This window comes from Phoca vitulina, unplaced genomic scaffold (assembly GCF_004348235.1).
Source record: "Phoca vitulina isolate PV1807 unplaced genomic scaffold, GSC_HSeal_1.0 scaffold66, whole genome shotgun sequence".
Classification (NCBI taxonomy): domain Eukaryota; kingdom Metazoa; phylum Chordata; class Mammalia; order Carnivora; family Phocidae; genus Phoca; species Phoca vitulina.
Window position 1 is genome coordinate 5,112,114 of NW_022589769.1, and position 144,179 is coordinate 5,256,292.

Here is a 144,179-nt window from a genome sequence, read left to right on the forward strand (position 1 = left end):
AGAATCATGGTAAAAAAGCCATGGATTCTATGTGCAGTATTCCCCTAGCGCTGGAGTTCTGCCGTTCTCATTGATCGGTAAACTTGGTCTTGGCTGGCTGTTCTCGCTGATCTTCTGGGGGAGGGGCCTGTTGCCGTGGTTCCCAAATGTCTTTGCCGGAGGCAAAATTGCCCCGCCCTTGCCGGTCCAGGCTAAGTAATCTGCTCGGGTTTGCTCTCCGGAGCTTTTGTTCCCTGCAAGCTTTCCGTACAGCTTTGGAGGCGGAGAGTGAAAATGGCAGCCTCCCAGTCTCCGCCCCGGAGGAGCCGAGAACTCGGGGCCCCGCTCCTCAGTGAGCCCCCAGAGAAAAGCCGTCAGTCACTCCCGTCTCCCCGGTCTCCGGCCGCACTCCGTGCTCACCCGGCCTGTGACCGCGCCTTTCTATCTGGCACCCGACCCCGGGTGGAGTCTCCAAACCCAGCAGATCCCCGCGGTGCGCTCCCGCACCTCTCCTCCCGGGGGAAGAAGGTGAGTCTCCCCGGATCTGCCGCTTGTTGGGTCCCTGCTGGAGGAGCAGTGGCCCGACTGTGCCGCGGATCACGGTCTATGGCAACCCCGAGCTGAGAGCCCGCGCCTGGGCTCCGTCTCTGCAGCCGGCCTCCCTGCTCCGATACCTGGGAGCTCTGCCGCACTCAGGCACCCCCGGTCTTCCTGTGACCCCGAGGGTCCTGAGACCACACTGTCCCGCAAGGGTTCCACCCCCCACTTCGCCACCAGAGTGACGTCCCTCAGCGGAGCAGACTTCTAAAAGTTCCGATTTTGTGCTCCGCGGCTCTATCACTTGCCAGAAGCGGCCGACGGAGGCCCCTCCCCCGCCGTCTATCCTCCCGAATATCGCCTCGGATTCACTTCTCCGCACGTCCTACCTTCCGGAAAGTGGTCGCTTTTCTGTTCAGAGAGTTGTTGCTATTCTTTTCTTCGATCTCCTGTTGAGTTCGTAGGTGTTCAGAATGGTTTGATCCCTATCCAGCTGAATTCCTGAGAGGAGACGAAATCCAGGTCTCCTACTCCTCCGCCATCTTGCTCCGCCCCTTCCATAAATACCTTTTTAAAAAGTGAGTCAATGTGGCAAAAAGTGTAAAGGTATGTGAATGCCTGTCACTTGGGAAACAGTGATGCAGGGCAGTGTTGTCCAATGGAACTTTCCGCAATGATTGAAATGTTGTATTCTGTGCTGTCCAGTATGGTAGCCACTAGCCACATGTAGCTACGGAGCACTTGACATGTGACTAGTGTGACTGAGAACTGTATTTTTAATTTAATTTTAAATTTTACCACATAAGACAATGCAGATCTAGGGTGATAACCAAGATTGACAATGAATGCCTGGAACATGTCTCAGGGGCGATTCAGAGGGCAAGAGTGCTGTGATTGATTATTGATGTCTGGTACAGGTGTGAGAGGAAGGTGATGGTGAGCATGCCGCTATACTTGATTTTCTTAGAGGGTCTTTCTAGCTCTAACATTCCAGAATTATATATTCTTCCCTAAACCTTCAGTAGAATTTAGTACCCGCTTAATGATCTGCCTAACCCAGGACGTAATGGAAATATTTCTCTCTGGTCTCTGTGTTCCTTTTAAAACCTCCTACCATCTGTTCCTTTCCCGATAAATGTAGAGACTATTGATTAGAGGGATTAACTTGAAAGTACTTACCCATATCTACACGCATTTGCCTCGAAATTAATGATTTCAGGCTTCTGAGATGTGAGTCACCTTCTCTTTTTCTCAAGAAAGACATCGAAAAGCCACCTCTTTAGAGGCAAGGGGTCATTACCAACGGAAAAGGGAAGGACCCCTTCTGCTTAATGTGTGGCTAAAAGTGGGATGCTGGAAATAACCTTTTACCATGTGACTGCAGAGGTGGGACAGGGTGTCAACAGGCTTCGGTTGTCTTGGAGAGAAATCCACAGGTTCTGCTGCAGGGGAAGGAGGGAGGGGTGTGGAGCAGAAGCTGAGTGTCGGGAAGACTGGCGGCTTTTCTAGAGCCCTCCCCAGCATCCCTGGCAGGCGTGGAGGGATGGGTCACGGGGCTGACCCTGACGGGCATTTCAGACAGCTTTATAATTACACTATTCTTCAACTTACCAGTAACCTTTTGATCTTGTTGGAACACGTGTGTGTTTTAGATGTGTCTTTTGTCTTAGCCTGATATTCTAATCATCATTTTCTTTTCCTTTCCTCTCTGGCCTTTTTTTTTTTTTTAATAAAGATTTTATTTATTTATTTTAGAGATGGGGCGAGAGAGTGCATGAATGAGGGGAGGAGCAGAGGGAGAGGGAGAGAGAGAACCTCAAGCAGGCTCTCAAGTGGAGCCCGACGGGGGGCTTGATCTCACGACCCCGGGATCATGACCTGAGCTGATACCAAGAGTTGAATGCTTAACCAACTGAGCCACCCAGGCGCCCCCTCTCTGGCCTTCTTTATCATTTAGACCACAACCCTGGGTTGTTAGGGGCAACTCAGTTCTCCTTCCTTCTGCTTTTTTCCTAGGATTGGATTACCTTGAACAAGGTTTCCCGTTTGTGAAATAAAGTATTTTGATGGCATCCTAAGAACTGGTGACATACAGCTCTTGACCTGGCTCGCCACGGTTCTGTCACCTGCTGCTGTCCTTGCCTCAGTCCAAGCCCTCATCCTCTGTCAAAGTTAAGACCGTGGTCCTAACACAGCTCAGGGGCATCCCCACAGGCATTTGGGCTTCCCCCCAACCCCCGCAAAGGAAACATTCTCCAACCTGAGCCGGAGTCATCTTTTCAACGTGTAAACTGGAGGTATGAATGGGACAGGTGCCCTTACAAAGAGACAGGAGAAAGCTTGCTTCCTCTCTGTTCTCTGCCACGAGAGACACCAGAAGGTGGCCGATGGCAAACCAGGAAGGGGACCCTCACCAGACACCAGATCTGACAGTCCCTCGACCTCGGACTTCCTGGCCTCCAGAAATGTCAGAAATAAATCATTTGTTAAGTCCTCCAGCCTATGGCGACAGCAGCTCAAGCTGAGACAGCGGGGCACCCGGTACTCCACGGCGGGAGAGCAGAGTGGGGAGAAAACTGGACTTTGGGGTTTAAATACTCACTCTGACATATGCCATCTGTGGACTCTGGACCCACTATCATCTAAAGCCTGTTTCTGCCCCTGTGCACGGAGTATAAAACAACGAGTGCATAGCATTCTAGGGAAAATGAAGTAAGATCTGTATGTAAAGTTCAGAGAACAGAACCTGATGTTCCATACGTGTCTACTGATGGCTGATAAGTTTCTTAATTGGGGTGAAAGTGATAAATTCTGATAGCTTTCTCCTAATATTTTTATTTTTTAAAATTTATCTATTTATTTGAGAGTGAGAGAGAGAGAGAGCACGCACAAGTGAGGGAAAAGGGCAGAGGGAGAGGGAGAAACAGGCTCCCCACTGAGTAGAGGACCCTGGGATCATGACCTGAGCTGAAGGCAGATGCTTAACCGACTGAGCCACCCAGGCGCCCCTTCCTAATACTTGTAAATGACAAATTTCAAATATAATGAAAGGTTGTAAACATACCCACCACCTAGATTCTACCATTAACGTTTTGCTGTATTTGCTATCACCCTTCTGTCCACCCATCTGTTCCTTTATCCATTCATTGACATATCTTATTTTTGTTTTAATTCGAAGTAAAGTTTGGGCATTACCTACTTCATATACTTGACCCCTAAATACTTCGGCATGCATGTCATTAACTAGAGTCCAATGTCTGTCTTTATCTCTTTCGACGTATGATCTACATACAGTGAAATGCATAGATCTTGCCTGTACCTTCACTGAGTTCTGACAAATGCATACACCTGTGTGATCTAAACCCCTATCAAGACACGGAACATTATTATCCACAGAAATTCTCTCATGCCCCAACCCAGTCAATTCGTGGCCCCACCCCCAGAAACTACTGTTCTGATATTCTTCATTCTAGATGAGTTTTGCCTGTTCTCCAATTTCATACACATGGGATAATGCAGTATACGTAGAGCACACACTCCTTTGTGCAAGGCTTATTCTCTTGACATAATGTTTTTGGGATTCAAATCAATGAGTTTCTATCACAGCATCTATTGATCAGCTTGGGCTGCCTTACAAAATACCGTGGAGTGAGTGACTCAGACAACAAATTTAGTTCCTCAGAGTTCTGGAGGCTGGAAGTCTGAGATCAGGGTGCCGGTGTGGCTGGTTTGCTGGTGAGGGCTCTCTTCTTACTGACTCGGAGATGACTGTTCTCACTGTGTCCCGATCACCTACCAAAGGCCCCACCTCCTAATGCCACCACATTGGGCGTTGGAGCGTCAACATGTGAATTTTGGGGAGACACATTCAGTCTGTAGCGCAATCACTAAGGTCTTCCTTCCCATATCTAGACATCTCGTGAAACTCAGCTGCCAGGCTAATCCATCTGGCTCTCCTCAGATGGAAGATGTCAATAGCTATCAAATAGCTTATTATGAACCAGGGCAACAACTCATAAGCTGTAAATGGCGTAGATTTTGAGAAATACAAGAGTGCCTATTATATTTGGCAGAATAAAGGCTACCCAAGGGGCAACCTCATGGCATAATTAAAGTACCTGGGGATTTTTATCTTTCTTTAATGCTTGAGTAGGGCAGGGAGGCTCTTTGGCAACTGTTACATGACATGAGACTTTTGGTCCGACATACAAGCCAGTGGACTTGACTTAACAGACATTGAGGACAGGGATTCCACCTTACTTTTCCTCTGCTATGTCCTGGACCTGGAAGTGGGCCTGGAGAGTAGTGGGTGATCAATAAATATTTGCAGAATTAATTGAGCATCACAAATGTGCATCTATGAAGTGCTGGCTCATCCTCCCAAATAGGTTCGTCCCGAATTTTTGGTAACTCTCCTATGAGTCTGTGCTGCCTTCTGACCGGTCAAGATGCATTACTCCCTTGCCATGCTTATAATCCCATCCTTCAGCCTCCAGCTCTGGTTTATGGGAATAAGCTACAGAGTTAGAATGGAGAACACAATGGGAGTTGAGGTCAATAGGAGGAATGGTATCTTTTGATTTGTAAACAACAGAAAACTGACTTAAGCAAAGAAGGGAGTTGCTGGCTCATTTAATTGAGCAGCTAGGCATTGACTGGCACCAGGCATTGAGTGGCTTCAGGCATGGCTGGACCCAGGAGCTCATTTTGGTTTCTTAGGTCTTCTTTCTTGTTCTCTCTACCCTTCCCCCCCATTTCTGTGCCCTAGTTTCCATTATGATGTTTCATTCCTGGTAGGTTCTGTTACAGGTGAAGCCTCCAGCAGAAAGAGAGCCCCTCCCCCAGTAATTCCAGCAACAGTCCTGGGATTATAGCTCCTTGATCTCCTTGATCTGATCTGGATCATGTGGCCTTGTCTAGCACCCTGGCACCAGAACCTCGTGGCACTCTGATTTGTCACAGGCACTCCTGCTTCCACCATGGGCAAAGTCCAGGAATGGGACCAACCCCACCTGCTCAACACAAACTAAAGTGGGGGAGAGGAGGCTCCCACAGAGTAAAATCAGAAGGGGCAGTGGATGCTGCACAGGGTAAGTGACAGATGTTAGTGGCATGTGGGTGGTTCACACGGCCACGAAGTCACCCTGGATGAAGGTTACACTTGGGGTGGACAGGAAGACCTGTTAAGAAGGTCCCAAAGCTTTCCATAAAAGAGGGATGAGTTACCAGAAGATTGGTAGATGATTTCAATGACAATGAGCCATGAGGTGTATCCCCAGCACAGAGCATGTAGCCAAGAATTCGTGCAATGAATACATAAAGGAGGGAAAGGCCATGTAGGAGAAGGGGTTTGGAATACAAAGTGGGTAACTGGGAGCACACCAGTCTTGCCTGTGGGAAATTGTGGCCTCTGGAACTGGAGAGGAGGGACAGCATACCCTCAGAGAGATCTGCCGGCAAAGCAAGGTCCTGCTTGGTCAGCCACGGCCAAGGGGAGATGGGGTGTCCGAGCCCAGACTAGTGGTTGAAAATGTAGAGATTTATTTAAGAGAAATGGGAGCACCAGGGGCTTCGACGAAAAATGTTGACAGAGAGAGGGGGAGACAATGAGGGAGAGGGAGAGGAGGTACAGAGAATGACAGCAGGGATGGGCTAAGGAGTGGCAAAGACAAGAGTCAAAAAGGCAACGACATTACAGCAATTAAGAAAACTTGTAATGAGCCTCCTTGGTCCTCTGATGGTGCATGGCTTCTCTCTTACAGACTTCCTGGAACTGGGTAATGTGCAGCAGGAAGACAGCATTGTTGCCAGACTGATTTCAGACTGTAATTAATTTTGTTAAAAATCTTTACTTCTCCAAAGCTCAGTGGAATCCTGCCACTGGGGAGATCAAATTATTCCCCTACTCTTTTTCCTTTTGAAACAAAAGCACATTGTGAAATTTATCAGAATCAATTAATATTTGTATCTGCTCTAATCCTTTAGGTATTGAACCATTTTTCTTTCTGCTGGGTTTGATTTCATGACAGTAAATTGTGCCCAGGGGCATGATGATTGCACTAGCGATTTAATCAGAATTTCTGATCCTTGGCAAAATTCATCCCAATGCAAACAATTAGCCTTAGAGCCCATGAAGAACCCAACGGAAGCCAAGAATGGCAAGGTGTCCAGGACAGAGAGAAGCAGAGCTGAGTTCCAAATTTCTAGTTCCCTAGGATCTAGTGTTACCACCTTCAGAAATGCCCACCATGCACCAAAAGGGTGTTACAATTATCAGCCCTGTTGGGAAGATGTTGCTGAACTGTCTGCACAACATCAGAAAGCTTGTTTTCTTGAATGATAATTAGAACATCTCCATGGGGGGGGCTAGTTCATAAAGATGCTCCCTATGAAACAGCTCCATCCATATAAACAAGCCAGACGGGGTACAGCGACCAGGAGGGCAGAGGCCGCCGCTAATTAGACATGACATCAGCATTTACACTCCACTGGCCAATTATGTCAGGAGAAGTAAATAAAGCTAATGAAACTTTCTTTTCATCTGTGACGGGAGCTAGAGTCTCTGTAGGTGAGGCTGGCCCAGAAACCCCTCTGCTGGAGATCTTGCAGGGGATGTGTGACTTTATTGCCAGAATTCCTTGGAGACAGAAAAACTTGATTGAATAATTAAATAGATAAACTGCATTCCATTTGTCCGAGGAGACATAATTTGGGGATGGAGAGAATTTCCTTTCCAGTCTGTGACTCTGAGAGAAGAGGGGCCTCCACGTTGGATGGAGGACAGGCTGGGGTCCTGTCTGGTGACACGGTCGACCCTGTGCAGCTAAGCGGCCATGCGTGTTGCTTTCAGCCCTTTCAGCACAGGGGGCTGGGGCCTGCCCCTGTGCCAGAGCCCTGGCAGGACACTTGGAGGCTGGGCACAGTGTAGGGGTTCTGGGCTCTGATCGCACGGCTTGGGTTACACTCAGCTCTGCCACTCTCCAGCTGTGTGATCCTGAGCGAGTTCCTTAATGTCTCTGGGCTTCAGTCTCCTCCTCTGTAAAATGGGGATAATAACAGTACTCACCTTGGGGGGGCTGTCGGCAGCGTTCAGTGAGCTCACGCACGAGGGGTGGCCGGCTGTGTAGCTGATGTCCCCCGTGCCTCAGCTACCTGCCCTCCACCCCCACAGCTGACCAGAGGGCAGTTTCTTGTTTCCTTTTGAGGATGAGTCATTAAAACATCAACTGCCACTCTGCTCTTCGTGACACCTGCCTTCCTTCTTCCCTGCTCCCGCTGCCAGACCCGTTCTCACCACCTGTTGTAATTATCAGCAACCATGTTATCCCAGAAATTTGGGAATATAAATCTATTTCTTAAAATATTTTATTTATTTATTTGAGAGAGAGAGAGAGAGAGAGAGCATGAGCCAGGGAAGGGGAGAGGGAGAAGCAGGCTCCTCGCTGAGCAAAAGGACATAAATCCACAAATTGGCCTGGAATACTTTTATATTTCAACAGGGGGCGGTGCACAGCTGGGTACTGATGCTTGCCAAGGACAGAACGGAGTAGAGCAGGCTGTCTGGGACGCAAGGAACGTCAATGTTTAAATTGTCTCGCTGAAGTTGAAGGCTGCTTTCTGTTCAGGGGTGCTTGGCGCAGGGTGTGGTCCCTACTTGGCAAACGTCTTTGGGATGGATGAATAGTTGGAGGGAGGGTTCCTGGTACGGAGGGTTGCTGAGTGGAGTATGCCAACACATATGTACAACGGGTACCAGGCCCTGGGCCAGGTGATGAGAACACAGTGGCCAACGAGACACTGTTCCTGTCCTCAGGAGGTTGTGATCTTGTCTGACAAGCACTGGAGATCGGGAAAGTACAGGACTGCATGATCAGTACAGTACAATTTCATTTAAATGGCTTTTCAAAATCTGTGACAGCTAAAATAGGTGCTTAAGGGACACAATGTTCCAGTTTGGTAGCTTTAAAAAAAAAAAGCAAATCCAGGGAGTCTTTCAAAGATGTTATATGAGATGAAATCATCTAATTTCTTTGGGAAAGCTGGGAAAGAAGAGTCTCAAAACCCAAGGAGAGACTTTTCTCCAGCACGGTCGTAAGCCACACCCTGCATTGCTCTCCTTTGACGTCTAAAACCCATCCCATATGGCCCACCTGGAGGCAGAGAGTCAGGGATAGCCAGATGGCGACCAGATGGTGGCTCTCGCCTGACAAGACGAAGGTGAACTGTGCATTAGTCCAGAGTCTCCCTTGCTTCTCAGTGAAGCACAACCTGGGAGCCCCTCCGAGAAATGCATCAGCGGGAAGTGGGATATGCCTGCCCGTCAGTCGCCCCATGGCTCCATCCACGCTCCCAGCCTTATCACCTGTTCCGTCCTCCCCATTCTTCTCTCGTGGCCAAGGCTGTGCTCCCAAGCCCGTTTCTTTCCCCCTCCAATGTCCTTTTCCGTGTCCACATTCAGCCCTGTTCTCACTCCAGATGGCTCGACCCACACAACTTTCTCCACTTGTTCTCAGTCTACTCCCCTCCCGAGTTCCCTGGAAAGACGGGTCTCTGCTGATGCCCGTTTCCTTCTCACTACTCATTTCTTTAGCAGCTTGTAGAGTGGCTTTCACGTACACAGCGAGGTGCTCTTTCACAATTGCTGGGGTGGGCCTGAACCCTCATCCTAGGGTCTTTCTTGGTGACTGCAGCGGCTGTTGGTTTGTATTGTTGGTATTTCTGGTTCTGGCCAATGGGACTTAGGATGGAGATCTGTTGGGGGCCTCTGGGTGATAATTTCCCTCTTGATAGAAAAAGTGACTCTGGAGGTAGAGACCCACTCCACCAGCCCTTTCTTCACATTGTGGAACACATTTCCATGTGGAGGTGATGCTTGGAGCTGGGCCGTCATCTTGTCAGTAGGTAGGAATCAAGGAGCTGTCGACACAGAGCTGACCCACTGAGCTGCTCGAACGTCCCAGAACCACCAACATCAGGACTCAGGACTTACGTTGTATGAGAAAAATAACCCCCTTACTTATCAAGCCCTTTCTGATCTGATATTGTTACCATTGGCTAGAAGCGTTCCATCTGATGGAGTGTGTGCTTTTACTGATGAGGAAACTGAGATATAGGAGGTTAGCAAGTCCTGTGAGAGAACCCATGTTCACGGTAAAACCTGAGAGCCTGGATTCAAACCTGGGTCTGTCTTTAGAGGCACAGGAGCTCTGGAAACAAGCATCTCACATGACAAAATGCCTCAACTTTATTGAGAAACAGTTTTTGTAAAATAAACTACTAAGCTGCACACATTTAAAATCTTCCATGAGCTTTGGCAGATTATACACCTGTGTCACAAAAACACAAAAGGATACAGAACACTTCCATCCCCCGCAAAACTTTCCTTTTGCCCCCTTTACCGGCCATCCCTTGGTCCGCCCCTGTTTCCAGGCAACCACTGATCTGCTTTCTGTCACTATAGGTTAGTCTGCATTTTCTAGACTTTGCTGTAAGTGGAACTGACTTAAATGTATGGAAAAAGTGCGACTTCTTCTACTCAGCATGGTAATTTTGAGATTCACCCACGTTATTGCATCTATCGATAATTCCTTCCTTTTTGTGCTGGGTAGTATCCCATTGTATGAATGTACCACATTTTGCTTGTTCATTTGGTTACTGATGGGCATTTGGGTTGTTTCTAGTTTTGGGTTATTATTACGAGTAAGCTGTTAGGCTCAAGTTTCTATGTGGAAATATGTTTACATTTTCCTTGGGCAAATCCCCAGGAGTGGAATGGCAGCATCACAGGTGAAACTGAATTTTTTAAGAAACTGCCAAACTATATTCTAACATGGTTGTACCATTTAATATTCTCAACAAGAATGTATATGAGCACAGGTGCAGGAGACACTCTTCCTTTATTCACTACTCTCCTGACACTTCTGTTACCAAGTGTGTGGGTCCCCACCTCCCTCCTCTGCCCCCCCAACTCACCCATGACCAAGCAATTCCACCCCAGCTGGGTGTCCCACAAGTTACCTCAATTCTGACACTCTCTACCTGGAGATGGTGTCAGGTTCCACAGCCTAGGGCTCAGTCCCACAAGACTGTCCCCTTCCCCACTTCAGCTGCAAGTCCAGGTTGCCCAGGTTGTCCCCTGTGCTTCTGACTGGTCAGTTATAAACTAGAGGTTCCCACACCCCCTCGTCGGGTTTGGTTAATTTGCTAAAGTGGCTCATAGAACTCAGAGAAATATTTCACTTACTAGATTACCAGTTTATTAGAAGAGGATGTAACTCAGGAACAGGCAGGTGGGAGAGATGCATAGGGCAAGATACGTGGAACGGGGAGTGGGCTGCCATGCCCTCTCTGGGTGCATCACCCTCTCAGCACCTCCATGTGTAATATCTGCAAGCGATCTGAACCCCATCTCTTCGGTTTTTTATGGAGGCTTCATTATATAAGCACAATGGATTAAATCATAGGCCATTTGGTGATTAATTCAAACTCCAGCCAATCTGCACTCCCCCGAGGACACTCCAATCAAATGGTTCGTTCTCTGCACAACCAGCCCCCATCCTTAGGAGCTTTCCAAAAGTCACCTCATTAACATAAACTCAGGTGACATTGGGAGGGGCTTGTGAACAATAGCAAAAGGCACCTTCATCTTTCTTAGCACTTAGGAGATTCCAAGAGTTTTCGGAACTCTCTGCCAGAGACAAGGATGAAAACCCAGTATGTACTTCTTATTGTAAATCCCGATATTGCAGTTGGAGTTGTATCCAATCCTTGCCATCACTGAGTATTGTTTGTCTTTGCCATTTCAGCTGTTCTAGTGAGAGCCAGATGGTGTCTCACTGTAGTTTTAATTTTCACTTCCATGCAGGCTGTGATGTTGAGCATTTGTCATGTGCTTATTGGCCATTCATCATATATTTTCTTTTGTTAAGTATCTGTGCAACTATTTTTCCCACTTTTTTATTAACTATTTTTTAAATTGAATTGTGAGAGCTTTACACATTCTGGATACAAGTCTTTTATTTGATAAATGTGTTGCAAATATATTTTTCAGCCCGTGGCTTCCATTCCATTTTCTTAGTGGTGTCTTTTGAAAAGCGGCGTCTTTATAAAATCCAGTTGGGTGATATTTTGTTTTATGGCTCATGTCTTCTGTGTTTATTGAGCATCTGGAATTTTTGTCTTTTACCAAGTAAGGGAAGTGGTTGGCTTTAATTTCTTCAAATATTTTTCTGCTCCATTATTTCTTTCCTTCCTGGGACACATATAACCTGTACATTAGACCTTCTGACATTGTCCCACAGGGCCCTGAGTTTTTTTTTTCCCACCTCTATTTCTCTTTGCCTTTAAATTAGTTAATTTCTATTCATCTATCTTCATGTTTGCTCATCCCTGTTCTGATATTAAGCCCATCCAGGGAATTTTAAAGTTTCAGATACTGTATTTTTTCAGTTCTGAAATTTCCATTTGATTATTTTTATACGTTCTATTTTTCAGAAGAGATAGACTTCCTTGTCATTCAACATTTTTCCATTTGCTTTGGAAATGTCAGCATACGTTCCATTTCCAATTGAGCATTACCATAGCTGCTTCCTGTTCCAGTGCGGTAATTTCAGCATCTGGGGCATCGCGGGGTTGGTTGTCTTTTCCTTTGAGAGTAACTCATAGATTCTTGTTGTTTTTGTTTATTTTGCACAAGTGATTTTGGATTGCATTCTGGGCATCATGGATGTTATGTTGTAGAGAACTGGGATTCTGTTATATTCCTCTGAAGATTGTTGAGGTTTTATTTTTGCATCAGCAGGCAGTTAACTTGATTAGACTTCCGTGGTACGTTCTCTGCTCAGGGCAGTTGTCTAAATCACATTCAACTTTTTGGGCTTTTGCTGTCCTGTTTGTTCTGCTTGTGCATACTTAGGGGTAAACCAGAGATTTGTGTGAGCTCATATACAGAACTAGGAGATTCCTAACCAGCTGTATCCCCTCTGGGATTCCTCCCTCTCCAGTGACCCGGGATTCTCTCCCTGGTTTCTCTGGTAAGTAGATGGTGGATTTTTCAATAACGTTATCCATCCCTAATGTGGTACTCTACAAAGGCAAAGTGTGGGGTGGAGGAGAGAGGGGAAGGTTTGAGTTCTAGTTTTGTTCACTCTCCAAATTACCAGGTAGTTTTTTTAGAGACTGTACTTATGTGCAAGAGCGCTGGTCTGGGGAGGGGGGCGGCGCTTAAAGCATTAAACTGCAAGTGGAGCCAATTCCTTTCCCTGTTTGTTCAGTGTGCATCAGTCTGAACTTTTCAGCAAGATTCCCTTTCACTCCTTGTTGGCTTCCATCTTTTGCTTCTTTTGCAGGAAACAAAAATGTTCCCTAAAAGTCTGCTTTAGGGTACTGTCCTTAGGTCTCCTCCTGTGCTGCCAAATTTTGTCAGGAATGTCATTCATAGAACATAACCTCTTCCGGCAGCACTTCCAAGATGCACTTTTCACTTCTTCTGAGTCCCAGACTTATATTTTCGGCCATCTCTTTTACACATTCCCATATATCCTTTAATCTAGAATCAGACCCTTCTCTGGGCTGACTTGTTTTGGTTACTGGCAGAGTATTCATTCAGTGAGCTGGGTTTAGAATTACTAAGAGTCAAGGACACTTGATCATTATTACCCCAATTCCTTCACCGTGAGTGGGGAACCAAAGAGAACAGTGATGCTGCCAGTTATTTGCTGGCCTGTTGACAATCCCTGACGTTGAGGACAATCCCAACAGAACTACCACAGGCTTAGGAATGTGGCCTCCTCTCCGTCCTTCCTCCCCTGTTGAGTGTTGATGTGGATAATTAAGTATTACTATATGTCCTTGCTTACCTTATTATTCCACATTCACGGCCAAGTATTCACTGAGCAGCACCACCCCCACCCCGTGCCCCTGGTATGGTTCTAGGCATCGGGGGGAGAATGGCCAACGAGTCAGACCAGGTCCCTGCTGCTCTGAAGCTTGCATGCTGGTAGGGAATACACACGAGGATCAGGAAGCCAGCAAATCTCTTAATGGTGTGCTATGAAGAAAATAAACAGGGCCACACCTGAGGATGAGCAGCATAACAACAGAGAAGGTGGTGAGAGGCCACTGTGGGGAGTGACCGTTGAGCTAAGGTCAAAATGTGATGGAGGCCAGTTCCCATCAGAGGAAACAGCAGTACAAAGGGTGGTGGGATGTTCTACAAGGAGAGGCCATACAGACAAGGCTGAGAGGAGGTCTGGGGCAGAGTGAATGGGCCCTGGGCAGTCATAGGAAGGAGTCTGAACTTTATTCTACAGGAGGTGCAAAGTTCCTTTTGTGAAGAAAATGACTTCTTAAAGACAAATATCAGAACAGATAATGAAAGGTACCTTCTGATTATTCATGTTCAGTCAACTTTATTTATCTAGGGTTTTAAAAAAAATCTACATAGGTCCTTTAGGTTTTATTTAAAAGAAAAATCCAATGTGTATATATCTGTTTATGTGTAATGTCTAATAGTAAAGAAATAATGGCAATAAAAATCCATTGAAGGAAAAAGAGAATTTAGTCAGTAACATCTTTTCTAGAAAGATGTTAGAAGTCATTATCATTATTATTACTCCAAGAATCCCTAAGAACTCTCCAATGACATAAGACAGTATTTTATGAAGTTATAAAAAAAAATCAATATTATCTGTCAAGTACTATCTCTTGCAGGTGCAACCAAAACTGCTAAGGTTATGTGAACAAGAAATCCCTGGTGTCTATTACAGAAAGCTTTTAATAGAACTTGCCTTGACAACTGATTCCTAAATCTTCCTTTTCCCCCCAGCTCGATACAATATTGCTACTTAATTTCACAACTGTGCAGAGCTGTTTTTAGGCACTACTTGGGGAATAAATATTAAGAGTTCAAGTAAATGCAAATAATGTTTTTGGTACTTTTTCTCAAAAGATTTCAATGAGAATACAGACTATAATATTAAGCTGTATTATGTGTGTATAGTTTCTACAGTTATCTGTAACTCGGTATCTTTTGCAGTACATAAGGGAAATGGTCCTAGTGTTCTTATTCAGGCTTAAAACTAGGGTTTGCCTTGTAACTCTATCGGGGACTGACAACCTTGTAATGCTGGAAATCACAAGATATTATGAAACATTCTCTCTGTTTGCTCAGTTCCATAAAGTTTACTAAAGACTCTTCCCCCCTATTCTCCAACCTCAGGGGAAACATGACTGAATTCTAGAGATAAACTTACTTATTGTAAAAGGTGAATGCAATTAGGTGTCTCCCCACCTCTCTCCACAAACCTACTTGAGTCTTGACAACTCAATTTTAGATTTCCTTAAATAACCTTTTCCTTTTAGTAGCCCCCCTATTAACACCCCCAATTAAAATGATGAATTAGATGGGGAGCGTTGGGTGGCACTGCTTGCCTTGGGAGATGCAGGTGTCCTACCCCCAGGGAAGGGACCTGTAAGCAAGGAGTGAGCATCATGTGACGAAGCATTTACTGATGTGGGCAAAGCTGTGTCCCGTGGTCCATTATGGGTCCACCTCAGTCATCCAGTCTCCTCTGGTGAACATTCTCTGACTCGAACAATCTGGACAGGCTTTGCCACCCCGTACCTGGGTGTGTCTGGGCTTTGCAAACCCTGGGATCAAGTCCCAGGGCTTCCAGCTCACATTGGGTTGCTGTCCAGTAAAGGTGGTTAATGGTGCTGAATACAGTAGTGTTGCCACTGAGCTGGTACAAAGCTCTCATCCATGAAAAATGTTTTCTAGGAAAGAGAGGATCGTGTTAAGGAGCATGGGCTGGACAGCTGGACTGCCTGCCTCTCAATCCTTGCTTCCCCACTGATGAGCGGTGTGATCTCAGCCAAGTGGCCCCACCTCTCTGAGCCAAAGCACTTAAAATGTACTTAGCACATAAGAAACATTCAACACCATAGCGCTTAGGATCATGGAGGATTTTATTGTTTTCCACAGCATAAGGCACTTATTTTTTAATGTGATTTTTCTTTTTTAAAGAAAAGGCAATCATAGTGAATGCATTGGTAAATAGCTATTATCAGAACAATACACGCTTATCTACAAAATCATTTCTTTCTGAACCAACCAGCATCAGGGAATACCGCTGGTTACCTAAAAAATGGTGAGAATTTCGTATGGTTCCCTATTCTTCGCGTATCTTTGCTGTGTTCTGAATCATTTCTTTTACATATTAGGTTTGTGGGGAAGGAGATTTAGAAATTTCATTTCCATTACTTTGAATTATCTCCACTCCCCATCCCATTCCAGGCGCCCCAGCCTACTGAGCATCTTGCACACGTCATACAACAGAGAGGGCTCCGGCGGTCCGTTAGGATTCCTGTTCCCTGTGCTCCCAGCAGCCCCACACCTGCATTTACGACCCTGCCATCTGATTCTGAAAGTCAGCACATCCCAGGCCTCGGACGTGTTGCTTATTACTTTTTACTGACCTCCTGTTCCTGACCTCTTCAAGCCACACCTGTTGTTGAGAAAAATGAACACAGAGCAACTCTGTGGCAAAATACCAAAACAGGAGCATTCTAATTTTGAAAGATTTTAATTTTCTTGTGCCACAACACAACGAGCTACGGTGCATCACCGATCTGTAGCATAATTAACTTCTCGTCTTTTGTGCCTTATGAATTTACATACGCAATTATCCTTCTCTTTAATTTTTCACGGTTTTGCTACACTGACTAAAACTTTTTAACAAGAAAGTCTTTTGATTTAATAGACTTTGCAGTTCATTTGTAACTGCTGGTTTGGGTCTGACGGATGCCACCACCTGGTGCCGTGAGGTTGTTCAGGCGGGACGGAGTGCCGGGGCTCCCCATCGGACGGGGCAACAGACACGATCTTGCGCAGTCGGCAGCCGCACAGAAGCAGCGGCAAAGGAGCTCACGTAAAAACGGTGTTGATTTTAAACCACCCACACTCCTTTGCCAATGGATCCTGCCCCCTGTTCATTTCATCCAAGTTGGCGCCGATTTAGATCACAGGGCTGAATGTACCGTTTTTGTGCCCGCCAGGGTTCCTGCTTTGTTTCTTTTCAGAACTCAGCATCGACTCCCGCTTGCTCTGTCCAAGGAGACACAGCGAAGAGGCTCATAAATGGAGGGCCATCCCCATCACACAAGAACGCCAATCTGCGGAGCTCCTGTGCCCTCGGAAGGGACCGTGAAGAAACTCAAAACAGACAGAGAGGCGGCGCTTTGGGGCTTCAGTTCTAGTCTCTGGGTGGGGGGGGGGGGGGGGGTGGGGAGGTTTATAGAGATGGCCAATTTGTGTGCCAAGGAGGCTTTTCTCATCACCCAGAAGGCAAATTCAACTTTGACTAGCATCGAATGCATCGTCGACAATAGTAGGAGCCTCAAAATTTAATAGCAAGTGTTGTCTACTCAGTTCCGTGCAAAAAAAAAAAAGAAGCCCACGCAGCTCTGCTAATGGGATATAATGATTTGCCTTGTTAGGAAGGAAAGGCAATGACCTTTGTTTCTGCCTAGCATTTTGGGAGTCGTGAACACGATCTAAGACAAACAAATGCGGTTTGTTCATGGAATTATCGAAGCCCGCGCTTGGATATCAAGGTGGGATGGAGGGTGACAGGTAGACTTTTACCATCCGCTACCGGGAAGCAATCGATTTCACAGGCAGAGCTGAGAAACCCATCATTAGGAGAACTGACTCAAACACTGAGGCAGCAAGATTCTAATATCATTTATTCCTTTGTTTTCAGGCTTTCCCCACCCCCCTCTTTTTTAAGGGGAGGGCAGCTCTCTATTTTGAATATAACTTAGGATAGGAGGATAGGACCCAGCTCTCTGATTTATGCAAAATGACATAAATCCACAAATCGGCCTGGAATACTTTTATATTTCAAGAGGGGGCGGTGCACAGCTGCACTTTCTGGCAAAGTAAGAAACCAGTGGAAGTGAACCGTGGACTTGGAGCAATCTATGGGTCTAGGAATGAAGGACAGACACAGGCTCAAGGGGCAGTCACTTTTCCTCCATTAGGCCCATGAGATCGTCGTCTATCCCCTTCTCACTCAGCTCATCCAAACTGTAGTATCGATGAACGATTTTCTCGGCGGTGACCACCACGACTCGGAGCCCGTGGGTGTCTTGGCCCAACTGGCACCCGATGGCCGATGACACCACCATGTCCAGGTTCTGGTAGATGCCCCCGGCATTCCGGTGGTAGTGGCCTGAGAACACAGCTGTGACACCTGCAGGGGAGGGAACAAAACATTAGGGGGCCAAGGATCTTCATTTAGGGAACTGGGGGCTCCACGGCTTCCTTCTGGGAGCAATAGAGTATGTTATGAAATTAAATGCGCTAATATTACTCAGTGCATAATAAACGAGAAGACTGCATATGTGACATCCAGAATCCTTGCAAGGATAATTCATCGATACAACATATTAACACATTTGTCGTAAGTGGTACAAGAAAGTGCTAGGGAACAAGAAGAGAGAAGATGAAGTGACTGACTTTGGGAGAGATACAGGAAGTGGAAGGAAATATTTTGAGGCCTGTATAAACAGCCATATGATGGAAGTTAAATGTCTAGAAAAAAGAATGTTTATGGAGTTTTACTCAAGACAGCACAGCATGCTCAACATTTAATGTACCTCCTCCGCTCCACACTCAAGAGCCATGATGGATAAAATCTAAAAAAGAAAACCAAAGGACAGAAGTAGCTTCAAAATCAAAACAAATAGCTCCGTGGATGAGAAACAAGGCAGAAAGGCAGAGTAATGAGCGGGGTTACAGTGCTGCTGGGAGTTAAGCTCCTGGAGGGTGACAGAGACTGCAAGCAGTTTCTGTGATAGGAGGAAATAAAGCCCGGCCCCCATTTGAAAGAGGGTTGGCGTGGGAACCTCTGTTTATGGAAAGAGGATGCAAAAAACCATTGTAGCGTGCTGCCTGGGGCTAGGGTCGTGGTATGCAGGTGTTTCTAACAAGTCCTCCAGAAAATAAAAGAGAACCAATCTGTAATGTTTACTAATTTCCATGGGGTGAACACTCTGATGGTGGCTGAATTCAAATTACCGACAACGTGACGTCACTGCCTAGACGTGGGAAGAGATGCCTGGTAGCATCATTATATAGTGCTTCTACCACACAGGCACAGAAGCTGTGAGCTACCTTGCCAGCATGGTAATAGCAACACATAGCAAGATAGTTGGGAAATAATCAGTTTTGAGTATTTATTACCTTTGCTTTTTATTATAATTTATTTAATGGCGAGTTTGTAGAATTTAATGTTTAGTAATGGTTGTTTAACAAGGAGCTCACAAAATTCCTTAAAATTTAATAATTGGTTTTCATGAACTGGGTAGGAGCTGACTGCAGCACAGCACTGGGCTAGGGCTTGTAGCAATCTATGGGTCTAGGAATGAAGGACAGACACAGGCTCAAGTCTAGGAAATGAGACATATTTTCTCAGTGTGACTGTGGGCAAGGGCCCTCAAGCTCTACTATAAGACCTGGCCCTGGGTAGGGGCTGGGGTGGAGGTGACCCAAACCACTAGACAAGGAGAAGCTATTCAAGAGAGAAAGTGGAAAACCAAAGCTGAAATTACCTCTTAATAAAATTGAATCTGAAACAAATCCCACCGCCTGTGAAGAAATTTCATGCTAACTAAGACAGTCTACAGACTCCTCAATCAGGAATATGAATTCACTCCAGGTGAAATGAATGATATAAAACTGCCTGAAAAATATTTAAAATGAGTATGTTTAGGGCATCAAAAAGTCCTTAATAAAGGAAAAGAACCAGATGTTATGAAACAAAACAGGCATGAATTCAATGAGAATAACTGGTAATGAAAGCTTAGAAACAGTGGCCATTAAAGACAGCCATTAAAACAGAACATGAAGACAACTCTCAATAAATGGGATAAATTCTAAACTGGACACTAATCAGAGAGGAAATCAGTGAATTAAGAGACAGAATGGAGGCACTGAACCAACCAAAAGACAACACAGAGACTCAGACATAAGCAATAAGAACATGCAGTTCAAAGAACCCAAAGAATGGATAAAGGGGTATCTATGGATGCTTAAGACGAGGTGCAACAGGAGAAAGGAGGAAATAATAGTAAGAATAACTTGAAGAAACAATTGTTGGGGATTTTCCAAAATGAAGGAATATATGGGTCTTCATATATAAAGTGCTAAGTAGGATAAATAAAAATCAATTTGTATCATGGGGATATTGTGGAGCATCCAACAAAAAAACCCTAAAAATATATCATGGCAAAAATACTATAAAGGAATGACAATTAGATAGCAGGCACCCCAGCAATAACAGAATCAAAGAGTAATGCCTTCCAGAGCTGAGGGGAAGCAACTATGAACCTCAAATTTTATACCCAGCTAAACCATCATTCAAGTTAAAGGGCAAAAGAAATACATGCTGGGGCATACGAAGACGAAGAGTTTACCACTTACAAACCTTCACTGAAAGAATTATTAGGAGATATGTTTCAGCAAGGAAGGGATGAAATATTAAAAAACAATGATGAGCTAACACTGATAAAAATATTTTGGTAAATTTAATTAACTACTGATTTTCTTTGAAAACCTCTTTTTTAAAATGTAAAAGTAAAACTAAAGCTCGAGAATGTCAAGATGGGAAGTTCAATGGATAATTAGAGCACATAAAAGCTATTGTCATGTTTGGAAGGAAGAAGAAAATAATTATATTTTGCTAGAAAAAATGCATAATTAACATGCTTCTTAAAAATGTTTGGGCACAAGCAACCAAATTAAAAATAGGCAAACCGTACTTCATCAAAATTTTAAACTTTTGTGCATCAAAGAACACCATCAACAATATGAAAAGATAACCCACGGAATGGGAGTGAATATTTGCAAATCATCTATCTGATAAAGGTCTAACATCCAGAAAATATGGAGATGGATATGAAAAATACGAAAAATGTTCAATGTCACTAATCATCAGTGCAATGAAAATCAAAACCATAATGAGATTTCACTTCACATCCACTAGGATGGCTATCATCAAAAAGATGGAAAATAACAAGTGTTCACAGGGATCTGGAGACACTGGAACCCTTGTAGAGTGCTGGTGGAAATATAAAATGGTGCAGCCTTTCTGGAAAACACTTTGGCAGTTCCTTAAAATGTTAAACATACAGCCACCACGTGACCCAGCAGTTCCACTCCTAGGTATCTACTCAGGAGAAAGGAAAACACACAGCCATGTAAAAACTTGTTTGTGAAGGTTCACAACAGCATTATTCATAGTAGCCCAAAGAGCAGAAACAACCTAAATGTCCATTTGAACTGATGAATAAACAAAATGTGGCACATCCATTTGATGGAAGATTGTCCAGCTGTCAAAAGGACTGAAGAGTACTGTCACATGCTCCAACATGGACTGACCTCGAAAACACCACGCTCAGTCAGTGAAAGAAGTCAGATGCAAAAGGCCTCGCACTGTATGATTCCATGTATATGAAATGTCCAGAATAGGCAACTCCAGAGACAGAAAGAAGATTATTGTTTGTCGAGGGCTGGGAGGGGGGGAGGGACAAGGGGAAGCGGGAGTGATTGCTAATGGGCACAGTGTTTCTTTGTGGAATGGTGATGGTATGGAATCAGACAGTGGTGACGGCTGCACAACCTCATGACTATATTAAAGCCACTGAATTTGGGGCATCTGGGTGGCTTAGTCATTGAGAGTCTGCCTTCGGCTCAGGTCATGATCCCAGGGTCCTGGGATCGAGCCCCGCATTGGGCTCCCTGCTTGGCGGGAAGCCTGCTTCTCCCTCTCCCACTCCCCCTGCTTGTGTTCCCTCTCTCGCTGTGTATCTCTCTGTCAAATAAATATATAAAATCTTTTAAATAAAAAAAACCACTGAACTTTTTCATGTTAAAAGTGTGAATTTTATGGTATAGCTCAATAAAAAAAAAATGCAAAAAAAATATAGGGGAAGGGAAGGAGGCCAGAATGACCCGTGTGGCAGTGATGGGAGGCGGAGACATCAGTATGAACTCATGTTTACCTTAATACCATGTTAAAAACAGAGAATGACACAGAGAGACATTGACAGATGTGTGCGGACACAGGTTAGTATAAAGACACGTATTTCCTTGCTCTGTTGGCTGTCAGTGCCTAGAAACAGGGGCACATACTGGCCACGAGCACACCTAGCGTCCAGATCTTGGTTTCTAATACCATTCTCGAATAAAAGGATCCTCGGAGACTTGGCTGACTGTGGGGCTGGGGCAGGAAATATACAAGATGAGCCTGGAGCATCTTGTTGGGCCAGAAAGGAAGGAAGTGCTCAAAAGCTCGAGCTGACGGGGGGTGTGTCAGAGGGACACAGGAATCAACAGAAAGAGCTCCCCACAGCCAAACCTTAACAACTTAAGCAACAAAATAAACTCGTGCCAAAGTATAAAAAATAAATCCACTAGTCCAAATTAATATAAATAAATAAATGTGGGAAAAAGAGACAAAATCTCCCATACAGAAGAACAAATAATTTATGTCGATCTTCTGCCCTTAGGAAGGTGGAGCTCCCTATATGTGTGGACTATGCATACGGACTTCCTTCCCAGAGTCACTTAACAGTGGAGACACGGGCCAAACATCAACAGGGATGGGAAGTCAGGTTGTTAGTCTGCACCCCTGATGCACCTTGATGACTGTGATAAAAACGGCACACCTGTGTGGTCTTCCTCCTCCCAATCCAGGACTCAGCATGAGAAAACCATCAGACCAATCCCCATAGAGAGACATTCTAAAAACACCTGACCAGTACTTCTCGAGAAACTGTCAAGGTCATCAAAAACAAGGGCAGTCTGAGAAACTGCCACAGCACAGAGGGGACTAAGGAGGTGTGATGCCTAAGCGAGGTGTGCTATGCTAGATGGGATCCTGGAGCAGAAAGAGGACATTAGGTAAAAAAGTAAGGGAACCTGATTATGGGCTTTCATTAATAAAAGTGCACCAATATCACTTCATTAATTATAGCAAATGTACCGTATTAGTGTAAGATACTAATAACGGGAAACTAGAGGCAGGTGTACATGGGAAGTGTCTGTATCATCCCAGCGATTTTTATGTGGATTTGAAATTGTTCTAAAATTTAAAAGTTTATTTAAAAAAAAAACCATACGGATAATTTCCAAAAGAACCGAATGGAATATGCAGCTTTCAATCAGCAAAGAGGCGGGGGGAAAAAATCAGAATGACTACAAAAAACAAAACAAAAAAAGAATCAAACACGAAATTTTAAAATGTTCCTGACACCAAATGCTGGGTCTGGTGCAGAGAAACTGGATCGTGCCTGCAGTGCTGGTGGGAAGGTAAACAGTCTGGTTGGTAAACAGTCTGGTAATAGTTGAAATTGCATTTACTGTATGACCCAGCAACAGAACTCCTGGAGATTTTTCCCAGTTTCCCAAAACTTATGTTCCAATATCTGTACATGGATGTATACAGTAGCTTTATTTGTAATAGCCAGGAATGGGAGGCAACGTAAATGTCCTTCCGCGGGGTCTACGGTTACACTGTGGTACATCCACGCCACGGAATACCACCCAGCAATAAAAAAAAGGAACAACCGATCGATACGCACAACAACTGGAATAGATTTCAAGGAAATTATACTCATTAAAAAAAGCCAAACCCCAAAGGTTCCATCCTGTATGATTCCATTTATGTAGCATTCCTGAAATGACAAAATTATAGATATGGCTGCTAGGAGTGAGGCGCAGCGGTGGAGGGGATCGGGGGCGCATGCGGCTATAGGAGGACGGCAGGAGAGATCCTTGTGGTGATGGAACTGTTTGCATTTGACAAGGATTCAGAAAGGTCTGAAGGGAATGTGCTCAAAATGTTTACAGCAACTGCTTCTGGGAGACTCTGAACACAGCATTGTGACTACAGCCGTCAGGGCTCGAAGCGGGCACAGGGACACACCTGCGGGCAGGTGTGGCCATCTGCTGGCTGAGGTCCACACCCAGGGATGGGAAGGAAGGACACCCAGGTTTGTCTATGTGGAGCATCCAACGGTGGCGGGAAACAGCTATTTCCATTTACTGTTATTAGGATATAAACAGACACAACTCATTTCAGAGGGTAATTTGGTGCTATTCTCTCACGTTTCATTGTGCGTTCCCCCTGACCCAACACCACCACTTTGGTAGAAATTTATCCTTCAGAAATACCCAGTACAGTGTTCACCAAGGCACTGTGTGTGATGTTCATTTATGGGAGGACTGGATAAATTACAGTAGGTGTATTTTTAAAAAGAGGTAGATTTACATGTGCTGGCATTGAAAGATACCAAATACATTATTAAATATGAATAAGATGTTAAAATAAGTATTATGTGATCCTGGCTTTGTAAAACATAGACAGCGTATGCATAAGAGGGTGTGCACGTATGTTTGTAGCCCCCAACTGAACTGGGATACATTCGCACTGCTCACACTGGTGATTTCATGGGGAGGCTGGGGGCTGGGATTAGCGAGGGGACATCATTTTCTACTCTTCCGTACCGTGGTATAATGTTATCAGTGATCATGAACACGAACATCAAGGTGCTGTGAAGAGCGTGGGGGTGATGTGCCAGATGGACTGAGTGGGGCGGGGGGGAGGGGAGAAGAGATGGAATGGAGGTGCCCCCACACCAGGGACCGAGCTGTTCAGGTCAGACGCTTGCAGCTGAAGCCCCAGGTTGGGCGCCCAGAGGGTCCTCGCCACAACTGGAGAATTGAACAGTCCTGGCCACACTGACTGGAGGACCACAGAAGTGACTGCTTCCTTCATGGCCTTCCTGGGGTTTCAAAGCTTCATGGCCTGTGCAGTCGGAGGCCCACTGCGAGCTTGTGCCATCAGACTGGCCTCGGGGAGTTCCTCTTGGCCAGACAGAAGCCACTTAGTGTTGTTATTATTTTGTTGTGTACTAGATTATGTGCATTGAATTTGGCTCTTCATGCCTAATTCATAGTTGCAAACTAATATTCTGGAAGGAATGCTTGGCAATTTAGAAAATGGCTCGCATTAGCCGTAATTAGCTGTAAAAACTCATTTATGTTCAAGTTTCACGCCATATTTATTGGCGTCCACAGAGACAGAAGCATTAATGGGGCTGTTCAAGTGACCTGCAGAACTTTCCGAGCAGATCTCAGTGGACCCCGGACAGCTGCGCTGGTTGGCCGTGCGTGTGCTATCCATCTTCCCACTGCAAACCCCTCAGGGCTCACCGTTTATTGTTAATGTCCCAAGTCACAGCAAGTGTGACCGAATGAGGAGTGTGGCATTAGCAAGGATACCTAAGAGGACTAACAATAAAGATGAAAGAGACTGTCAGTGAGCAGGGCCACGGTGTTGAGAATGGCCTCCCCTCTAGCAAGGAGAGCCCCCCACCCCAGCAAGGAGAGCCCCCCCCGCCGCCACCCCCACAAGTACAATCAGGAACTTCACATCTTGAAGTCCTGAATAAGACACCGTGGAATGGCCATGAAATAAGTGCACAAAGGGATGGTCAGGCAGGAGGCTGAAGTCTGTCAAATGGAGGAGGGTACGAGTAACTCTCCATTCTGCCGGGTTCTAGTGCGGAGTTCAGGGCTCTGGGCTATTCCTGGCTGGAAGAGGGAGGAGGAGGCACGTGACAGAGTCTCTTCCCGGGCTGGAACCAGGGCCAGAAGCAGCCTGGTGGATGATAGAGGGAGTTTCTATCTCCCACCTCCTGGGAAGTCCAGCAGTTCTGAACCCGGTTATGTTCTCCAAGTCCTCCCACGAGTAAGGGCAGTATTGAGGCAAAGCGGAATGGGGATGGCTTGGAAGGAGGATAGCAGCAGGACCCTAAGGACTTTCCAAGTATCATCTCACTGAATCCTCCCAACAGAGACTCGAATCACCTCCATTTTACAGATGAGAAAACCGAGGCCGGGAGAAAAAACAAAGTTATGCAGCTGGAAAACTCATGTTAGAGCCCAAGTGCTGAACCGGCCTTGCAGACTCTGGCTTTGTTCTTTGGGGACCTTGGGCAGGCCGCTGCCCTTTCCGGGCCTCCACTCCCTCCCTTGTGAGATGAATAATGATTAACACCTGTCTCACGGATGGCAGAGAGGTTTGAAGGAGAGCATGGAACCGGGCAGCAAGCACCTAGCATACGGCGGGTGCTCATCAGCCCTTGGGGCTCCCGCCTGAGCAGGGCCGGCAGCTCACTGTTGGAGTGGGACACAGACACCACGTGCTGGCCTGCGATGCACAGTCTCCTGCCCGAGTTACAATCCTGCCCTTTTATGCCGACAGGCCACAAGGACCCATCTCTGCTTTTTATTAGCTTCTGATGGGGACGCATCGATTCGCAACTCAGTGCAGGTACGGAATGCATTAATAAATCGTGGTTTCCCTGACGGGGGATTGATTTTAGTGGTGTTTTCACGAGTCGTGCCAAATTTCCATTCTGGCTGTTCATTAGTCATCTGGGGCCGACATGCCTCTATGGTTCCTTAATTGAGTATTACGTATAGATTGTTTCTGAATTATGAACTGCTGTAAGGAGATGACAAGCATCTTCTTAAATTACCACCAGAAGAATTCCCCGGCACAAGACAGCCCCTGCGCATCAACAGAGGACAGCTTCTGTGGCGTGAGCTTCGTATTTATTTCTCCATGGTATCAAGTCATAAAGATGCTATAAAAGCTATTTTTAAGCTGTCTTGATTCAAATTCATTTCAAATCAATCAGAGGATGGGAATGCAATCTCCATATAATTTGATATTCTAATACTGGAAGCTTGCCTCAAATCAATCAGGAAATTGGGATGTACCCCAGTGCAATTTTAATATTAAAAACTGACTTCCTTAATGTGCTAGTGTTACTTAAGCCTGGAAAGTACAAACATGTTTGAATTGGGCCACTTTTGTTTGTATTCTGAGTATACATTTATGACAATGGTGTGCATCTTTACGTCGTCAGCTGTGACAGGGAAAACTGTGTTGTAAATCATTAGTCACTCACATTATTCTGCCTCAGTGGTAAGGAAAAAAACATGACTCACTGGGAAAAAAAAAATTGGTGTGAACGGAGAGGAAATAGGTACAAATAACCCGTGCTGCAGGTAAAGAATTTCACAGGCAGGTCGCCAAGAGGAGGGCCCTGAGATGGTGGTCCCTGCCAACAGCCAGCAGCTGCTAATCCAAAATCAGGGTACAGCCCACCTGACTCATTAAGTAAGAGGTTCTTAACTATTGGGTTAGGGTTTTGAGTTGCCACAGAGAGGTTAAGGGACTTGCCTGGGGTCACCCAGCCAGGATTTATACCTGGATCAGGCTGACTCAGAAGCAGATGCTCTCTGTCCATTACCTTAGAGGTACGAAGTGCCAAGGATCACACACTGCAGGCCTAGTAAGGCGTGCCCTGTAGGGGGCAGCTTTGACCTAAGTGACACCCTCCACTTCTGCCAGTTCTTTGTTCACATCTGCCCTGGGACTTGAAGTAGGATAGTGATTCTTGTGGTAATAATAATGATAGTAAGTGGTATTTACAAGTGCTCACTATCAGACATTGTTCTGAAGAAGAGCACTTCACATGTTTTTAAATCGTGTGAGCCCCACAATTTCCCTATGAAGGAGGCATAGTTATTACCCCAGTTTGGCAGATGAGGAAAACAGACGTAGACACATTCCATGTTTGCCCCGCTCGGCCTGTCTCTGACAGGGCTGCGATCAGAGCCCAGGGGTCTGGCCCCCGAGTTGGCGCTCTTAACCAAACTCCTGCCAAGTGGGAGGGAAACTGAAAGCACATGAGAGACGGGCCGCGTGAGTGAAGAAAGAAGAACAGGAGTCAGGGGTGTTGAGGAGGCAGGAGCTAAGTAACCACCACAGAGCTTCTGTGACCTACCACCACCCACGGGCACCCCCTAGTCCTTCTCTGTGCTTTTGTGTGACATGGGAAAAATTCCTATGTGAGTTTTCCAGGGGAGTGCCTGGTGGTACCAGGATTCCAGATCGGAGTGTGGTTCAGCTGGAGGGCAGGGCAGCTGGACTGACCACTGGCTGGAATGGAGACAACTGAGGTGCCAGGCTCAAGTCTGCATCCTCCTCCTTCTCGTGGGGAGAGCATCAAAGCATCCCATCACTGCCAGTGTCAGCCTTTCACGAATTCAAACCTTCCCATCCCCAAATTCCCATTAACTTAAGTGGGGTCTTAAAGACATTTTCATGGAACTTTCGAGGATTGCTCATAACTTAATTGACCTGGGGTCTACAAACATTTTCTGTAAGAGGTCAGAAAGTAAATATTTTAAGGCCATGCAATCTCTGTGGAACTACTCAACTCTGCTTTCCTTCACAGCATGGGAACAACCACCATTCACAGTTACGTAAACATGTGGGCATGGCTGCGATCCAATAAAACTCTATTAACAAAAATGAGAGGAGGGCCACCCCCAGTCAATGGAGAAAAAAAAAAAGCATATTATCTTTAAAAAAAATACATTTGGGTGATCAAAGTTCAGCCACAATTTCTCAATCCTTCAAAAATTAGGAAGTGTCTTTCTGTACTTCTCACAAATAAAGAAAACAACAAAGAAAACAGTAATTTGTAGTTTGTAAAACTATGAATGCCATCCTGACCAGGGGAGACAAGTGTATTTGCCCAACAGAGAACATTGCTTTAATGAACACAAAATTATTCTATAAACAATTACTCAATTATATAAAAATTCAGAGCATTTGTACTAATGGTCAGAAAGAGACTTCTGTATTTACTTGAAACGAAGAGTGTCCACATCCTTCCATCTAAAAAACTAACTCAGATTTAAAACATTAAAAAAAATTGTGTGCTGACAATTTTTGCTTGAAATTAAATGTCTAATGGGCTTATAGTTTATAATCTCTCTTATAGTGTACCCCCATAAGAGAGATTATAAAATTCAACCAGCATACAGTTTACACTCAATAAATATAAATCTATGCTGCTGAATTAACATTCTAGCTGTCCTTTATACAGACAATGTGAGGTGGAAAGGGCTCTGAAGTGGTCCTGCTCAAGAGAAACATAATGTGAGCCTCTTGTGTAATTTTATATTTTCTAATAGCTGCCTTTTAAAAAGTAAACAGTAACAGGTGAAATTAATTTTAGTTGTGTTTTAACCCAATATTTAAAATATTATTTCAATATATAATCAATAAATAAAATATTACCATTTTTACATTATTTTCATACCAAGTTTGGAAAATCCAGTGTGTATTTTATACTTAGATCCCACCTCCATTTGGACCAGCTACATGTAGCTACTATACTGAGCAGAGCCATTTTTTTTTTTTTAAGATTTTATTTATTTATTTGACAGAGAGAGACACAGTGAGAGAGGGAACACAAGCGGGGGGAGTGGGAGAGGGAGAAGCAGGCTTCCCGCTGAGCAGGGAGCCCGATGCGGGGCTCGATCCCAGAACCCCGAGATTATGACCTGAGCCAAAGGCAGCCGCTTAACGACTGAGCCACCCAGGCGCCCCAGCAGCACCATTTTGGAGTGGGGCAGATGTGGAAATCCAATCCCAGCGTTGGCTCTTTTTTAACTGAATGGCCTTAGTTTCACTATCTGAAAAATGGAGATAATCACAGGTAACCTTGCGAGGCTGCTGCTATGAGAAATAGCTATACTGTGCCTGGCACAGAGTAGGCTCCTCATGAATGAAAGCCATTATAATATCAATTATTAAATCACTGAATATTTCTTTTTTTTTTTTTTTTATTTTTTTTTTAAGATTTTATTTTATTTATTTGACAGAGAGAGACACAGCGAGAGAGGGAACACAAGCAGGGGGAGTGGGAGACCGAAAAGCAGGCTTCCCGCAGAGCAGGGAGCCCGACGTGGGGCTCGATCCCAGGACTCTGGGATCATGACCTGAGCCGAAGGCAGATGCTTAACAACTGAGCCACCCAGGCGCCCCTCACTGAATATTTCTTTAACAGAAGCACTGAATTATTAATATCATATGACAAACACAAAGGCCCTTTGGCAGAGCAAAAATAACCATACCACATGTACAAATAGACAAAGAAGGTAGCTCTAGGATCAACATTTTCCACATTTTACAAGGAAGCTTAACTACTGGATCAAAGAATACCTCCACTTTTTTGGTACAGTGTCAAGTATAACTGAAGAACCATAAACTTCATATATTTTGATCAATTTTAACACATGTACACACCTGGAAACCATCACCAAGATCAAGATCATGAACACATCCCACCACTCCCAAAAGTTTCCTCGCACTCCTTGGGAGTCACTCTCTCCCTCTATCCTGGCCCAGGCAACGTCTGACCTGTTTGCTGTTTCTACAGATTGATAGGATTTCATATAATGGAATCATATAGTATGCAATCTTTTTTGGTCTGGCTTCTTTCACGTAGCATGATTTTGAAATATTTCATGAAAGAATCATGAAGGCATGATTTTGAAAGATTCCTCCATATTACTGTATGTATCAAGAGTTCATCCTTTTTATTGCTAAGTAATATTTCATTGTATGGATATCCTATAATTTGTTTACCCATTCAACTGCTAATGGGCCCTGGGGTTATTTCCAGAATTGCCTCAGCATGTGTGATGAAAAGTGATTAACCATATATATTTGGGTTTATTTCTAAACTCAATTTTCTGTTCCATTAATCTGTTTATCTTTTAATACTAAATGCCAGCTTTGATCACTGTAGGTTAACAGTTCTGAAATCAGGTAGGGTAGGTCCTTCAACTTTGTTCTTCTTTTTCAAAATCATTTTGCTATTAGGTAACTTGCATTTCTTTTTTAAAAGATTTTTTTTTTTAAATTTATTCATTTGACAGAGATACAGAGAGAGAGAGAGAGAGCATGAGCAGGGGGAGAGGCAGAGGGAGAGGGAGAAGCAGGCTCCCCGCCGAGCCAGGAGTCCGAAGTGGGGCTTGATCCCAGGACCCCAGGATCATGACCCAAGCCGAAGGCAGACGCCCAACCAACTGAGTCACCCAGGCGCCCTGGTAACTTGCATTTCCACAGAAATTTTAGAATCAGCTTGCAGATTCTACCCAAAATAAAACTGCAGGAATTTTGATTGGGATTATGTTGAATCTACAGATCAATTTGGGGAAAATGCCATATTAACAACAGTCTTCCAATCCATGAACATGGTCTATCTTTCCATTTACTTAGGTCGTCTTTAATTAATGTCAGCAATGTTTTATAGTTTTTAGGGCAGAAGTCTTACATGTCCTTTGTGATTCCTGGGTATTTTATGGTTTTTGATGCTATTGCAAATTGAATTATTTTTACAATTTCATTTGACAAGTGTTTGTTGGTGGTATATAAAAATACATTGTGTCTCTCAACTTGATAACCTGAGACCTTGCTAAATTCATTTATTCCAGTAATTGTTTTGTAGATTCCTGGGATTCTCTAAGTAAATAATCATATCATCTGCAAATAGGGACAGTTTTATTTCTTCTTCTCTGATTGCTATGCTTTTTCTTGCTTTTTGTAATGATTGGAACCTCCAATATGCTGTTACATAGGAATGGTGAAAACAGGCAAGCTTTCCTTATTCCTAATCTCGGGAAAAATTTAGTCTTCCATATTCCCATACTTTAGAGTTTGGATATGACTGTCAAATTATCCTTAAGGAAAGAAAGCAACTTAAATTCTAACCAAGGGTGTGAGAGTTTGGTCACTGAGATTTCATTCCTTGGTGATCTTACAAGACAGAGCCTTTCAAAGATTAAAAGGGAGACTTCCAGAACAACACACATTTATCCAGAAATTCTGAGTAAGTGCTATCCTCCCTGTTTTTTTTTTTTTCTATTGTCATGCTGGATAATCCCTGTCCTCTTACTCTTAACTAAGCCCTTTCACATGATTTATGCTGGTGGATGCTGTCGGTGTCCTCACCAGGCCCCTTTCCAGGTTGGTGCATCCAGCTGCTGCTGGGAGGGCTGGCTGCTAACTGCTCACAGCTGCCCTGCTCCTGAGACCTGAACGACTGAACTAACACCGTGGTGGGGGGCACAGCCAATGAATGAATGACCCAAGAGTGCAAAAGGTCAGCCCCCAGACCATGTGGCATAGGACTCCTATTATACGAAATACCCAGAATAGACAGGCACATCTATGGCGACCGAAAGTAGATTTCTAGGGCAGGGAGGGAGGAAATGGGGAGTGGCTGCAAAAGGGTTCAGGGTTTCGTTTCTTTTCTTTCTTTTTTAAAGATTTTATTTATTTTTGACAGAGAGACAGTGAGAGAGGGAACACAAGCAGGGGGAGTGGAAGAGGGAGAAGCAGACTCCCCACTGAGCAGGGAGCCCCATGCGGGGCTCGATCCCAGGACCCTGGGATCATGCAGACGCGTAACGACTGAGCAACCCAGGCGCCTCGCAGGGTTTCTTTATAGCGTCATGCAAATGTTCTAAAATTGACCATGATGGTGAACGCACAACTCTCTGAATAGACTGAGAACTGCCGAACTGTACACTTTAAGTAAGTGAATTGTATGGTATGTTAATGGTAATGGCATGTCAATAAAGCTGTTATGGTGCGGTGGGGGAGGGAAAGAAAGGGAATAATGACCATAATAGTAATAGCTATCATCTTTTGAAGATCTGCTATGGACCAGGCACTGTAAACAAGCCTCATTGTATTACTTTTAATTTTTCCACATCCCTAAAACGGGTTATTGTATGTGGGGGCTGGAGGACGTGGCATCCCTGCCTCAAGGCGGGGGGTTGTCCACCGCTGTGGTGTGATTCATGCTCTGGAGCTCCAGCTGGATCTGGCTGAAATCCTGAGCACACATCCTTGCTTATTAGCTTTGTTCCTGGCTCAGTCCTGTGTCCTCACTTCCCTGCTCCAGGGAGCCTCCCTCAGACACTGACCTAAGGAGGTCAGCTGGACCTCTGGACGCCTCTATTACTCTCTTTGTGAGTCCAAGGGCTGCCCAAGGGTTCCTGGCTGCTGCTTTCTCCCACAGCTCCACCCACTTTACAAATAACAAAGACTTTCTATTAAGAGCTTCAGCTTGCTCTTTTTGGTGGTTTTAAAATTTCCTTTCCACTCTTTATCTTTATTGTGTTTCTGCCTTCAAAAGTAATGCCTGCCTTAGGACAGCAGCTGAATGAGCTATGGTACACACACAGTGCAGCTGTAAGGGAAAGTCAGGAAGATCTCCATGAACAGATATGGAATGACAGCCAAGAAAAATTATGTGAATAAAGCGCAAAAAGCATACACAGTAGCCTTCCTTTTGTGTAAGAAGGTATAATAAAACAAACACACATGATGCATGCAGCTTACCCTCAAATAGATCAGAAAAATATATATGTATTTGCAATCTCTCTCACAAATAATAAAAAAAATAAAGCAACTGGGGTAAAACACTAGATAAACCTGGGTAAAACGAATATAGGTGTTCTTTTTACTTGCAACTTTGCTGTCAGCTTTAAAATATTTCTGAATAAAAAGTCAGAAGAAAAAAAAGCAATGCATGCTTGCTAAAATAAAATCAAATGTTGTAAAAATACAGAGCATGAAAAAAAAGAGGGGCAGGAAAATCTCTTGAACTTTCTCTTCCCATTTCAGTTCAGTGTGTATTGTCCAGATATTTTATTTTATTTTATTATTTTTTATTTTTTATTTTTTAAAGATTTTATTTATTTATTTGAGAGAGAATGAGAGAGAGAGAGAGCATGAGAGGGAGGAGGGTCAGAGGGAGAAGCAGACTCCCTGCTGAGCAGGGAGCCCGATGCGGGACTCGATCCTAGGACTCCAGGACCATGACCTGAGCCGAAGGCAGTCGCTCAACCAACTGAGCCACCCAGGCGTCCCTGTCCAGATATTTTAAATTGTCTATACTGATAACACAGGTATTAGATATAAGTCTATAGCAATACACGTATATACAAACACACACAATTTCACAAAAATGGGATATGCTATCTATAGATGTGCGACTTGCTTTTATTCACTTAACACTGTATCTTTTCATTGTTCCACTCAGGACACACAGCTCTATCTCAGAAGCACCCTACAGAATTCTGAAAACTCTATTTCCAGTATGTAAAAATCTAGGCTGTCAGATGACCATTCTAAACTGGGAGGTCAGGTGCGTTCAGCACCTTTCAGCTCTGCACACTGCTCAGGTACAAGGAGAAACTCAGAGTTAGCAGAGCTTCTCAAAGAGCCCCGGGGACCTGGGAGCAAACCACTCCTGGGAGGAAGGAGTCTCATAGCCCAGCCACTCTGGCAGGTCTCAGGGGAGAAGCCCATCTGTACCCGTTTGGGGCAGGATCATTAGCACAGGAAGAGACTCCCAGGTATACGGAGCACCTGAGCCAAGAGGTCCTGCCTCTGTGCAACCTGACCTGGGGCCAGGGCTGCATCGTCTCCTACAGGAGCTGGGACCCAGCCTGCTGATGGGGGTGAGCAGCCCCAGATGGCTGGTGAGGACTAAATTATCGCGGCACCAGGTGTTCCTGGGCGGGGCCTCTGCTGGAACCCTGGGTTTGTGCCTCGCCCTCTCCTGTGGGCACTACGGAGCTTGCAAACATGGGGTTACCTCAGGCGTTTGCCTAGACGTCTGGTTCACGTGACATGAAACATCTGGCTTGTCTTTAGGATCCACAGCCTCCTCTTGGGATTCTTTCTTTTCTTCTCTCTCTCTCTCTCTTTTTTTGATTGGGTAGTTATTAATGGCCCAGTTGTTGAAATGACCTTCACTCAAGGCCAACTCATTCATACTCTATAACCACAAGATTTTTTTTCTTTTAAAAAAAATTTCCTCCCCTCAAGAAATTACACCTTTCTTGCCTCAACTCCATAATAATCCACAAAAATTATATTGTTCCTGGTTCAAGGCTCCTCTTAATTGAAACTACAAGAAGGTGAGAGAGGGGGATGGAACTGTAATTCTCGATGGCACAGAAGCGGCCCAGGGAGCACCAAGGGCTGTGCATTTTCAGCTTGATCAAGTTGTAAGTGGTTCTGCCACAAAAGCCCCAAAGAAGAGCAGATGGGGAGAGAGCGGCTGGTTGGAGTCATCACACCAACACCCAGCGGAGTCGAGAGGGGCCCAGGTCCTGTTTAGAACATGTTTACACTTCCATCCTCCGGACCCACTTACTTTTATAGGACACGAGCCTCCCCTGCCTTTGGGACCACCTGAGCTTGGACAATCCAGGGAACAGAGCGGCGCTGCTGGGAAATCATTCCTCTCCGAGGCCTGCAGGTGCCTGGCTGCCCGCACAGCCAAAGCCCAGGGGGTATGGCTGCAGTGGAGCCCCACTCCCCGACTTGGACTCAAGAATTAATTATGCTCCTACAAAATTCAGACTCACTTCTTATTTATCTACAGGGGAAGCTATGCTCAACTTTGTAATTTAATTTTTCCCCTTCCTGATGACGCAGAGATTCAAAACGTGTGTGGAATGCAAGAGGAGGGCTGTGTTTTATTCATACTAATATTTGGTTGCCAAAAAAGCAGTGGCAGTCTGGGCCAGGGGTCAGGGGAATGCAAGCTTGAACCTCAGTCTCTGTGCGGGTAGCATGTCCATCAAACTCCCTGAGCCTCAGTTTCCCCGGGTGGAAGGCAGGACTAATATCGACCACCCCCAGGGTTACTTCGAAGACCAAGGGACACTCAGAGCCATGCCCAAGGTTGCGTGGCAGGAAGCTGCATGTGACGTACTCGGATGCCGCTCAGTAATTAGACCTTCCTCTGAGCCTTCTCTAAGTATCTGATCAGAAGATCTTTTTTTCATTTGCACAAATTACATCTTTTTCACTATTCATAATTTCCTCTTTATTTTTAAAAGAAGATGGTGGGCTTGTGTGTGAGATGCAGAGCGGGGCACACATTAAGGTTTCAATCCAGAATGGACAATTTTCTAGATTTCCATTACCCGGCTTCCATGCCCTATCTTAAACACAGCTGTCAGGACAAGAGGCTCATTAAAAAGATTGTTTTGACTGACGGCATGTTCATGTATCAAACTGGAAATCTGTCCAAAAATACTCGAGGGAGGTAGACAGAGGTGGCAGCAAGCCGCGGAAGGGAGACGTTTTGCAGGGTGTCGAAGATGAAATGTGCTGGGGAAAGAGTGCTCTAGCTTGGACTCGAGCCAGGGAGGTCTGGGAGGGGAGCTGTCGCCACTGAAACGTGAGGACCTTAGAAAAGTCAGCTTCCATCTCAGGAACTGGAGAAAGAAAGATGGCAAGACTGCAGTATGGCACGTGCCAAACAGTGCGCTTTTCCAGTCCACCCCTTAAGACGGTGGTCGGCCCTGGCTCTGTCCACGCCCTTGTCTTCCCGCGGGATGACCACTGCCTCCACCTAACCTGAGCCATACCGCCCGTGACAACTCCACTTCCCAGAGCTCCTGGACTGCTTCAAGGCCCTCCGTTCCTGACTCACTCAACTCTTTCGCCCCCAGTGCCTCCTCCTCCTGTGGGCTTCCCTGGGCCAGCGCACCAGTCACCCGCTCCAGGGATGCAGGCCGTTCGTCCCGCTGCTTTTCTGCTAGAGCCTGCTCATAGCCTTTTCAGCTCTCTGCCCTCAGGACAGTCTTTGTGACTGCCCACCCTCCTTACCTTCCTGCCTTCCCAGCTGCCCTCTTTTCTGCCCCTAGATGTATCAGGACAACAGTCAGCTGTCAGTGGCTCGAACAAGTAAAAGGTGCATTTGTATTTATCTACCCCATATAAAGAAAGGAGGCAGGTGGACAGGGTGGGTACAGTTTTGATCAAGGATTTCACTAAGAATGCTGGTTCCTTCTGTTTTTCTGCTCTGCCATCCTCAGTTTGTGGCTTTGTCCTCAGGATTCCAAGACGGCTGCAGGGCTTCCAGGCACTGTGTCCAAGTTCCAAGCAGGAACAAGAGGAAAGGGCCAACAAAAAGCTTTGCAGCTGCCCCACTTGCTAAATCCCAGGACTGGGACCAGTAGCCACACCAGGTGTAAGAGGGGCTGGAAAGGAGTGTTTTCAGCCTGTCACACTGACATCCTGAACAAAACCTGAAGGGAAAGAGAAAATGCATCCTGGGTAGACTGAGCAAGGTTGTTCTTTCTAAAATGCAAAACTTGATTGACGAGAAACCTTTACATGCTTCTTTAACACCTGAGGGTCCTGGATCTGGCTCCTCTTCCCTGCCATCTAACCACCAGAGTCCTGCTCTACCCACGAGTGGTTTCAAGGCCGGCTCTGGCACACGCCGGGCTCACGCTCTGCCCTGTGTCTTGAATGCTCCCTTCCTGCCCACATCTGCCTGGCACACTCTCCTTCACCCTTCAAGACACGGCCTGCTCCTCTCTTGGAGGAGATCATCCCTGGCCCAGCTGAACCAAGCTGGGCCTCCTTCCTCCTGATTCTTGCACATTCCTCTACTTTTGTCCTGGGGCTGCCTGCTTCCCACCTTGGTGTCTCCTGCTGGTCTGTGAGGGCAGAGAGCAAATCTATTTAACTGGATATCCATCCTCAGAATGACGAGAACAGACCTGCTACTCTATAAATGACCGTTGGCAGACGGATGGACAGACGGATGGACGGGCAGATGGACAGATGGATAGTGAATGAATATATGAAACTTGAGGCAACTCATAAGCTCTATGTTAGTAGGTGCTGTGGGGGAGAAACTCCGATCTCCCCGTTTTGTCAAAGGAAAAGCAGAGTTCCAGTGTTTTCTGATACTGCAAAAGAACTACCACGCTCCTTGTTAATGAAGGCCTGGTTGTTACTAACAAGAGGGTGGAAGACAGAGACAGAGAAATGAGCACTGACTCTGAATCCTATCTGTTACTCAAATGCCACAAGACACTCTACTCCACCTCCCCGAACATCCGTTTCCTCGATTTTAAAGAAGGAATGATAATAGATCCCTCATGGAGTTGCTGTGAGTTTCAGAGGTGATGTGTGTAACCCCCCAGCACAGGCTCAGTGTACAATGGGAACACAGTGCTTTTCGACACTGTTTCTGAAATAAGGCGTGAATGTGGGGTTCTTCCTCCTGGCCGCGGCAGACAATGCTGACTGCCTTCTAATACCCATGCTCTTCCTTTTTGTTTTTGCTGAAAAAAAATCCCGATTTTGTTCTGGGAAATGTCCTGCTCTGGAAAGTCATGGGCTTTATCCCCAGAGCCAGGATCGAGGCAGCTGTGGCAATTTTCCTCGTAAGGCCACCAGCTGGGAACAGGTCTGGGTATGGAACTGTGGTAGGATAGCTGCTGGGATCCTGGGAAAGTTTTATTTCTTTTAAAAAGCCCCCTGTCAATTCTGAGCATCAAATCCAGGACTATGGCAGCCATCTGAGAAGGTCCAGTCTGAGGAAAGGGCCACGTGGAGTGGCGGGTGTGGGGGCAGCGAGCAGATTCACAGCAAGATCCAGATCCTGGAGTTGGCCTGGCTGAGAGCCTGAACCAGGCTAGCCTTCTATGAGATGAGATGATAAACCTCCTTATTCTCTGTGCTGGGCGAGTTGGCTAGAGTTTCCTGGTATAGTCAACAGGGACTAATACTACCCTACACTTTTTACAACAGTAACTCTCCTTTTGGGGTGACTGATAATCCACTTTTAAACACTACATAAATTGGCTTTTGGAAGCTCTTACAAAAGAATGGACTTCACTTGCTCTCCAGCAGGTCCCAGTACGGTTCCTGGATAGGGTGGAACTCCATGAGAGCACTATTTTGTCAGTGACTTTCTTGACATCCCTTCTCGGGCTTGTGAAATCGCTTTCGGGGTGCCTGGATGGCTCAGTCGGTTAAGCGTCTGCCTTCAGCTCAGGTCATGATCCCAGGGTCCTGGGATCGAGCCTCGCATTGGGCTCCCTGCTCAGCGGGAAGCCTGCTTCTCCCTTTCCCACTCCCCCTGCTTGTGTTCCCTCTCTCACTGTCTCTCTGTCAAATAAATAAATAAAATAAAATAAGTGAAATTGCTTTCCCAAGCATCACACATTCAATGGGACCGAGGCATGGACCCAAGGCAGTGCGGCGACACAGAAGAGGGGCAAGGGGGCTCGGTCGCCTCAGGCCACATCTGTATGACAACTCAGAGGCAATTTAGAGGTGAGAAACAGACAACACACATTGGAGGCAGAGTGTGTCATTACAAGACCCAAAACGTGGTCAATCAAAAACAAAGAAGGGCAATCTTCTCCTCCCTTAGATTTCAAGCTTTGCACATTGAAGATTAAATGTGGAAAATGCTACATGGCATAATTTTTTGAAACAAACTGATGGCTCTGTAACTATTATCCTTAAATATAAGTGTCAGTGGTGACTGATCTTAAGTACCTGGACCATGGGCTGGGAAACTACAGTCCACTGTTTTCCTGTAAGATGTATGGATGAAGAATGCTTCTTAGCTTTTTAAATGCCTCCAGGTAGGTTTATATAAGCACCTATGTAATACCCTTAATTTTGCCTCTTGGCCCATAAAGCCAAATAATATGTGCTATCCGGCCATTTACAGAAACTGTCTGCCAACCCCAACCTAGATGTCATTGTAGGGATTCTTTTTTATTATTTTTTCATTTTTTTTTGGAAAAACTTAGAAGATTCAGATGAATACAAAAAATAACATTTATATTCCCACCACCCACAGATAACATCTTGTAAGATCTGCTTTCACAGTTTTTAAGAATGAAAAAATTGTAATTATATAATTTTTATACAATTATAGCCCATGTCCCCTTTGATCTCCACCTGCTATACCAGAGGCACCTGGCTTTAGCTTTAAGGATGGGTACCTTTGGCCAGAGGATCAGCGACCTTGACAAGGTTAAGAGAGCTGTTGATCGGAAGACAGGAAATGGGGACAGTGATCACAGTGCTTCTATGTACTGACGGGTGATTCATACAGAGAAGACTTCTTTCCCTTGAAAGCTGTCTCTGTCATGATATAGGGGCTTGGCACAGAGTAGGCAACCCCCAACACCTACTGGGTTGAATGGGTGCCCCCATCAAAACAAACGTTTGGAGTGATTTCATAAAGACGCAGCCATCAAGTAAAGGCGGTTATGAATGAAAAGAAGGATAAAAAAAAAAAGGATACAGGAAGAAGGGAAGAAATGTCCCTGATATGTTGGCTATCCATCCAACAGGTATGCCACAATTCTCACATTCTTATGGGAAACCATGCCCCTATCAACTAGGTAGCAAGGCAAGTATTTGCATGGCTTCAAATGTGATTTCTGGAGAGAGGAATTTAAATATTAGAAACAAATGTCTCATGCATCATGAAGTCCCCTCTAAGACATCTACATTGACTGTAATTCTCTGGTTCCTTCCCTGACTTTTCCCCCTAGACTGAGCTTCTTGAGGGTAGGACCAATGCTTACAATTCAGTGTTCCTGTAGTTTCCAAATGCAGAGAATGTGTGCTCTAAGGGTTCAACATGTAAAGATGAATGTGACAATAGACAAAGCACCCGACCCCAGTGTCAAGAGTTCCAGTAAGTCTTCCAATCAGAACGCTGAATCTCTTCAGCAAAATATGACTGGAGGTCACATCTGGCTTTAGCAAGACCAATTTTAGGCACAGGTTTCATAAATAAAAAATGGGAAAGCATTTTTAGTTTAAGATTTGGACCTGTTTGTGCACAAAGAAGTTCGAGACAGTAGTTGTTAACACAGAGAAAAAGTGAAAAGACTTAAGTGTCCAATAAGGGCAAAAGAGTTCAATGAACATGGTATGTCTATGTGTAGTATAAAATATTGGTGGTCTGGGGAACGTTTTTAACGACACATGATAATGCTCTGTAAGACATCATCTTCTGCTTCTAAAATGCTCATAGGATAAGATCTCAGCTGTATGAAAAGAAGGAACTCCTTAATAACAAGAAAATGTTAATGAAGAGACTGTTTATAAATGAAGCCCCCCAGGGCGCCTGGGTGGCTCAGTCATTAAGCATCTGCCTTCAGCTCAGGTCATGATCCCAGGGTCCTGGGATAGAGCCCCACATCGGGCTCCCTGCTCCGCGGGAAGCCTGCTTCTCCCCCTCCCACTCTCCCTGCTTGTGTTCCCTCTCTCACTGTGTCTCTCTCTGTCAAATAAACAAAATCTTAAAAAAAATAAAAATAAAAAAATAAATGAAGCCCCCTATGAAAGAAAAACAAAACAAAACAAAGCCCACCTTGTACAACCCAGCAGAGGCACCTTTGTGTTGAATCACAAATCATGCTAAAGACATGGGATTTCAGAAAGCCAATGAAAAGACACTTGGAGAATGGCCAGAATTGGGAGAAGGGAAAGTCATCAACATGGAAGGCTCTGGCAGAAGAAACACACAGATGAATACACAGGAGAGTTCCCGAAAAGGGCAATAATCAAATTACTGATGGATTCAAAAAGAGACCCTTAGGAAAACTGATGATACCTCCAATTATTTTTCTTTCGTGCAAAAATGGCCCTCGGTGATGCTGCTGTCAAATGCAAATTGTCGAACAATTACTTTAGACTGTTTAGACCAAGGAAACCAAGTTAACGCTTGATTCATTCTTTATTCATTCTAAGAGTTGGGGCACGTTTGCAGTAACAACCAACGTTTTATCAAATACAAGTTGATGTAAATGGATTGCCATGATTTGTCTCTTTTTGCAAGGTAATGTCTCAAACCAACCTTTTTTTTTTTAAAGATTTATTTATTTTAGAAAGAGAGAGCGAGAGCACGTGCTCGAGCACGCCTGCACTCTGTAAGGGAAAGGGGCAGAGGGACAGAATCCTAAGCAGGCTCCACACCCAGCGTGGGCTCAATCCCACGACCCTGAGCTGAAATTGAGATTCGGATGCCCAACCGACTGAGCCACCCAGGTGCCCCAAGCCAACCTTTATTTTTATTTCATCGCTCTTGGCTAAGAGCTACAGTCCCCATGTTTTAAGTAAGCTTTTTCTGGTGCCCATTATCCTTGGCTAAGAGCCGCCCTGGACTTGAGTCTACAGGGGTGGACAGATCCCTCCCTGCTTTCCAACAGCATCTGTCTGCAGAAGGTGTGATTTACACACTCAAGATCAAAGGACGAGTTGAGGAGCTCACTTTGAAAGAAAGGCTGCTGCGTGCTGAGGCCAGAGGGGCCTCCCTCACCCTGGGTGTGCTCCCTGCAGCCTCACTCCACAGACCCCTCAGACGCGGTGGCTCTAAGCCTCCTTGGCAAGGTGGACCAGCTCCTTGCTGAGGCGGCCCCTGCAGAAGGGCAGGTGCAGGGTGGACGGGGTGGATAAGCAGGTGGGACCTACCCCCACCCTAGCTGGCCTGGCAGCCTGCATCTTGCCGTCAGGTCACACGCGCGCCAGAGGTGCATTCTACTCATTACCCAGACAGCAGCGTGTCTAAGAGGTCAGAGCCCTAGAACGGGAGCCCGGCTCGGCCACTTCCCAGCTGTGCGTCTCTCTTCCTTGTCTAAAAATCAGAGCAACAGTATCTGTCCTGTTTATTAGTCTAATAGTACTGTACTATAATATTTAATAGGTGGTCATTGTTATTACATGAGTGTAATGTTAATTGTGTTTTAAATGGCTAGGGAAGTAAAACTGATACTGGAGGAAGTCGGCGACCCTGTGGGTTCCAGCACCCACTGGTGGCATATCGTGGGACTGACTCAGGGACATGGGATCCCAGCGTGGTGGGCACAGGAGTAGCAGAAACAACATGGTCAGAAAGACGAGGGTCCCAACTCTGGCAATACTCCAGCACCTAGCCGTGGGTCAGAGGCGTGAACTTGCAGAAAGGAGAAAATATGTTCCTTCATAGATCCATTTCTCTAACGTTAAGTCACCATATTTTTAGGATAAAATATGGTATCCTCCCGACAGTGGCAGGAAGACGGGTACCACTAATAGCACTGTTCTTACTGAGCCCTCCCCAGGAACCAGACCCTGTGTCACTGTACTGGCTTATCTTACCCGATCCCCCATGAAAACCGGAGATACTACCACGCCTGATGCCTGCTTCCGAGCCCTGTGACCTCAACAAGTGACTCCAGGCAGCTCGTTGGGGGTTGCTTGTGCAGAGGCTGTGCTGACAAAGAGCATGGCCGCGGGCAGACCAAGAGCAATAGTAAAACTGAACATGAGTCGTTTCTCAAAAACCTTGTTCATCTTTTCCCTTTCTCAGGAGAAAAGCTGCTCTTTTTGGTGCCTGTGACGTGGCTTCTGGGAGGGAGGGAGGCTACAGCCCCGAGGGAGACACAGGCGCAGACCATGAGGCCCCACCCAGGCAGGGTGGCCCCGTTGGAGCCTTGTGGGCAAGGCGGCATCGCACCTGCCCTTGGACGTGACCCCTTCCACCTGGGCAATGTTACTGCAGGGAGCTCCTCACCTGGCCGCCCACTGGTGCACAGAATAGTGCCCTGTGGAAAAGAAGCAGCTGCGAGAAGCTCTTTCCTTTCCTCTTATGTGTCTGTAAGTTAAATTTAGAATGGACTCAGAGCCAGAAAGCGTCTGTGTGCTGGGCTCCTCACCTGCGTTGCACACAGGGTCATAGGCTCCTCGGCGTTGTGACGAGGGGCACGGAGCGCCATGCCTGCACTAGGAGGCTTGTCAAAGGGGTGCCATTCTTTCACTTCCAAATGAATCATCCATACGCAAACATTTTTGTTAAGTCAAATTAAAAAAAAACAAAAAAAACCCAAAAAACAACTACAAAACTAAAGCAACTTCCGGCTTAAATGACAGTATTCTACGTTCTCACTTATATCATTGGCCATAGTGGGGGCAGATGTCTCTTAAATGCAAGCAAGTCCAGTACTAAAAATACTTGAACTACTACTGGAAGTAAGTAAGAGTGTTTAGCTAAGCAAGGGATATTTCAATTTTACAAAGGAATCCCAATGCTCATTTGAAAGTGACACTAATTGCTATTTTTAAGACATGACCTAAAAAGAGAGGCTATAATATTTTGATTCCGTACACTCAAACAGTCATTACGGTTTCCTGTTGCTGAGCCTCCTTTCTGAAATGTCGCAATGGGAGTTTTCAACAAGGCTGGTCATTTCCAGTTCGAGCAAGGTAGCTACGATACCAGAGGGGGGACCTCTGTCTGCTCCACTTCTTCCTACCCTCAGTGCCTCGCCCAGGCCCGCACTACGTGTTGAAAGAATAAATGTGGACTTAACTATGGGAACCGGCAGCACAACACTGACACGCACCAGATTCTCGGTTTATAAATATTTACAAGCAGGACTTGATTTCGACGTTAATGAGCCCAACTGTTAAGGATACCTCCGAAGCGAGAAATGTAACCCATCACTTTCTGCCAGATGCAGCTTCGGCAGTTGGTCCTTTATCTGGGTTTGCAGGGAATGAGGCACAGACATCAAATGACTAGAGCAGGATGTCTTACGGTGGATTGGTCAAAATGGAAAACAGACCCAACCTGGGAACATGAACTCGGGACCAAATCTAAATTTAAGAGGATAAAATTCCTCAAGCAGATAGGCTCCCAGAAACTCTGGAGTCCACGGATGCTTCAAAAAGGATAGTTTATGAGGTCTTGCTTGAGAATTGGTTAAAAAAACAACCACTAAGATAGTTTTTTAAAATGCATTTTAAACAGAGGGCATCGTGGGGGTCTCTGGGGGGCTCAGTCATTGAGTATCTGACTCCTGATTTCAGCTCAGGTCGTGATCTAACAGTCATGAGATCGAGCCCCGAGTCGTGCTCCACGCTCAGCACAGAGTCTGCACGGGATTCTCTCTCTTTTCTCTCTCCCTCTGCCTCTCCCCGTGCTCGTGGGTGCTCTCTCTCTCTCTCTCTCAATAAATAAATAAAATCTTTAAAGAGAGGGCATCAAAAGATGACCGCCACGGTCTTGTGGACACATTGGCTAGATTCAGAAAACCTGAGTATGAAATTATGCCCTCACAGGTGTGTTTACCAATACATTAACTGGTGTGCTATGTGCTTTAGAAAAGTAATGAGGAGTTGAATTCTATCACCAAATTCCACAGGAATTTTCCATAGAGTGGAGCACTTCCCCCCTTTTAAACTAGTACCCCCTTTTCATAAAACTAAAAATAACATGTATTCCTCATCCGCCCTGAAAAATCTCAGACTCCTTGAGACACAGTCTGTCTTCCTGCACATCCCAGGAGCTAAGAGACGTTCTGTCTAGCTTCACTTCCTGCAGTTTGTATTATGAAAAGAGTTGCTAATCCTTTTTTTCCTCAACTTACAAAGTCTCGTTAGCAAACATGCCTCTTCTTGCTTGGAGATTCTCGAGCACCCCCCTGCGAGAAGACCCTGCCCCTCCTGCTGGCGCCCCAGGGTGAGAAGTGCTTCGGGGAGGATAAAGCCAGACCTGCATAAAGCAGATTTGCCTGCTGTGGGCTCGCGATCTAACAACTGGGTCATGTAACAACCAACAACCCTGCATGGAGCACATACCCTGTCCCCGCCTCACTTTATCTGCTTCTCACACTAACCCTGTGAGGTTGGGACCAGAAGCCTCATTTAACAAGTGAGAAAACTAAGGCAGAAAGATGTTCAGCAGCTTATGTGAGGCCACATGGCTGGGGGAGTGGCAACAAAGGATTTGAATCCAGGTCTGTCTGAAGCCCAAGCTTGCCTGCTGCCCTGTGATGTGATAGGGCCTCATCCCTCCCGCCCATCCGCACGTCACCCCTGCACCGCAAGTCACCCCTGCACCACAAGTTCTGCCTTACCCACAGGCTACCTGTACTATCACTTACTGAATATTTTTCTTTAACTTGAAGAGCTAGTTATATTTTTTCTAACACATGTTGAAGTACTAGATTTTAAATGCCCCATGTCATCTCCCACCCCGTACCCCCACTTCATGTCACGGGCCTCCAACAGAACGGGCCTCACCCAGGCGTGCCCTCCACTGAGGACCCCGAGGCTTGCTCTGGGCAGACCCTCCAGTGAGTCAGGCAGCTGCCACAGTGGGGTCACCAGAAGCACGCTGGAGCTAGACACATGCACAGCGTGGACACGGCTTCAGGGGAGGGCGTGGGCGCCGCATGGTAACATGACGATTTCTCTAAGCCAAGGGCAGGAAAGATACGGTCTGCAGGCCTGCTTTTGTAAATAGAGTTTTGCGGGAACACAGCCATGCCCGTTTGCTTACATATGTCCGTAAGTGCTTCCACACTACAAAAGCAGAGCTCCGCACTGGGTCGCTACAGAGACCACAGCCCAGAGTGTTTACCGTGTGACCCTTTGCAGAAAACGTTTACTGACCGCCACTCTAGGTGATACATTTCCCATCCAAAAGTCAGTTGGCAAACACCAATCCATAGGTAATATGGACATTACCTACGATTCTGCTGATAAGTATGTGAATCAAATTTCATTCCATTCCACTTAACCAATACTTACTTATCGACGGGGCCCTACACGACAGTCTCGGCGAGGGGCTAGGCTTACAGAGGCGAACAGAGCTGGAGGAATCAGGATATAAACAAATAATTTCAGTACAACTCAGTAAGACATTAGAGTAGGATCTGATGTTTTATTTTTTCCTATAAAGTGGATCCTGGAAACCTGACCTTTTTGTTCTTTGAAACTTTGAAATTCTGAAACTGTAACCATGGGCTAAGATCTTTTTCTCTCCAGTTTTTTTTTTTTTTTTTAAGCATAAATACTGGAGATGAAACTATTTCTGTGAAATTACTCATTAACTTTTGCAGGAAAGATCAACTTATTGGAAGTTTCCGTAATTGCCAGATTCGCTCTGGGCTCCTGGCTACACAGTTCTCATCTCTATGTTGAGAGTAGAAAAGGAAAACGTATCGAGACATCAAGGGAGATGGGGTCAGTTAAAGAGCCAGACTTTTGTTTTTTAAGATTGAGTTTTTAAATTGGAATCCTTATTAATTGGGCCACATATTAACCTTTTGCTGAAAAAGGCATGAGGGACAGAGACAATGGCCGGGTCTAGCCATGATTTCATTATCTACTATCTGTCTTTGCAACTCAACTAGCTATCAGGTGAATTAAGGGGAAAACCAATTTCTACCTCCTGTGGATGTGATGAAATTGATTATCCTTGGGCAGAGCAGAGGAAGACCGACAATAAGGGGTACGGCTGAGCATCTGCGCACCTGTCCCGCCCTGATAACTGTTTATGTGCACCGGCTATTGACGACGCCTTTGTAGCACACAAAGAAGGTTTTTCACTGAGCTTCAAAAGTGGAAACAGAATGCATCCGTTTCTAGGGAAACCTGACCAGGGAAGCTCGCAGGCTTCGATTCATAGAATGCGTCCCCATGCACACAGTGGCCCATTTGTACGGTAACACCCCTCCTCCTCATTTACCTCATCCCATTTGAAAAACTAATGCAACAATGAGAGATGATTGTTGATGCTTGTTATTAAATCATTTATTCATCCCACACAATGATTCAGAATTATTCATTAAGCTTGCTGGAAGGAAGCTGGGTTTTACCTCCATGGTGGTTTGAGGAGGGATGTGCTCTTTAAAAGGATATTTTATAACAACACAATTATCATAATTAAAAGCTACCCTGATATTCTGATGAGCTTTTGACGTATTTTTGAGTGCTGGCATTTTAACACAAGGAGATAAATGAGACTGCAACAGTACTAGGGAATAATACTGCTCTGGGGGAAAAGCTGGGGGCAACATTAAACAGCACCATTACCCCCAATTTTATCATGGTCCTTTATTAATGAATTTTACAAAATGTCACTTGAACTTTTGGCTTTCCCAAATGAGTCCAAGAATTACATTCTGTAACCTGAGCAATCTTCTGCATTACTGAGTCATGGGTGCATGCATTCCCCATGAGAGCCTACCTACCCGTGCTGCCAAACCAAGCAGGTCACTCAGCCCGCCACCGAGCTGGTCCACATCTGGCCTCTGATCTCGTCCCAATACTGCCCCTGGTTTGTTGTGGGTCTGAAAGGCCATAGGGCAAAGGGCCTGGTTTGATAAGCCACTAAAACTGACAGGTGACAGCAGGAAGGGCACCCATCTCTCTGCTTTTGCCTGGTTAAGCTGGTTTAGGTGAAGATCCTGAGGCCAAGGGCCAAGAGGATGCCTTCTCATACATGAAGGTGCGTGGCGGGTATAGTGGGGAGAGAGAAATGGGCTGCTGTGTGGCCCTGGGAAGCCAGCAAGTGGATCACGGCAGAGGCACACAAGTGGCTTTACCCCAGAACGAGGGGCTCGGACGCTGTGGGACGTGTGCTCGGCACTTGGAACGCACCTTGGAAAAGCCTGGCCTGGGAGCTCCGTGAGAGCACGGACCTGGGCTGCTCTGTGCCCGGCATACGGTGGGTGCTAAACAAATAAACGGGCCATGTCGGTTCTTCACTCACTCCACAGATACTAATGAAGTGCTGATTATGAGCTAAGACTGGAGCCAGGTGTCCTGAATGCAGAGACGACCACAGCTGCATCCCCACACTCAAGGAGCCAGGTCTACTGGGCGACTGAGATGAGTCAACACATACAAGTCTGCTGGGATCAAGGAAAGCTGAGGAAGAACCCAGGAGGGGTGGGGGCGCCTCATACAGAAGGTGCCAAAGTTGAGTAGCCGGCCAGGTGAAATGGAAGAGGCAGACCCCATGGGGAAGAGTGGGGAGCTGGCCGCGTCCTGGGGGTGGGGGGACCCCAGAAGGGAGGGGCGCTGTGGAGCTGCTGCTATGACCCAGATGGTGGCCTCAAGAAGTGGACAGTCTGGAGAGATGCTAAAGGCACTAGGAATATCCAGAGTATTCTGGGCAAGGAGGCCCTACTGGAGATGGCTCTGTCAGCGTTCCAGAGCCTGAAGCCATTGAGCGCGGAACAAGACGACTAGCTCCTCTGCTCTGGCTCATGCTGAGCAAGCAAGCTCCTGCTTATCACTTGGCTTCCCGTGTTGCCGGCCCACGGGAAGAGACTGCTGCTGGGGCTGAGGGGGAGGGTTTCAGTCTCGCTGTAAATCAATCACCTGGCATCCTGCAGGTAGCTATCCATCTGTGAGCTGGGGCAACCGGAGCCCACCTCCAAGACACAGACCAGCTCTGGGTGTGCTGACAAATCCTTCCTGAGCCTGCAGAGCTGCAGGCCTGAAGCGGAGGTGGCTGGCACATCCTGAATACAACGCCAGGCTCCTGGTGGGTGGGCAGCAGGCGTCCCCCGAGGGGCTGCCTTGTTACAGCTGTGGGCTCTCTCTTTCTAAGGGTCTACAGGTCTCCGTATCTGGGGGTGCGTGTGGGCTGCATGTGGTCCTCCAGCGATGGGAAACCCAGAACCACATGCCACTCAGGAATGTGGCTGACAGGAGCAGAGAACAAAGAGCAGTCACGGGGATGGCATTTGCATCATTTAACGTTTGATATGAAAAGAACCTTTTCACTGCCATTAAATGTTCTCTCTGGCATTATTCTCTGTTACAAAATAGTCTCCATGGTGGTGCTGATGCTATCGTGACACTTCATTTCCTTGTCATCAAAATGGTTTTCTGCACCAACTCAAGCATGGCACGAAATTTCAAAGACCTCAATACAAGTTTTCCAACTTCATCTCCATGGAACAGTTGGAAAATGTCTCCAATTATGCAAGCTTTTTGTAAAATGTCTCAAAAATACAGAAGGGCCTATTGTACATTTCATAAGGAAATGCGAACACATTTAATGCTCAAAGATGAAGAGTGTCAAGACTTTTTTTTTTTTTTAAACGAATGCTTGCTACCAGGTCAGGCCACCACCTCCCTCTCCCTACCTCCTAACAAATAAATGGATGTATTTAAATGTTAGAAGCGTTTGATGAAGTACACTCTGGAAGGATCTGAAAGGAGGCATTAAAACCAAAACAAGAGACACAGCAGTTGTCAGAACCAGAATCCTGCCAAGTCACAGGCCATGCAGGGAAGCGGCTTAGAATGACCCATTTCTCATGAGAGCAACACTGCAGGTGCTGCCAGGAGGGGAGAGGGAGGGTGTGCGGACCAGTACACCACCGTGTGTGCATGTGTGCACGTGTGTGTGCACACGTGTGTCAAATATGTCATCAGCTGATAAGTGACAGTGGGTTAAACCAGACTAAATACATTTCTCTCTCCTGGTTCTGGAGGAGAATTCAGTCCTCATCCTAGGAAAACTGATGAGGAGGCTCCAGGACCTGCCATGTCCCAGGACTTCCCAGGGTTACATCTAACACTGGCGGAAAGCTGGGCTCTTAAAGATCACCTGCTGTTGAGCAAGTTCCTGCTCAACAGAGATATGAGAAAAGATGCCTCTGGCATCATCCCTTCTCCTGCGGTCAGTACAGCCACAGTCAGACCCCCTCTGCCCCCAATGACTGCCTCCCTGCAGGACCCCCATCCTCAGCAGCCGCCACAACTTTACTACCTGTAGGCCAGGGGCTACTGTAATGATTTACAGGCCCCCTGTCCTTTAATCCTAATGACCACCCTATGACAGAGCTCCTTCTGCTACTCCCACTTTACAGATGAGTACACTGAGGCTGGAAGGGCTGGTCCGAGGCCACACTGTCAGTGGGGGGTGGAGGTGGGGACAGAACCTAGTTCTGGCCAAAGCCCCATCCTCTCCACCCTTCGCCAGGCTGCAGGAGGTGGAAGAAGGATCTGGAAGCCTCCTCTCTAGCCGGCCCTCCCCGCCAGCCCCTAGGGCCCCGGGTCACTACCTGCTCTGATGAACTTCTCGGCCACCTCCTTCCGCACAGACTTGGTGAGGTTGAAGTAGTCGTTGTCCTCGTCGATGCTGTGGAGGAACAGCGGAATGTGCTGGAAGACAATGGCGTGCTGGCACTTGCGCTGGCCCGCGATACTCAGCTGCTGGTGCAGCCACTGGTCCTGCGCCTGCTTCAGGGCGGGGCATCGGGAGGCATCGTACCAGAACTGGGAGTTGAGGACGAGGAACAGGACGCCCCCGACCCAGAAGCTGAAGTAGTCGTCCCCCCAGGTCCGCTGGAACTCCGCCACTGTCTCGGGCGTGGGGGTGTTGCCCACGTCGTGGTTGCCGCTGACCAGCACCAGCGGGATGTCGCTGTCCACGCGCGAGAGCACCCGCTGCAGGTCCGCGGTCTGCTCCTTCCGCCAGGGCATCCCTGCAAGAGTGAGGGTCACGTCTGAGACAGCCGCGGCTGTCCATGCATTTACAAACATGAGGTAAGAGAGCACGGTCTGGAAACACACTCAACCCGCGTGTGGAAACTGCAAACAGCAGCTGTGTGTTAAAAGCAAATCAGTAACTTAGGTGGGAGCCTCTGTCTGCCCCCATTCTCTCAGGATGCCTTGGGAATTCAGTGTCCAAGCGGTCATGTGACCAAACACTGCTGACTGAGTGATGATATGGAGTTATTCTAATATTAAATGTTAGTAAGGCTTCATTTCTTTTATTCAGATGAAAAATATAAATAGTTGTAGCTTTTCTGTCCCATCTCAGTGGGTCATCATGTGTGTGGACCCAACTTTGAACACTAGCCCCAAACCAACTGCTATTTATAGTTATTCTTACCATACCTGTGGCCTTGCAGACTGCACGAGCACCCTTACGGGGAGAATTATTAGAATCCGAACGGCCAGATCAACTGGCAAATGCATCTTGCCAAATCCCACTCCCCCCGCCCATAAGGGGAAGAGGTACTTTATATTCCACTAACGGTGTGTAAAAATGCAAGGGCTCAATGTCTTAAGTGTGTCTCCCCACACCACTCCCCCACCCCAAACACACAGGATTCAGTATGGAGATAATGTATTAAAACTTTAATGAATGGGATTTGAAATGACCACTTCAATTCCAGATCTTTTTTTTTTTAAGATTTTATTTATTTATTTGACACAGAGAGAGAGAGACACAGCGAGAGAGGGAACACAAGCAGGGGGAGTGGGAGAGGGAGAACAGGCTTCCTGCTGAGCAGGGAGCCCGATGTGGGACTCGATCCCAGGACCCTGGGATCATGACCCGAGCCGAAGGCAGATGCTTAACGACTGAGCCACCCGGGTGCCCTTGGGATCTGTCTTCTTTTTTGTCTTTGTTTTGTTTTTTGAGCTCCTCTGTGCTAATTTATTCAACAAATATTTATTGAGTACTGACTATGTCTAAAGCACTGATTTCATTACTGGGGCAAGCTGTGAGCCAGAGACACAAATCCTTCCCTCCTAACTGGAGAGTCAGATAGCTGGCCCAGCAAATGATGGATGCACACTGTCCGTATCAGATACTAATGAAGCATTATTGAGAAAAACAAGGTGGGGAAACGACAGGATTCCTGCACCACGTTAGTCCTGAGGAACATGCTCAACATTATGCACAGACAGCATAAGGAAAAGGATGACAGAGAAGAGCAGCCCAACCTCCCTAGAGATGATGAAAACTCACCTGAAAAACCTTGCCATGAGCAGATGAAAATTATACCCAATAGTCCGTGTCCATCATGAATTTAAAAGAAAGCAAAAAGGGTCCTTACAAAGCAATTGCAGTTAAGAAGGAAAACCTAACAGAGAGGAATTCAGTCTAGATGGTCATAAAATAGGCGGACGTGAAGCAGGAATGGGTAGAACTAACTCAGGAAAGAAACACAGGCAAGAGACAAAACTGTTTCAGAACTTACAACTATAAAAAGTTAACAGTGGCAAGATCTCCTTTATAGCCAAGTATATGCCCATTTTTCTAAATGTCCTGTGTGAGCTTGTAGAGAATGTACATTCTCTAAATGTTGAATACGGAGCTCCTTGTATCTCCCCTCAATCAAACCTGTTTATGGTGTAATTCAAGTCTCCTGTGTCATTTGTTACTCCTTGCTTTTGGCCTACTGATCCGTGTCAGTTTCAGGGAATCTTGGTTGAGTCTCCGCTGTAACTGTGAACTGATCCATTTCTCCTTGTAATTATGCCAAGTTTGGTGCGCATTTCACTTGTAGCTATGGTATTGTGTAAGAGGTTAGAATTTCCATATCTCACTGAAATAGCTTTATAATTCATTCTAATAAAATAAATAAATAAAAATAAAAGAGAGGTAGATCTACATTGATACACTAGAAAAATCATTAATATATTAAGTTAAAAAGGTAAGACATGGAGGAAAAAAACACATGTAAATTTTTAAAAGGCTCACACATATTCATATACTATGGATAAAACTTCTCCAAAGACATAAAGAGAACTGTAACTCTGGTTAAATCTGGGAAACAGGAGGGAGGGGGACTTCCACATTTGGTTCAAAACCCTTAATACTACATTTTAAAAGTTCCTTCCTTCCTTTTTCCAAGCTTATGTAATATTTCCATTTTGTCTTAAAGTGTTTTCTTGGTTTGTTTGTTAGTTTGTTTTTTTAAAAAGGGGCTTTTAGCCCCAGGATCCCAAGGTTTAAAGAAGATTCAGGAGAGGCCAGTCAGGCAGCTGCATTTCCAAGCAATCCCAATTTCTAGGATCAGTGGAATTTGCTTGGAGAAGGTGTCAGCTGGCTGGCCCGCACAGGGAGAGGTCCTGAGGGGAGAAGCAGGTCCTGCCTGGCACCAGGGACTAGGAGGCCCCTCCCTCGGTGGTGCTGGGCATTTGCCCACCTCCAGCATCTGCCTCCTCGCTGGTCTGGGCTGGCCCTGGGGCTCCTGGTTTGAAGGGGTGATGGACTGATGCTGCTTCTTTAGCTGAACCCAGACTGTGGGCGTCTGTGTTGACTTACATAATCCCCTCTAAGACCCCACTGGTCAGTTCTTTTCCCATGTCAACAAACAGGGAGGACGAATCCTTTATGGCCTTGAACATGATAAACCATTTCAAAGGGACTCCATAAACCAAGGCTAATTCATCACTACTTTCCTTAACCAGCGTTCTAGAAACCCCAAAGCTGCCACTAATGTTCCCTTCTTTCCATTCATACTTACTTGGGGTTACTGTGATACTCAAGAGCAGCCAATACTAACCTGGCACTTACTATGCGCCAGGCACTGTTCTAAGAGCTGTACTCATACTACCTCGGTTTCACAGCCAGTGGGGGCGTCTGCATTTGAACTCACTGTTCCAGCTCACTGTAATGCCTCTCATTACAGGGTCCTGGTCACAAATTAAGGTCCTAGTTCCCTGGGTGACTTCTCCCAGCTGTCCTGATCCACAGAACATGGATTTACAACACACTGGGGTGCACAGTGTCTCCCATTCCTGAATTTCAAAGGGCATTTCATCACGACGCTTCATATACTGATTGAGTCAGACACAAAGAATGTTCAATTAGCTAATGACCATATAGAAAAAAGCACCTTAAAGGAAAGGCTTACTCAAAACTTGGAAAGGAGACCTTATCTACAAGCAATCTACAGGGAAGAGCTGTGAATTACACATAGTAATAGGATGTTTGTTTCCAAACTTCAGAGGGATCCTGCTTTAGGGGAAATCACAAATATCCCCCAATAACCTGTTAAAAAAAGATGAAACCCACCTTCTCTGGATCCCCTCGGTTGAATATGAGCCTCTCTAGTGAGGCTTTTCCAGAACTTTCTGTACCCCTCACATGGAGGCATGGTTTGGAGGTGGAGTCTAGGAAACCTGGGTTTGGTCCTTGGCTCTTGCCCCTTACAAGCCATGTGGCCTTGGTGAGTGGTGAGTCACTTGGTTCCTCTGAGCCTTGGGTCTCATCATGTGTGAGATGAGGATGACAGGCTCCATACCTCAGAGGGCAACTGTCAGGATTCATACCAAGATAATGATTTCCAGAGTTCAGTATGAACAGGGATGCAAAAATGTTAGCTGTCTTCCTTCCACCCCCACACCCAAATGTACTGAATTCTCCCTTTTTGACCGGTGACTCAGAGTGTGCACATAGCAATCAATAAATCATTTCTGAAGGAAAGAAAACATTCCCCAGGGATATAAATAATTTTTAGGTAAGAATTCAAAAGTGAAGGAGTAACTTCTCGATTACAAAAAGCCAAGTTTAAGGAAAACATTTGCATTATTTTCAACACACTTTCATTTGTGTATATCAGAATTTCTTTAGGTCAGAGTATCAATAATCCCTTAGTATTTATTAGCATAGCTGATAGTACATCTTAGTACCGCTTCCTAAAGAAGTCATAATACTATAGCGAAGGCCAAAACCAAATCTAAGTAGCATCAGGAATAGAAAAAACGTTAACTTGGCCAAGGATATAGAGTTTCCATGAGTTTCTTATGGATCAAGTGGGGCTCTGCACTTCACAGCAAGGACAGAAAGAGAGGCAGGGAAAGAAGAGAAGAATGACTCAGAAAAGGTGATTCCGTTAACATTTTAGGATTATATATAATGTTCTAGTTCTGTGAAAAATGTTGGTATTTTGATAGGGATTGCTTTGAGTCGTGTGGATGTTTTAACAATACTGGTTCTTCCAATCCATGAGCGTGGAATATCTTTCCATTTGTTTGTGTGAACTTCACAGAACTAGGACAAATAATCCTAAACTTCATATAGATCCACAAAAGACCCTGAATAGCCAAAGCAATTTTGAGAAATAAGAACAAAGCTGGAGGCATCACAATCCCAGACTTCAAGCTATATTACAGAGCTGTAGTAATCAAAACAGTATGGAATTGGCCCCAAAACACACACATAGATTAATGGAACAGAATAGAAAACCCAGAAATAAACACAAACTTCTATGGTCAGTTAATCTATGACAAAGGAGGAAAGACTATCCAATGGGAAAAAGACAGTCTTTTCAACAAATGGTGTTGGGGAAACTGGACAGCTACATGCAAGAGAATGAAACTGGACCCCCTTCTTACACCATACACAAAAATAAACCCAAAATGGATTAAAGACCTAAGTGTGAGACCTAAAACCATAAAAATCTTAGAAGAGAGCACAAGTAGTAATTTTTTTGACATTGGCCATAGAAATATTTTTCTGGATATGTCTCCTGAGGCAAGGGACACAGAAAGCAAAATTAAACTATTGGGACCATGTCAAAATAAAGACCTTTTGCACAGTGAAGGAAACCATCAACAAAACAAAAAGATGATCTACTGAATGGGAGAAGATATTTGCAAATTATACATCTGATAAGGGGTTAAGATCCAAATTATATAAGAACTTATACAACACCAAAAAACCTCCCAAATAATCCAATTCAAAATGGGCAGAGAGAAGCTCCAGTGGCGTAATTGGTTAGCATGCGGTACTTATACAAAATGGGCAGAGGACCTGCTCACTGATGAGAAGAACCCTGGATGGGTCTGATGGGGGCAGTGTGGAAAGCTGTGACGTGTTCAAAATATTTATTTAAAAAAATTTTTAAATGCGAGGAGTTTAAAATAAAACCAGGAGGTAAAAATCATTATAAAGATAATTACAAAATAGTTATTTATATCATAATTAGCCTTGAATTTTCAATAAGATGGGGTAACATGGAATGTGTAACCTATTACTGTCAATATTCATTAAGGCAGAGATGATTATCTTCTTGTTTTGAGAAAAGCCTTAAAATACATTGTCTGATAAAATCTCTTGGCAAACTTGGAAGAGAAGTAAACACCCTTAACTAGATAAAGTACATTCACAAAAACCTTGTAGCTAATGTCGTGCTTAATGGTAAAAGACTGAATGCTTTCCCCTGCCAGGACTGAGGACAAAGCCAAGATGTCTGCTCTTACCATTTCCATTCAGCATCACACTAGAAGTTGTGGCCAGTGCAGTAAGGCAAGAAAAAAGAAATAAGAAGCATACAGATTGGAAAAGAGAAAATAAAACTGCTTGTTCTCAGAAGACACAACTGTCTTCATAGAAAACCCTGAAAAATCTATTTTTTAAATAAAGTTTCTAGATTAATAAGGGGGATTGGCTTGGTTGCTTGACACAAGGTCAATATATAAAAATTAACTGTATTTCTATAGACTGGCAATGGAGAATTGGAGGTATAAAGAGAAATATTTGAAAGATACTCGGGATAGAAACAATGGGAGTCCTCGTATTCGTTACAAGGAGAGGAAGGACTCGAAAATCATTCTCCATGTCTCAGCAGCTGGGAGGTTAGTCATGTCATTTACTGACGTGGAAAAGACTGGGGGAGAAATAGATTAGAAGTAAAAATCGAAAGCTCTGTTTCAATATAAAATTTGCCAGACTGATATAGATACAGGCAACAAAAGGAAAAAGCAGACAAAATGGACTTTGTGATAGTTAAAAACTTTTGTGCATAGTAAGACGCGAGTATCAACCACAGAATGGGAGAAAATATTTGCAAATCATACATCAGGTAAGGCATTAATATCCATAATACCTAGAGAACTCCTAAAGTTCAACAACAGATTAGGACTCCATCTTCTGAAGGGAAAACAATAAGGTGCTTCACTTCGAGTACATCTCAGCGAGAAGTCCAGGCAGATACCATAAAACCTGAGTGCTTACCTGCCAAGCACAAAACACCATAATAAACATATTTTGTTTCCCCTTTTGGGGATTAAGGAGAACAGAAGCTGCCTCCAAGCCTCAGAGAGTACAACCCGGCTACAGAAGAAAACAGAACAAGAAACGAACAGTGAACCCACGTGCTTCCAATCCCCTTCAACCATCCCCATCCCGGCAAGCAAAATGCAGTGAGGGCAGAATTCCACCCGGAAACTACTGATGAAAACCATCCACCTCTGAGACCTTCCCAACATTTTCTCTTCTCTGTGGAGGCTGTCCAAATAACAGATGCTGCAAATAGATTTCAACAGTGCTATGAATCTATTTACTAGTTCAGGAAGATTTTTCTCCTTTTTTTTTTTTCAATAAGCAAACCAATGTTCTCTGTAGCAAACTGACAAGGACGGATGTTGCTTACAGAAAATAAGACTTCTATATTCCCTAATCCCTGTAGGCACGAGAACTCAAATGAGAGCCAATGATACTCCTACTCAACCACCGTCAGGAAAATTTAAATTAAATAGCGGGGCAACCTTAGCAGGCACGTCTGGTGATGTAACAGGCTGTTCATTCAGGGGCACCTAGAGCAGACTTCCGGGCTCGACCCAGGCCGCAGTGAAAAGAACAAAATCAATATGGCCCTCGAGTAAGCACACTCTGAGCAATCACTCGCAAACCAAATGATTCCTCCAGCCAAGGGCAGGGCAGGAGACGAGGACGAACCAGTGTGTGATGGGGAAGGATTTCCTGTGTGGAAGATGGTCAGATCCCGTGACACCTGCACAGTGTTCTTGGCCTGGCCCGGCTCCCTGGGGCTTGCTTCTGCCTGGGATTTCACACGGCCCCAAGGCCCGGCCGTGTGGTGAACAGCGGTCTCCAGGAGCATTTTCTTTGCACTGTGAAGATACTTGATAGATATGTATGAATTTGGTCTAATTTGGGATGGGCTGAGTGCAGAAATTGCCGGGAAGACACTGGGATAGGCACAGAACACCCCCCTCTTGTCCCTCCTCTCCCTAATGTGAGCAGTGGGTTTTCTGCTGGGCAACCTCAGAACTCTTCTTCCTCAGTCCAGGCTTTCTGAGAAGAAAAGAAGGTTCAGCAGCTTCTCCATCCAGCTGCAATCCAACTACTACTACTACTACTACTACTAGTACTACTACTACTACTACACACACACACACACACACACACACACACACACACCCCATTCCTCTGTGTCTAAAGTCTCTTCTCCTAACAGAGCTGTAGCCAAACTTGAGGTAAGTAAAGGCACAGCTTACTGCTTACTCTGTGAAGCTGCAATGGGTCGCCGCATCTGCCTGTTATGGGCTGAAATGCTTCCTCCCAAATTCGTATGTTGAAATCCTAACACTCGATAACTGCATACGGTATACAGGCCCTTCCTGGGACAGCTGACCCTCTGTCTTCTTGAATTCCCCTTTACCTATCCTTCCTGCGTCACAGCAAAGGCAGGACCACGGTTCTTCTCCCCTGGTTGTAGCTCACTGCCTACAATGGCCTCCAGCCCGGCCCCTCGCTCCCACGGGTGCCCCTCTGCAATCCGTCCTCGCAGCCAGGTCTCCAGTCTGTCTAACTGCCCACCTCGCCCAATCACAAACTACTCCAGGGTTCAGATTCCTAGCCCTCATCCCATCTCATCCTCCCATAATCCCTGTGATGGTGCAACGGATGGATGACCGTGTGGCATCTTGTGCAACAGACGCATTCTGAGAGCCCTGCCCAATATAACACTTGCCTGGTCCGCAGAATGGTGTAATTGGCTTAGCAGCTGAAGTGTCCCTGACGTTTTGCAAGAGCGTGAAAAGTTTTGCATTTACTCGTCACCAGCTTCACCAGCTCTAAAATGACATGATTCTTGACACATGTTTAATTTGAAGGGATCTGTATTACTTCAAAGCTAAAGCATAGAGAGGCTTTTCTTTCTTTCCTTTCCTTTCCTTTTTTTTTTTTTTTTTTGGTATCATGCTATTTTGGATTCACATAGCATCAATTCATTGTTCTATTACCATGGTTTACGGATGAGCAAACCAGGGCTTACTGCAGTCAAAGGGAAGGCAATGGGGAATGGGGACCCAGAGCTGAGCTGCATGGAGCCCAGGGCCAAGCCATGGAGGGCTGGCCTGGGAACTGGGAACTCATCTGGGGGGTGTTCACAGTGAGCATCTGGGGAGTGGGGAGACAGGTGCCTTAAATCTCTGTGACCAACCAGACATGCTCTTTTTGGCAACAATCAGTTATGAACATGCCCCTTGCTATCATTAGTGAGTTTCTATCCGCCAGGGCACCAACGTAAGAACTTCAACATGACCACTGTCCTGTTACCATGACACTTCTTACTTAACGGTCCAGGTATAAAGCAGAAGTAGAAACCTGCTGTATCTATTTTCAATGAATGGAAAACTAAAACAACGACGTCACATGGGCCTGGGGTAGTGTGCTGAAGGGGACAAACGTGGTCCCTTCTTCACAGAGCTTTGAATGAGTACACAAGGCTTCTGCCGGTGCTGGGAAAGGGAGGACACTTCCACTCGATGCTAAGGACCGTCCTCACAGGCCCCGTCAGGGAACCACTGACTGATGGCAAAGAGCAAATAACTCTCACAGCCTTTCAACAACAAACAACTTGACCCCTGGGTTTACGAGGTACGGTTAGGACATCCAGAAGTGTGTCAGATATCGGGGAGTTCTCGACTTGTTGAAATGTATCCAGGGGAATCATGCAGACAGGCATCCCAGCCACTGGTAACAGGGAGTACAGAGCAGCTAATTCTCTGACCAAATCATCAGAGCTGCCAGAGGCATCAGGGAGGCCACTGGAATTGTAGGAGAGACTCTGGATATCAAAGCCACTTTTATTCAAGGCTTCCACTCAGGCAGAGTAACGTCAGTTCCTCGATAAAGAGGACGCTCTACACTTTCTGAGTTCATCACAATTCTGTACTTAGAAACATTATAACACAGATGTATTATCCCGCAAAGGTTTGTTGTTTGGCAAATTGTCCCCCTTGTAGCATCCAGCAGTATTTTTTTTAAAAGGGGGTAAAGACACTAGAGTTGTAAAATTTTTAAACCTCTTAGAACAGTTTTCACTTTGCAAATGTATTGTGTGCTAAAGTTTGCTCATAAACTGGCTGCTTGGAATTCAACTAGGATCTGTCACAGATAATAACATTTTAACTGACGATGAGATCTCAGGCTGACAATAACCCAGTTAATCCCCAACACAGATGAATGTACTCACTGAACTACATAAAAGTTACAATTATGCTTCTCTTCCCAGCTGCAATGTTTACCTTTCCAGCAAAATATTTGAGATTTCTGTTAGTATTGCCAGTTTCTGCGTCTTTCCTTCCTTTCAAAAATGCTCTTACCAGTTAGCATAAGAACCTAACCATTATTTATACCCATAGGTAACAATGATTACAAGGAAATTTAATATACTAGAAGAGAGAAATGTATTATGTGAAGTAATGAATACACTAAATGCATCTGATTAGAGGTTCGGTAGAGGTATAATTATGTGGTTATCTATACTCAGAAATATTATTTGTTACATTAATAGAAGGAAAATGTACTAAATTAATGGTTTTAGGGTAACATATCTCTGATATATGAAGGAGCAGAGGAAATAAAGATGGAGGGTCTTCAGGTTGAATATATTCTTGGGACCCCAAAGAAAGAGTAAGGTGAGCCAAGGTCACAGTTTGAGTTTGACCAAGCAAAGCAAATAACTCTCCTAGGAGACTCAGAAGCTCACTCTGTGAGAAGAAGTAATAAATATGATGTCAGCTATCATGAAATTCTTACCATGTGCTAAGCACTGGCATTACTGCATCCTGACACACCTGCTTCTGCCTGGCCAGGTGATTGGGGCCCCTCCTCATGCTAACACTCTTCTAGTGAGTAAAACCACATCAAATGAAGTGTACTATGGTCTTGCTGGTTCTGTGATGCAAGAAGGATGGGTAAAGGGGGTAAGGAGAAGATAAAGGGTCAGCTCTCCCGGGGAAGGGCCTGAGTGGTAAATGGATAGGACATTCTAGGTCTGGGAGCTCAGTAGCATCTTGTCTGCCATCTTGTCTGCTGGCTATGGTCACCACCACTGTGAGCAAAGAGGGTGTCTAGGACTCCTCACCGTCATCCCCACCCAGCCTATTGTCATCTCTGCACTGAAAGGGGGCCCTAGAAGGAGCCCAGGGGGTGGGTGGGGGCCAACATGCATCCTCAGTTCTTTGGGGGAAACACAGTCTAATTTCCAACTTAAGGTTCCACTGTGCCTCCTAGGCCAAAATGCTTTAGAAGTCCCAGGGCGTGGGGAACACCTGGAACACAGGCTTGGGAAACTACAAGGTTAAATGTTAGGGTACTCAGATTTGCCTGGACTTGAACACAGCAAGCTCAGGAAACAAAAAATTAAGGGAAAGAACCCCACAAAGTATACGTTCAGTCTGTGTTCTTTATTGATTTTTATGTCTAATAAAGCCATGGAATCAGAAATCATCTTGTCATTTTGCTGGAAATGAGGAATGCAGAAAACAATGTCTGGGGTAGCTATGAGAGGCTGAGAGCAATGAAACCTTGTTTTTCTCAAACCTTTAAGCAGAAAGGACTCAGAGAAAACCTGAGAGTGATCATGTTTGGTGAGACTGAAAGCTAAAAGCCATCTTCAGGTCCTAAGAGTTAAAGATGGCGGATTGGAAACACACTTAGCTCTGTTCCTTCCACACAACATACTGCAAAGACAGTAAACTCTCCAGGACAAAGATAAGAGGAGAGGATAGAAGAGCCACATGGAACCTGGAGAGCAGGTGGACAACTGGGCTTAGCTCACTCAGAAAGTTAAACAACCAACTGAGAGTGGGAAAAGTTAAGAAAGCAACTGGCTTGGTGCAACCCTATGGAAAACCCTCTGGAGAGATTTACCAAAACTCAACCTCCATTTTCCTGACAACCCAGCAATTCCACTCCTAGGACCGTCCCCGAAGAAGGGAGTGCACAGGTCTAATAAAAGACGTAAGAATGTTCATAACAGCATTATTCATAGGAGTCCACAAAGAGAAATGACCCGGATATCCATCAGTAGTGGAATGGGTGGGTATATTATGATACAATCATCAGACGGATACTGTGTTGCAGTAACAAAGACAGTAAGGTGGAAGAATCGCAGATATTATATACAGTACAAGAAGCCAGAAGAGTACATACTGTATGATCTAGTTAACGAATTTCAAGAACAGGCAAAACCAACTGAGAGAGAGAAAGGTTACTGATGAAGAAGAAGGATGAGGGAGCTTTCTGGCAGGTGGCAACTGTTCTCCATCCTGATATGAGTGGTGGTTAAGGGTAGATTTGCCTGTTCAAGCACTTCACCTCAGATTAACTGCACTTTGGGGTTTTTTTTATATTGAACCTCAATTTTAAAAAGAAGTAAAGAAAATGAATGAAAGGGGAAAAGAATCCGATTTGTTTTACAGATACTCCAAAGGCTGAAGAATGTGCAGTGACAGGTGTCCAAGTAAAAGACAGCCAGAATGGAAAGATGCCCTGAAATCCCCCAGAGCTGGGCCACTGACCTTCATACTTTGGTAGATGGGGGGGCTTCAGTTTTTATAAAGAGTAAACATGGATTCTGAGGGCCAGCAGGTACAGCTGGGGGTAGGGGTACCATAGTGAAGGCAAGAACATTAAGATAAAAGGTTTGACCCTAATTTTGTGAGCACAGCTTTTTTCCTCCATGTGCTCTAAGAATGAGAACAGCCAGGTGGGGCCCCCCAGCAAGAGGCAGGAAAAATCTACCATGGGGCATCTGAGAGCCCAAGAGAAAAGACCTATAGACACTGGTTTTGGGGAAGTAGTGGGGGGGCTCTACCGCCCTATGGTGAAGATGATAGTACACAAGCCCACCTCCAAAGGGTCCAATCAGCTTTTCAGGGCTGCACTGTCATGCATGTGTGATGTACTCAAACAGGCACAGGTAGCCAGGGATTGTTATACACAACCAATATGAAAGACACCTCTAACAATCAAAACAGGGTAGAAACAGAGACTATTTGAGAAGGAAAAAAAACAAAAAACAAACTATCCTCAGTATTCTCAGGGAAGGGAAAGATATTGCATCCATCAAACAATTATAGGAGTAATGACCAAAACAGTTCTTGAAAATTAAAACTATGGTAGCAGAAATGAAAATATCAGCAGAAGGCTTAGAAGATAAAGTTGAGGAAATAGCTCAGAAAGTTGAGTAAGCAAGGAAATTGGGGGGGGGGGGAAGGAGACAATATTTGAGGGCCAGTATAGGAAGTCTAACATCTGAAGAACGTAAGTACCAGAGAGTATAGAAAAAAAAAATCCTCAGGGGGAAAATCATCACTGAAATAATTCGACAATATTTCAGAACTGAAGGCCATGAGTTTAAAGAAATAAATAAAGCAGATTCACACCACAGTATATCACAATGTTATTTCAGAACCCTGGATACAAAGGGAAGATCCTATATGTTTCCACTTTCATATCAAGGATCAAGAATCAGAGGGGAATTGAACATCTTAAAATCCGTACTAGATGGGCAAAGGCAAGGAAGTGGAGCTTTCAAAATGCTGAGAGAAAAATGACTCCTTACCTAACATTCTATACCCAGCTGAACTACCACAATCTCAATTTAATGTGAGGGTAGAATGAGGATATTTCAAATATATATTCTTCTCCAGAAGCTACAAGAGCATGTCATCCATCTAAAAAGGAAGGAAACAGGATCCAACAAGAGAGAGGTGAAGGTAGTCAGTTTCTAGAATGGGGGTGGAAATCTCAAGACAGTAGCTGTTAGCAGGCTTAGAGTAACCAGACAGGAAACGAGAACTTTCTCCTAGACAAAGCTCGAAAAGCTGAAGCTGATAGAATGCCCAGTATTTTAAAATTTATTGACAGGAAATCTGTGCACTTTCGCTGAAGCTGATAGAATGCCCAGTATTTTAAAATTTATTGACAGGAAATCTGTGCACTTTCACCTGAGGTTGAATTAGTACATTTAAAAAATTAAGCGGTGCCTGGGTTGCTTAGCCAGGTAAGTGTCTGCCTTCAGCTCAGGTCATGATCTCGGGGTCCTGGGATTGAGTCCCACATCAGGCTCCCTGCTCAGCAGGGAGTCTGCTTCTCCCTCTCCCTCTGCCCCTCCACCCCGCTCCTGCTGTCTCGCTCTCTCTCTCAAATAAATAAATAAAATCTTAAAAAAAATTAAGACATTTTGGGGCACCTGGCTAGCTGAGTCAGTACAGCATGTGACTCTTATCTCAGGGTTGTAAGTCTGAGCCCCACGCTGGGTGTAGAGATTACTTTGAAAAGAAAAAATCTTTAAAATAAAAATTAAGACAGTTTATTTTAAAAACAGAAAAAGAATCTGCAGGGAAAATAATCATGGCATACAAACATGGCTCAGCTGTGAATAATGTTTAAGGTAATGTCTACATAGATGAACTATTATAAATACCAAATACGGATATAACTAAAATTAAAATTTAATGAAGATGCAGATTCAATAAATAACAATGAGCAGATCCAGAAGTGGTAACATAAGCGGATTATTTAGAACTACAGAAGTGATTATCAACATCATTAGCCAAAATCACTGATGGGGGCTGCTGCTGGGAAGGGAGCCACGGCAGGTGAAGAGTCGTGATCTGCCCCTTCTCGTAACAGTCTGTGTATGATGATTTGACTCATTAATCTGGGTGCCTGTATAATGTTGACAAAGATGAAAAACCGAATCAAAGAAGCAAGACTTTAAATCATAATACTGTTTTTGGTTACTGTAAAGTAGCAATTCCATAACCTATATAAACTATTACACAATAATTTTTGTAATTAAGAAAATAACTATCCTGTCCCAAAGGTATTTAAATGTCTAGAATGTAGTTCATCTCCTCTGAGTGGCTACAGGGTTCTCACGAGACCCCTCATCAAGCAGATGAGGTAGTGGGGCTGAACACGGGATCACAAACCATGGTGTGTGCCCACGCAGACCACTAAGCAAGTGACAGCCTCGAAGCAGAGATCAGCCAGGGCCAGAGACTAAAGGGCTCCTCTCTCCTACTTCATGCTCAACTGCTCTCCCATGCCCGCCACCAGACTTCAGACACCAGGCAAGGCAGGAAGATGCAGGACAGGAAATGGGGTGAGCCCTGCCAACAGGCAGAGAAGTGGGGACTGTTGTCTGGAGGGTCAGCTGGGGGGACGTCAGTTGCTGCCATTGCAAATATACAGATGTCTGGGGGACCCTGGGTGTACCTCCTTTTCAAGGGCCTGAAAATCTGCCCCTCTGGCACACTCCACTGAACAATTACTACTTTTCCCTTTCCATCCCTTGGGCAAAGAGATAGAATGAGCAGGCATGACTGTAAAGCAATTTGCAGCAAGATCCAGGTGCCCCTTCCCCAAAAATGAATTACACATGGCATAACAATATGTATAATTATACTGCCCTGCTTTATAGGGTCGTTATGAAGATAGAGTGACTTCATCTTTGCAAAACACTTAGAACAATGCCCAGCACACAGCAAGCCCTATATAAATATTAGTTATATTAATAAAATAAGGGAAGAGAACATGGTATGTTTGCAAAGGGGCAGTGGGAAGTCTCTCTCTGTCCAGAAGTTGTGCTCATGTGCTGAGGAAGGGGTCCTACAACAGATTTAAAAGGGGTCTGCCCCCCCTCCGGTGCCCCAGTGAGGAAAGGAAGTTGCATTTAGATGAAACTGCTCCCAATGGTGGGGGAGACATAGGCCTGGGTATCATTACGGGCCAGTGTTTTGATCCTAGGGGACATGTAAATGGACCAGAGCACCTGCCACCTGAGACACAAGATGCCCTGGGCCCTTGGAGTACAACTGAGCCTGCTGCCAGTGTTCTGACTTTGTTGCAGTGAGCTGGGCATACGGGGCATGGGGGTGGGTCCCTGCTAAGTCTAAGGTGGCTTGGACCTTCAGAAAACCAACCCTGAGGCCAGCAATGGTCTGAAAACTGGGTGCAGCACAACCAAATATTGCTTAGCACTCTCCACATATGAGGAGAAGGTTCAAGGACCTTTAGATTTTGGCTCTTGGTGTCTGGAAACTTCCAGCTATTGTATTCAAAGAAAGTGAATTCTAACCCAGAGAGAAGACTACAAACAGGGGAGTGACTCAGACTTAGTATTCTTCCCATTGGCTTAACAAACATCTGCTAAACACCCACTCTGGGCACTAAGAGAACAGATGAACACAAAACAAACCCAGCTTCTTGCCCTCATGGAATTCACCCACTAGTGGAGAAAGACTCTCAGTGCAGTTAGGACGTAACAGTATGTTGGATGTTACGTGGCACTGTTATGGAGAAAAATACAGCAGGGTAGGTGTTAGGGAGAGCAGGTTGGGATGGGAATTGCAATTTTACAATCAGGGATAATCTCAGTGAAAGTGGACATGCAGGCAAAGGCCTGAGGCTAAGATTACAAGTACCTGGAGGGTAGGAGAGGAGGTAGCAGGAACAGTTTCCAGGAAGAGGAACAGTATGCATGAGAACAGAAAGGGGGCACAGCCCACTGAGGAACTGAAAAGCAATGAGGATGGCCGGGAGCCGGAGAACTCTGAGGAAACTGACAGGAGAGGTGGCAGGCAGGACCAGATGAGGCAGAGCCTTGTGGCCCACTGTACGGACCTGTCTGGATTCTAAGAGCAATGGGAAACCCCTGAAGGGTTTTGAGCAGGGATGGGCATGGTCAGGACAGAGGTTTCAACCCGTCCCACTGGCTGCAAGGCTTGTATTGGCCACAACTCTTTTGAAGAATGAAAGGGAAACAGCAGGAGTCTGCAGAGATTCCCCCTGCCTTACTCAAGATTTCTATGAACCATGGCGGACTGTAGAGGCCGGCTGGCTGGCTAGCCATGCAGGCTATGAGAAGAAAAGGGACAGTGGAGCTGGGCAGCAAAGGGGCTCGAGGCTACCAGCGTGGTGGCCAGATATGGAGCAGCGGAAGGGGAAGGCTGGAGGGAACACCTGAGTAATGTTATCTCTGCCTTCCTGGTATTCATCCTCTCAGTGGCAGGGGGCATTTGCCGCAGGACTGAAGGATCTGGTCATATTTTAAAATATAAACACTGCTGGCATCTCGTTCTACCAAGGAAAAGTCATCGTGACAGTAAGAATGACTGATGGTCATCAACAATAGACTGTTAACATGGACTTTGAGACAGGTAGAAGGCTTGTTAGCAGATGCGTCAGGTTTTGAATGATTCTTCCTTTAGAAAATGTTAGCAATCCAAGGCTCACATCATGATATCCATGAGGTAATCCAAACACATCAATAAAGGATGCAGCTGGTGGGAGGTGGGTCTTTAAACCATGGATATGGAATGGCATCCTTCTATTACAAATAATTTTCTGGAAAGAGCCAGATGTAGAGGGAAAAGCAGAAATGAAGGAATGTGTAAGTCAAAGACTGTGCTCACTTTCACTAAGAAGAGCCTCAGACTATGCGCCCCATCATACCACCTGCCGTAGCCCCAGTGCCCCTAGACCTGCAACCTCCTCCTCACCACAAGAGAGGGATACAAGGCTGGTTGGTAGTCACATTATTCTCTAAGAGACCAGCCTCCTGGAGCAGCGTGGACGTCCTCACACCACAAGGCACGACAGAGCAAAACAGGGAGGGATCTGCCAGTGCTTTGTTAGTCATGGGCCTGCATATTGGACTCCAGTGCACCACACCGTTCTAAGACCAACAGGCTTCCTGTGCACAGACAAGCCAGTTAATAATCTGCAGAGAAATTGTCAGACTGAAGTCTTATGAGGTAGCAACGATTTCTGTGTTGGGAACAGCCTAGAAGCATTTTAGTCTTTTTTGAAAATCACAGTGCAATCACATGCAGGTTCATATACACATAGAGAAAGAAAATGAAAGGTCACAGGTGAGGGCTTGGAACTGGAAGGAGAATACAGGGTATCAGTTTTCTACTCTTCTTATAATACAGAGTTGGAATATGCCCTGCAGACCTGATGCTAAAAAAAAAAAAAAAAAAAAAAAATCACTCCTTGAATTATGCATTTGACTTAGGAGGAAATGATGTCTTCTGGAAAAAAGAGAAATATATTTTTCTAAAAATTAAAAAATCCCAGGGTGCCTGGGTGGCTCAGTCAGTTAAACATCTGCCTTCGGCTCAGGTCATGATCTCAGGGTCCTGGGAATGAGTCCCGCATTGGGGGTTGGCAGGGAGTCTGCGTCTCCCTCTCCCTCTGCCCCCCAACCTCCTTGTACCCTTTCTCCCTCTCAAATAAATAAATAAAATCTTTAAAAGAAAAAAACCAAACTTCTGTTCTGATGGGTTCTCATATTTGTAGCATATGTTACTTGAGGGAGTAGAATAAATTATTTTCCAGGCCTTGAAATGCAAAACCAAAACAAACACGACAAAAAATACTGTCTCCATATAAACTTGAGCATTAGACCTGGCCACAGAAGAAATGACAGTCATACCTCCTCAAACATGTGTTGCAGTTGCTCAGACTTCCAGATGACAGCCTGGCACTCTGCATCTCTTGGGGAGAAAGAAGGAATGGGGGCGGCTGAATAGAACACATACTTTCACACTGTTGTCTTGATAAATATGGATTTGAGGTCAGCACCCTAGTGCTTGCTGGGCAGGAAGAAATCAAGACATATAAGACGGGCCCGGGAAACAGGAACCATTCGCCAGAGCCATAAAATGAGGAAGACACTGGACATTTGGAAAGAGAACAAACATTGCCGCAATAAAGAGGAGAGCAGCAAAATGGGGAATATACTTGGGCATGTGACAACACAAAACACATTTACAAAATCTTAAAATTAAGAGACCAATGCTGAAGCATATCTATCAAGAAAATGTTTGTCCTGGGGCGCCTGGGTGGCTCAGTTGGTTAAGCGACTGCCTTCGGCTCAGGTCATGATCCTGGAGTCCTGGGATGGAGTCCCACATCAGGCTCCCTGCTCAGCAGGGAGTCTGCTTCTCCCTCTGACCCTCCTCCTTCTCATGCTCTCTGTCTCTCATTCTCTCTCTCGCAAATGAATAAAATCTTAAAAAAAAAAAAAAAAAATTAAAAAAAAAAAAATAAAAAAAAAAAAAAAGAAAATGTTTGTCCTAAGGCATGTAAAATAATATTCAAAGTATTTTTTCTTAAGGGGCTCTATTTTATTTACTTATTAATTATTACTTAAGGGGCTCTGTTTTATTTTAGTGCGCATTTAAAAAATATGAAAGATGGTGTGTTCTTAATGAAAGGACATTATGCAGCCATTCACAATGATGCTTGTAATAACAAAGAGGCTTATTTACATTACATGAAAAATCACAGTGCAGAAAACTGCAAATAATGTATGAACTCAGCTATGCAAAAAAAAATTTTTTTAAAGATTAGAAAGGAAATATGCCAAAAATGTTAATAGTTATTGCCTCTGGGTGGTATAGAATTATGAGTAATTTTTCTCATTATTCTTCTTTCCTAATTTCTCTCAATTGAGCATTTATTACTTTTACAATCACACACACAAAAAACACACACACACACTACTAAAAAGCATGTTGCAGGGATGAAATGTCTCTGAGTATTTTAGTTCATAAATGCACAACTGTAAGCTGAGGGCATGAATATAGATGATCACGGTTTCATTTACTCTGAAACAAGAATGCTGGGATTTTCAGGAATAATGAAGGGCAAAAGCTCCTGGCAAAGTGTCTCACCTACTTAAACAGCAAAAGATTATACAAATGATTTAGAATCTAAGAGTATGGACTAACTGCTGGGTAAACGCTTATTAAGTAGGCTACCATCCCAGGCCCCATGCTAAAAATTACAACCCTGCTCAGGGAATGAAAGTCACCTTATTAGACCCCAAAGATACAATCACCCCAAATTACTGTTGCAATATTATTAACAAACTGTTTCTACCAAAACGTGTTTAATGTAAAAGCTAAACTCTGGCAGGCCATAGTCGGTGCCCCCCGGCAGGAAAAGGTCAAGTGCAGGAGATCCACTGTAATCACTCCAGCAAGCAGGGTGTCACTGTGGAAGGCAAGAGGGCTCTGCAGGGAGGAGGTCTGGCTTTGAGTCTTGGTTCTGCCCCTTACTGAGCTGCACAACCTTAGGCAAGTCATTTATTCTTCCTGAGATTCCATTTCTAATTGCAAAATAAGGCTAATAATGTCTACTTGCTAGAGCTGTCCTGAGAATAAGAAAATGTAGTGTAGGGTACGAGTACAGAGACCGGCTCACACCTCAGACGATGGGTGAATGAATGTACAAATAATCAAAGCAAGTGAGTTCTTCCTACTTGTCCACTAACACCAAAGTACTTGTCCAGGTGAATGCTGGACAAACAGGGGTGGGCGGACCATCACTGGTAGGCTGGCCTAACTCCCACGTCTTCCCTTTTTCTCTCTCGTTCACCTCCAGTACAGAGGCTGGAAAAAGCTACACACCTGGTTTCTGGGGTCCTTTCTGGCTAGAAGTGGCAAAGTAACAAAGTGACACAAGAAGAAAGTGCATGGGGGGATTCCAGGGAAACTTTTGCTTTCTTGATGACAGGGTCACAGGTCAGTGGTAATGCCTCCCTCCCTTCCTTCTCTTAAACATGGAGGGGATGCCTGGGCCACAGCAGCCATCTTGCAGTCATGAGGAGAGTCACAAGAACACAGCAAAGCCACTGATCGTGACAGTGTTAAGCAACGTAATACTGGCAAGTGCTGACTTTCAGATTTGTTATTATGTGAGAAAAATAAGCCCTATTTTATTTAAGCCACTTTTTCTTAAAACCCACAGCCAAAAGCATTCTAAAAGAATATAAATCATGTGTATAACTCTGTCTGGTCCTTGCTCTTGTGGAGCTTATTGTCTACTGATGATAAGGACAATAAAGGGGGCTCACATATACATGTAAAATCAGAATGTATTATTAGTGTTACGAAGAAGAGGGGTACTTGAAATTCTGTCCTTTGTATATAAGGGGTTTTGAGCCAGTGGAGAAGGTCAGGGGTGAAGGGGACGAAGGAGAGAATGCTCAGCAGAGTGAACAGCAGGTGCACGGCCCCACGGGAGGAAAAGAGTACAAAGCAAGAGGATGCTGAACAGGACTGTGGGCTGGTGCAGGGGGTGCAGAGAGCGCAGACAGCACAAGGGAAGATCAGGCTGTGGGCGGTGGGGAGGGCCAGACCTCTCTGGACCTTTTTTTTTTTTTTATAAGTAGATAGGGTTTTTCCCCCTAAGAGCAAGGGGAAGCTATGTGTGAGTTTGGCAAAGGGGGGGCATGTTCATATTGAATCCTGGTGGCTACTGGATATCTACCTTTGGGTGTGGTGTGGTATACGAGAGGAAGACAGAGACTGAAAATTCCTACCTGTGGCGTACTGTGTACACAGGACCCCTTCTCCCTTCTCCCTTGCCGACAGAAACCTAATCTTGTTCAGGGCAGCACTGTGCCGTGCCCTGGTGACGGACTCTGATTGGACCGTGCCAATGAGCACTTTCTTCCCTGTTTTCTAAGATTCCCTGGAGTCCAGGAATAGTCCACGTGGCCCTGATCTGACCAAGGGGACCTCAGCAGGAGTCCACCTGCTGGTGGGGTAGGGGTGGGGGGTGGAGGTGTGTGCAGAGGGCATAATCCTAGGGACTCATTCGCCTTCCTGATAAGAGGGGAACCCTATGTTGCGACCACAAGGTAACAAGCAGGAACATGAAAGCCAGCATGCTAAGGGTGATGGGGCTTACAGTCAGAAAGACCCTGGGACCCTGAGGGCCCTGCTGGGCTGCTGGACTGCAGAGTTACTTGTTTAAGCCTCCAACACCTGGGTGGCCGTTCCCTGTAGCCGAACACTCTCCTAAGTGATGTGCCTGCTATCTACACAGAAAAGGTGAAGGGCCCACACCCATTTAACATGCTTGGTAAGTAATCTGCTTCATCGGTCTGAAGAGCCAGCACTGTATTAGGGACATTCCCACTTCCAAACCGGGAGAACTGCCTGACACGGGAAGATAATGGGACCGATTATGACAAAACACGACAGTAACTTCAGGCCAGGTGGCTGGATGAGACTTATAATAAGTGGGTAGGACAGCAGACAGCAAACCATGGATGGCAGCAGAGACCTTCTGAATAGTTTGAGATCAGACTTCAAAACGTGAGCAGAAAAATTAAATCTTCTTTGGATGCTTTTTTTAGAGTAAGTGAATCGAGACACACCTGTTTACGGAGAGCTGAGGAGAATTACGTGAATGGAGAGAGACGGTAATCATCACGAGTGATGAAGGGATATCCGCTCACTGTGGGTATGGTTAAAGACATTATGCTTAATTTAGAGCAGTTTTTGAAATGGGCATGATTATCTGCTTCCCTTCATTAGGGGTAAAAGCTAGTTGGACACTATTGATCTATTCACACGAACCACGAGAAAAACTCACTACGGAAAAGCTGGTCCGATATGTGAATTTCTATGGGACAAAAGACACTGACCAGACAAATCAGACAACGGCTTGAGTTTTAGGGGAGGATTTGCAGTTAACTGTGCTACAGCTCACAACTTCTAGCACACACGGCCAACCGTTCCGTGTGTGCTTACGTTGGTCTATGGTTAACAAAAGTCAACAGGATTTAAGACACGACAAAATAGAGACATTCTTAGAAACATGTGAACAGAGAAATATATAGAAATGATACTTGCAGAAAAATTATTTTAAATTACTGTGGACATGTCTTTCAAAACATGACAAAGCATGGAATCACTTGTGATTTAAGCGATTAACCAATAATGAACTGCTCCCTAAAGAAACATAGTATGAATGCAAGAAACTGGTTGAATAGTTGGCTTGCTATGTTAGAAATCACACAGTGACATGTCTTAGTTCGGGCTGCTATAACACAGTGTCAGAGACTGGGTGACTTACACACAACAGAAACTTCTTTCTCACAGTTCTGGAGACTGGAAGTCCAAGATCAGGGTGCCAGTATGGCCAGGTTCTGGTGAGGCCCTCCTCTGGGTTGCAGGTGGCCGATGTCTTGCTGTGTCCTCGCGTGGTGGTTAAGAGGGGCCGGGGAGCTCTTGGGGGTCCCTTTTATGAAGCACTTATCCCACTCACTTCCCAAATGGGATCTGATCACCTCCCAAAGGCCCCACCTCCTAATACCATCCCATCGGGGGCTAGGACTTCAAAATGGAATTCTGCGGGAGACACAAACATTCAGGCCAGAGCATGACACGGAGGTGGGAATGCCAAGCATGTTAAACGACCTTGGGATTTTAAATTCTCAGACATGAATGAGGGAGGTAGAAAATTCTTACCTGAAGATACTAGAGGAATTATAAATATTCCAAGATGATAAAAAAAAAGCTTTTTTCCCATATCTATTTACGGTTGGCAATCATAATTTATTTCACTAATTGCAAAAACATAAAATATACCCGCCTGAAAGATTTACTGCTGAATATTTAACACCTTCCTCCAAACTACCATAGCGCTTTACCTGCTCCTTTCTTAGGGTTATTAATTACCATTTATTGAGTGGCAGAGGGTATGTGCCAGGAATTGTAGAAACCACCCGAAAGGGAATGGGCCTTAGGTGCTCCAGTGAAGAAACTAGTGTTCAAGAGTTGTTACGAACACTGCCCAGTATCTACTTCTGAGAAGTCCGCAAGACCTCTCCCAGGTCTGATGACTCTAGGAGGGCTCACAGGGCAGAACTCTGCACACAGTCCTGCTCATGGCTGTGATTTATCGCAGCAGAGGATACACAGCAAAGCATGCAGGAAATCAGCCACCAGCTTCCCAGAGTCCTCTCCCAGGGAGGCACAGAGGACATGCTTAACTCCTCCGGCAGTGAGCTGTGACAACACGTGTGACATGCTGTCTATCAAGAAAATACCTTAGAGACCATGTCAGGCCTTTTATTGGGGGCTGGTCATGCAGACAGCCTCTGCCGGGCACATAGAACATTCCAGACTCACAGAATGGAACTCATGGGTTCCATGTAAGCCACATGGTCTACACAGCTGAGGCACACTGAGGTCTCGTCAGTTCTGGGAACCCCCCGAAATGCCGGTTCCCAGATGCCAGCCGGCCGTGTGGACAGGCCCTCCTATGGGCACGTCTCAGGCCTGCCATGCTAACTCTTGTCTGCACAGATAGACTCATCATTACATGGGGCTGGGGCAACTGGCGATCACAACTAGAAAACAATAAGATAAAACCAGATCCCACTCCCACCACACAATAAAATCAACTCCAAATAAATTAAAGTCCAAAATATAAGGACCTTGTTAAGCTTTTAGAAGAAAATATAGTAGGATAGCTTAATGACTTCAGGGTAAAGAATGATTTCTTAGAATAAAAAGTGCACTGACCATAAAAGAAATTGACAAACTGGACTATATTAAAGCTTAAAACTTCGGTTCATCAAAAATAATTTTTAAAATGAAAAGACAATTCAATCTAAGAAAAGATAGCACAACTGAGATATGCTGACAAAAGATTAATCTGTGAAATACATGAAGAGCTATTCCAAGTTACTAAGAAAAAGATATATATATCTCAATGGAAAAAAAAACAGGCAGACAAGAACAGACAATTCAGAGAGGAAGAAACCCACCTGATCCAAAAACACCTCTCCAGCAATTACAAAAAGGAAATTAACAAGCACACAGGGACTTACTTCTGCTTCCAGGCAAGGAGAAGGAACACACAGGGGGTTTACCCTCCTGCCTGGAACAAGTGAAACACTGGAAAACCCGACGAACCACTGGTGCTCAGGACACTGACCTGGAGGCCCTGGCAGCCGGGGAGTATGGGAGGCAGGAGCAAGTGAGGTGGGCCCAGACGCTGTGTGCAGAGTCTCCCGTGGTGCTGTAGGAAGAGCAGACCCAGGCAGAGAGCCCGCCGTCTCTGAGCTAAGAGTCCGGGCAATGGGGGTCCAGAGTTTGAGGGCAGAGAATAAGCAAGGACAGAGCTGTTTGGACAGAGAACTCCAGGGTCCCCCTTGACGGCTGAGAACAGATCAGCACAGGTGAGGGAACCATCCCAGGCCAAGGAAGGAAACATCTGAAAGACGCAGAGAGAACAGTCCTCAGTGTCCACACAGGGCCGGGAACGATTCCCATCCCCACCAGCCAGAGGGGAAAGCCTCCTAATTCAGGGGCCGTTGGGAAAAATACTCGAAGGGGTTTGCTTCAGTAGTGGGGAAAAATTAGCCCCAAACCAAACGTGGCTCGGGCCCTGCCCATAAACTTAAAAGCAAGACTGAAAAGGATGAACTGTTCCAAACAGCTGTGCCCCAGAACGGCTCAAAAATACTAACGGGGGCACCTGGGTGGCTCAGTTGTTAAGCGTCTGCCTTCAGCTCATGTCATGATCCCAGGGTCCTGGGATCGGGTCCCACGTCGGGCTCCCTGCTCAGCGGGAAGCCTGCTTCTCCCTCTCCCACTCCCCCTGCTTGTGTTCCTGCTCTCGCTCGCTCTCTGTCAAATAAATAAAAATCTTTAAAAAAAAAAATACTAACAGGAAGACAGAAATATCCATCATCCAACAAGGTAAAATTCACTATGTCTGGTGTCCAACCAAAAATAACCAGAAATGCAAAGAAGGACAATAACACCCAAAATGGGGAGAAAAATTGATGGATTGGCTAATGGAATGGGAGAGAGTAAATGTAGTAGCAAAAAACTGCAAACACCTTATCTGTCGGACGACAACACAGCGATTGAGGAGGTAAGTAAGCTGTGGGGTGCTCGTCCATGGGAATACTCTCCAACAGTGGAGAGAAACGAGCCAGCATGCTTCATGTCAATCTAGAGGACTCCCACATACAGCTCGTTGGGTCAGAACACACACAGGTCATGCTATCATTTACACGAAAACACGTAAAATAAGTCTAGGTCTTCCTGGGAGGGGGGGTCATACACATAGAGTAAAAACATAAAGAGATCCCGTTTTAAAACCCTTTGAACTCAGGACAACGTTTGCCTCAAGGGGAGAAGCTGCTAGCTGCCCCGCTAATCACCCTTCTCCTTCCTCACTAGCAGCACCTGCTAAAGACTGTATTTTCCAGTGCAAGTCCAGTCTCTGCAGTGGAAGTCGTTAGGGGGCCCTTCCTGAAAAGCACTTCCGCACTGGCCTTACCTCCTTCCCAGGCGTCCGACGTGAGGGTTGCTGGAGCCGGGAACAAGGGCTGTATCCTGACGATGGAGGAGCACGGAGCTAGAGAAGCCTGGGTCCCGGGAACGCTCACCCCCAAACTTCTCGTTGCCGGAGACAGAACATGCCACACTCACTTGGGATTTTCTGTCACATGCCCTTAATCCCTAACAAAAGCGGCACACCGGCGGCTTCAAGAGCAGTGTTCACGCTTTACTTCAGAAGCTCGCCAGTAGACACATCATACTCATTACATTCATCTTTAGACTATTTTTGGCATTCTTTATGCTTTTCAGTTTTTTTTTTTAAACGCTGAAACGTCTAAAACTTTAAAAATATGGAGCCCAATACCTAATCCTCAGAAAGAGTTGAAGACTCAGTGATAATGAGAAATGTCTTTTGAGGCAACTCAACAAAGAACACTGAATCAGAAACAAAGAGGAGGCTTCCTAGAGTCACTAAGCCCGTAGACAGTAGGGCCAGAGTCCAAGGTCCAAGCGCCTCCCCCTCCACGGCTTTGCCTTGAAGATGAAGGTTTCTCCTAATAAACTGGTTCTGGTTCATGAAATCAAACGCAACAGTAGAGCAGAGGTAAAGTGCTATTATGAAAAGGCTCTCTCTTTAAGAAAACCCTACTAGAAGAAGGTCACGGGTTGGAACTGGATTTTTGGTGAGAAGCACTCTGTAGGTCTTAAAAGGCCTACCTGATGTTCGTTTATAACACAGACGTGCACCTGAATCGCTTGCTGCTCAGGTGGAAGGGGCTGCCGTGTTGGGTGAGAGACTCTCACGTTACCTATTACTCTAACACACACACGGCGAAGCTTTGTTCCATCCTGACAGCCCTCACCTAATTCTCCCTAACTGCCTTCTGGTCAACCACAGTGGTCTTCGGATAGGTGGGAATAAATCAGTTTCATCAGTTTCAAGTAGATCAAATTTATTAAACTCTGAAAATCGGTTACTCTGAAAATTGGACTATCCTGGCAGGTAAACAAATGAACAAACAGAGAGAGAGTGTTTGTAATGGTTTGAAAAACTATGTATGTAATTCTGCCGGTGTGGCAGTACCAACTCCTACCTCTTTCGCCCTCCAGATTTACAAGCGAGCTTGCTTCCTCTGTCCGCTCTCTCCGCGTGAGGACACAGTGAGAAGGTGGTCATCTGCAACCCAGGAAGAGCCCCTCGCCAGACACCAGATCTGCCGGCACCCTGATCTCCGACTTCCCGTGAGAAAGAAACGCATGTTGTTGAAGCTGCCCTGTCTGTGGCCATCTGTCACAGCAGCCTGAGCAGACTTATACAGACGTTACAAATGCAGCGCTTTCAAAACTTCCACTAGACTTAAGCACCAACAAAGGAAAACATCTGGATCTGGTGAGAATCACCTACTGAAATCTATCTCTGCAGGACAGCTTTTATTTCTGTTTTGTTTGGGGTTTTCCCCACTCGATGCTTACCACCAATCCACTGAGTCAGACCAGAAGGACTGCTGCTCCCCACCCCATGTGTGCACAAGGGCCCCAGGCCGGCAGCCACGGGAGTGCTGGTGCCTGGCACAGGGTGAGCTCGGTAGGCGAGAGAGGGGGTGGTGGGAGTGGGCGCAAGCAGAACTGCAGGACAAGGAGTCTTGAGACCAGCCAGCACACAGCCATGGCTTCCGAGCGTCTTCCCTAAGCTGCCGGATTCCCTGCCTTCACTCTGGGTGGTGGGGAAACTGGTTCCAGGAGGCAGAGGTGTGTCAGCCTGGGAAAGGCGGATGATGTTCATGCACCGTCTCCCCCTCCCTTCCAACCCATCCAAGCGGGTCTCCGCGTGTCCCCTGACTAACCTCAGGGCTGTCCGGCCCCTGCGTCTTGTTTCAGAACGGCCCTCTCTGTGGTGGACTCTGTCAGTTTTACCCGCCCTGCATTCGGTCTCTCCTTCTTCTGACAACTGCGCCACACTGTGATTTGCAGGACTACCTTAGCCAGTTGTTCACAGACTCTGCTGGGATGGCCATTTAGGACGACATGCTCTCCCTGCCAGACGCGTGGGTGTGCACGTCAGCTGGGCCGCTCCGACTCCCCCTCCCTGGCACCGACTCTCAAGTGGAGCGACAGGAGCATGGAGCATGGCGGCTGCAGATGCTCGGCTTCGCAAGCCCCCAGGGCTGGTCGGGGCCCTCTGCTCTCCAGATGCCTGTTTTTCAGCTTCTCCTTCAATCCTTGAACCACCTCTAATCTTTTCAATGAATCCATTTTTCATCTTCAATCAGCCACTGATTTCTGCTGCTTGCATCTAAAAGACCCTCCTCTCCCCTCCGGGAGAGATCCATCTAGAAGATTCCTGCCCCCCACCAGCACACACGGAGAGGGACGAGCACCAGCAGCCATGTTTGTACAGTGTGACCCCAGCCTCTGGTGATGGCTGGCTGGTCTCAGGAGACATCCGATCCCACCTGAGCCCATCATACTCTCTCTTCTGGGTGTTGGAAATTGGACCTTTTGGTATCTATGCACCTCACTGAGGAGAGGAGCTATGAGACGACATGAAGGCAGGGTGGGGATCATCCTGTATGTATGGCCAAATCGAGAAAGCTGGTCTTCAGACAGGGGAACAACGAAGCGGAGAAGGCCATGGGGACCCAGGCAAGGCAGAAGTCAGCGGCCACTGCCTTTCCTGGCTCTGTGCCCACACGTCTCCCCCCTCCTCAGCTCTCAGGGGATTCCTCTCTCCCATTCACTGAAATCCTCCTGACCATCCCCCACCCCGACACACTTTTTTTTCCCTTAAGTTTGAGTAGATTTCTGTTTCGTACAAGAGAATCACCTTTCTTCAAGATCCTCATAAATCCCCCTTTCCTCTAGAATCCCCCTCCCCTACTGCACGGGGTAATTTGAACACACTTTCTATTTTTCACAAGAAGTCTGTGCTTCCTTCCCTTTCCCTGGACCATGCTCCCGGTGGGAGCCCCACACCCACCTGTGGTTACTCCTGCAGAGCCTAGCCTTCTGGAAATCCAACCCAGGAAGAGGAAGTGCAGCTGTTCCTCCCGTGTGGGCTGTGAAGAAGCTGGACAAGGATGAACCAAGACGGCCACCAACGAGGCTCTGGGTTACTGAAAAGTTCATCAGGCTACTTCCCTACAACGCGTGCGACCTCCCCGGGGTCCTTTCCGGCTTTCCTCCCTGACTGCCCATCAGTCCCGGCTCTGACCTTCTACTTCCTTGGGTGGCAGTTCTGTCAGGTTGAAGACAGAGAGGTATCTGGTCTTCAAAGTGCATCCGGAGCAAAGAGCCACACCCAGGTGCACTGAGGCCTTTGAATCCACTCACGGGAGGTTTTGCAGTCTCGAGGAGGACAAATGAACTAATAAAGATTGGTTTCAAAACCGGCTCTGTCCCTCCATCATTTTGACGGGATGTTTTCAAGCCAAACCCAAACCAGAGGAAGCCCTTGTAGTTCAAGGCCACTTTCACAGGCACCTGCTTATTGGTTTTGGATCTGCTGTGCACGCACACACGCACACACCAGGGCCGCTCCTCCTCCCAAGAAAAGGGCCCCACACACTAACAGCCCCTGTTCTCGATTCACTACGGGGGTTGGGGGGGGGCGGCACGCAATCTCTCAATCTGATCCACAGGCATCTGATTAAACAAACTGAGGGGATGAGTGCGCATACACGCGGATTCCACGCCCTACAAAAGGAGAAACTGTAGAGACCTCCAAGATCCTCTGCCGCACGCAGTCTATTTATAAAAATCTAATTTGCACAGGACCTTCTCTATTGCTGAGAGGAAGAGGCCAACAGGGAGAATACCAGCTTTTCTTGGACCTTACAGCAGACCAAATTAGAGAAAATGTTAACATATAGCAGGAAGGGCGGTGGGGGGGGGGGGGGGGGGGGGTAAGACTCACAATGAAAGTCCTGTGCCCCGAAGCTGCAGGGCAAGTGACACTGTTCTCTCTCTTGGGTGCGAGGGAGCAAACAATGGGGTCAAACGTCTCTGAGGGGTGTGTCTGGGCAAAGGAACTGCATCATTTCTAGGACTGTCACAGTGACCCTCGTGGGTTAACCACTGAAATTCTCTCAGGGTGACCCTTTTGCAAGCATTTCAATCTATCTCTTTATGTATCTACTAGCTCGGATGTTAGATCATTCTTACAATAGACATCAATACGTTCGAGAAGGCTCATATCCATATAATATTAATTCATTCTCTGTTGCCTCGTCATATGAAAATAGCTAGACACATTCAGAAAATTTGGTAGATATGTTTGAGGCAGTGTGACATAAAATCCAGGCTAAGTGACATATTTAAACTTCATTGCAGGTTCTGCAGGGTGCCTCAAAGAAGCAGAAGTTGGTTCAGCTGCAGAGCCTCTGAAATAGGTACGATGCTACGTCCACAGGACTGGGAGAGCGTGCTGTCCATCCTGACAATCCGCAGACACAGACGGCTGTGGTTTTAAACAGGAGCCCCTGGACGGGAAGTCACAAGGGCAGAGACCACAAGAGGGGTGATCTGTGACAGAGTGGGGTCATCTGCAAGCTGCTCCACAGGAAGGAGCCACAGAGACGTATGTATTTAGCAACAGTGATTCTCCTGAGTGATACCAGGAAAGCCAGGCAGCAAAATAATAAATCAGAGAAAAGTAAGCAATTAAAGGGCGCTTAGCCAAGTTTAGGGTGCAATTTTAACCCCTAAGACCAAAGCTGTAGACCTTGACTATAACGCTCTCCCAAAATACGTTCCCGATGGGTTGTTTCTTCCTATAGAGTGGTGAGCATTTATATGAAATGCATGTATCAATAATTTTCCATGTCTCACTTCTATAATTTTTAGTTACAATGCCCTGAAAAGTGTTTATCTTCACAAACGACAAGCTGGGTATAGGAAGACTGTATGATAGCACGTTGAGGGTGACCAACCATCTCGGTTTGCCCAGAACTAAGGGGTTTCCCAGGACGTGAGACGTGTTAGTGCTGTAACCAGGACAGTCCCTGGCAAAGCAGGCTGGGCGGCCGCCCGAATCTAGAGTAACACGGAACTCCAAAGTCTAGCTACAAACATTAGCAGATGCGAAGGGTCCCATGCAACGCAGTGTGCCTGAAGGGAGTGCATACCCGAACTGTACAGAAGGGCTTAACACACCTGCAAGTAAAATCCACAAAACTGAATGCCTTGACTGGTTTCCCTTGGAGCATTTGGTATGTTATAGACAGGACCTCAGACCCTAGGCACTGATAATCCACACGGGGGTCTTAGAAGCAGAGGTACTGTGAGTAGGTAACAGTTTGCATCCATGACGGGCTTCACTCCTTCCAGATGATCTACCAAACCCAAGCCTAATGGCAACCTTTTAAGAAAGGATAAAAGGTCTTCCCAGCATGCTCTCAAATGATACCAGATTAAAACACTGTGTAATTATTTATAGGAAACGGAGGTGTGTCAGAGCATTTGGCCGAAAATACCATGTTTCCAAATAAACTTGGTAGAAAGCTAGGGTTGCTCTAAAACAGAGCAAAATATATGGCAACAAAAGGCAGAGGAGGATCTCATCACTTCGGTCCACCATGGTGTCAAGTGAGGGTAAAGGAAAACCAGCAAGGACATCACTCCATCACTGCCGCCACCAAGGTCCGTCACAGGCCCTGTAATTTATGATCTCATTTAATCCTCCAGACAACCCAAGAACATAGATGTCACAACCCTCGGCTTCCAGATAAGGAAGCAGATGCTCAGCAAGGTCTAGGAACAGCTCCTAAAGGACTCAGTTTTAAACTCAGGTCTGTCTGTCTCCAAAGAGCATATATGCTTTGAACACCTACTATGTGTCCAATACCGTGGCAGGTGCTGGGATGCAATACAAGCAGCCGCACCGCAGCAGGTGGGGACACTTACTGAGTGCTCATCAGGCACCAGGGATTGTGCGAAATGTTCCCCAGTCATTACCTCAGCCAGTCCTGATACACCTATTGCTTTCCATTTTTATTATTTTCCACAGTTGTCCAGAGTCTGAGGCTTACAGACAGTAAGTAACTAGACCAAAGTCACAGGGTTAATTAGTCATGTCCTCTGACTCCAAAATCCAGACTCTTAACTAGACCACGTGTGTTGGACAAACGCAGCAGATGACAGGCTGAACTCGGCACCGCATTAATGAAACAGACAGACTATTGGGTTTAGAAGTAGAAGGAATCACTAGAAACTGGTACTTCTGGAGAAGTCTTCAAGAAGATCGGAACTGGAGCAGAACTGCAAAGAAGACGTGCTGCTGCTGATGAGGGGAAGGACAATGACAACAGCAACAAGATGGAAAAGGATGGTGGAGGAGGGATGGTTCAGCCACCATTTATTCAATGCGTATTTCATGCCAGGTTCTTTATCTTGCCTCTTCCCCACAACAAGCCTCTGAAAGTAGGTACCATTATTAGCTTTGTTTTCCAGAGGAGGAGGCCCAAGGTCACGTGGCCATGACAGGACGCAGCTGGGGCTGGTACCCAGGCAGGGAAGACAGATGCTGTGGCCTGTGCTCTTAGTCACTGCATCAGACTGCCCTGCTGCAACCAGAGGTGAAAGGAACACAAGAAACACACTCCATCGCCTAATGGGAAGAGCTGCAAAGTCACACTGCAGGATGGGATGCACAGAAGGGTGCAGAATGGAGGCCATTTGTAATAAGTACACCACACGGGTGATGGCCTGAGCACATGACACGGTGGAGGCAGGCCAGGTGGCCAGTGGAAGGGACAATTTGATGAGGGGCCACACTGTTGGTAGAGAGTTCAATCAGGCAGCTGCAAAAGTCCTGGCCTGGGCATCTGGGGCTAATACAACAGAGGTGAGTCAAGGCTATAGGGAGAATGAGCCACACTGGGTAGGGGGCCGGGTGGGGAGGAAAGATGGTTCAAGAATGAATCCAAAAAGTTCACATCCTTATGACTGAAGGAACAATGAGATACTACCAAATGGAAAGGAAGTTCTAAGAAGAGTGAGTTTGGTTTTCCCATGATGAAAGTGAGTGGAACAACCAGGCAGATACCCAGGGAGAAGCACAGAGTGAAATCTGGCCTGGGGGCGGGTGAGTAATAGGGAAGCACAGAAGTGATGTGTAAGCTTCCATTGGTCAGGCTCTTTGTTAAAAACAAGTAATTCTGGCTAGTTTAAGCAGAGAACAATTGACTAAAGGGTATCAGGTAGCTGCAAATCAAAGAAAGCTGGAGAACCAGGTTTCAAGGCTAAGAGGGGAGAGGCAGCACCTAAAATCACATGCAAAAATGCTTCCAGGGAGAAACACTGGGTGCACCCCCCAACCCTGGCCTGCCTGGTGACAATGCAATGGCCATGCTGGATGCTAGTAACATTAGGACCCTGCCCACTGTTGCCCCTGGAAAGTGGGTGTAGCTGCCAACCCCTCACCAGGTCAGATCCTGCCTCTTTTCTGTCTACAGCTGAAGATTCAAAATCCACTCCAGGTGAGTCTGAGTGGTTGAAACCAGGTCACATGCCTGAGTCCGAGCTGCAAGGGAAGCAGGAAAGAGCATCAGGGCTTCTGGGCATCTGGCTTCAATCGCAGCAGGTGGTTTCTGCCTCCCTCAAAGGTACTGGGAGGCCAAGCATAAACATCCACTGAAAGCATCTGGTTCTGTCTTTTCTAAATAACCAATAGTTAAGTTTGCCCTTCACAGATAAAAAAAACCTTTACATGTCTCAGAACAGAGAGTTTAACATGGTGATGATGCTAAGATTTTGAAGAAGATGGTTGCATTCATCTTTGGTGAGTCTAGGGGCTGCTATAATGATATGGTCAATTTTTTTCTGCTGCTGGGTGCCCAGTGGTCCTGGGGCAGGCAGTCAGCAGGCCCCGTCACTGGGAATAAGGAAGCTGTCTTCTGTTAGGAATTGCTGCAAATCTCCCACAGCACATGCCAAGGGTTTTTGAGGTCCCTGGGTTATGGACTCTGGGGACCATTTTTAATTTACCGATAAGTGAAATTTTAAAATGTGATATCTTTGAGTACCGCTGCCCTGGTCTATTAAACAAAGAAAAGCAACTCCCATGACAATATCATCCTATTAACCTAAAGCTGATAATGTCGATGTGGCCCAGGGCTGGCAGGCTGGCCTAAATTGGAACTAGACCATACCTGTTTCTGCCTGCACACACCCGCATGGCCTTGCCCTTATATGGACACAGAGACAGATCCTTTTGTATTTTGCAGCTTTAGATACAAAAGAGCCTCTAGGGGTGGCTGTCATCATCAAACTCAAGTCAGGCTCACCTGTCCCCCACCTGCCTTCACCCTTTTCCCTGAGTTTTCATGCAGCCTTGGCCCATTGGAGGGTGCCAGATAGAAGGCCTGACTCTAGGACGTCTGTGCCCTGCGAGGGTCCAGTAAAAGGAGCCTGCCCTCTGAGTTTGAGAGCTGGGCTCAGCCACAGCATCCCACACCGGCTGGGCAAAGCTGGGAAAGCTCTCAGACCTGACAGCTGGCTCATCTGGAAGAAGGGATAAGAACACCATGATCTCAGAATAACACAGCTACCGTGGTGGCTCCCCACTACCATAAGTAACGACTATTTACAGTAACAAGCTCTTCCCAATTTCTGTGGCCACTTTGGTTTACCTAATGATATGGAATGAGTCAGGAAAGACCGTTTTTGAAGCGATTACTTTAAAAAAAAAAAAAAGAAAGAAAGCTACAGATACCAGGAACTCAACTCAACTTAGTGAACTTGGTATTTAGTTTCTAAAAGTTGGGGTTTCATTTCCAGACAAAAAATTCCTTAACGAGGGCGCCTGCATGGCTCAGTGGTTAAGTGACTGCCTTCAGCTCAGGTCATGATCCCGGGGTCCTGGGATCGAGTCCTACATCGGACTTCCTTTGCTCTGCGGGGAGCCTGCTTCTCCGTCTCCCTCTGCCTGACACTCTCCCTGCTCTCTGTCAAATAAATAAATAAAATCTTAAAAAAAAAATTCCTTAATGAAAACTGTGGAGAAGAGTTAAGAGTCTTATAATAAATAGATTGATTCTCATCTACTGGAGATGGCAAACTGGGCTTGACCTGAGTCAGAGAGCTGGGCCACTCTCTACCCCCTCCCTTGTGTTGAGTGCCCTGGACTTTCATTTCCACATTACAAACACCCTCTCTTTTATTTTTACTTTTTTGGGGGGTGGGGTAGGGCTCAGACACAGAAGACAATAAACTTGATCTTTCGGGCCACTAGGGATATTATTTAGTAAGAGGATAAAAAATACCAAAATGGACTAGTTATACCATATATTAGGACAAAAGCCCAATTTCCACTTTTCTTAGTATTACCATTTGATTCAACAGTCTACTTTTAGGAGTTTATCTCACAGACGAACAACAAAAGGTGGATAAATAAAACGTGGTAGATCCACACCGTGGAATATTAAACGGACGTGAACAGGAGCGGAGCGCTGACACCCGCTATGATGGGGAGGAACCTTGAAAGCACGATGCTCAGTGAAAGCCGCCATTCATAGGAAACGTCCAGAACAGGCAAACCCACAAAGTGTGCTGGTGGTTGCGTAGGGCTGGGGGTGAGGAGAGGTTGGAGGGAAACAGGAAATGACTGCTAATGGGTGCACAGTTTCTTTGGGGGGTGACAGAAATGGTCTGAAATAGATGTGGTGATGGCTGCACAACTCTGTGAATATAATGAAACCACCCAACTGTCCACTTTAAACGGGTGAGTTATATGGAATGGGAATTATATCTCAATAAAAAGCTCTCATTTCAAAAACCCAACTAGTAGAAGTAATTGTGGTTATTGTACAGTATTAAATTCCATACAGCATTCTAAGCACTTTTTGAAGTTTGATGAGAAGTGCCATGATTATCAGCACTTTACGGATAAGGACACTCGGCCACGCAGAGAGGTAAGTCGCCTGAGGCTCTCCGGCCGGTAGACAAGGGATCCGGGACTCGTGTTTCAGCAAGCTGACCTCACAGCCGTATTCCTAACGGTGGCACACGTGCACAGAGGTGCGGGTTCCAGCAGGGGCCCTGGGTCCTGGTCGTGACACAACGGGACACAACAAAATGTCCACCAGCTGGGGACAGATGACAGACGACGTGCACTCTGGTAACTCGGGTGCCTGTACGTGCTGCCGTGGAAAACAACAGAAATGACACAAATGCTGTCTTTTTGGCTCCCATTCTGCTTTTTTACAAACCGCTGCACGTGCACGTGTACATAAGCTTGACGATGTTCTACCATTTTTCACGAAAAACTACTGACTGGTTTTCTCTGGAGGGAAGTACATGAGTGGGGGCAGGAAGGCAGACTTTTTCCTGTATACCTTCTGGCACTGTTGGATTTGATCTGACGGTTGAAGCCATGCGCGTGGCGGGTCACCCAGGACCACTCCAGCTTCGTGGAAGCTGCTCTGACCCCACACGTCAGACCAGGGCTGCGCACCGCCCTCCCTCACAGAACAGCCTCTCTCTCTACGGCCACCAGATTAGTCCTTTTGTGCGGCCTCTCTCCTTGACCAGCCTGGATGCCTCCTGAGGCCAGGCACTGGGCCTGGTCCTTGCTAAGCTGCACCACACACATACACAGGCCCTCCATACCTCTCTGCTGTGATGGGTCGGACGAGTGAGTAAATGAACTACAGTCGAATGACCTGACTTCGACAGCCGACGGTCAAGGCTGGAGCCAACCGGCGGAACAGGAGGACGCTGCTCTGGGACGTATCAGGACTGGGGACTCCATGGCACAGGCAGCCTTGAGTGCGACTTAAGAAAATGATTTATTCCTTCAGTTAAAAATATTTAGTTTCATCTAGTGCCAGAGAATTTATAGAGCCATAATCCTTTCCATCTCGAATCCTTTCCATTATCTTCTCCTGATTAATTGAGGTATGTATATTCATTGATCTAAAACTTTGCAAGCCTAGGCATTACTCATGTAGGGATTTAGTGCCACACTGCCAACAGATCAAGCTTAATCAGGTTCTACTGCTTTTTAAATTATACATGTTATTAGACAAAATTCATTTAATTCTGCATCTAACAGCTACAGCTTATTACACTGGCTGCTCCCAGACATTTACTGCAACTCACTGTTGAATATGTACTATCAGCCAACTTAGGATACAATTAATAAAATGTCTGACATAATTGGCGGCTTTGGTATGATTTAGAATATGCCTTAATGTGTTTTTAAAAAAAAAAAAAAAAGATGAAAGAAGGTATATTATCCGAGTGAAATTTCTGAAGTTGCTACCTTACAGATCAATACCAAATTTCTTCACAAGAATATTTATGGATGATGGCAGCAATATTTCACCCAAATAATACATAAAGGAAGGAAGGAAGGAAGGAATAGTAAATTTTTTATACAACCCAAATAATGTGTATTGAAAAGAACTTACCATGGTTTTCCAATAAACTATTCAGGAACTAGTGCTGAATATAAATATTCAAGAATCTAGAATTCCAAACGTGCAGGTGAGTTTCTAAATTCTGAGGGTTACAAAACAGGTGCCCCTCAGTGGTTCTGGCACTTAAACATGCCACGTTTCCAGTCTCTCATTATTTTTTTCATTTCACATTCTAATCACTTGACCAATTACCTGATAATTGAACTCCTCTGGGATCATGTTCCTTTTTAGTATTTCATTTAGTCGCAGAAAATAGGCCCATCAAAGAGGTGAAATGTCGCAATTCCAGGAAATGAGTGTTTAGAGCAAAAAACAATGAAAGGAAAGATATAAATGTTCCAATCAGCTAGGCACGAGCTAGAAAGACACTGGTTTGGTCTCTACAATATCAGTTTGCCAGGGAACTCTGCACGTTTCTGCATCATCCCTCTGCCATCCCCAGAAAGCCCCTAGCGTGGGGCAGAGGGTGGAAGAGGGTTCCAGAGCAGACTGCCACAGGTTCTTGGCCTGATGGCATCTCTGATCTCGGCTGACTACGAGGGAACGTGTCCTCAGATGGAAGTCGAGGGCAGGAGCACTCAGCTCCTAGGTTCTTTATCCTTCTTTTGAGTCATGGAGCCCTTGAAGGATCTGATGAAAGCTACAGACCTTCGCCCTACTCCACTCCCCAAGGCATCCATGCAAGTACACTGGCTCTTGCCCAGTTTGACGCGACTCACCCTTTGACAACTGTCATTTTTTTCTCTCTGGCTAATCTACCATCTTACCAACCACAGTGGCCCTTAAGACCTGCTGATTTGTTTCAGCCCCTCCCTCGGGTCTTGACTTCATAAATGAACTTATATTTTCTTTGGCCCTGATTGGTCATTCCTTACTTTTATTTTTTTATTGTGTGCTTCTGTTTATTTTCATCCTTCTCAAACGCTTCATGGAATAAATGAACCAATACAAGGCTCTCAATTTTCAGTTTTTGATCCAAACACTGGAAACCAGAGAGAAAGAATACAGAAGGGTTTTTGTTGTTTCCCTTAATCAAAAGGCAATTGTTTGCTACCTCCTGCTATTCAGCTCCAGCCATTTCTTTTCACTAAATAATCAAACACCCACATTTTCCTAGCCACAATTAAGCAGCCTTTTTAGCCTCTAACTAAAGGTAGAGTTTATACTTTGGTCAGTTATAATATCCACATGTTTTGTGTGGACAGGACAGCTCCGAAGGGCAAACAAGAGTATGTCGTCCGTACGTGTGCACGGAGACGGCTTCTTCATCTGGGGTCCACGGGGACCTGGGAACCTACATGGGGAAACACTACAATTTCACTCACCTCTGTTATTTAGCATTTCCTCCTATTATTAAGCGGAAAATCACAGAGGTATTATTAAGGCTCCTGTGACTGTGTCACCAACAGAAACCACAAGGACTTTTCATATCCCGTAAGAGTTGTTGTAGATCCCTCCCGATACTGTGGAAGCTCAGCACCACTTTGAAATGATGGTAGTGATTAGCCTGTTAGACTGTGTTGTATAACAGATCAACAAAGAAGTATGTACTTTACTCTATCAAATAATTTAAAAATATTTTGATAAGTGTATTTCAATATGCTTGGTTTCCTTTGAAATCCTATGCATTTTATTTTCTGCATTTAAAAACATTATTCTGAGAGGTGGTCCAGAGGTGGTTTGCCAACCTGCCAAAGGGGTCCAAGGCACAAAACAGGTTAAGGTGCCCTGACTGGGGATAAAGAGCTGACACAGCCAGCAGTGAGCACAGCCCCTCTGCCAAGACACCATGTGGCCAAGTGCTGGGGGGCTGGGGGGCTGGGGGCGGGGGCGGCGGGCATGATCACGGCTGCCAACAACGCTGCTTCTGATCACACAGCTAATCAGAAACAACTTCTCAAGTAATGCTCCAAGCTCCCCAATTAGTAATATTAGGTAAATTAGTTCAAACCACTTTCAATCAGCCTCGGCAGAAGGAAGGTATTGTCGCTGATTGCCTGGAAGCTTTAACAGGCTTCTAATGGATGTGAAGGATCTAAGGAGCCACGGGGCTGGCTGATTGCCGTGGGTTACCACTGCTCAGCATTCAGCCACACACAACCCCCTGGAAGGGCTGAGGCTGACAGCCCCGCCCACCCCGGGGCCTGCTGATATCTGAACCCAGGCACGTCACTTCCCAGCACTCATGTCACCCCTTTTTATGTTTCTGTATGTTAAGCTGTATGGGAAAATGTCTTCAAATCTTGGCATTTCTTGGAGCCTGGAGTAAGCACTTAAAATAAAAAACTCAAGGCTAATGAATCACACAGGTGAGGAAATGAACATATGTTAACTGAGCTTTAAAAAAAAAAAAACGAACAGCAATAAATCCTACTGCGATAGGGACAAGAGGGTTTCTGTTCAGTGGAAACTTTCTGAGTAGCTACGGTGTGGTGGGCAGTGCAGACACTTACCACTTGTATGACAGGGACTGAGACGCTGGTGGCACCAAAGAGGGAATATGGAAGTGTGGGTCAATCCCCAAGAGATGTCCACCGGGGAACCACACAACAAACTGACTAGGGCAGATCCCAAACCCAGACAACCCATCTGACTTCCAGAAAAACTGACCCGTGTACGCAAGAATGTCTGATAGCAGTGTTGTTTAGATTAGCTCCAAGATGAGGAGATTATCGGTATGGCCAGGGGAGAGGATTAACCAATTATGAGATCTAATCCATGGAATGCAATGCACTTATTAAAAGCCTGACATAAACCTCCGTGTATCAACATATAAGGATTTTCCAGGTACATGGAAGGAAAAAGTAAGTCACAGAACAATGCACACAGAATAATGACATTTATATAAGACACGGATGCTCACATATGGGGTGACCCCAAGGGAAGGACTTGGGTGAGGTCACACAGTTTATTCTAGATGTAGATTCTAAATCTTTACAAAGGGAAATATTGACATGTATGTAATTTAAAAATCTAATAAAATAATAATAAAATCAATCCCTATCTACCACGAGGTTTGACTACTACAAAAGATCAGAATCACACACACACACACACACACACACACAAAGAATGTCGCGTGTCCATGTTTCTTTTTTCTAGGTCAAGCAAGGACTTTTGTCTGTTTTTTTCACTGATGTAGCAGAAGCACCCAAAACATGGCCTGGCACACAGTAAGCACTCAGCAGAGCTCTGGTAAATAAACGAACTGACTGTTCATTTAATCCAGAAGTGTGTGCTGGTGCCTGCCCTGTGCCGGCCACTTGCTACGCATCATGGGAAACACAGAGTGATTCATCTGACCTGCATTCAGGGAATGCCTTTCCCCTGACCAACAGCGTCAGGCACTGGATGAAAAGACACACCAATACAAGCACACCCCCCACCGCCCTGTAGGAACTTGAATTAAGCTCAGAGGAAGGTGAATTTGTAGAGGTTGCAGGGATGAGATAAGGTCTTTTCTTGGCCAGAGCCTTAATCCTGGCTTTGTTATTCAATGCCTCTGAGGCTTTGCTTCTCATAGTCTGTCTTGTACCAGAATTATGGTCATGTGTTTGGTGCCTACCCAGCCGCGGGAAAATGAACACCAGCCCTCCCGGATAATGTGAACGCTGGAAGGACAAATGGCTTATTCTTTGCCTGAAGCCCAGCGCACTAAACCACTCCATCTTTGCTCGATATGGTTTCATTTCCCAATTCTATCCATTCATCCTAGAATGAGAAATCTCGAAGTGGGGAAGGCGTCTTGATGGTCATTTGGCCATGGCTACTCCTATCTGGACCTCGGCCCAGCCATTCACATCAATTTAAGGCAAAGGGCTACCAAACTAGATTAAATAGGATTCTTCTGGTTTCACTGGATCTTTTCAAAAAGCCACAATCCCCATTTACTAGTAATTCTACTTTAAGTTCCCACAGCAGCTCCCAATTCCTAACCACCACGCTGCTGATCCCTTTACTTTCCAGCCCTTGACAGCTGTTGTCTGCAGACACCCAGCCCTTTTCTGCCTAAATTAAGACTTTTCCACCTAAGTGAATTATTCTGCACTTATCCATAGCAAACATCACCTTGGTGCATATATCCTCTCCTTCGATTTGTCAGAGTCACTTCTGAATTCAAGTCCATTTTCATATTCAGTCCTTTTGGTCCCAACAAAAATGGTGCCCAAAATTCAAATACAAGATGCCTGGGATCATTTTAACTTTGAAACTAAAATGCGGTTCCTGTGCAATGGTGTGCATATGTTACCTCGGGAGAAAGTTACATCAGAGGAAGGAAAAAGCCTTCTGCTTCTAGTGATGAAGGGCTTCTTCGTCCATAAATCCAAAATTACTAATATTGCAGATCCGTATGTTCTTATCCCAACGAGGGGCCAGGCCTGCTTTGAAACTGGGAGTTTTTCAAACTTGAAAACAGCAGTATTGGGCATGGGGCACATATTAAATGACACCCAGAGCTAGGTCTCCGGCAGCATCCCATTATGGAACACCATAGTATTTCACTTGCAAAACAGATGAATATTCTCACTAAGTAGGAGTAAAGGGAGGCTATAAATAGCCTCTTGTCAGTTCAGGTCAGTTTTGCTGCCAACTGAGTTAGTGTTCAAACTTGAGAAAAACTCTTGGCTTTCAGAGCTTTCTGGATTTTGGAATAGCAGATAAGGGATTATGCACATGGACATGACCCAAATCAAAGAACCAGTTCTAGCTCTCCTGACCATTCCACATAAAAGCATGCATGTGGGATTGTTTTCCGGAAGATTCTGGACAAGTTCTGTTTTGACTGTGCATGGCAGAGGTCACTCCACTTTAGTTGTTCCAACTGTTGTTTAGAAAGCAAAATAAGGGGCACCTAGGTGGCTCTGATGGTTAAGTGTCTGTCTTCGGCTCGGGTCATAATCTCTAGGCCCTGGGATTGAGCCCTGAGCTGGGCTCCCAGCTTGGCCGGGAGACTGCTTCTCCCTCTGCCTCTCCTCCCTGCTGGTGACCCTTCTCTCTCAAATTCTCTCTCTCTCTCTTAAATGAATTAAAAAAAAAAAAAAAATCTTAAAAAAAAAAAGAAGCAAAATAAAAGCCACAAACTTAAAACATTTCCCTTTGAGAGCTGAGCATGGTAAATCTAAAGTAATAATAGTTCCCTTGTTAAGCACCATTATTGTTAACAGTTCAAGGGAATGTCCACAAACTACTAGTGTACACATAAAAATTGTACCTAATGCAAAAAACACAGGGCCTGGTACATTTTTGTCTAGCAAGTGCTTCTCAAACTTGATTGTTCATAAGTTCACCTGGGGATCTCATTAAAATGCTGATTCCATCTCATCAGATCTGGGTGTTGCGGAAATTCTACATGTGGAACAGGCTCTTGATGGCTGCTCTGGGGCCCACCCTTTGAGTAGGGAGGCCGCAATGTGAAGTATGTGAGGTTTGAAAACAGCTGGACCTGAGTGAGATCCTGACTCCACCACTTACAAGCCGAGTGACCCCCGGAAAAGTACTGAACTGCTCTGAGCCAGATTCCACCATTGGTTAAAAGGGAAATAACAAAGACACCCTCTTCTCATGACTCTAGTGAGTAGGTGAGCTAGCAGCCCCAGGCGGATGCACACCCTGAACTGCATCCTGTGCCATCTGCATGGTAGGCTGAAAATGGCCCCCAGATATGTCCTCACCCCAAATCTGTGAATGTGTTATCTTACACGGTAAAAGGGGCATTTGCAGATGTGATAAAGTTAAAGATCTTGAGATGGAGACGTTATCCTGGGTTATCTGCGTGGGCCAATAATCATAAGGGTGTTCACAAGAAAGAAGCAGGAGGGTAGGTTTACAAGAGAGAATATGAGAAGATGAATCAAAGGTGAGAGGAGAGAGAAGATGCTGTGCTGTTGGCTTTGAAGATGGGAGGAAGAGGCCATGGCCCAAGAAACGTGGGCAGCATCCAGAAGCTGGAACTTCTAGAAAGACGGCAACCCTGCACACCCACTCTAGACTTCTGACCTCCAGGACCGTAGGAGAATATATCTGTGTTTGTTTGAAGCCACGAGGTTTGTAGTAGTTTGTTACAGCAGCCGTGGGATACTCATACACCACTGGAATAATGTTAACGCAGGCTTGCCTCGCTTCACGTAACAGAGGACTTCTGGAGCTGAATCATGAACTACAATGAAATCACGTAACAGTTGCCCAAGCGGAGGTCAACAAACAAAGGCTCTTCAAAGGAGCCTTTATCTCTAGGGAAGAATGTGTTCTGCACACTCTGTTTTGTTTGGTTGTAGCAATTTTTAATCAACGGGCCAGACATGCACATTAATAACAAACCATTCTATGGCCTGAAAGGAACTCTTGTACTCGAACTGCATCACCACATTCCTATCTGTCAAGTCCTCACGTGACCTGCTGAAAACTCAGAAGGTTCCTGGGGACAGTACCAGTGGGTCAATGCCTCCACGTCAGGGCGACCCAACAGTCACCCTGGGCTTCAGCCTGAAGGACTGAAAATCAATGGTCTCAATATTTGTAGAAATCTCCACTTGCTATTTATAATGTGGCTTATCCCATAGAGAAGCTTTATAAAATAAGAAAAAAAATAAGGTAACCAAAAAGACATCTGCAGAATGAAAACATGTGATTCAAAACTAACTAGACTTTGTCCTGCATTTCTGGAGCTTTCCCTAAAGGCCGTGGTACCAGGAGGGCCCCTCACCATCCCTGGTTTCACACTTCCCTTACCTGACTCTAAGCTCCACGGAAGAGCTGCCCTTTCATTTCCAACCATCGTATCCACAGCACCTAGGGCTTTAACTGGCACTCAGTGGGCACACAGTAAGTATTTGTAGATGAACAAATATTGTGATGAATATGTATAATGGAAAAGTGCCATTATGACTTTCATTAGAAAGAGCATTATTCATAAAGTTCTTTTTTCTCCAGTTTGAACTTAAAACTACTTGGCCCAGGATATTATTTATGGTAGAATTAAAAGTATGCTTTCTGATTTTATTTGCTTATTAATACATGCATCTGATAATTAACAATGTGCTAAGCAGTCTAAGCAAATAATTACTTTTCTAGTGTCTGCCCCTGCGTATGAGCTAAATAAGGAGGAAGCCACTAATTGCATATTAAAAAATGGTAACTAGCTTTAAAACATTCTGTTTAATCTCAGACCACAATATTCAAAATAGTTACAGTCCTTCCACTGGCTCAGTTACAACCCCACAAAATAGTCCAACTCTTCAAAACAGATGTGAATTCTGCTTGGGTCACACTGAATATAAAATTATGTGTTCAAAAGATTGCCGGTTCACATTTATAAGGTCTTCTGACCAACGGAAAAAGTTGATCATAAAAACCATATTTTTTAATTTACTATGCTCAGTATATTTTATTCAGGAAGCAATGAAATTACAGAGAGCTTTCATTTTAAATCTTATTTTGAAATATGACTGAATACATTAACATAATTCAGAATGAGTCGGTAAACATCTACAAAAACATGTTATATAATTTTAGTGAGTCCTATAACATTTCTTTCTTTTTTCTTTTTTTTAAGATTTTATCTATTTATTTGGCAGAGAGAGAGAGTGCACAAGCAGGGGAAGTGGAAGAGGGAGAAGCAGGCTCCCCTCTGAGCAGGGAGCCCGGTAAGGGGCTCAATTCCAGGACCCTGGGATCATGACCTGAGCCGAAGGCAGACACTTAACCGAATGAGCCACCCAGGTGCCCCTACATTTCTGTTCTCAAAGAAAAGAAGCCACGGGACATAAAATTTGTAAAATTGGAATCTGACCTTCAAGTGTCCATTAAAAGCAGAAGTTTGCTTACTGGATGGTCCAGAGTGAGAGACCTAGCTGATGCTACAGTGCATATTGGGCCAAATGATTCCAAAGAACCTAGCTAACAGCAAATCAGACCATTTGGAAGCAGTATTAATCTGGTCAACTATGGTATTACCTTGGCTTTACCTGGTAAACCAAGACTCCGAGTCCTGCTATGATTTCTAACTCCTTTAGAAACTGGGGCACTCTGTGGTCACTTCAGCAATGTACAATATCAGCACCAGGAAACCCTCGGTCAAGGGTCACCAAGGATGGCCCAGTTCACAAGCAGCTAAGATTTTACCTCTCTACAAAACAAAACTCAGCACCATCCTGTGAATGTGCTTCTGTACCAAGCTGCTGAGACGTCCACCACCTGCAGAGAGACAGAGTTGTCTGACCCTTCATTGTGAAGCCCCAGGCCACTGAGGTTTTGAATGTTTACTGCATCAATGGGCTCTTGGTTCAGAAATGGAGGCTCTGAGAAGGAAAGGGGTCAGTCCAAGTTTACCCAGCACATCAGTGGCAGGTGTGGAGCTGGGTCTCTGTCCACTGCCTTATTTTCCTTCTTCCCCACCTTGCTGCTTTTGCACAAGCCCAACAGCAGGACAGGTTCTCCGGGGATGACCACCCTGGGTTCTCCCCAGTGGGACCCAATGAATGACATGGGCATGTCCACATCCATGACTTTGTGTTAAATACCTATAAACAGAGAACGAGGGCAGGCCTGAGGGTTCCTCTTGCTCATGATACTCACTGGACCTTGGGGACAGTGATTTTGGGCAGCCCCTTTCCCATTCTCACATCTTCATTTTGGGATTCTTCTGGAGAGGTAGGCTGCCAGACAAGTGAACCTTGAGAGGGGAAGAATGAATGCACACCAGCTTACCACAGAGTGCCTCAGCTTCTAAAGGCCCTGGAAATCACAAGACTCAGAGCCCAGGTTTACAAGACAGTATTAGCCAAAGCAAACATGCATGGCCACCACGGTGTTTTCTGCAATGGTCTTCAAGCCCACTGCTGTTCCAAAGGCAGAGACCACTGTTCCACTAAGGGTGACCATGGCGGTCTACTCTACCTCTCTGATGGGCAGGCGCGGTTCCATCTGCTTATACTTGCTCACTGGGCTTTACTCTTGCCTGGGGGAGAAGGTATCAGAGGAGGAAACAAAAATGCAAGAGAGTTCTAGAAGGCATCTCTTATTTTTACATTCTATCTCTCTTGTCTTGAGGGGAATCATTCTGCTCTTCAGACCACATTGCTGCAGTAGAGATGACCCCACACCCTGGCTTCAAGGGGCCATGTGAGCCGGACAGCTGTCAGTCTGGGACTTTGATTGGACCACCAAGAATAAGGCTCCTTCTTTCTGTTGTGGGTTCTGTGAGAAGGATGTAAAGCTGGAGCTCCCAGGAGCCACGACCTAGAGAGAGTGCCTGTGTAAGAATGAAGTCAACCCAGAGGAAAGCAGGGCTGAGTGAGAGAGACCAAGTCCTGATAACAACCTCTGAGCCTCTGGATCCAGCCATACCTGAAGCCCAGATTTGCCCCTGGATGTTACAGTCCCATAAAGGAACATGCACCTTTAATTTAAAACAAAAATTCAGTTTAAGTTAGATTTCTGTCACTTGCAAATGAAAAAGCACAAAGACAGGAGAAATTAAAGTGTAAGAAGAGAGGAAATAAGAGATTACACTTATGGATATGGTATCTGGAAGCAGTTCAAGTTTGTCCCCTGGAAATAAAGGTGACACGTGGGAGGCTGTTCCATTTTTCAGAGTAAGTTCAGATCATCAGAACTGTAGCTCTGCCTAATTACTGTGATTAATCTCGCCAAATTCTAAATATAAAATGAGGGTGCATTTCCTGACATTCAAGGATACTCCCAACAGCCATGGAGAGAAGGAATAGGCCATTACCGAATAAAGACATCTCTTAAGAGAAATCTTTTTTTTTTTTCCCTGCTCAAATGCAGTCATAACTAGGAGGAGAGAGGTCACATCAACAGCGCAAGTCTTACCTGGCATGGCATGGATGAGGTCCCCGCAAAGAACAAAGAACCTGGGTTTGGGCTTCAACTTGTTGATGGCCTCAACAGCTTGCTCAGTTAGACGGATCTCCTGCCCCCACTCGTCACCACCACTGTCACTGTCCCCAGTGGACCAGGCCTTCATTAGTCCAAACTGTGGGTCTGCGCCTTGGATGAAGTAGAACGGGCCTTTCCATTCCCTTTCCTTTTCTTATAAAAACAAGGAGGGAAAAAAAAAGGAGAGGGAAGAAATATTATAAAATCTGTCAGGGAAAGCATCCAGGTTATCGTGCAAGTGGATACAATATTTTTCTTAAATTAAGTAGGTCATTTTAATAAGCTGCTGTTCAAACATACCATTTTCCTGTCATAGTCTAGAGGATTTTGATTTATACTAATTATGCCTGGGACCTGGTGATTCCCAAAGGCTAGGAAAGACCACGTGGGCCGCAAAAGCCAGGCAGCCAAGCTGTTTGTTTAAAACTAGCCGGCCAAAATGGAGCGCAGAGGCACACCAGCCACGCTGTATAGAGGGTATTAATGTTTAATAATAGTTTTTAAATTAGAATTAAAAATACCAGAAATTGAAAGCTGCCAGAAGTATTATATTTAAATTACTAGGTGAAGTGCTTTCGAATCTTTTATGCCAGGCTTAATGGCACAATTTGCACTGTTTCGGGGGATGTGACAGAATTTTAATTATAAAACTTGGAGCTTGGAAGCTCTGGCTATCTGGTAGGAAATGCAGTGCCAGAAATGAAATCTTGAAATGAGTTAGTCAACGAGGAAAAAAAAAATCGATGCTAACATTTCAAAGGCTGCATGATGTGGGCTTAAGTGAGGTGTGAGGCTAGGGAGTGGGGGGAAGCGGGGGTGGGGGGAGGGAGGGAGAGGGGATTCTTTATGTTCTTGGGAAGGGCGCTAGATCACTTGCACCAAAATTATTAGGTTTGCCCTTCCTATTGGTTCCGCTGAACCTAAGCTCTGTGGGCCACAGGTCTCTACCCTTGTTAGCCAAAAGGACTGCAACCAGTAACTGTTTTGCAGAGCTGGAATGGCCATTGGTGGGCATGGGAGCCCTGTGGGTGTCAAACCTCACCCCCCGCCCCTGGTGACAGCATCCTTTCTTCCAACAAAATCTTATATGGTAGACCAATGTTGAAAAACAGAGCCGCCTCTGCCTGAGCTGGATCTGAGGACAGAGCAGTCTGAAGACCCCCAATCTATAGCCCCTGCATTTATCCACTGAGAAAACGGAGGCCCAGAGAGGGGACATGACTGACCTAACGGCCACCAGCCATCAGTGGCAGGGACAAAACCACAATTGTGAGGCTGTTTTCTTCTTTTTAACAAATTAGTATATTTTGCATGTTAACTGAATAAGTGGCATTTCCTTTGGAAGTCATGAAGATGTTACGATTTCCAAAAAGCTCCTTGGAGTCATTTCACATCTGTGTGCTCAATTCATTCATCGATTCGATAAGTATTTACTGAGAGCCTACTGTCGACCATACGTGGTGCTGACGATACATGGCTGGACCTAGACAGAGGAGGCCCCAGATCTCCTGGGCCTTAGTCCGCCCAGGGGAGACAGACTGTGAACAAGGAAATGAGCAGGGAATGGAGCCGGAGCACCAGGTCTAGGAGCAGGAAGGCAGAACTGATGGCTAATTTCAACTGGATGCACAGGGAAGGCCTCTCTCTGAAGCATGTCATCTACACTGAGATCTCACCGGCAAGGAGCCAGTCTAACCTTTCTAAATTTCGTCGCCACCCGCCCACCCACCGTGCCTTGCTTACTGTCATCTTAGAGTGGATCTCTGACTTTAGGCCTCCCTTCTTTCTCAATTCCTTTTTCAGAACCTAAAAATGCAAACGTGCGAACTACCTGCACATAGTGTATAGAACAAATTGTATATGCAAGTTAATCCACCAGTTCTGGACCCACAGCTCAGATTGTTAGCTGCTTAATCAAATCACAACCAACTTGAACTCAGTCTGAACAAGGAGTGCATAAAACCCTGGAGTATGCATCTTGTTGCTAAGTACGGGGATCGAGCGCGATGATGGATGTGAACTCGTATTTATGGAGCCCTTACTACATGTGGCAGAAGGACTCCAAGAAGGTCCCAAAGATCCCTGCATTGTGATATTCACATCCTTGTGCAATCCCCTCCCCTTGAGTGTGGCCTGCACCTAGAGACTTTGTTCTCATAAGCAGAATACAGTGATGGGATGTCCCTTCAGGGATTAGGCTACACCATGATATGGGAACAATCTAAATGTACCTCGATGGATGCATGGATAAAGAAAATGTGGTATATATGTACAATGTAATATTATACAGTCTTAAAAAGAAGGAAACCCTGCCATTGGAAATAACATAGATAGACCTAGAGGGCACTCTGCTAAGTGATATAAGCCAGCCACAGAAAGACAAATACTACCTGATCTCACTTCCATGTGGGTTCTAAAATAGCCACACTCATAGAAGCAGAGAGTAGAATGGTGGTTTCCAGGGGCTGGGAGGAGGGGGAAATGGGAGAGGTGATGGTCAAAGGGTACGAAGTTTTAGTTCTATAAGACAAAGAAGTTCTGGAGACTTACTGTACAGCATAACGTCCACAGCTAACAATACTGTACTGTATACATGAAATTTGCTAAGAAGGTAGAATCTATGTTAAGTGCTCTTACCACACACACAAATAATAATAATAATATTATAATAATAATAATAATAATAATAAAGAGGTTGCAGGAAACTTTGGGAAACGATGATATGTATGTTTACGACCTTGATGGCAGTGATGGTTTCACAGGTGTTTACTTATCCCCAAACTCATGGGGTTGTACACATTAAATATATACAGCTTTTTACATGTCAATCATGCCTCAATAAAATGGTTAAAAAGAGAGAGAGGAGAGACAGATTAGGCTAGAAAAAGACCATGACTTTCATCTTGCTCGCTCTCTCTCAGAGCCCTTCTCTGGAGGTAAAAGGCTGCCATGCTGGGACTCACCTACTGGAGAGGCCAACGTGGTAAGGAACAGAGGAAACAGCCCGTGAAGAGCAGAGACACTCCATGCAACAACCCACAAGAAGCGGAATCCTGCCAACAACCACGTGAGCAGACTTGGAAAAGGACTCTCCCTTAGTCGGGCCGTCAGATGAGACCACAGCCCCAGCTGACATGGTGCCTGAACCCTGTGGGAGACCCTGCAGCCAAAGGATCCTGCCAGGCAGCACTCAGATCCATACAGAAACTGTGAGATAGCTCTTTCAAGCTGCCAAGTTTCATGGTACTCTGCTACAAAGTAATAACAGATACTGAGCATTAAAGATACAGAGTCAGCAAGACTTCTTCAGGAGTTCAAGGCTGGTGTCATAAAAAAAAAAAAACAAGATTCCGATTTGTGTTTTAAAATTAATTGTTAGCATTATTCATTTATTTTAAATAATAAACTTTTTATACTGAATGCTTTTAGCGACATTCCTGTTTCTGAGGCAGTTTGCAGAGCTGTTTAAACTGGGTAAATTAATCAGAACCAAATCAGGGAGGTGATTGTCACCCCAAGGTTGGTGCATAAATCAATCTTCTATAACAGAGAGAATTTATAAACAGTTTTCTACAGCAAACATTTTAACGAATATAGTTTCCTACAACAAATAGTCATCGTCTCGAAAAGTCAATAGTCCTTGGAGGTATTAAAATAAATCTTTCATTATTATTTGTTTACTTAGTAAAATCTTGGATAGAAGCTCAATTTTATGATGACAAGGTACAAAATAAATAGACTTGACCTGAAATAAATGACAGCTCACATATCACTATTCCACCTGCCTTATCTATGTAATAAGAGCAATTTGACTTGGCGCTCTGCCTTCTCAAAAGCACCTGGGTCCTCTTAAAGTTCTACTACAGAAGCTTGTGGTCTTCAGTCTCATCTTAATATTAATGAAGGCTGCATTACGGGTATTTGAGACTTAATAATGCTTAGTTGCAGAGGGAGGAATCTTTTGTAAATGTCTACCTTCCCCATCCCTCAAAACGTTATGAAAGTGAATGCTTAACAACACTTGCCTTAAACTATTCTGCCAAAGTCCAGAGTCACACCCAGGGCAGGGCACAGGTATTAGCTGACATCTACGTCTTGCTCTACCATCTCCTGCAGGGCAGAGCACGTGTCTGACCCTGGCACAGTCCAGCCACTTTCTTTACACTCCCTGAAAACACTGTTCCGGCCATTCAAGCCATACAAGTTCAGAATGTTGAGCTCTATTCCCGAAGCACCCCAATACACAATCAGAGCATTTTTTTAAAAAAAGATTTTATTTATTTATTTGACACAGAGAGAGAGAGAAAGTGCACAAGCAAGGGGACAGGCAGAGGTAGAGGGAGAAGCAGGCTCCCCGCTGAGCAAGGAGCCCAATGTGGGGCTCGATCCAGGACCCTGGGATCATGACCTGAGCCAAAGGCAGACACTTAACCAACTGAGCTACTCAGGCACCCCAATCAGAGCATTTTTAATTACTGAAAAAAAGAAAGACACTTAGGCATCCAGCAAACTTTTTTTTTTATTTTCCTAGTCAAAGAACTTAACTATGGGACTGCTTGGGTAAGTGATAAAGGCCTGATAACCCCCCAAAAAGGAGAACTGCTGAAGTGGAGGCTGAGGGAGAAGGTGGGTATGATAGGAGGGCACCAATGAAGCATGCTGCACTGGGCGCGAGGAGCAGAGCTGGGTCTACACCTCGGGCCTCAAGGTGTGGCCCCTGCACCAGCATCAGCATCAGCACCTGCGAGCTTGCTCAAGAGGCAGCATCTCAAGCCCAGCCCAGACTACGGAGGCACAGTCTGCATTTTAACAGATCCCCCATGTGATCTGTATGCAAATCCAGGTTTGAAAAGCACTGACCTATAACTAATCAAGGAACTGCTTAAACGTGTTTGATCAGAAACAGGTGCAAAGTGATTTTTGTTTCCCTAAATTGAAATGGCTTGGAGGATTGGTTGTTGTTTTGCATATTTTCCTATTGATGGGTTTTTTTTGTTTCATTTTATTTTTGTTTTGCATATGTTCTTGTTCATTTTTAGGTCCCTATCTGTGTCCAGCCCAGGTAATTTCCAAAATTGATAAAAGAATGCAGTCAGACTCTAACTGGTGACTATGATAAGGCCAAGGTCAAATTTTGAGATAAACTAAGTACTTGTAGAATGAATGCATTAAAGAATAAAGTGAGGTTGATTAAATTGAGACCTCATTTCTGATCTACATGGTACCAAAACAAGACTACAATCTTTTGAAACATTTGACACAAACTTCTGGTAATGTCTATAGGGTACTTACTAATACATCATAAAGCATGCAGGTATTTAAAACACCTAAGTCTTCCATAAATAAGGATGTCCGCAGTGAACTGAATGTTTTTCAGTGTTAATTTTTGTAACAAATTCACGGAGATGGTGTATTAGCAATCTACTGCTATTTTAACAGATGAACACAAATGTAGCTTGAAACAGTACACATTTTACTGTCTCAGTTTCTGTGGGTTGGGGATCTGGGCATGGCTTAGCCGGGTTCTCTGCTCATGGTCTCTCACAAGCTGCAATCAAAGTGTCAGCCAGCGCTGAGGTCTCCCATGAAAACTCACGTGGGGCAGGATCTGCTTCCAAGCTCACTTACGGGGTTGTTGATAGGTTCCTTGCTGGCTGTGGACCAGAAGCTACCCTCAGTTCCTTGCCATGTGGGCCCCTCCAACATGGCAGCTCGTAACATGGAAACTTGCTTCACCAAAGCCAGCAAGGGAGAGTGCTAGCAAACAGAAGTTATCATCTTATGTAACACGGTGATGGAAGTGATATCCCATCACTCTGCTGTGTTCTATTCATTATAATCAAGTTGCTAGGCCAGCCCACACTCAAGAGCAGAAGATCACACACGCCATGAATACTAGTTACTAGTTGGCGATCACTGGGACCATCTGAGAGTCTGTCTGCCACAGAGGGTACTATTAAACAAGGCCTAGCCTCCCATACTTAACCACACCACTTAACACCTGACCCTCCTGTACAGAGCTGAGTGAGCCCATTTATTGCAGCCTATCCTAGGGAGGCTGAAGGCTTACCTTACAGAAGCCAACCTTTTCCCACTACAGCATTGGAAATTTTCAGTGTGGGAGGGATTTGCAGAATTACTAACCCCCTTATTTAACCAAAAGGGGATACTGAGGCCTGGCTCGGGATCTTAGTTATGCTCAAGTTCAATATCACACAGTTAATGAGCAGTGGCTTCTACTGTTCAGAATCTCAGTGCTGCTGAGCTGGCCTGGAGGGCAGAGAGCCATAAAGGAGATGCAATGTGCCTTCTTAGGCTGCCTGCAAGTTGTCCACCTCCATAAAGACATTTTTATCTCCAAAAAGTTTCCTTCAAATGGAACATCTTGGTAAATAAGAAGATTGTACACAAAGATAATGCTGGCAGGCCCAGAGCTTTTCCCCAGAAGGCTGCGATGCTCACAGTCCCTGCCAACAGCACAGGGCTGATTCAGGGTACAGGCTAGAGCCCAGAACATCCATCTTCTATGGGATGCTAAGTGGTGATCTTCTCCAGAAATTACAAACTCCAGGTCTCTGGTTGCAGTCTGGCTAGCAGGTGTCTTTTGTTTGGCCCACATAATAGTTATAAAATTCTGAATTTGTTGCCAACATTTTAAATTCATGAGTTTCATATAGATCCCTGGTTTTCAAGATTCTCTTGGAAAATCTAGCCAAACCAGGCCCACATGGGGTATGCTGATTGGCTGGGCTGGGCAGTGGCTGCTCCTCGAAGGGGGCATGTGGTGTCACATTCACCATGGTCCACAACTGGCCCCATTCACCATCTGGCCCCTGTGGACGTGTGCAGTGACAAGCCCATATCTATGGTAACTCTTCGCTTAGGGGTGCAGAAGAAGAAACTCAGCAAGGTCAAGGTTAAATACTTTGCTTGAGGTCTAACAAAGGCTGAGAGGCAGAACCAGGACTATTATTCCACAGAGCCCTGACTTCAGGGCAGGTGGTCACACAGGAGAAACTGTAGAGAAGACCTATCTAGCTGGGATTGCCAAAGTCTGTCCACAGGATAAGTGAGAAATATATTATATGTATAATATATATAATATACATATTCTATATATATTTATTATATACATTATTTATTATATTATTATATATATGAAATTATGGTAATTTATTATGGTACCATAGCCTGAATCAAATTTTAAAATTTAGCTTTTAAAAATTTAAATCAGGGGCGCCTGGGTGGCTCAGTCGATTAAGCGTCTGCCTTCGGCTCAGGTCATGATCCCAGCGTCCTGGGATGGAGCCCCGCGTCGAGCCCCGCTGAGCCCCACGTCTCCCTTCTCAGTGGGGAGTCTGCTTCTCCCACCCCCTGCTCTTGTGCCCTCGCTCGTGCTCTCTCTCTCTCTCTCCCGATCTCAAATAAAATCTTAAAAAAATTTTTTTAAAGTAAAAATTTAAATCAATTTAAAAATATTTTTATAAAATAAAAATTGGCCTCAGATAGAAATCTGATTCAGCCCTTATATAGAGAGTATCAGGATTTGGCCTCTTCCAGATTTCAGCTAACTGATAGAGACTGTCATAGAAACCATCTTTCAAAGCTGAGAAATAAAAAGACAGTGGATTTGGGTGGTATTAAACCATAGACAGTAAAGGCCTGTGAGTCTTCTTTAAGCATTACTGGGTACAAAGCAACTGTACGCAGAGAAGAATCTTAAAAACCTTTAAAAACTCACACAATGCCTTACCACTAATCCTTCCTATGAGACTGTTTACGTGCCAATATCCTGCCTGAAAGACAGATACTCTGTCTGCAACTGCTCTTTGCAATTAATATCAGGAACTACATGTTTTCTTAAATCTGTGTTGGTCAATACACTTCCTCTCCCTCATTTTTATTATACTTTCAGGCATATTTGTCCACTCTTAATGAAAGCTGACTTTTTAACATATACCAAGAATTAGAAATTTCATTGATCCTTTCGCTATTACCAGTTAATCAGTGACTGATTATAATAAATGCACCCTCAAAAGCAAATGAGTCACTATTTTCATCGCGCAACTAGGAAAAGGCCTACACGAATCAGTCATGCCATTAATTAACACCTAATACTGTAACAATTTGTGCTCTCCTGATGTGGAAACCTGTTACTTTACAGGAAACCTCAAATGGTTCAAGGTGGAATACAGTGATAAATAGCTCTCAGTTTAATTCTTATAAAGCAAAGTCTCATTTCCTAAATCTCGTCTGCTTTTTGGAAGACACTGGTTAAGAAGGCTGATGAGCAGGCAGTCTAATGAACCAGGCCCCTATCATTACAACAGCACATCACCAAACTGTAACAGTATTTAAAAGTTCCATGTTTGGGCTCCTGTTAACTTCTCTGATTCAAAATCATACATGAATTGGGACCAGAGGGTCAACATGTCTCCGTCTGACTAGAAAGCCACAGAATTAACTAAAAAAGGGAGTAGAGAGTACTGTGTTTGCTTTTCTGGGTATGTCCAAACTCCCAGCTTGTCCCATCAGCACCTTACAACGCTTTCCTTCAAGACTGGCCTCTTTTCCTGATGGCCCTGAGTCTGCCACCATGGTCCCCAGTCCACCCATCTACAGATGACAGTGTGTCAGTGGGTCCATTTGGCCTGCCAGGTGGATGCACCCACATCTCCAGCACTCCACAGAACCTCCTTCCCCTCCGTGGCCCCATCACCTGGGTAAGGGCTCCACCACTTCCCCCAGGGCCACCAGGCCAGCTCCATGCCAGGCTCCCCACCCACTCTGATCCACCGCAGGCAATCACTGTTGCTGTGACTTCCTAAGACCCTGGTACTGATCATCAAATTCCCTTGCTGAAGGGACACTGCGCTCTAATCTCCATGAGGAAAGGCCCGAGCTCACTCTCCCTTTCCAGTTTGTTGTCAGCAGGTATCACGGGGTTACTGGCATGTCAGAGGCATTCAGTAAACATCTGGTGAGGGGATAAAGGAAGATGTTGAGGGATCCTCGTTCATTCTGGCACCTGGGTCTAAAATGGAGTGCAAGACTTTTCCAACTGTACTGATGACTGTTCCCATCAGACTGGTGGCTCTCGACCAGGGATGATTTTGACTCCCAGAGGATATCTGATGTCTGGAGACTTTTTGGATGTCACGCTGGGAGGGCAATGGTGCTTCTGGCATTCAGTGGTAGAAGCTAGGGATGCTGCTCAACATCCCATATTACACAGGGCAGCCCTACAACAAACAGTTCGGCCCATAATGTCAATACAGAGATTTGAGAAACCCTACGCAAAACATGCCACAGGATCCCTCCAAAGGGACCCTTATCTGCTCCTCAAACACACGCCATGTTTTCCTACTCCTTCCTCCAGGGGATGCTCCCCATTCTACCAACTCTTCCTGCTAAAACTCCACCTACCCTTCCCAGCCCAGCGCCTCCCTCCCTCCCCCACAAGCAGATGCAGCTCTTCCTTCTTCCCTCATTCAGCACATTTGTTCTGAGTACCCACCATATGACAGGTGCCACACTAGTCGCTGGACATTCAACAGTGAGCAGAGCCATAGGTCCCATTCCTTGAGACCTTAAACAGTAGTGGGGAGATGGATGACAGGTCAACAACTAAGCTGACCGCACGTTGTGCTCATTACTACCGCAGAAGGAACCACAGCGATCATGGACAGAGTGAGTGGTGGGTGGGAGCGGGCGCTGGACAGTACCGTGAGGCGACACGAGAGCCAGGCACAGAGTGGCTGTGGGGATGCACCCCAGGCAGAGGGCACGGCAAGGACCAGACCCTGACACCAGAGGCAACTGTGAATGGAGGGCAGGGGATAGATCATGCCAGGACATGTGGGCTTGAGGAAGACTTAAAGTCTCCATCTCCCAAAGCTCTCACCCAGTCCCAGGGTGGCCTAGACTCTGAAGCTTGTGAGCCAGGCTCAAATCCCACTTCCACCTTTTACCAATCACGTGACAAGACCAGGTTAAGAGCCAGGTTCTTAACCTCTCGGGGTCTCAGTGTCCTCATCCATTAAGTAAGAGGTAACACAGCTACCTCAAGAAGGGTTGTTGTGAACAATGACTGAGTGAATACATGTAAAGCATTTGCACTTGGCACACAGTAAGCAGTCAAGTGTGAGCTTCTGTGATCATGACTGTTACTTACGGTAACTCCTACCCTTGTCTTAGCAGACAAAGCCACCAAAACCTTACCCATTTCTTTATTCCCCATAGCACATGGGGGCGCAGAAAATACTCGATGATACAGATACATGCACACGCACACGCACACATACAGTTACACGCTTTGATCTTAACGTCCTCCGTTCACATACTGGGGATATTGCTTCAGTTATAAAACGGCAAGGATGGGGAGCTTTACAGCTGTCTGGAGGCTTTCTGGCTAAAGAGCAAATGCCAATGAAATGCAATTTTTGCAGTTTCTCCCAGTAGCCATCTGCACAGTGAATCACGATCTAAATGTCTTCAGCAATACCCCTCATCTCCTCCGGGGACTAATCTTATTTTAGGGGTTAAAAACAACAACAACAACAACAACAAAACCACAACAGTAGCAAAACAATCTTCACCACTTTGGGACTCTTTCTAGTTTAACGATCCAAATGTCCCAACTGTAAAAATGCCAGATCTTATGCCCCATTTAATAGTGCCATTCGTTAGCAGCTGCCCAGGGCTGCAGTGGCGGGTGGGGTGACAGTTAAGGGGTGCCGGGTTTCTTTCTGGGGGATTGAAAATGTCCTAAAAGCGACTGTGGTGATGGTTGCACAACTCGGTGAATAGACTAAGTGGCACTGAATCGTACACTGTAAAAGGGTGAATTGTTTGGTATGTGAAGCTGTTTAAAAAAAAAAAAATAGTGCCCTTCGGGGCTCCTTCCTCCCCCAAAATAATTACCTGTGACAGCAATATCCTCAGTCTCCATATGACTTCCTAAGTAGCAGAGTGAATTTATCCAACCTCTCTTTTCTTTGCCTAAATGCATCCAAAGGTGGTTTTTGAGACACACAAAAAAGCTTCTGAGTCATAGCTTGGCAGCCACACTTGCCATTCCGGATAAAGGACCTGCCAAAATCTTTATCTACAATCCTTCAGAGAAGTCAAAAGGCCAACAGGCCAGGGCTTCTTGGCCAAGTGGCTTTCAGCATCACTGGCTTTGCCCGATGCTATTCTAGACAACAGCTACAGGGGGAAAAAGACATTTCCTGAACCTCTCTTGCTTTTCCAAAGCAGAACTCCATTTGGGGTTTGCCTTTTTGGGGTGGGTGTTTGCTATGACTTGTTTCCCACCATTACCCATGCTCCCCTGCCAAGAGAGCAGGCGGCTGCTGACCCAGATGGTGCTTTGGGAAAAAGTGGAAGAAGGTGCTGTCTCTGGGCAGAGGTGCCCTGCAGGTACAAGGCTGGGCAAAAACAGAGGCCCTGGATGTGAGGAGAAGGCACCCCCTTCCTCAGGGCAGATGCAGCCCAGAGAGGGCACATACCTGGTAACAAGAACCTCCTTTAAGAGACACCTTTGAGCAGTGCACGAATCTCAGGGCCACCCAGGGTGGTTTGCAAGGGGTCCTACTGACTGATTCAATACCTTGGTTTCTGCTTTGTTTTGTCCAGAGGATACATGGTGTAAGCAACAGGTTAGGCAGATACCGAAATGTGATCACATTTACTCATTTCTTTCTATAACAATTGGCCACTGAGTGACCACCACTGCCACTGTCCTAGGTCTGGGCTTCCTGCCCTCCAGGAATTTATAGTCTAGAGGCATGAAAGAACATGAAAGACACAGAAATAAATACACAACTATAAGCTGTAGTAAGTGTCGTAAAAGAAAAGAATAAGCGAATGGGAATAACAGGGCCCTAACTGCAAATGGGAGAATGAGCAGGAGTTTCTTCTAAAATGCTACCTGAATAAAAGGCATCCGAATTGGCAAAGAAGTGAAACTCTCACTTTTTGCAGATGATATGATACCTTATGTGGAAAACCCAAAAGACTCCACCCCAAAACTGCTAGAACTCATACAAGAATTCAGTAAAGTGGCAGGATAGAAAATCAATGCACAGAAATCAGTGGCATTCCTATACACCAACAATGAGACAGAAGAAAGAGAAATTAAGGAGTCAATCCCATTTACAATTGCACCCAAAACCATAAGATACCTAGGAATAAATCTAACCAAAGAGGCAAAGAATCTGTACTCAGAAAACTATAGAATACTCATGAAAGAAACTGAGGAAGACACAAAGAAATGGAAAAACGTTCCATGCTCATGGATTGGAAGAACAAATATTGTGAAGATGTCAATGCTACCTAGAGCAATCTACACATTCAATGCAATCCCTATCAAAATACCATCAACTTTTTTCAAAGAAATGGAATAAATAAGCCTAAAATTTGTATGGAACCAGAAAAGACCCTGAATAGCCAGAGGAATGTTGAAAAAAGAAAAGCAAAGCTGGTGGCATCACAATTCCGGACTTCAAGCTCTATCACAAAGCTGTTATCATCAAGACAGTATGGTACTGGCACAAAAACAGGCACATAGATCAATGGAACAGAATAGAGAACCCAGAAATGGACCCTCAACTATATGGTCAACTAATCTTTGACAAAGCAGGAAAGAATGTCCAATGGAAAAAAGACAGTCTCTTCAACAAATGGTGTTGGGAAAATTGGACAGCCACATGCAGAAGAATGGAACTGGACCATTTCCTTATACCACACACAAAAATAGACTCAAAATGGATGAAAGACCTCAATGTGAGATAGGAATCCATCAAAATCCTAAAAGAGAACACAGGTAGCAACCTCTTCAACCTCAGCCACAGCAACTTCTTCCTAGAAACATCGCCAAAGGCAAGGGAAGCAAGGGCAAAAATGAACTATTGGGACTTCATCAAGATAAAAAGCTTTTGCACAGCAAAGGAAATAGTCAACAAAACCAAAAGACAACCGACAGAATGGGAAAAGATATTTGCAAATGACATATCAGATAAAGGGCTAGTATCCAAAATCTATAAAGAACTTATCAAACTCAACACCCAAAGAACAAATAATCCAATCAACAAATAGGCAGAAGACATGAACAGACATTTCTGCAAAGAAGATATCCAAATGGCCAACAGACATGAAAAAGTGCTCAACATCGCTCGGCATCAGGGAAATACAAATCAAAACCTCAATGAGATACCACCTCACACCAGTCAGAATGGCTACAATTAACAAGTCAGGAAACGACAGATGTTGGTGAGGATGCAAAGAAAGGGGAACCCTCCTACACCGTTGGTGGGAATGCAAGCTGGTGCAGCCACTCTGGAAAACAGTATGGAGGTTCCTCAAAAAGTTGAAAATAGAGCTACCCTATGACCCAGCAATTGCACTACTGGGTATTTACCCCAAGATACAAATGTAGTGATCCAAAGGGGCACCTGCACCTCAATGTTTATAGCAGCAATGTCCACAATAGCCAAACTATGGAAAGAGCTGAGATGTCCATCAACAGATGAATGGATAAAGAAGATGTGACATATATACACAATGGAATATTATGCAGCCATCAAAATGAATGAAATCTTGCCGTTTGCAACATGGTTGGAACTAGAGGGTATTATGCTAAGCGAAATAAGTCAGAGAAAGACATGTATCATATGATCTCACTGATATGAGGTATTTCAGAAACAAGAGAGAGGATCATAAGGGAAGGGAGGGAAAAATGAAACAAGACGAAATGAGAGAGGGAGACAAACCGTAAGAGACTCCTAATGTCAGGAAACAAACTGAGGGTTGCTAGAGTGGAGGGGGGTGGGGGGGGGGGGGGGATGGGTGACGGACATTGGGGAGGGTATGTGCTATGGTGAGCGCTGTGAATTGTGTAAGACTGATGAATCACAGACCTGTACGCCTGAAACAAATAACACATTATGTTAATAAAAAAATAAAATAAAATGCTACCTGAAGAATGAGGCCATAGAGAGAGAAAGAGAGGGGCCAAGAAAAGCCACCTCAAGGGATGACGGCCCAATTTTTGTCTCAGAGAGAAGGCTCTGAATGCTGTACAGGGAATGCACAGGCGGGGCAAGAGTGGGTGCAGAGGCTGCTGGAATTGTCCAGGTGAGAGATGCGGGTGGCTGGGGTCACAGTGGTGGGAGCTGGGAAGGGGGCAGTGGACAAAACCAAGGTGAGCTCTGGAGGTTGAAGGGACAGGGCTGTGGAAAGGGGGAGTAGGAGAAGTCAGGGTTGACTCTTTGGTTTCTGACTGAACAGGAGTTGGGGTAAGACAGGAGAAGGAGCAAACTGGGTAGGAGATGAGGAGTTCTGTCCTATTCCAATATGTTCTGGTGGCGAGTAAAGGGCCAGGAGCCAGAACAGCTGTGCTCCCATCTTGGCCCCGCCACCTCCTAGTTTAGGACCTGAGATCACCCAAGTGTCTCAGCGCCCTCACGGAAGCGAAGCCAACGCATCCATCACCACGGATGCATCTTAGACAGCTGGAGCCAACACTCTGCCTTCGTTTTACAAATGAGGAAGGACCTCCAGCGTTAGCGTGACTAGGTTTTTTCTTTTTCTTTTAAACAAGGGTACATGGAGACTTTGGGCATTCTCTCACTTAACAAAAATTTCCTGTCTGGCTACATATCAGATCTGGTCCTAAGAGTGGCTGATAGTGGTTCTCAGGCTCCCGGAGGCTCCAGCTGCCAGGGCCCCATGCTATCGCCTGTAACTAGTTGGGAGGGTTTGGCAAAGTTAAAAATCCTATGCTTCACAAATATAAAAAGCTGCCACTTAGTCCTCTCTGTGAAAGAGACACTCTCTTCACAAACCTCCAGGTTTACCAACACTCTCCATGCCCTCTACAAAGGCATGGACTGTCACCTGAGGTCCCTCAAGGGTTCTGCTCTGTGCATCCATCAGGAGTTGTCCCTGAAACTGTTCATGCTAGTGCTTATTTTTAAATCAGTCAATTAAACATGTAAACCAGAGAAATATGAATTGTAAAAAAGGGCTGCTTCTAATAAAACTAAGACAGATGTTTTGGGAACACTCAATAAAAGGCAAGTTGGTGAAAATAAAGTACTATTGAATTAGATGTTGTGGAGACTGGCGTAAAAGATTAGAGGAAAAAGAAAGTATAAAGCTATTCTTTACTCAGGGTGCTTTCCAAATGATTTTTAACTGACTATTCCACTGGAAAAAACCCAAACTGGAAAAAATTCATTATGGGTGTTGTTTATGCAAGAAAGGCTCCATGGCAGGCCCATCTGTAAACCCAATACTCCAAGACAAGTCCTTGGCGCGACCTCAAAAGAATGGTAAATGAATGTACATTTATAGTTTACATTAAAAGGAAATATCAAAAGAATGGGTGATTTTTTTAAAGTCCCCTCTTTGGCTAATTTTTTTTGTCTTCATTGACCAACTACTAGGTTTCTACTGTAGAAAAAAAAATTTTTTTTCTAATAATTAGACCCTTACCCCACACCATACATAAAAATTAATTCAATATGGACCTAGACCTAAATGTATGAGCTTAAACTTGAATACTGTTAGAAGAAACCCAGAAGTCAATCTTCACGATTTGGGATTAGGTAAAGGTTTCTTAGATAGGACATCAAAAGTACAAGTGATAAAAGAAAAAGGTGATAATTTGGACTTCATCAAAATTAAAAATTCTGGTGCTGCATAGGATATTATCAAGCAAGGGAAAGGAGAATCCACAGAATGGGAGAAAATATTTGCAAACCATGGATTTGATAAGGGATCTGTAGCCAGTACATCCCATTTATAAAGAACTCTAACAACTCAATAAAAACACAGCCCAATTAAAAATGGGGCAAAAGATCTGAAAAGATATTTCTTCAAAGATATACAAATGGCCAGTCGGCACATGAAAAGATGTTCAACCTCATTAGCCTTTAAGAAAATGCAAATCAATACCACAATGAGACACCAATTCACACCCATATGGTTGGTTATAATCAAAAAGACAGATGATGACAAGTGCTAAGTGTTGGCGGGGATATAGAGAAATGGGGATCCATATACCTTAGTGGTGGGAATGTAAAATGGTGCAGCTGCTCTGGAAAACAGTTTGGAAGTTCCTCAAAATGTCAAACGTAGTTACTTATATGACCCAGCAATTCCAATCTTAGGTATCTACCCAAGAGAAATGAAACCTATGTCCATACAAAGATCTGTATGTGGATGTTCATATCAGCTTCATTCCTAACAGCCAGTGTCCAAACTGGGGAACGTCTGCCAACGTCCAAATGTGCATCAATGGGTGAATGGATAAACAAGATGTGGTTTCCCATACAATGGAATACCATTCAGTGAAAAGGAAGAGAGTGCGGCTATCTGCTACAACATGAGAGAATCTTGAAAAGATGATGCTAAGGGAAAGAAGTCAGTCAAAAAGACCCACAGATTATATGATTCCATTTATATGAAATGTCCAGAAAAGGCAAAGCTATGGACGTAGTAGTTCCCTACGTAAGGAGTGGAAACAGGAACTGACTGCAAATGGGCACAAAGTTTCTTTTTTGGGGGGGAGACAGAAAGGTTCTAAAATCTTGACACTGTACCCCTCCGCAAATTTATTAAAAATCATTGAACTGTGAACTTAAAATGAGTGACTGTTATGGTACCTCGATAAAGTTATAGAATACAGAAAGGCAAAAAAAATAAAAGTTCCTTTGTCTCTTAGAAATGTTACCACAGGAACATTTTTACACACTAATTTTGCCTGATGATATTCATGAGGTGGGGATAAATAATCAAAATTCTTGTTTTAGTCACAGGAGCCCTTCTCAAATAAGAGATAACTGGTTTGGCCTAAATGTACAGCATAATTAAAAGCATTTATTTCATTTTCATTTTCTTCATTGATCTGTTAGAATTTTTCAAACTACAGTATTTTCAACTCCGTGCAGACCTGGATACACATTTCCAGGTCTACTGTTTCTAGAAGAGTTCTTAGGTGAGACCTGGAAGAGGAGGGGCAAGTTATTTATTTATTTTGGAGACTCCCATTTATTTTCTGCCACACGAGAGGGTTTCCAGAGGGGACCGAGAAATATTCAGGATTGGTGAATATGGTCAGCTCCTCTCAAACAGCTGCAGAGATTTAAAACGTCCAAGGAAATCATCTTTTTAAGAAAACCACCAAAGAGCCCTATTCTTTAAGGGGGAAAATATTCTGGTGGGAATGAAACTGGAAAAGAGAACAGTTTAGGACCTGAAAACAAATAAATACAGGAAATTTTTGAAACCTATTTTACCTTAATATTTCTTTTTTAGAATTTCTTCAAAACAGATGTAAACTTTTCAGAAAAACAATTATTTGCTAGGAGAAAGTAGTCTTGATTAGGGTATGTGTCAAGGAAATAGAATTATCAATTTGCCTAACTAAAATGACTATCTGAACATGCCTGAGGAATGTGAACCTTCTCAAATGAGACACGTACAATTCACTTTTTATAAACATCTGCTGACGGAGCCTCTTGGATGATGTTAACAGGGAATGGATGACCGAAGCCAAGCTTCATCGATGATACTACTCGAAGAAGTGCATGCAGTCCTGCCACTCCCATAGATCACCAGGGGGGAAAGGGTCTTAAAGTGCTTACCACACGCTGGATGTTTGTGTGCCCCCAAAATTCTTATGTTGAAACCTAAACCCCAATGTGATGCTATGTGGAGGCGGTGAGGTCAAGAGGGCTTGGTGATGAGATGAATACCTTGTAAAAGAGACCCTAGAGTGCGCATTCCCCGCTCCCACCGTGTGAGGGCAGGGCAAGAAGACGGTCGTCTGTGAACTGGGAAGGCATGCACCACACCCGCATTCCGCGGGCGCCTTGATCTTGGACGTCCAGCCTCCACAACTGAGAAGCGTCTGTTTTCTCTAAGCCACCCAGCGTGTGGTGCTCGGTTATGACAGCCTGAACGGACTAAGACAGCGCTCTTCCTTTCACCTGCCAGGCTTCGCTTGAGTAACAAACTTTGGCTAATTCAGGAAGGGGCTTCGAGGAGCGAGTGTATGAGGGTTATCAGGGCTGTGATTTGGGACAGTGTTGCTTGAGTTAACCAAGCCTCTGACAGGCAGGGTGTATTTTAGCAAGAGATGGGGAAACGCCAGTTGCTTCCCTTTCTCTTCGGGGCCGGCCTTTAGAGCCACCCTCCCCTCCCAGCTCGAGCGGCTTCACCTTCCCACGAGGCCGGGCCTGGCCTCTGCAAGCAGCTCTCAAAGGCGCCAGCAATGCCCGCAGGAAACTAGGTGAGAGCAATGGAGGTACGTTGGCGGTGGACTAGGGCTTCAGCTCCCCGTGATGTGAACCCACAAGACGAGGTGTTCTAAGGCCGAGCCGCCAAGGCCGGGCCTCTAAAAGCCCTACGCTAAATGGCCCACACTGAGCATGCCCGCTGGGGATGCTCAGCCCACACAGGACACTGGGCGTAGGCCCCGCCGCTGAGGGAAGCTCAGGGTCATCTTCCCTCTTCCTATCTCAGCAGGGGCACTGTCCTGTCCTTTTATCTTCTCAGTCTCTCTGTCCACCTCCCCGTTCTTGTCGGGGTGAATGACTCTCTTGTTCTCTGGAGCCCCTTGCAGCCTGTGGCAACTCCAGTGGGTTAAGAAGTTTTGACACCTCCATATCGTTCCCCCATAATCTCCATCGGAAGCCCTCCCCGCAACCACAAGCACCTCCAACTACCACGAATAAATAAACCCAAAGTGAACAACGCGGGTGCTATGGAAATGCTGCTTCAAGCCAAGTTCTTGGGCTCCAGCTTGTAATCAGATTGCACCCCAAGTTCCTCAGGCCTAGAAATTCTTTTGCTCTCACTACCACAGCTAGACCATTCTTTCCAAAACGGAAATCTGATCAGTGTCCTTGTTTCCTCACACATGCAGCTTAAAACTCTTTGATGCTATTAGGTACAGACAAAACTCAATTACTCCCCCCCACCCCCCACCATCCTCCATTCTCTTAGAACACCACACCCCTATCCTTTCCTTCCCCATCCTGCCATGCCACAGACGTTTACACCTGTTCCATCCACAGTCCACAACGCTCTTTCCTCCCTTCAGGGCCCTGTTAACCCACACTCAACCTTCTCGATCAGATAACACACCCCTTGCTAGGGGAAAATACTCTGCATATCCAGCAACAGAAGGTATACTTGCCCAGGAGGGAAGTGAGTCAACTACAGCTACTTATATCAATACAGATAAATCTCAAAAACCTCATGTTGGGCAAAAAAAAAAAAAAAAAAAAAAAAGTCCTATTAAGGTATTTTTAAAATGGGCACTATCGCAGACTGTATTTTCCAAAACCCGCCACAGCTATATTTCTGGCCCCCACATGCTCTTCCAGAACCTTGTCACTCCCCCACCAAGAGCTGCAAAAAGAGAAAAGAACAAGGTTTTAGGACAGAGACCTTGAGGAGGAACCTTTTTAAATAGGTTAGCCAGGGAAAATCTGACCCCGGAAGTGACTTAACTTTAACTAGAGTTAAGAGGGTTGAGAAAGAGCCAGGCCCTACCACCCCGGCCATTAGCTATGGGAGCAGAGGAAAAGAAAGGCCTTCGAGAAAAACCTGTGCGGCAGGAGAACCGGGCAAAGGGCTGGATGACAAGCATGAAGAAAGGCTGAGCACAAGCCAGATCATGCAGGGCACTGGGGTGATGTCCCCGGGGTTTACAAAACCGGTGAGGGCGTGGGAGGGAATCTTGACTCCAGGCAGAGAAAAGCCAGAGAGGACCAAGAAATCAGCTGTTCACGCTTCCCGCAGGAGGCATTTAAAAAACAAAACAACAACAACAAAACCCACATTTTTACAACGAGACAGGCTAAATCCAAACCCCAAGCACTTAACTTTGACCCGACCCTGGCCTGCCCTCCCGCCCTGCTGTCCGATGGGCACAGTGCACATATCGCGGGAAGTAAGCGGGACTGTGGAGTATAAAATACATCCTGGTGAACCACCACCATAAGAATAACCGCATCTAACGCACACCTAGCCCCTACGAGCGCCACACACAAGATCACGGTTATTATTCCCGGTTTGCAGGTGGGGAAACTGAGGCCGAGTCCTGCTGAGTAACGTGTCCAAGGCAGGGCTGAAAGCAAGTCTAACTGCACAGCCCACGCTCCCGGGAAGCACCTTTGCCGCCTTACTCTATCTTCTCCTCTCTCAGGCAAGTTAGGTCAAGGCCAGCAAGGCCCCACTGCCGGGACACCCGTCTCTAAAACAGCGCCCCTCGAAGCCCTAAGCGCGGGCGGTGCGGCCGCTATTGCGGTCCCCACCCTCCCGGAGTGCAGCCCCCGAAACGGTCCGGCTGGAGGCGCGCGGCCCCAGACCAACTGTTCCCCCGACCGAAGGTTCCGCAGCCCTGAAGTCATCCCCCCGCCCCGGGCGAAAGGCCGGTAGTACCTGAGGGAAACGCGTCTAGGGTCCTGTCCCTGGCTCGGCGGAAAATACCCCCCGCCTCCGCAGCCGACATGGCGAGCGAGTTTCTGGCTTCCCCTGAGTACACAGTGTGGGAGGGAACGGCAGGACACCAAACAGCCCAACCGCAGGGCCTGTCCTGCCGGGCTTCGGGCGGCGCCCTCTGCTCAGGGCGGGGCGGCAGGGCCAGCGCGCGGGGCTCGGCCGCTCGGGGCGCCGCTAGTGCTGCCTGAGCGGGGCGGAAGCGTGAGCGGCCCCTCTGGGATCGACTGGGGCGCCTGGCCAGTGGAGGCGCCTGGACTGGGGCCCGCGTGCGTGCGCAGGGCGGGTGCTCTAGGGCTCAGGCTGGGGGGTGGGGACTTTCTTTCCCCTAAGTTGGAGTTGCCAGGTCCCACAAGTAAAAATACAGGGCGCCCAGTTAGGTTGGAATTTCAGATAAACAGTGGATGACTGTTCAGTGTAAGTATAGCCCATGCAATATTTGGGAGATACTTACACTAAAATTTTGCATCGTTTATCTGAAATTCCAGTGTAACTGGGCTCCTGTATTTCAAACGACAACCCTAGCTTGAGGTCAGAAGAACTGGGCCCTGTCTCAGGACAGTCCTCCGAGCCACCAACTGTGATCTAGGACACCTGATCTTGAGGCATCTTCATCATCATCCAGTCACTGTCATCATCGATCACTAGGAATCATAGCTCACCTAATCTGCACATCAGCGTCAAGAGATGGTGCTGTCATTAGCCGCATTTGTCAGAAGGGGAAACTGATGATGCTCAGAGACTTGGAGCAGTTTGTACAAGGTGACTGCAAAAGCAGTGAAGTTGCCACCCACTCAAACTGGGATCTGTCCAGAAGAAAAAGAATAAAGGGGGGGGGGGAGCCATTGCGCTACACTGCTTTAGGCCCGTGTTTGTTAAAGTTGTTAAAAACACAAATTCCAGGAGGAGTTGCACCTACTGTATCCAAATCTCCAGGAGAAGGGTCTGTTTTTAACTCCTTAAGGAGTTCTTTTGATCCACCAAGTTTGGGAAATTCTCAACGAGCTGCCTACATCCAGGAGACTGCTTCCAATCTTGGACAAGAGTTCTAATAGCAAATGGTAAGTCCTCAAAGAATATTAGGCATTATAATCATCATCACTATTGATCACCATATCCCTATTCCCTGCATATGGTCTGGCCCAGGGGAGGATTCTCAGGAAACATTCAAGAGGGAATGACAAAATGAGATTTAAAAGTCCCAGTGGGGGACTCAAGACCCTGCAAGTCCCAGCCCCCGCCTACCTCTCACCCAGTAACTGTCCTCTTTCAGTTCCTTAAATATACAAATCCAGTTCCTTTTTTGCACAAGTGGATCCATCTGCTTAGAATGCATGTGCCCATTTAAACAGCAAGGCCTCTGCTTAATCACGCTTCCAAGGAGAGGCTTTACTCCCAACACTTGCACACACCCTATCTAAACCAGGTCTCCGCGTTCTTTTTATAACACTCTGTTCTTGTCTCTTATAGGTGGCCCTTTGCACAGTTGGTGCTATCACCACACATGGTCATTATTTACAGATGTACTTATTTGTTTCAGGTGTCATTATTTATTCCCTGATGTCTTTCCCAGCTCGGCTGTTAAGGTCCACGACGGTGGTTACCTCGACTGTCATGCTCACCAGGCAGGATGCTTGAGGCATAAACACTCCAGTAGCTGCTGCATGAATAAATGGATTATGAATATCCTGACAATATAACCCTGATCTGAACCTGGGCAGTGGTTGGGCATAGCTCTATTGCTAGTGATGATGAGTAACCTCAGAACTACATAGGAACCACACTGAATGATAATAATGGCTGGAACCAAACCTGTCCACCACTGGGTCCCAGCAGCATGTCCCATCTTCCCCTCATCACTACAGGTCGGTGGTTCCACTCTCCTCTGACCAAGCTCTTCCAGCTCATACCCTCTTCTGTGCAGCTGTCTGCCTGGCAGCATGAGAAGAGCATATTCCTGGGCAGCAGGACCTGCTCTGCTGGACCTGTTCAGTCCATTTCCTTTCTGTGCAACCTTGAGCAAGTCACATCATCCTTCTGAGCTTTAGCATCTTCGTTTAAAATGAGATAAATCATAGCACTAATGTCATTTGCTATTGTGAGAAGTCAGTGAAGCTCTGGGCAGTTTCTGGAACATAGGAGGTGCTTGATACATTTTTTTCTGAGTTGATACTGTTATTATTGTTATCGACTATCTCTTCAACTCATTCTTTTCTAGTCAAAATTCTCTTTTTTCAAGATTAGGTGTTCTATCAGTCAGGTATCATGTCCTAGCAAATAACCAAAAATCAGTTCAAATTGGCTCAATCAAAAAAGGAATCCATTGGCATATATAAATTAAAAACCCTAAGAAGCGGGCACCTGGGTGGCTCAGTTGGTGAAGCGACTGCCTTCGGCTCAGGTCATGATCCTGGAGTCCCGGGATCGAGTCCCGCATCGGGCTCCCTGCTCAGCAGGGAGTCTGCTTCTCCCTCTGACCCTCCCCCCTCTCATGCTCTATCTCATTCTCTCTCTCAAATAAATAAATAAAATCTTTAAAAAAAAAAAAAAACCCTAAGAAGCTTCAGGTGACGTTTGATCAAGCTGCTCATAGGATGTTGTAAGAATCCAACTTTCTCTGTTTATCCTCTCTGCCTTTGGTAATTTTGGCTTTATCTTCAGTCTCCATGTAGGGAACTCCTTCCCATCACTTGAAAGTTCCAGGCTCCCCCTTCATAGGAGCAGAATGGCTACAACAGTTCTAGACCATACATACCCTCATGAGATACCATCTAGGGAGGAGAAGGAAAAAAAAAGTCTCTTTTTCTCAACCCCCCCCCCCCCACACAAACATCCATTTGTATCACTGCAATCCCAGTTTGAATATGTGCTCCTTTCTGAAGCAAGGTCAGAAGATAAATGGCATGTTTAGACTGGCTTCAGCTAGAAGGGCCGCCCCTGTAGAAGGAGTGCTATCAGTATCACTCAAACCACCTGCCTGAGGATGAGGAGCATAGTTCTCTTAAAATGAGATCTGGATGCCCTGATTGCCCCAAGAAAGGGGGAATGGCTAATTTTTTAAAAGAGCCAATAGAGAATCCACTGTATTCCCCATGCACAGGTGAGGGTTGGGGGTGAGAGGAGGAGAGCATATCAGCCAGTGACAACCATGCCTCCTCCCCACCCTTTAAAAACTGCTCTTTTCCTTCCATCCTACCCCTTGTAACAGCTAATCCAAATGTGTTGTTACTTAGAGACCCAGGTATATAATGAAGAACACCAGTTGCTGTACTGGGCTCTATTACAGCCTCACTCCATGAAGCAAGCAGAACAATTTGTGTTAACACTCAAAGGCCCTATGCTGCTGAGCTTTTATCATTCTTCCATCTACTTTTTAGAGATCTTCCATCTCCTCCTCACTGTCAGGCTGTGAGCTGTCACTTCTCACTGCTTCTGGAATCTGCCTGTAGCAAGTCCTCACTCTACCTCCTTCTCTTATTTCTTGTCTGCCCAGGTTTGGGAAACCAGACGACAAAGGTTGTTCGGATTACGAGCCAGGCTGGTTTACAGATTTGAGCCAGTAGGCTTGGCATAAGAGCTCAATGCCTCATTTAGAGGAAAGTGCCTGGGCTTGACTTTAATGGATATAGTCATTCCTGGCTGGTGGACTATGTGATGATAAGTTTTATGTCAAATTAGCTGGCCTCCAGTGCCGGATATTTGGTCAAGCATTATTCTGGGTGTTTCTGTGAGAGTATTCTTTAGATGAGATTTATATTTAAATTGGTAGACTTGGAGGGGAGGACATCGGCCTCCATAATGTGGGTGGGCCTCGTCAAATCAGTTGAAGATCTGAATAGAACAGAGTGATTCCTCAAATGTGAGGGTTTTCAGCCAGCAGATGGCCTTTGGATTTCAACTGCAGCATTGGCTCTTCCTGGTTCTCCAGCCTGCTGGCTCACCTTCCAAATTTTGGACTTGCCAGCCCCCATAACTGTGTGAGCCAATTCCTTAAAATAAATCTCCTTCTCTGTATCTACACATTTTTGCTTCTGTTCCTCTGGAGAACCCTGACTCACACAGATTGTCAGAGGTCTTTTTTGGAAGTGTTAAAGTCCCAGAGTGAGGCTTTTTTTTAAAGATTTTATTTATTTATTTGACAGAGAGAGACACAGCGAGAGAGGGAACACAAGCAGGGGGAGTGGAAGAGGGAGAAGCAGGCTTCCCGCAGAGCATGGAGCCCGATGCAGGGCTCGATCCCAGGACCCTGGGATCATGACCTGAGCCGAAGGCAGACGCTTAACGGTCTGAGCCACCCAGGTGCCCCCCAGAGTGAGGCTTTAATTCAGGTTGGTATCATCATTCTGGAAGGAAGGAGATTATCCTGGTGCAGCACATTTGAGATACATGGACATGTGAGACACAATATAATGACTCAGCAATGTGGGCGCCAGGTGCCCCTCACCTTTACCCACTCCTGACCTGCACTTCTTCAGGCGGGACTAAGGAATGATGAACTAGGGAATGGGATGGGGTCAAGGTGAAGGGCAGTCCGTGAGGATGTCAATTTTACACACTTGATCGTTTTTTAAAAACTGAAAATAAATACCTTGGACCTGGTCGACATGCCATGTATCCTTCAGACCCCCCAAGTCGGTGTGCTGTTGTTGTTTTTTTAGTTTATTGACTTCACTGATATTGTCACAGGCTTGGTATTAACAGGACTTGCACACTTTCCCCCTTTCCAAGGTGTTAGAGAATTTCCAAAATGTTTCAGGTGTACCTGTGTTCTCCAGCATAAAAGGTAAATCATGTCCTTGAGACCTTTTAGATATCATTGCAACTCTCTTGGGTGAGCCGCATAGCTTGTAGATTGTGTTTTTATTATCAGAAAGAAAATATAACTATTATGTATGCTACCATGTATAATAATCATTTATGAGTGTCTTCCAGGTCTTTACACATAGTTTCTCCTGTTATCCCTCAAATAAAATAAAGTTTCCCCTCATTTTAAAAATGAAACGATGGAGCCTCAAGAAAGCCAAGTAAGTGCCTGGAGTCATCCTACCATTTACCAAAATAGCAAAGCCTACACCCCTCTCTTCACCCTCTTTCTGCTGATCATGGTCAATTTCCATGTCAATTTGGTGCCAGTCCTCTTTGCTGCTTACCATTTGGCTTGAAGAGTTTCTTCAGTCTTTGAAAACTTGTCCCCTTGGGATGCAATCTTTTACCCTGTTCAGTCACATGACCTGAATGTAAGCTAACTCTACTTACCAGCTCTGTGACCTTAGGCAAGTCACTTAACCTCTCTGAGCTACATGTTTCTCACCTGTGCAGTGAACGTCATCATGTTTACCTGCAGAGTTGTTGGCAGAAATCAGGGACATAGCATATTTAAAGTATGTCTCATGGCACATAATAATTGCTCAACAAATAGCTTGTTCTTATTGTGGTCATTACTCTCTCAGATACGCTCCTGAAGACTTCCCAGCATGGCAGGGCACTCGGGGTTTCTTGTGCGTGGAGGCAGGGCTTCCTGACATGTAGAACCCGGAATGAAGAATGTGAGTTCGAACACCATCCCCAGGGAAATCTCACGCTGGCAGAGGTCCTCCCACGTACCCTATTTCTTCAGATTGAGCTGACCATTACGGTAACTGCTAGCCACACGCGACTACTTCCATTATTCAAAATTAAATAACATTTCCATGACAGTTCTTCAGGTACACAAGACATATTTCAAGTGCTCCGTAGCCACATGCGGCTAGGATGACCCGAGTTAGGGGAAAAAGATCCAGGACATTCCAGTTCAATTTGAATTTCCGATAAAGTATGGCCCAGCATACTTACAAGAAAAAAAGTCATATGTTGTTTATCTGAATTCACATTTAACTGGGCATCATATGTGATTAGGGCTACCATGCTGGAGAGCACAGATGTGGAGCGTTCCCATCATTGTAGAAATTTCTAATGGACAGCTCTGCTTTAGAACCTTCATGAGCAACTCAAAGCTAATGAACCCTACCCCATTCCTGGTGTTTTTCTGTCCACCGGCACATGATGGGCATGCAGATCATGAACAGCCAGAAGTGTCCAGAACTACTATGATAAAGTTCTTGGCCTCTGAAGCAGTTAATACTAATTACTCCAGTTTTTTTTTTTTCATCCGAACACTTGAATTTAATTTCCTCATTTAAGCTTTTGTTCCTCCATTTTCTTTTCTTTTTTTTTTTTTTCCATCTCCCCTACATTGCTTAACACCCCTTGTAAATAATATTCTGGCAATAAATAATCTTCTGTAAATAATCTTGTAGGGGCTTACTCTTCCTTTCCAATCTTAATTTTATTCAACTATATCATGAACTCAGCCTCCTGAACTATTCAAATATTTTACAATTACTCGGTGCCATGAAAAACCCTATTTTCCCTTTCTCAACAAGTATTAGTGTTTGCCTGGGTGGCTCAGTGGGTTAAGTGTCTGCCTTCGGCTCACGTCATGATCCAAGGTCCTCGGATTGAGTCCTGCGTTGGGCTCCGTGCTCTGCAGGGACTCTGCTTTTCCCTCTGCCCCTCCTCCCACTCATTATCTCAATTTCTCTCTCTCTCAAATAAATAAATAAAATCTAAAAAAAAAAAAATAATTAGTGTTCTCCTGAAAGCTCCAATCCTCATGACTCAATGATATATTGAGTGTACGATCTGATCTCCTTAAAGTGTTGGGGGATGTCATCAAAACATCGTGACTGCCAGTTGACCCATGAACTAGACCCGGGCTCTTGGAGCTCCTCACCTGCTCCCCTGTCCTTAGAATGTGGGTTCTGCTTGCCTTTCCTGCTGAGTGGGGAGTCTGCTTCTCCCTCTCCGTCTGCCTGCTGCTCCCCCCTGCTTGTGCTCTCTCTCTCTGTCAAATAAATAAAATCTTAAAAAAAAAAAAAAAGAAAAGAAATAGGGTCTCTGCAGATGCAATCAAGTTAAGGTGAGATCCCGCTGGAGTAGGACAAGCTTGGTCTGAGGACTGGTGTCTTTATAAGAAGAGGAGAGGATGCCCATAGACCCCCAGAGAAGAAGGCCATGTGATGAGAGATGCAGACATTGGAGTGACACATCAACAAGCCAAGGAACACCAAGGATTGTAGCCAACCACCTGCAGCTTGAGAACAGCAAGGAAGGATTCTCCCCTAGAGCTTTCTGAGGGAGCACAGTCCTGCTGACACCTTGATTTTGGGCTTCTAGACTCCAGAGCTGAGAGAGATTCTATTTCTGTAGTTGTCATTGTTTAAGATTTTATTTATTTATTTTAGAGATAGAGACAGAGCATGAGCAGGGTGGGGAGCAAAGGGAGAAGGACAAGCAGACTCCCTGCTGAGGGCAGAGCCCGATGCAGGGCTCGAGCCCAGGACCCTGAGATCATGACCTGGGCTGAAATCAAGAGTCAGGTGCTCAACCGACTAAGCCACCCAGGCGCCCCTCTCTTTCTGTTGTTTTAAGCCACCCAGTTGGTGGCAATTTGTTATGGCAGCCCTAGAAAACTAATACAAATTTGTATTATTGCCATCTGGCTGATGAGAAAACAGAGGCTGTTTGAAGGACACAGAGAAGTTAGACGTGGACTCTGTCATCATAATCTATCTCGGGGGCTGTAGGAAAGCATTGTGTGCAGATTGAGAGCTTGGGCTCTGGAGGAGACAGACCTGGGTAGCATCTCAGCTCCATCACTTACTTGCCATCTGACCTCAGGCAAGTCCCCTAGGGTCCACCGAGCCACAGTGTCCTCATTTTCAAAGTGGAATACTTCATAGAGTTTGGGGGGAGGATTAAATGAGAAACTGGAGGAAAAACACCTCGACTGGTATGTGATCGGCTCTCCAAAAAATGGTACCTGTCACGATTGTCCATATTGTCAGTATTAATAGTAGATGAAACTGGCCAGGATGCTTCTAAGAGGAGGAATCAGAATTTAATTCTGATTTTGTGCTAAAGCTTCCCCCTTTAATGTAGCCTTACTGGCTTTGGGCAACAAAATCAATCGGAGGTGAGGGAGGAGGGTCTTGAGCTCCCCCTAGAGGTGAGAGTGGGTTACAAACCATGGGAGGAGAGGAAAGGAAGGGAGGAAACAGATCTGTGGGAAGAACAGTATGGAGAAAGACTGGTTAGGTAGAAGCAAATTGGGGAAAACCTTGAACACTAGGCAGACGAGTTGCTTTAAGACAGACGGACGGACAGACTATGGTTTTGGTTGGAAGGAACTGGATGTGAAGAGAGCAATATAAATCTGAAACGGCTAGGTGGAAAGTTCTGGCAGTCAGAACGGAAAATTAAAAAAAAAAAATGTAGTACAGAGATGCTATGAAACAAAGAACCCGGTGACAGGATGAATACAGGGACTCTAAGGCAGGAATCAAAGGTTTGGGTTTCTAGCCCGAGAAAATAGAAGAAAAAATGATTCTGCTCTCAGAAACAGGTTAGTTGGAGGCGAGAGTCAATTTTGGGGGTAGTGGGGAGATGGTGAATTCGTTTTTGAACAAGCGGAAATGGAGGGAATTTTTTCTCCTTTTATGACCCTTTTTTGCTGGTGTTCTATTCATACGTTTTCATCTGCCACCCAGATAGTCCAGTGTTACGGAAAGACGGAGATGGTAAGCTGTGAGATTTAAGGCCCCTCTTTAATTTCCCAAATTTCCCAGGAAAAGTCCAACTACCTGATTCAGCTATGGTCTTTGCAAAATGGTAAAGCACTGAAGAGAAGATGAGAGTTTCCGTAATCCTGTCCTTCCCAGACATCCCTACAGCAAACAGTTTTAGATATACAGAGACTGATACCCATATAGATATAGCTTGACTTTATAATGCTTATAGGAATGTGTGTGTATTAGGGATTTAGGGGGGTGTCCAAGCAATATCTTCTTTATTAGCTATGTAAGGATATTTTATTGGATATTTAAGGAGATCAATCTATCTCTTATCACTGATAAAAGCAAATTTGGAGGACATAGCTGATGTAGGTAACCAAGTGGGCTTTCTAATGCTTTCTGCCTCTGAATGAGATGGACTTACTCGCCCAGTCATTGCTCAGCTGGATAATGATCAGCATCTCCCAGCAGGGGCAGAACCGGCTCCTCTAAACTTGCCTGGTTTAGTGGGGAGCAGATAACAGGAGGCCAGCTCTGGAACCAGGCTGACCCACTAAGAGGAAGTGCTCATGCCCAGTTCATCCTTGACAAGTGACCAATCAGGGAAGTCCTCCCTCCTCCCCTGGCATGTTATAAAGGGGTGGGATGGAGAAGGGTCAGGAAAACCCCTCCACTGGGAAACATGATGGAGTGGGGAGCAATGGCACAAAATATTAGAATTCGTATGTTTATTTCTGAGCCTTTTTCACTACCCTCAGAGCTCCACGAAAATGCTCAGGGGGATATAGGGGGGGGATCTGCTGTTTTTTTTGTTTTTGTTTTTTAAAGATTTTATTTATTTATTTGCCAGAGAGAGAGATAGCAAGAGCAGGAACACAAGCAGGGGGAGTGGGAGAGGGAGAAGCAGGCTCCCCGCCAAGCAGGGAGCCCGATGCGGGACTCGATCCCAGGACCCTGGGATCATGACCTGAGCCGAAGGCAGACGCTTAATGACTGAGCCACCCAGGTGCCCCGGATCTGCTGTTTTGTAAGCTGCTTTCTTCACTTAATATGTTGACACCATTTATACACAGAGAGTGTGTGTTTGTGTGTGTGTAAAACTCTGAATTGTTCCAAATTCCATTTGGGTTCTATTCTGGGGTTGTTTCAAATTCTCTTCTTCTCAAAAGAACTATGTGAAATTGCTGTTTTCATACATCAAAATGGTCAAATATCAGCAGTTCGTGTTTCAACCTAATATTTATAAGCAATGCTGCAATGAACAGTTTCAACATATTGGTACACGTTTCTGATAATTTCTTCAGGATAAATTCCTAGAAACGGAGCCATTAGACTAAAGAGTATACACATGTGAAATGTTGATGGGGTTTCTCAGAGTGCCTTCTGTTCCACCAACATGTATGAAACTCCCCAGCTCCCCTGACAATTGCCAAACAAAGCCATGGGTAGATCAATTCACTCATATCAAGTATGTATGCACTCCTGTTTGTTAGATTTTTCTGTGGAACTTTTGTTTCCAGTTGCCTTCCTTTGGGGTCTTCTTTCCTCTGGCATACGGATACCCAACTGCCTCCCCCACCCCTCACTGCCCAAGAATCAGGAGGAAGAAATCTGAACTATGCTTTCTTCGATGTCAACTGTAACAGAATTTCTTGAAGTGTGATTTCTATGAAAAAAATGGCTTATCTATTTTAATCTCCTGTACATTGCATTAATTAACTTCTGAGATTGGTGTGCATTGTGAATAGAAAATGTTGTCAATAGGGGCGCCTGGGTGGCTCAGTCGGTTGAGTGTCCAACTCTTGACTTCAGCCAGGTCATGATCTCAGGGTCATGAGATCGAGCCCCCTGTTGGGCTCCACGCTCAGTGTGGAGTCGCTTGAGATTCTCTCTCTCCCTCTCCTTCTGCTCCTCCCCCCATTTGTACTCTGTCTCTCTCTAAATAAATAAATAAATAAAATCTTAAGAAAAAAATAAAATGTTGTCAATAAAATAAAAGTAAATTTTAAAGTAAGCTCACAAGGCGCCAGCTATAATAGTAAGCATTTAGCTTATGGAATCTTCACAGCCAACCTGAGAAATAGGTATAGGCATCCCCAATTTACAGTTGAGGAACTTGGGCTCAGAGAGGTTTAGTAGCTCACCCAAGGTGGCACAGCCCCCGTATTAGTTATCTATTGCTACATACCAAATTACCACATGCTTAGCAGCTTAAAACAACAACTATTTATTATTTTACATTTGCTGAGGGTCAGAAGTCTGGGCATAGCTTGGCTAGGAACTCTGCATGTAGGCTGTCACAGACTGCCACCAGGTGCCAGCAAGACTGGGGTCTCATCTGAAGACTTGACCGGGGAAGATCTGCTGCCAAGCTCTTACATGGTTGCTTGTTGGTCTGAGGGCCTTAGTTCCTGCTGGCACTTGGCTGGAGGCTGCCCTCAGTCCTTTGGCACATGTCCTTTCCAACATAGCAGCTCATAATATCAAAGCCAGGAAAGGAGAAAATCTTCTAGTGAGACAGAACTCATTGTGCATAGCTTCATCACAGAAGTAGCATCCTGTCACTCTTGCTATAGTCTTTTGGTTAGCAGCAAGTCACCAGACCAGTCCACACCCAAAGGAAGAGGGTTGCGTAGGGACATGAATACCAGGTGGTAAGACTCTTTGTAGGACATTATATACCCTGCCTGTCAAAGCAATTAAATAGCAGAACTAACATCTGAAGTCGGTTTTTTCAAATACTGAAGGTCCCCATAGTTAACCACTATGTTTACTGCCTTCCCAAATTAACCCAGTTACATCTCAGAAAGATTAATCTGGTTATTCTAACATGGACCCTAGCAGTTTGTTTGTTTGTTTGTTTGTTCGTTTTAGGTATTATCCTTTTAAATTTAATCTCCCAAGTTGGGAAGCAGAAAGATACATCCAGGGTGGGCGAATTAACCAGTTCCATGAATTTTAGTTAGAGGTAACTTTAGAAAGTAGGACTAATGACCACAAGACTTCCAGTGTTAAATCCTGACCCCTAGATGTTAGACTTATCCTTCTCATATGACTTTTAGATCATTTAACCAATTTACTAAGGATAAAATAAATTTGGAGCAGACAATTAGATTCAAAGCAGATAGAGCACAGCTTCCTTGGGAGAAATAACTTATATTATTTGTCCAATCCTTTCTCCCCTCCCATTTGGTATCTTGAATCTGTAGCTAAATTCAGAATTGAAATGACTAGGTTTAATAAACATCTTCAGACATAACCATACATCTGTGTGTAATTTGGTTTGGGGAAGAACAGGAGAACTGGTTCATGGGGGCATCTATGTGGGCAGAGAAATATCTTCATTTATTGAAATGTTCCTAGCAACAGAAGTTTGTTTTCTTTTTCGCCCCCAAATTCTCAAACTAGAAACAGGCAAAATGATGATAAGAAATTTAGAAAATTATAGACTTATTTTAGTTTCTTTAGAGTGTTATAAGGATATCTTGTTGCATTTGCTAACAGAAAGTCAAAATCTTTTTTTTTTTTAATTTTAATGCCAATCTTGGGTTAATGTGGATTTTTTTTTTTTTCAAAAGCTAACTTATACAACAGCAGGTAAATGCTATTATATTAGATTGCTTCAGGACTGCTTTGGCATTTCAAATGCCTTTCCCTCACGTGACAATTTTTCTTTAGCTATTTTCATATTATTCAACCCTGCATGCATTTAGAACTTAGCCAGTTCAATCCCTTCTGGGAAGTAACAACAACAGTAATAACGTTTATTAAAAAATTATATCCATCAATTACAGTGTTTCATACCATGCTCTGCATTTTCCACACATTGCTTCATTCTCTCTCCATAATAATCCTAAAAAGTAGGTACTTATCCTAATTTTACAGATGAAGAAAATGAGGTTTGCAGCTCAGAGAACTTTAGCAAAATGCTTGAGGCCACAGAGTTAGGAATTGGTGGAGCAGGATTTGAGACCCTGCTCTTTAGAACTTATGTTATGCGGCCACCCCAGGGTTTGGGCATATACAATGAATGAATGAATGAATGACCAATGAGCTTAATTGCAGCAAGCCTTACTTTAAAAATCATATTTTCTCAGGGTGCCTGGGTGGCTCAGTCAGTTAAGCATCCCACTCTTGGTTTTGGCTCAGGTCATGATCTCAGGGTCGTGATATGGAGCCCCCCTTGGGGCTCCGCGCTCAGTGGGGAGTCTGCCTGAGATGCTCTCTCTCTTCCTCTGCCCCTCCCCCTGTTCTCACTCTCTAAAATAAATAAATAAATCTTAAAAAAACATTTTAAATCGTATTTTCTCAACTCCCCCACCCTACCTTGGCAATACGTGTTCTATAATAGAAGCTCCCGCAGAAGGTAAAGAGTATGCACTGCGACGTCAAGCAGTGCTTTATTCCAGTTCAGACTTGCAGCTTTTTAGCTAAGTGATCTTGGCCAAATTGTATAAACTTGCTGAGCCTAGTTCGCTCCTATGACAAAACAGGAATCCTACGTGCATCCACTCCTTAGAGTCAATATCTGTATCTACAAGGATGTATAGATCTTCTTCAACTTATGATGGGGTGACACCTGGATAAACCCATCATAAGTTGAACATATCATTAAGTTGAAAATGCATTTGATGCACCTAACCCACTCTACAACGTAGCTTAGCCTCGCCCCCACCTTACACGTACTCAGAACATGTATATTAGCCTACAGTTGGGCAAAATCATCTAGCACAAAGCCTATTTTATGACCAGGTGTTAAATATCATGCACAGTTTATTGAATATAGTACCGAAAGTGAGAAACAGAATGGTCATATGGGTACAGACAGAATGGGTGTCAGCTTATTGGTTGTTTACCCTCCTGATCGTGTGCCTGGGGGCTGCAGCTGCCGCCACTGCCCAGGATCACAAGAGAGGATCCTACAGCATGTCCCTACCCTGGGCAAAGATCCAAATTCAAAACTCCAAGTACAGTTTCTACTGAATGCATCTCACTTTCACACCATTGCAGAGTCAAAAAATTGTTAAGTCGAACCATGCTAAGTCGGGGACTATTTGTACAAGTAAAGAGCTTCACGCCATGCCTGACATGGGTAAATGTTTACTCGTGGGCAGTTACTACCACATGGAGTTGTGGGAATCTGGATTTAAACCCTGGTTCTGGCACTTACTTGCTCTGCATCTAGAAGCACGTACTTAACCTCTCTAAAATGGGCATCGTAACATCTTCATTGTTGTCAGGGATTTTTTTAAAGGGTTGGATGGCAGTGGTTCTCAAATGTCATCAAGCAGGCATTTGGCCATGTCTGGAGACATTTTGGTTGTCATGACTGAGTGGGGATACCACGGGCATCTAGTGGGTAGAAGCCAGGGATGCTACCAAACACCCTATTGTGCAGAGGACAGCCCCCCCCCCAAAAAAAGAACCATCTGGACTCCAATATCAATAGTTCCAGGGGCGATACATCCTGTTGTGTGGGCATGTCATGAAGAGCAAGTGCCCGATCAATGCTAGCTAGTATAATTTCCTATCTCTTTGAGCTCCCATTTCAATCAAAGCGTTGTTTCTGGGAGCCCTGTCAGTTTTAAAATTCTCTGATTCAACATATGTGAAGTAGCTGCACCCACACATGTGAAACAAGTAGGACACGAACACTGTTGCTGAGTGTTCTCGTGAAGACCGGTTGAAAACAATGATCTATGTTGGCAAAATGGAAAATTCGCTTTTTTGTTATTCAAAGTTTTGTAGAAATCTTACTTTAGAGCAAAAGTTGAAAGCAGTCCTTATAAAAACTCATTTTTCTCCCCATTTTATATTAAAAGAACAGCGCTGGAGAGAAACTATTTGTGCTATAATCCCATGCCTATTTGCAAGGCTTTTATAAAACTCAAGGTTTTCTGGGACAGGAAATGTCCACTTATTACTAATTTTTTTTCCTGAAAAGTTATGGTTATGGGCATATTTGTCCATTTATGTTTTGGGAGTTAAAGTTGACATATTAGGTCATTCTTTCTCTAGAGATCAGCCTTTTTTTAATGCATGCTCTTTTCTTTTTATAATAGCAACACTTAATCATAGTGGCGAATTTGCAGAATCTAAAGAAGTATTATAGAGAAGGAGGAGAAGAAGAAAACAGGCATAATCTCATCACCCAAATATACCCAAACGAAGTACTACTAATATTTTGGCATATTTCTTCCTAGAGTTCTTTCTCTAAGCATTTCTTTAGACAATTAATATGAAACCACATAAAAAGTTTTATATTACCTTCCTCACTTAACATCAGAGCATAAAAAATTTCGGCATGTTATAAAAATACATCCTAAACATTTCTAGAGCTGTAGCATATTTCATCATACTAATGTATACTTTAAAATTTTATTACTCGTTTGTAAAAATATTTCATTATATAATGAATTAGTTGCAAAATGTCAAAAAACAGAGTATACCAAATGAAAATTAAAAATTAACCCCTCGATCCTCCTCAAACTTTCTTCAGTTGTAACTATTTTTAACAATTCCATGGGTATTTCCGCGATGCTGTTTGCGGTATCTGCTGAAGAGTTCCAGCCATTTTCCCAGGCACCTATATGAGCGCACCTGCTGGCTAGTGTAGGGTTTGGTTAGACCACGTGACTAGTTCTGGCCAATGAGTTCTGAAAAAGAACGTGACTAGTTCTTTTTCTTTTTGACACAGAGGGAACACAAGCAGGGGGAGTGGGAGGAGAAGCAGGCTTCCAGCGTAGCAGGGAGCCCGATGCGGGGCTCGATCCCAGAATACTGGATCATGACCCGAGCCGAAGACAGACGCCTAACGACTGAGCCACCCAGGCGCCCCAAGTTGTGAGTATTTAATTACTGATGGTAAGATCCTCCAGGGCCTTCCCTCTGCCGTCTCAACTACCAATGTTTCAGTTAGTAGCTGCTTTTTCAGCCAAGTACCAGAGAGAAGGTGACACAGAGCAGAATTCCCAGACAACTCATAGCGGGCAGGTATAGTAACTGAGTAATAACACAAATTGTTTCATTGAGGGGTTGTCTGTTACAATAGTATAACAGCATAAAGCTGTAGAGCCACCCTATTGTCACTAATAGAGCGGTAGTGTTTATATATATACACATACACACACACAAATTGACTGTAATGTATGCATTCTTTTGTAGTCTGCTCTTCTTTTTTGCTAAGAAATAGATTTATTATTCAAAGTTGTACACTGAACATCTACTATACCTTGGTACTATGCTAGATGTTGATGCTGTATCATTGAACAAAACAACCAAAAAAAGAAAAAAAAAAACCCTACCCTCCATGCCATTTACGTACATGCATAGCTTTCCATGTTTGTACATGTATACTGACCTTCTTCTTCTTCTTTTTTTTAAAAGATTTTATTTATTTATTTCAGACAGACAGAGACAGCGAGAGAGGGAACACAAGCAGGGGGAGTGGGAGAGGGAGAAGCAGGCTTCCCGCTGAGCAGGGAGCCCGATGCGGGGCTCGATCCCAGGACCCTGGGATCATGACCCGAGCTGAAGGCAGATGCTTAATGACTGAGCCACCCAGGTGCCCCTGACCTTATTATTCTTAACAGTTACCTATTATTCTATTGTAGGGATGTACCAGATTCATTTGCCATACTCCTACTTCCAAATATTGAGGTTCTTCCTGATTTGTCTATTCTTGGAAAGCAAGGGTACTGTAAATATCCATGTACATGGGTATCACACACACACACACCTGTGTGTGACAACTGCCCTTGTGAATCCACCTTAGTTCACTTCACTGTTCTTTCACAACTGGACATGGGGACCATTTTCAATTTTTGGTTATTGTCCATGTAGTGGTTTTAGAGTTAACACCTGTTCGTTTGAAGATTTGGGGGCAGTAGGACTGGATCAGAGAGTCTGGGCACTCTCCAGGCATGATTCTCTTCTACAGACTTCCTACTTCAGCAGGAATTGTCCAGGCATCTGGGGTTGTTCTACGTAGGAAGTAAGAGGATGTGCAACGCCCCTCACTAGCCCTTCCTTCTCAAGGCCATCTGAGACACCAAGAAAAATCAAGCCAGGAAATGAAAAACTCAGTTGATACGGGTGGACAGACTATTTTTATTAAGACTATTTTTTAAGCCATTAGCATTTTACTTGATTTTCTTTTCTAGGCATTAATGTCTTTCTTTGTTTTTTAAACAAAGTTGCTCTAATGGACACTTTACACAGATGACTTCACACCTGCATCGACCTTGAGCCCCATAGGGCGCACCTCTTGGGCTTCACAGTGAGCTCACTTCTCTACTCTCCAAGACGATGACTCATATCTTTTCACTTTATCTTCCCACTATCACACCTACCCCCTGCCTGTGGCTATACCATGTACCCACCTCCTTGCTTCCAATGATCATGTAGGGACAGACTGTGATACCCACAAAAGACACCCCTTATCTTGTGCATAGCATCTTATTCCCTCTTACCAGCCCAAGAGATAGTAATGCTTCCTTTTGCTACTTTATCATTCACTTTAACACGGAATGGTGCATAGATTTTTTTTCTTTTTTTTTTTTGAAATATTATTATGGTTTATTATAATTTTCTTTCTTCCTTCCTCTCTTTCTTTTTCTTCCTTCCTTCCTTCCTTTCTTTTCTTTCTTTCTTTGATGTAGTGTTCCATGATTCATTGTTTGTGTATAACACCCAGTACTCCATTCAATACGTGCCCTCTTTAATACCCATCACCAGGCTAACCCATCCCCCCACCCCCCTCCCATCTAGAACCCTCAGTTTGTTTCTCAGAGTCCATAGTCTCTCATGGTTCATCTCCCCCTCCGATTCCCCCCCCCTTCATTTTTCCCTTCCTACTATCTTCTTCTTCTTCTTCTTTTTTAACATATAATGTTTTATTTGTTTCAGAGGTACAGGTCTGTGGTTCATCAATCTTACACAATTCACAGTGCTCATCATAGCACATACCCTCCCCAATGTCTATCACCCAGCCACCCCATCCCTCCAACCCCCACCACTCCAGCAACCCTCAGTTTGTTTCCTGAGATTAAGAATTCTTCATATCAGTGAGATCATATGATATATGTATTTCTCTGATTGACTTACTTTGCTTAGCATAATACCCTCTAGTTCCAACCATGTCATTGCAAATGGCAAGATTTCATTTTTGATGGCTGCATAATATTCCATTGTGTGTGTGTGTGTGTGTGTGTGTGTGTGTATACACCATTGCAAATGGCAAGATTTCATTTTTTGATGGCTGCATAATATTCCATTGTGTATATTATATATATCCATTGTATGTATATATATATTCTTTATCCATTCATCTGTCAAAGGACATCTTGGCTTTTTCCATAGTTTGGCTATTGTGGACATTACTGCTATGGACATTGGGGTGCAGGTGCCCCTTCGGATCCCTACATTTGTATCTTTGGGGTGAATACCCAGTAGGGTGCATAGATTTTTGTTATAGGACAAGGTTAGCCATGAAAGTGCCTGCTCTTCCTTTCTGGAAAGGGAATAAAAACAAGATGCAAAGGGCAACATCTTATCAGGTTTTCTAACCACATCAGAAGTCCTCTGAAAATGATGTGGGCTGCAACTGTGCTATCTGGAAGGATTTGCCTATGGGACAACCCAGCCGCTGCCCACGTTGCAGATTGTCCCAGACATGCCGTGAATTTTTAACTGCTCTGGGCTACCGTATTTCCAGCCCCCAGAGTTGTTGGTGGCATGACATTCAGGGTCCCTAGCATGCATGCAATCATCAGAGCGGACTAACTGGAAAAAATGAAATCCTATTGTCTTGCTCTTTATCCAGTATGGTTACAGGCTTTCCCAGTTAAACAAATAAATAGGCAGAACTCCGAGTTAGGATGATGGGCAGGGGGAGTGGCCCGTCTTTGAGACTTGCATTCATTTGTTCTGCAAATATGTATTGCATGTCTCCTTGGTACCAGGCACTGCTTTGGGGGCTTGGGATTCAGGAGTAAGTAAAACAAAGATATCACTCCTCATGAAGCTTACATTCTAGGAGGGGAGTTCAGATGATATATATAATAGATGATAGAATGTGATGGAGAATGATATTCATGCTATGAAAAAAAAAAAAAAGGACAAAGTCGAACAGAGCAAAGAAGTCTGAGCATGCCAAGGGGGGAGAGAAGGCAGTTTGCATCATCATGTAGAGCGGTCAGCCCTCTCGGAGAAGATAAAATTTCAGCAAAGATCAAAGGTGGTAAGGGAGTTAACCAAGCAGGTATCTGGGGGAAGAGTGTCCCAGTTGAGAAAAAAGCTAGAGCAAATTCTCGAGGAGGTGGGAGGGGGGTGCCTGGAACATCAAGGAGCAGCAAAGATACCATTGTACCAGGAGTCAATGAACAAGAGGACTGGAGTAGGAGGAGCAGCCTGGGAGGGGATGGGAACACATCACATCAAGTCCTTTTATACCACTGTAAGAGCTTTGAGTGAAATGGGAGCCAGTGCAAGATTTTGAGCAGAGGCGTGATGTGATCTGACTTAGGTTTTTAAAGGATCACTCTACGTTGTCTACTACGGGGATACTATGTTGAGAATTGAGCAAAGGGAAAGAGAGAAGCCAGGGATCCTATCCAGGCCAGGGTTGACATCAGGACCAGATGCCAGAGGAGCAGACAGAGAGCAGTGGTTAGACTCTGAATGCATTTTGAGGATAAAGTCAGCCTGATTTTCTGAGGGCTTGGATGAGTAGAGAAGGCTTGGATTTCATCCCGAAGGATGTAATTGTTAAGACATAGTCTGGGAGCATTGGTGGGAGAAACAGATTTCAGGGGGGTGAGGGAATCAGGAGTTCATTTGGGGGCATGTCGGGTTTGTGATGCCTGCTAGATATCCAAGTGTAGATGTTAGTAGGCAGTTGGATAGATGCATCTAGAATAGAGGAGAGAAGTCTGGGTTTGATATTGGCAAGTGCTTAAACTTTTTTTTCTTTTTTTTTCAAGTAGGCACCACGCCCAACACGGGGCTTGAACCCACAACTGTGAGATCAAGACCTGAGCTGAGATCGAGTCGGACGCTCAACCGACTGAGCCACCCAGCACCCCAAGTGCTCACCTTTTTTTGGTCTATTTTTTAGGAGTCAAAAGTTCTGTAATGCAAAATTGTTATTAACCACGTTTTTGTTTTGGTTTGTCAGCATTTCCACGAATCTATCATCGATAACGTTTGATGTTCTGAATGCTGAACCCAAGACCCGTAAGACCCTCAGATACCTTCCGATTCATCAGTGGAATAATAAAATCAAGGTAAAAGGACCTTTTGGTTTAGTTTATAGTTGACAGTTGATATCTCTTTGCAGCATGCATGCTTGCACACCACCAAGACTATTCTTTCATGGGTCCCTTCTCCAATTCTGTCTGTACAGAAGGGAATGGGGCATGAGGGAAACACCTTTAGAACCAAGTATCTGAGTTAGATCTTAGAGCTGGAACTTTTCTGCTGTGAAGAATAATTAAAATTTTCAGAATCCCCGAATCTTCACTGCATCATGAGGGTAACACCCGTCTTGGAGGGCTGTCGGGGGAAATGCTGTGCCTGATCCCCGATAATCATGATTTTTGTCATTTATACCTTGCCCATCAGGTCGGTGCCCAGTAAACCTTTCTATGCCCTCTATTCCTCCCACAACCACCCACGAAATGCCTAGCACATAGTAGGTGGTCAATAAACGTGAACTGATTCACCACTCAGGCTATCCTCATTTCTCTCCCCGTTCTTCCAAATACATTCGTTTGTTTCTGTCCATCGTGCCTATCACTTTGTGGCATGCAGTAATGTATTTATTTGTTGACTCTCTGCCTCTCCCAGGAAACATAAGCTCCAAGAAGGCAAGAACTTGCATTCATTCATTCCCTATAGCTCTAGAGCCTAGAACTGTGTCTGGTGCACTGTAGGGGCCCAATAAATACTTGTGGAATAAATTAGGAGATGAACGAATGATGTCAACAAACAAACCAACTCTACTATTTCATATACAAGGTGAAACTTCAAGGACCATAAGCCCAAATCACCTTGAAAAATCTGCAGCCTGGAAAAGGACGGACCTGAGATTATTTCCAGCAGTAAGGTTTTACAAATTAATTGATTTTTCTGACTCACTTAGTGTGGGTTTAAACCATTTATCTGAAAGTGCCGTAATATATTCTTTGAATTAGTCTAACAGTAAGAGACAAAAGCTGAACTAATGAGTTAGACACTTAGCTGAGCTATCTTTATTAGCTCCTTACGTTCACTGGTCTCCACATCACCTCTGCTGTGCTCGCTTCAAAGCCCATTTGGTTCTTCGGCAGACAGATTCAGCGAGTCTTCCAGCTCGTTGCAGAAAAGTGCAGAGCTGCCCTTTGGTGACATCGCCTCCTTTCAGATCAGGAGCCTTTGTCAGGGGGTGTGCCAGACCCTCTGAATAAAGCCACTTCCTCTGTCTTAGCCCTGGTAGGCCACCCACCCCCATGGGAGCAATATTTAATAACATGAGGACTACAAAGCCCGGCTGGATGAGTCACTGTTATGAGTGACCAGCTAAACTGAAATCTCCTTTGACAAAAAGGCCTTGAAATGCAGGAATAAAATGCATTCCTTTAATTTCCACTTTTAATGGGCATATTACGCATGCCCAGGGACAACACCTGCATTTTCTTCCTCCCGTTGGCTATCATAAAACCCCTCTGTATCTAAGTGAGGTTCAAAGTTCTTCCTTAACGCAGTGTTCTCTAAATGTCAAGCATTTCTCCCACTGTTCCTCTCACTTTCTTTGCCCTGTCTGCAGACCACCTCCTGGTTTTCTTGACTGTAACTCGCCTCTGCTACTTAAATAGCTTTGCTCAAAAGAAACATTTTTTTTTTTTTTAATCTCATGCCTCATGCTTCTGGTAAGCTAGTTTCTCCTGCCACAAACAGACATGTATAAAATTAGAGGGGAAAATAAAATAATAGTAATACAAGGTAGACAGCCTAGGCTGTCTGCTGAGGACTCTGAGGCTGGGACCTGTGAGGTGTCCGATGAAGAGGGAGAGGAGAAAGGGTTTGGTGTTAAAGACACGGAGACTGCAGATGGGGACTGTTCTCCTTGAAGTCGTGAAGTGATGCGAAAGAGAACCCAGATGGAGGAGCTCCTTTGTGGGGATCTGTTTGGTACCAGCATGATGGCGGTGGTTGCCGTTAAGCTCTACACTGGATCCAATTGCATAGACACACACACACACACACACACACACACACACAAGCAAAAACGGGTGAAATCTGCATCGGGTCTGTCTGGATGACAACACTGTATCAGTGTCAATGTCCAATATCAGTGTCAATGTACCTGCATGACATGTCACCACTGGGGGAAACCAAGGGAAGAGTCCAGGGGGCTCTAATGTAGTATGTCTACAGCCACTTCCTGTGAGCCCACAATTATTTCAAAATAATTTTTTTTTTTAAAAAGGAGTACTGCCTCCCTCATGCAGCCTGCATGTGTGTCGCCTAAATCCACAGGTGCGTCACCAGCTGCCCCATGCCCCAATCTGGGCAAAAATTGGCTTATCAGTTTGTGGAGGTGAAATCTAAGAAGAAGATGCATTTATCAGACTTTGAAGCCCTCGAGAGATTTAGGCATGTAGTAAAGCCCTTAGCATACTGCATGGCACTTAATAAGGGCTCGATAATTATTGTCCTATCATCTTCTTTCTCTTATTCTTGCTCTTCTTCCTATCATCATCATCATCATCGTAGTGGATTGAATTGTAACACCCCCCCCCCCAATGATGTGTTCAAGTCCTAACCTCTGGTACCTATGAATGTGACCTGATTTGGAAATGGGGTCTTTGCAAATGTAAATGGGGTCTTTGCAAAAGATGAGTTCATGCTGGAGTGGGATGGGCCCTGACCCAGTGACTTGTGTCTTTATGAGAGAAAGAGGGAGATGTGGAAATACAGACGCTGGAGTCACCTGGGGAAAAAGGCCATCTGAAGATGGAGACAGAGATTGGGAATTATGTTGACACAAGCGAAGGAATAGAGAGGGTCACCAGCAACCATGAGAAGCTAGCAGAGGCAAGGAAGAATTCTTCCCTAGGGCGTTCAGAGGGAGCACAGCCCTCCTGACATCTTGATTTCAGGCCTCTTGTGTCTAGGATTCTAAGATGACAAACGTCTGTGTCTTTAAGCCACCTAGTTTGTGGTAATTTGTCATGGTGCCCTAGGAAACAAATATGTCATCATCCCTGGTCAACTGTTTTATGCCCAGTATCTATCATATTCCCATTTAAAAGGCTCTGTGAAGTTCCACAGAAAGAAGCCCATTCAACTTTCTTTGCCCTGTATTTCCAAACTGTTTGACCAGAAACTAGAATCTGCACGTAGACAGAGGAACGAGCATTTGGAAAATCATCTCATCTCACAATGAAGAAAACTAAGAACCAATGAGAGGAGTTGACTTGCTCTAAATCACAGAGTGAAAGCAATGGGATTATAACTCAGTCCTCCTCCCTCCTCTCCATCCTAAGCAGAACCAAAATAATCATTATCGAGCCCCAGAATTCTAACGGTTAGGATCTCAAAACTCATCTAGTCCAAAGCCTTGTTGAAGAACCTGCGGCCCAATAGGAAATAGTTTCCCTGGGCTCCTGGGTGGCTCGGTCATTAAGCATCTGCCTTCGGCTCAGGTCATGATCCCAGGGTCCTGGGATCGAGTTCTGCATCAGCCTCCCCGCTCAGTGGGAAGCCTGCTTCTCCCTCTCCCACTCCCCCTGCGTGTTTTACCTCTCTCGCTGTGTCTCTCCGTCAAATAAATAAATAAAATCTTTTAAAAAAGTAAATGGTTTCCCAACGTCACAAAGCAAGTTACAGTACTTCTTCCGCACACAGAAAATGTACACCCCAAATTACCCAGTGATCAACCTAAAATAATAGTGATGCTGCCCCTAGTGGCAGAGCCCTGCAATGACAGCTATCGCCACACATTTTTAAGAGTAGGCTCCAGGGTGGCTCAGTCGGTTGAGCATCCAACTCTTGGTTTCGGCTCAGGTCCTGATCTCATGGGTCGTGAGATCGAGCCCCACATCGGGCTCCATGCTCAGCGGGAGTCTGCTTGGATATTCTCTCTCCCTCTGCCCCTTCTCCAGTGCACGCTCTCTCTCAAATAAACAAATAAAATCTTAAAAAAGAAAAAAAAGTAGATTCCTTAACAAAGATAATCAACCACAGACCACACAGCTTCTCAGAGGTAAACTAAGGTTAATTCCTTAACATATTAGATTTCAGTTTATGATTACACTGAGTTTGCTATGGAACATTGATCATTGATTCCAAAATATTTCTCTTAGATGATTTTATATCTTTGTTTTCTTTTTTCTAGGTTAGGACAATATCTGGAGCATATCTGGAGCTAATAATTTTCTACTGAATTTTAATACATAGTAAAATGTGCTTAAAGCAACCAAAAAGCAATGTGTTCCCTCCAACAAAAAGTACTTTAAAATCACTTTCAATACATGTACGATGAGAAAACAATATTTATAATTTGTCCCCCCAAAAATGTAATGTAGAATTGGGGTATATTTTATATATCCACACAGGTTATGTGCCAGAAAAAAATGGTAGTAACACAGAAAAACTGGGTTTTTTATATTTATGTCTCAGTGGGAAATCTTTTATTTTTTTCTTCTAAATCATCTTACCCTTCACTTCTGAGTCAGCATTTACATGAATTTCAGGAAAAAGTTGACTGGTTGGGGTGCCTGGGTGGCTCAGTGGGTTAAGCATCTGCCTTTGGCTCAGGTCATGATCTCAGGGTCCTAGGATCGAGACCTGCATTGGGCTCCCTGGTCAGAGGGGAATCTGCTTCTCCCTCTGCCACTCCTCTTGCTTCTGCTCTCTCTCTCTCTCACTCACTCTTCTCTCAAATAAATAAATAAAATCTTTAAAAAAATTTAAAAAAAAGTTAACTGGTAAACATGCTACTTAACCTATCAGCCCCCACTTAGATGAGGAGTCATTCTAGACATACAGGTATATGATCTATTTTTTGAAGACTGCATTAAGAGAACAGGTCTGAGGAGGTGCTTTTCTGGAAAGATCAGGAAGTGCTCATTGGCTCTGCTTCCTCAACTGTAGACAGACAGGGTTAACCACGATTAGTTGGCTGGGTCTTTGGCAAATAGCTTCAGAAATGAGCACAGCCCTCCCTCAGGTCTCGCCATATTCTCAGAAATAGAACATGATGACGCCAGGCCACAGAGAAGAAAAGAACCAATTCATGTTGACGCTACCTCGCCTATCTTTCTCTGAGGAAAGCTGAAGGAAACCAAAATTTTTGTGCTAAACAAGCACTTGAAATGCTTCATCTTTTTAAATCCTAACTGTACATGTGAGTGAGATGCCAACCCCGTTTTATGAATGAGGAACCTGAATTTCAAGGAGGCTCATTTGCCCTTGGTTTTCCATTGTCAACTAGCATTTACTGAGTACTCATTTTGTGCCAGGATCTGTAGAATTTGCTTACTTTCATTTAATCTTCAAAATCGATGTGGCTTCAACCATATTTCTCAGAGAAAGAAACTGAGACTAGAAACTGTTCAAACTTTTACAGTCTTAAGAAAGCCATCGATGAGGTTCCTTGGAACAAATTGAGCAACAAGAGACAGGAGTCAGAAACACAAAGATCAAAACACCGTGTGGAAAACCAGACGCCAAGTGAATGAAGATCCCTCCCCAAAATGTCACATATCCAAACTCACACAGCTTGTAAGCAGAGGAGGTGGGATTTGAACTCTATTCTGTGTGGCTCCAAAGCCCGGAATCTTATCCACCACACTGTCCTATCCTTAGTCTTTCTCTCTTTTAGAGAAATAATGGGATAACAAGGACATCCTACAAAAACAAGTTTCATCCATTCAAATCTTGGTTACCTGTAGGGGATTCTAATTATTGTCACTAATGGGTTAACTATGGGTTAATTAGTACTTCAAATCTTTTCATTATCATCCCTGGAATGAAAAAACCTATTCCAAAATGGTCCTCTGCCTGATTGAGGAAATGTGATTAGGACTCTTCATGGCAAGTACCAGGAGCACAATTCCAACCAGCTTAAACAAAAGGATGCATTTATTAAAAGGACACTTGGAAGTCACACAAAGAAGGCAAAGATTGAATCAAACCGGGAGAAAGCAGAGCTTCCATGTGAGGATGACAAGAAGCAGAATCTTCCAGAAGGAGTGGCTTCTCTAGCAGCAAGGGACTATATTAGAGTCCTATTGCTACTGTAGCATGTGACTACAAATTTAGCGGCTTCAAACCACACAAATCTATTATCTTACAGTTCTGGAGGTCAGAAGTCTGACATAGGGCTCACTGGGCTGAAATCGAGATGTTCACAGGGCTGCGCTCCTTTCTGGAAGGTCTGAGGGAGAATCCATTTCCTTGTGTTTCCCAGTGTCTAGAAACTGCCTGCATTTCTTGGCTCATGGATCCTCCGTCCCTCTTCAAAGCCTGCAATGCTGCATCTCTCCTGAATGTTCTGTTTCTCATATCTCCCTCTGCCTCTCCTCCCCTGCCTCCCTTCTTCCATTCTTAAGCATCCTTATGATTACACTGCTCCCTCCCCACAATCCGTAATAATCTCTGTATTTTAAGGTCGTATAATGAGCAACCTT

At 45.0% G+C, this 144,179-nt stretch overlaps 1 protein-coding gene across 2 annotated transcripts; it reads right to left on the bottom strand.

Annotated features, from left to right (window-relative positions):
* Positions 1-16,824: 16,824 nt before the first annotated feature.
* CPPED1 (calcineurin like phosphoesterase domain containing 1) lies at positions 16,825-118,076 on the bottom strand. 2 transcript variants are annotated; one of them, XM_032392170.1, is made up of 4 exons: positions 117,836-118,076; positions 97,313-97,531; positions 50,174-50,596; positions 16,825-17,771 (listed from the first exon to the last, which is right to left on the bottom strand). In XM_032392170.1, the coding sequence occupies exons 1-4, from the start codon at positions 117,903-117,905 to the stop codon at positions 17,542-17,544; spliced, it is 942 nt and encodes a 313-aa protein (XP_032248061.1). In that variant the 5' UTR covers positions 117,906-118,076; the 3' UTR covers positions 16,825-17,541. The 2 variants fall into 2 exon arrangements, with proteins under 2 accessions (XP_032248061.1, XP_032248062.1); XM_032392171.1 differs by having other exon boundaries at positions 97,313-97,526; positions 117,836-117,920.
* Positions 118,077-144,179: the final 26,103 nt, after the last annotated feature.

Coding starts and splice junctions, on each gene's coding strand:
- CPPED1 (XM_032392170.1), bottom strand. CDS start 117,905: ATGTCGGCTGCGGAGGCGGGGGGTATTTTCCGCCGAGCCAGGGACAGG. Junction 50,597..97,312: donor CCTCATCCATGCCATGCCAG/GTAAGACTTGCG, acceptor TCACTCTTGCAG/GGATGCCCTGGCGGAAGGAG. Junction 17,772..50,173: donor CGAGAAGTTCATCAGAGCAG/GTAGTGACCCGG, acceptor CCTCCCCTGCAG/GTGTCACAGCTGTGTTCTCA.